We start from the raw sequence: 144,179 nt of genomic DNA, 5'->3' as shown, positions 1-144,179 counted from the left end.
CGCTGAGCTGGTCGATCTGAAGGTCAGCAGTTTGGCGGGTCGAATCCCGAGTGCCGCGTAGCAGAGTGAGCACCTGTTACTCGTCCCAGCTTCTGCCAACCTAGCAGTTCGAAAGCACGTAAAAATGCAAGTAGAAAAATAGGGACCACTACGGTGGGAAGGTAACAGCGTTCTGTGCACCTTTGGCGTCTAGTCATGCCGGCCACATGACCACGGAGACGTCCTTGGACAAATGCTGGCTTTGAAACGGAGATGAGCACCGGCCCCTAGAGTCGGAAACGACTAGCACGCATGTGTGGGGGTACCCTTTACCTTAACCATCAAAATATATTGTGACATACAAATTTGATTTAAAAATATTTAATCAGGCAGCAGCAAACTCCACGAAATACTTAAAGCCTGCAAATACCTTGAGGCTGTTCACACATTTAAATGAATATTTGCATTTCTTTGACTTCCATTTTCCTTTCCCCCAACTTTTCCTTCCTGGAGCATTCGGCGTGTTCGTAGGGGTGTCAGGGCGTTCAGTATTAGTACCACTCTCTATACTAACAGCATCGTCCTGGAAACATAAAACAAAATGGATTTCATAACAAACCAAAACCAGCAAAGAGCAGCATCTGAAATGCAGAAATTTTCCAGAATTATTGAAAAAGCAAGTTTCTGAGTAGATTAGATACTCAGCCTTTTATAATCCTGTTTCATAATACTGGCACTTATAAACAAAAAACTGAAAATAATAATGCACCCAGTAGGGACTAGCATGTTTGCAAAGTTTTGTTTCATTTTTTAAAAACATTCAGAATGGGAAGGTGGCATGCTACAAGTTTAAGCAATAGGTTCCAGCATCTTTTTTAGATTGTAGGCACCCAAGCTTTTGAAGAAAATAAAAACAATGGATGGCTTTACTAGGAAATATGCATCAAGAAAGAAAAACTAGTCAAAGGTAATACAAAATGTCCTTTAAGAGTAAATATTAGAGGGAGATTAGTTACGTTGATAAATAGCTCTTTTTAATTAGCGATGGCCTCATGATGTGCAGCTTTTTCAAACTAGGCAAACTTGCGATGTGTGTCCTCAATTCTCAGAATTTCCCAGCCAACCTGAAGCTATGGAATGTTGGAACTTAAACTCTACACATCTTAAAGTTGCCAAATTTGAAAATTACTGGTGGCGAGTCCTGTTTATTCATGAGCAAAACTAACACCACTTTGGAAGAACATTTCACATTATATTCTTATAATTCTCAGTTGTGTCAACCAACTCAAAAACTTAAGAGATCCTTCTGGAAAGGGGAAAAAAAGGAATACTTTATAGAGGGAAATCTACAATCTTTGGTAACCTCACACACAAAAAACCTCTTCTTGAATCTGCAGTGGCACCTTCAGCCTCCAGCCCTATCATCCCAAACATAACAGGCCTGGGAATGATGGGATTAGAGTTCCACTTTCCCTTTCAACCCCGTCAACATAACAGAGCTGGGAATGATGGGATTTACAGTTCCACCTTCTCTTCCCAGCCCTTCAACCCCATCAACATAACAGGGCTGGGAATGATGGGATTTACAGTTCCACCATCTCTTTCCAGCCCTTCAACCCTGTCAACATAACAGAGCTGGGAATGATGGGATTTACAGTTCCATCTTCTCTTTCCAGCCCTTCAACCCCATCAACATAACAGAGCTGGGAATGATGGGATTTACAGTTCCATCTTCTCTTTCCAGCCCTTCAACCCCATCAACATAACAGAGCTGGGAATGATGGGATTTACAGTTCCACCTTCTCTTTCCAGCCCTTCCTGTCTTTAGCATCCACAGTCAAGATATTTGAGCTAGAAGTGATGGGACTACAGTGGCACCTTCACCCTCCAGCCCTATCATCCCAAACGTAACAGGCCTGGGAATGATGGGATTAGAGTTCCACTTTCCCTTTCCAGCCCTATCAACCCCCACCAACAGAAGGCTGGGAGTGATGGGATTTACAGTTCTACCTTCTCTTTCCAGCCCTATCAACCCCACAATCCCATAGCAAGGCTGGGAATAATGAGAATGAAGTCCTTTTTCCACTCTCCTGACCTATCATTTTTTGAATTTGAATTTTATGGAATTTATATACCGCCCTTTCCCGTAGGACTCAGGGCGGTTTACAGGGTACTCAAAACATCGATACAAAAATTATAAACAATTAAAAAAAGATTCAATTAAATCCCTGAAAGAATATAAAAACCCCAATTAAAACTCTCAGCCTGGGCCGGAAAGCTCGCCCCATATCTGGGGCGGGAGTGATGTGAGTTGGCCGTCCGACCTGTCTGAAAGGCTGTAAGGTCTCACCCCACCCCACTCCATCCCTATGGTTGCTAGGAGACGCGCTAGGCCCGGGCCTCGACCACCCTGGACTTCCCAAGGAGGCCTGGAAGGCGAAAAGCCACGCGGCGGTCACCCCCGCGCTGCCTTCCCGCCGGGGCCGCTCACATTTTCGTCTCCCGAGAGGTCCCCGGGGTTGCTGTTCTCGTCGCTGCTGAGCTTCTGCTTCTTTGTCGGCATCTCGCTTCCCCCCGCCGCCGCTTCAGGCGCCTCGCTTCTCCCGCCGCCTCCACGCCTCCTCTCAGACATCTTCCCCGCCCCTCGCGCCCGACCGTAAAGCGCGGACAAGGAAGCCGACCCCCCCCCCCCCGGCGCCGAGCCTCGAAGACTTAGCGGGGACGCACTATATAAGCTCTTCCGCCGTAAAGCGAAAACGGCTGTCGCCCTCTTCTGCTGTCGCAAAGCCAAAGGGGAGGCCGGGGAGGGGGGAAATAGAAGCCGCACTGTCGGAAAATGTGCAAGGCGGCCCGGTGCGCGTGCGCAAGCGGCCCGGAGTAGGCGGGCCGCCCGCGCTCGCGCCGCCTCATCGCCTCATGCCTGTTTTTTTTTCGCGCCTGTTTCTTCTTTTCCCCTCAATGTTAGGGCGTTCGTTGCTTCGTTTTGGAGGGCTGCTTTCAAAACAAAGCGTTTGTTTTAGCGCTCAGAAAGAACAAACCCCTGCCCTGTATTTGTAGGGTTTATTTTTTGGGAGGACTTTTTTTAAAAAACAACAACAAACAAACCCTAAGAGCAGCTGGTTATATTTCTTAATTTACAAAAAAAAATAGAAGAGGAAGAGGAAACAACACTTCTGAGGAAAGAATTCAGGGAAAGAAATATTTTGGGAAGTATTAAAAAGGCAGAATATATTTTCCCCATAGGATTTTAAAGGCAGAAACCAACCCAGCCTCCCCAAGTCACTCTGACCTAAACAGAAACCAGGTCTGCAGAAATGCAGATGTGATAATCTTGTCAGAAAGATTGGAGCCAGGAAACGGATTACAAAGACAAACATCCCTAGAATCAACAATCCCTTCACACCAAAAAAAATCCCAACAGTCATCAGCCCCAGCCCCAGGGAAGCAGGATATGAATTTGGGGACATAGTAGATTAACCCACCGCCATCAAAATACCAGAAATGTACACTCAGGTCAAAATTCATGCTACATGAACAACTCCAAACAAAAGCTCAAGAAGGTATAAAAACCCACCACTCCATACTACATGTGATCAGCTTTTCCAGAGCCATCTTTCTGTCTGGCTCCCCAATAAATGACAACCTTCTTTCTAAAGCAGTCTCCATTTTGTTTATTCCCAGCTTGGACTGGACCCTGATGAAGATTTTTCTTTCAACACTTCCGTCTGCTAAAAATAGCTGTAAAACGCCATCAAACATCCATATTTCCCTATCCCAGAATTCCAAATCCAGTCTGAATATCTGGCTGACTGTGTGAGAAACCATTTTATTAAACTTCTGTGCAGCCAGTCTCTCCACAACTGTGGGTGGCTCGCAACAATCCCAAGAAATTATAATAAAAAAGATAAAAGATGGCAAGTGCAATGATGTAGGAATCTAATCTGACAGGTGTATTTATTATCTATCACATTTCACAGGGTTGAAAGGAAAATGGGAGAAAGGAGTATTAAGTATGTTTGCCACCTTGAATTATCTATAAAAATAATAAAGGCTGGATATAAATAAATAAGTCTCCTTCATTGATAGAAACCTTCAAATTATTCAGTTAGAAACAATTATTAAGAGTACCATGGACCATAAAACAACCAATCCATCTAGTCTGGTCTATGCAAAAGCTAATTGATCCCTTGAGTTGACAATCTGCAAGGACAAACTTGGTTGTTTGGGGCATGTGATGTTGCCTACCCATGGAAGAATTAAAGCAGCAAAGCCTAAATTCAGCTCAAGAAACTTAGCAAAGAAAGACTTGTGAATTTTGTTCCAGCATGTGTGGAAAGCGGTATCAATTGGGGGAAAAAAGATTTTTTTAGTTAGTCCTTGATTTATGTCTGTTTTCTTGGTGACCAGTCAAAGTTCCAATGGACCCATCGGGGGGGGGGGGAGGGAGGGTACTTATGACCCAGATTTTAAGTCCCAACAGTCTTCCCCCCGCCGCCGCCATGTGACTACATTCTGGGAGCTTAGCTGTTTGCAGCTCCTGCAATCGTGACCGCATTTTACAAAAATCAGCATTTACTCCTGGTTTTCAGCAAAGCCTCCCCATAGCAAACCATTGTGGGAGGACAGCACACACACACACACACACACACACACAGAAAGAAATATTTAGGGAATATTCAAAGGCAGAATATATTTCCCCAAGGGATCTTAAAAGCAAAAAAACAGGCCCGGTTTTTCTTAATAGCCCCAGGAAACCACCTTTTAGAAATGCAGATGTGACCATCCTATTCAGAAAGGTTGGAGCCAGGAAACTAGAAGCTGATGACATTAGAAAGACAAAGACCCCTAAAATCTACATACCCCACCCAAACTCATGAGCTTTAGGACATAATAGGATTAACCCATCACCATCAGAACACCAGAAAGGCACACTGAAGCTCAGGTCAAAGTTCATGCCACAGGAACAGGAAACCACCTCAAAAGCCCAAGAAGGTATAAAAACCCACCACTCCCAGCTACATGTGGTCAGCTGTTCTCTTCAGTAAACTACAACCTTCTTTCTAAAGCAGTCTCCATTTTGTTTATTCCCAGCTTGGACTGGACCCTGATGAAGATTTTTTTTTTCTGTCAACACCATTGTTTCGTTTAGCAGCAACAGCATTTTCTTAACAACTGTGGCATTCACTTTAAGACTACTGCGTTCATTTAATGCCCCCTGCAAAAAAGGTGGTGAAATCAAATCAGTCACATGATGATCCACTTTAAAATTATCATGAGTTAGGACTGTGATGAGCAGACTCCATTATGGCTGTAACTCGACTACCTATATCCATTTTAGTGGTGGCTTTCAGGCATAAGCCTATAACAGTAGAGCAAGAGATGAGGGATGCTTCCTTAGTAAGAAAAGCTCCCAGGCGTTTCTTGCCTGTGGCAAAAGACAAGATATGTGAGAAGCTACAGTATGTACTGAAAGCAACCAGTTTGGCCTGCACTGAAAATGTGGCAGTAGTGTCCTCCATTACACCTGAGGGCAGAAGGTTTTAGCCAACAAGTTTAAATGGATGCTGCACATTAGCTCTCTGCCATCCACTCCTCTTCACTGCCCTGAAGGCCTCAGCATTTGCTATCTTAAAAAAAAATCTCATAAAGATAGATTTCCTGGCTGTAGCTTGCCGCAGAAGCTGACAAGGCATTGTTTATACTCATAACAATCATAAGGAAGTTTGGGCATGTCTTGTTTAGACTTGGCACAGAATAGGCACTGCTGGTTTTTCCTGCATCCACACTGTTTGAAAGGATTGAATAACAAAGTTGGAAGGAACCTTGGAGGTCTTCTAGTCCGACCCCCTGCTGAAGCAGGAAACCCAATACCTTTTCAGTCAAATGGTTGTCCAATCTTTTCTTAAAAACCTCCAGTTTTGGAGCACCCACAACGTCTGGAGGCAAGCAGTTCCACTAATTAATTGTTCTAATTGTCAGGAAATTTCTCCTGAGATCTGGATCCCTGGTGGCGAACCTATGGCACGCGTGCCACAGGTGGCACGCAGAGCCCTCTCTGTGGGCATGCGCGCCGTCGCCCCACTCCTAGGCCTTCAGCTGAATTTTATAAAACTTTTTCGCTTTAGGCCTCTGCCGCCGTGTGCAAAAAAAAAAAAGGTTCAATCAATCAATTTGAACTTCTCGTGGGAAAAAAAAGATCTTGCAGAGTTGGAATTGATAGATTGAACTTTTTAGTCCCACCCAGTCTGCCCTTACCACTGCAGCCACGCCCACCCAATGGGCCACGCCCACCCGGCACCTGACGATACATAAGTGGGTTTTGGGTTGCAGTTTGGGCACTCCGTCTCTAAAAGATTCGCCATCACTGCTGTAGGTGGTGCTTCCTTGATTAGTTTCCATCCATTGCTTCTTGTCCTGCCTTCAGGTGCTTTAGAAAATAGGTTGATCCTCCCTTCTTCTTTGCAGCAGCCCCTTAGATACAAAATGCAAATCCTAGGAGGTGTTTTGTTCGTCTGAGCTAATCTTGTCCATTTGGTCTTGCCTATTGTGTTGCCTATTTAGGGTTTCTGGCTGCTCTTTGTTTACGAATAGTGTGACCAAGCCTTTCTGAATGGATTGCAAAATCTCCATTCCTTAACCTTCTGGTTTCTGCTTGAGGCTGTTTTCTTACAGCAGGACGACCAAGGCTACTTTCTGCCTTCTCCTTCAGCCTCTTTTTAATATTAAGAATAAACAATATTTTATTCTGGGGAGTGGGGGGGTCTTCCTACACCCTAAAGGTGCTTTTCAAAAGGCAACTGGACGTTCTTGCCTTTTTTTTAAAAAAAAGACATTTCGCTTCTCATCCAAGAAGCTGAAAAAGCTTCAAGGGCTAAAGAAGCTTCTTGGGTGAGAAACGAAACATCTTTAAGCCAAAAACACCCCAAAGAAAGTCCAGTTGCCTTTTGAAAAGCACCTTTGGGACCCCTTCAATGCCCGTTTGCTCATCTGTACTCCGCAGCCTCTGTCACCTGAAACTGGCCTTCACCACTGTGGGAATAATCCAGAGAAAGAAATATTTTTGGGAATATTAAAAAGGCAGAATATATTTCCCCAAAGGAATCATGGAGAAGATCTTTAAAAAGGCAGAAACTTCTACACACACACACACACACACACACACACAAACACACACCGCCCCCAAGCCAGACAACTCAGCAGAAACCAGCTTTTAGAAATGCAGATGTAATAATCCATTCAGGAAGGTTGGAGCCCGCCAGCTAGAAGCTGAAGAGATCAGGAAGACAAAGACCCCTAAAATCTACATACCCTATAAGACATAATAGGATTTATCCACCACCATCAGAATACCAGAAAGGCAAACTCAGACTCCAAACAAAAGCCCAAGAGGGTATAAAAACTCACACCCTACTTACAGTGATGGCGAACCTTTTAGAGACCGAGTGCCCAAACTACAACCCAAAGCCCACTTATTTATCGCTGGGTGCCAGGTGGGCGTGGCCTACTTGGTGGGCGTGGCTGTGGTGGTCATGGAAGATTGGGTGGGTGTGGCCAAGGTGGGTGTGGTCACCTCAATGTCGCTCGTGGGGAGGGACACCTGTGGAGGGCAGCTGGTTGAAGACGGACAGTTGCCACCATCGAGGCATACCGCGGGTACCCACAGGGAGGGCTCTGACTGCCGCCTCTGGTACCCGTGCCATAGGTTCGCCACCACTGCCCTACTACATGTGCTCACTTTTTTTTCCATAGCCATCTTTCTGTCTGGCTCTCCTCTTCAATAAACTGCAGCCTTCTTTCTAAAGCAGTCACTTTGTTGTTTATTCCCAGCTTGGACTGAACCATGATGAAGACTTTTCCTTCAACACCACCTTCTTGCTCCTTGCTAACCAAAAATGCCCAGCCTAGTCCTTCACAAGGGCTTCTGTAATTCCTTCTGTAATTGAATGTGAATGGCTTGCGGGATGAGGGGGAGAGAAGCTGCTTAGGAAATGATCAGATAAGAGAGGAAGGGAGCTGCTAATGAATTAACAGTCAGAGGAAAAAATTAGGAAAGACCTGCCCTAAATCATTTAGTTTAAAAGTAGCAGTGGGAAGTTTGTACCTTCAGACAAACGATTCTGTTAATGTAGCCTTACAATAATATAGAATTAGGTCCGAGGTGGTGAACCTATGGCACGGGTGCCACAAGTGGCACGCAGAGCCCTCTCTGTGGTCACGCACGCCGTCAGCCCAATCCTAGGCCTTCAGCTGGTTTTTATAAAACCTTTCCGCTTTAGGCCTCTGCCGCCGTGTGCAAAAAAAAAGGTTTAATCAATTAATCAATTTCAACTTCTCGCAAGAAAAAAAAAGATCTTGCAAAGTTGGAATTGATTGATTGAACTTTTTAGTCCCACCCAGTCTGCCGTTACCACCGCAGCCACGCCCATCCAGTGGCCCACGCCCACCCGGCACCCGATGATACATAAGTGGGTTTTGGGTTGCAGTTTGGGCACTTGGTCTCTAAAAGGTTTGCCATCACTGAATTAGGTCCTCTAATTACGTTTCCTGTGTGGTTTACCTGATAAGGCTGACATCAATCTTGCCATTCTCAGGTTTGGTCGATTCTTATTTTTACTTGGGTTTCTTGACTTATAAAAATAGGTCAACAAAAAGTTACCAGCACAATTGTTGATGGGCTAATATTTGAGAGGCAGATTACCATCAGCTGCTATTTTATGAAAGATGAGCAAAGAAATGTTTATAAAACATGGAAAGAAGCAAGTTGGAATGTGGAATCCCATGCAAGTTGCAGACAACCATCGCATTCCTAGATCTTAATCTACATATTTGCGGAAGGAACAGTTTATAGATGGATTCAAAGGAACTAAAGAAGTAGGTGGGGGGAGAACGTATCTCTGATCAAGTGCCGTGAAGAAATTATACACTGGTGCAAAAATAAGAGAAAAACATATATCTGGATTTATCTAAAATAGTTTTAAAAATGTGAACCTCGGGTAGGTGCATATTTAAAAACACAGATCGCCGAGACTAAAAATTTATTTAAAAACTTAGCTTTCGTCAGCATCCGCGATCTGTGTTTTAGTTTTTAAATATCTGGATTTAGATATGGCATCAAGAGGTAGAGTTCTTTGGAAACCAGTATGTGAATTTTCTAATTCTTGATTTAAAAAAGAAACTTCCTCTTGGGAATAGACTGAAATCGAAACATAGATAGAAAGAGACAGCTTGTTAAGACTACGTAAGTGGTTCTTTATATTTGTTGTAAACATGGAATAGAGCAGTAAGATATCCAGTTTGTGCTGCTTTTTTAATGTTTCTTGTGAGGCAACAAAATGTAAGAGAATGACGTTTCCACTTACTTGAAAGCAGCCAAAGGTAAAACTGGAGCTGAAGGGGAAGAATAAAGATATACAAGTAGCTCTCAACTTACAACCATTCATTTAGTGACCATTCAGAGTTACAACAGTAGTGAAAAAAGTGCCACATGACTGATTTTCACACTTACGACAAGTTGCAGTCACATGATCAAAATTCAGACACTTGGCAACTGGCATGTATGTATGACAGTTGCAGTGTCCCTGGAGTCATATGATCCCCTTTTGTGACCTTCTGACAAGCAAAATCAATGGAGGAAGCTGGATTCCCTTAACAACCGTGTTACTAACTTAACTGCAACGATTCGCTTCACAATTGTGAAAGGTCTTAAAATGGGGCCAAAGTCACTTAACGACTGTCTTGCTTAGCAACCAAAATTGGGGGTTCAATTGTGATCATAACTGAAGGACTACTTATACTGTATGCCTTAATTAGAATTTGTCATTTCAGGCTCATAAGAGTAATTTTGGAAACATCTGGCAATCTTTTTTTTAAGTCGTACTTAATGCCTCCTTCTTTTTTCTGCCTCTCACAAGGCCCCCCTGTAAGGCACAATTATAACAGGATATAAATACTAAAGCTCCCGGAAAATATTTATTGAGAGGCCTCTTTGTGAAGAACGCAAGCCATAGCATAATAATGTGAGGTCTTGATCTCCTTTGGATGTGATTCAAAAGGAGACACATTAATTGCCCAGCTGTTCCACAGCAGTTTTGTAAACTGCTACCTTGCTTCTGAAATCTTCTTCGTTGGGGGTCTGCGATGGCTTTTCAGGATTTCTCTTTTCAGGTCTGAGTAAAAAAAACTGGCTTTCTCCATGAAATTCATCAAAACCAAAAGAGGATATGAGGCTACAATTTAAAATAGACCCTAAAAGAGGCCAAAGATGTCACCCAACTTCCCAGAAAGGCTGATGGTACCCAGACTCTTATATCAGGGCTTGGTTGTCTCTTATTCCAGTGACCAGGGAGATGTTGCAAATATTTAGGGTTTAGGCAGTCCAGTTCAAATTGTATGTTTCAGGGTATCCCCAAAAACCTGACACAATTTCCATATGGTGCAAAGTTAAACATAGCACATTTCTGCACATTTGAATACCTGCTTATACAGGTGATCCTTGAGAATAAAATAGAATAGAATAGAATAGAATAGAATAGAATAGAATAGAATAGAATAGAATAGAATAGAATAGAATAGAATAGAATAGAATAGAGCAGAACAGAATAGAACAGAATAAGTCCAATCATTTCTTTAAAACTTTCAGCGTTGGGGCATTCGTATCTTCTGGAGGCAGGTTGTTCCACTGATTAATTGTTCTGTCAGATAGTTTCTCCTTAGTTCTAGGTTGCTTCTCTCCTTGATTAGTTTCCATCCATTGCTTCTTGTCCTGCCTTCAGGCGCTTTGGAGAATAGCTTGACTGCCTCTTCTTTGGGGCAGCCCCTGAGATACTGGAACACTGCTATCATGTCACCCCTCATCCTTCTCTTCATTAAACTAAAAGATAAAGGTTCCCCCACACATGCGTGCTAGTCGTTTCCAACTCTAGGGGCCGGTGCTCATCTCCATTTCAAAGCCGAAGAGCTAGCGTTTGTCCAAGGACGTCTCCGTGGTCATGTGGCCGGCATGACTGGACGCCAAAGGCGCACGGAACGCTGTTACCTTCCCACTGTAGTGGTCCCTATTTTTCTACTTGCATTTTTACGTGCTTTCGAACTGCTAGGTTGGCAGAAGCTGGGACGAGTAACAGGCGCTCACTCTGTTACACGGCACTCGGGATTCGACCTGCCAAACTGCCGACCTTCCAGCAACTGTTCTTTATATGTTTTAGCCTCCAGTCCCCACTAACCAATCACTTAGTAGCTGAAGTTACAACCAAGCCAAAAAAGAGGGGTCTTATGGGTTGGATATGAAGTTCCAATGGTCAGGCCACTTCTGCAGTTATATAGCCAAACTTTGGATGTTTGGCAACACAGCAGCATTGACAGCTGTTTGCAGCATCCCACAGTAATGTGACCATGTTTTATATTGCTGTTGCAGAAAACAGATAGTTACTTCCAGTTTTTGGCAAAACCACACCCACAGCAAACCATGGGTTTTCTCAAACAATTGTGCCGTTTGCTTAATGACTGCCGCAGAAAATGTAAAATCATGTGATCAACCCATCATACAACTATCATATGGGCAGGTTCCATTATGGCTTTATATTGAGGACTATCTGATGTTTTCAGCCACACTGAACACCAGAAAACACCATGTGATCAGTTAAAATGGAGAAATGTCCCCACCCCAAGAGTTATGTACAGGTAATCCTTGACTTATGGCTTATGACCGTAATTGAGCCCAAAACCTTTGTTGCCAAACAAGACAGTTTATAAAGTGAATTCTGCCCAATTTTACAAGCTTTCTTGGCACAGTTGTTAAGTGAATCACTTCAGTTGTTAAGTTAGTGAAACAGTTGCTAAGTGACCCTGTTTTCCCCATTGACTTTGCTTGTCAGAAGGTTGCAAAACATGATCATGTGACCCCCAGGATACTGCAACCAACATAAGTACATGCCAGTTGCCACGTATCCAAATGTTGATCCCGTGATGCTGCAACAATTGTTAAGTGTGAAAAATGGTCACGTCACTTTTTTCATTGCAGTTGTAACTTGAAATGGTCACTAAATGAACTGTTGTAAGTCGAGGACTATCTGTAGAGTATATAGGACAGGGGTAGGCAACCTTGGCTCTTTTATGACTCGTGGACTTCAACTCCCAGAATTCCTCAGTCAGCATGCCTGGCTGAGGAATTCTGGGAGTTGAAGTCCACGAGTCATAAAAGGGCCAAGGTTGCCTACCCCTGATATAGGGGGATGAATAAGGTCCATCAGGATGCCTTTTCCCCCGAGACCTTATGTGCATTGTATATGTACCATTCTGATAGTTACCAAGTCAGGTCACGAAACGTTCAAAGGAAGAAAAGCAAATTGAGATAACACCAAGAACTCAACAGTCCTATTCTGAACTAGATACCGTATATCCTCCACTATTGCAACTGTAAAATATAAGTTGACTTTTTCACCATTTCATCTATGGCTTCTGTTTCCCAGATTTGACAATTTTAGGAAGAGGAAGAACTTCTAGCTCTGCTATTTATCGGTCTCCCAACTCTTGGCTTGACTTAAACGTTTCCCTGTAATTTCCACTTCTTGATGTTTGTCTCAGCTGAAATTTCTGGCTAAAAGCATCAGATTCTTTTTTTTTAAGATGGATAAGGGTGAATTATTTTCATTATTAAATGGTCTGAGAGCAAAGAAACCAACAGGGGGAAATGCCTTTTTTTGAAATTTACTCAGCGTGATCCTTTGATAGTTTAGCTTGGAAAAGCTAATTATTTCATCGGCTCAGCAAGAAGGCTCAGCATAATATTTTGAGACATGGAGTTGAGGTAACATAAGGGCACTGTGACATAATCAAGGGCAATATTGGAGTTTTCACAGCCTTCTGGTGCCATGTAAACGCCAACTGAGGAAAGACTAGAAAATGGAGGTACTTAGGTAAACATCTTTTTCGTAATTCTAATTCTAATGCAATATGTCACATGGAGGCAGTGGTAGTTCCTGTCGGTCTTCATTGCTAACCCTGTGGGATCTCCATCATTGGGTCTACTGGCTAGCCCAAACAAGAATGAATAAGCTATAACAGAACAGAATAACAGAATTAGATCCTGGAGGTCTTTTTAGTTCAACGCCCTGCTCATGCAGGAAACCCTCTACCATTTCAGACAAATGGTTGTCCAATCTCTTCTTAAAAGCCTCCAACAATGGAGCGCCCATAACCTCTGGAGGCAAGCTATTCTGCTGATTAATTGTTCTCATTGTCAGGAAATCTCTATGTCTAGGTTGGATCTCTCTTTGATAAGCTTCCACCCATTGCTTCTTGTCCTGCCCTTAGGTGCTTTGGGGAATAGATCAACCCATTCCTTTCTCTAGTAGCGCATCCAATATTGGAAGACAGTATTGAAAGTAGAATTTATTCTTAGAATCATCAATAGGATCCACCTTCCTTTAAATTTCAGAGCAGTGGAAATCATGAAAATCTTGAACATAAGGACCATGTCAAGAGTGAAAATCTGGCAGCTATGTGCCTCCTTAGAAATATCAACAACCTAAGATATGCAGATGATACCACTCTAATGGCAGAAAGTAAAGAGGAACTAAAAAGCCTCTTGTTGCGGGTGAAGAAGGAGAGTGCAAAAGTTGGGTTGAAACTTAACATTAAGAAAACCAAGATCATGGCATCTGGCCCTCTCAATTCCTGGCAAATAGACGGGGAAGAAGTGGAGGTAGTGACAGATTTTATTTTCCTGGGCTCCAAGATCACCACAGACGGGGACTGTAGCCAAGAAATTAAAAGACACTTGCTCCTGGGGAGGAAAGCCATGGCAAATCTAGACAGCACACTAAAAAGCAGAGACATCACCCTGTCAACAAAAGTGCATATAGTCAAGGCTATGGTCTTCCCAGTTGCAATGTATGGCAGTGAAAGTTGGACCATAAGAAAGGCTGGGCACCAAAGAATTAAGGTCTTTGAATTATGGTGCTGGAGAAGACTCCTGCGAGTCCCTTGGACTGCAAGGCGATCAAACCAGTCAGTCCTAGAGGAGATCAACCCTGATTGCTCTTTAGAAGGTCAGATCCTGAAGCTAAAACTCAAATACTTTGGCCACCTAATGAGAAGGAAGGACTCACTGGAGAAGAGCCTAATGCTGGGAAAGGTTGAGGGCAAGAGAAGAAGGGGACGACAGAGAATGAGGTGGCTGGATGGAGTCACTGAAGCAGTAGGTGTGAACCTAAATGGACTCCAGAAGATGGTAGAGGACAGGAAGGCCTGGAGGTTGTTCAAAGGGTTACGAGGGGTCGGACACGACTTCGCATCTACCAACAACAAATGTGGCTTCTTGTTTTCATCTTAACATTAGAGTAACAGGGGGAAGGGGAGATGAGGCTTCAAATGGGTTAGTTAGAGAAATGAAACCTCTCCAGTTCTGCAGACATTTGCTGAGAGAAGATGCATGGAAACTTTTCAAGGATATTCTAACTCAATGGTCTTCAAACTTGGCCCTTTTATGACGTGTGGACTTCAACTCCCAGAATTCCTCAGTTAGGCACGCTGGCTGAGGAATTCTGGGAATTGAAGTCCTCACGTCATAAAAGGGCCAAGTTTGAAGATCCCTGTTCTAACCGGTATGAAGAAGATAGCTGACGGTTCTCATAACAGTGAGAATTTGTTTACATGAGCTACGTGGACATCTGGGAAGGTTGGCTGGGAATGTCATTATTATATGCTTTGGTTAAATGTCTTGAGATTTTAGTTTCCCTTTGCCTATCCTATGCCATGCCATGTATTCAGTAAACCAGCAAGATTTTCAGAAATGAAAGAAATCCTGGACTTTATTTGGATATTCAAGCTGGAGGTTGACATTAAACGAACTCTCGTAAGTTTTTGTTAGCCCTCTCATAAGATATTGTTACAAGAAAATTCTGGTTTGCTTTAGGTAAGGTTCAAAGAACACGAGACAACTGCATTTTGAATAGGGATTAAGCTACATGAGACAGCTTGTGTGTTTGCTGCGGTGGGTATGCTAAGGAAACAGAAGACCTCAGCTTTACACCACCCACACCTGTCTACTCTTTCTGCAAACTGTTTGACTTACAAACAAGGTGGTGCCTCTGAGTATGCTCATTGTATTTCACCAGCAAAAAGTCCTAGGCAGGGTTTCGAATAGTTGACAATTAAAGAAGTATTTTCCAGAACAGAAACAGCATCCCTGACTCCTCACTTGCACTTTTAATTTTGCAGAGAAAACACTCGTGGGGCCCCATCTGATGGGACAAGAACAGACCCAGCTCAACATCATAAAATGACAGGGTTGCTTTAGCTGATATTATGGCAACAAGATATAATCCAGGAGAGAGAGCAGATGTTCTTTTTTTATTTTATTTTATCCTGTCCTAATGCCACTTAGTTTGAGGGATTGCCTCATGCGTATATTTAGAACTCCTGCCTTAAATTCTTTGCATAATTCTTAGGATAAGACTGCACGCGTTCTATAGAATGGCAAGGATCCAGCGGCCATCTTTAATCCTGTCCTTGGCAGAGGGATGCCGCTGTCACCCTTGCAATTTTCATTAAGTTAAAAAACAACAACACAGGAAGCCAAGGTTATTATGAATATTTGCCAGCGTTGGAATGCGGTCCATTCTGTGGGAGGAAATATAGCAGATCTGTTTCGTATGCCAGCAATTTTGCATAGAGTGTAAAGGATAGGAAATGGAACACAACACTTCTATAATGGGTAGGGAGCCCTGGAAAATTGCATACTACTAGAAATAATGTGAAATAAGGGGCTTATTTGCACATTATGTAAGTCAGGGCTTTTCAACTTTTTCACCCATTGTACCACTTTTAGGATATGGCAACATCTGAGTACCACCAGTCGCCTAGCAAGGTGTCAAAAACTTGATGACCAAAAAAAAAAGGAAAAAAGTGATGAAGTACAGGTAACTTACAACAGTTCACCTAGTGACTGTTCGAAGTTACAGTGGCACTGACAAAAGTGCCCCCCAAGCCACAGCTGAGCAAAACATCTGCCTGCCCGCCCGGTGGTGCTCTTCCTCCTGCCCGAGGTTTTCATTGTTGAGGATTGGCAGCGGGGGTGGGGTGGGGGTGTTTGGTTTTTATTCCCCCCCATCTGCTCGGTGATTGCAGCAGATTTTGGTCACTTCACATGACCCTGGGACACTGTGACCATCATAAATATGAATCACTTGCCAAGCATCTGAATGTAAATCACAAGACCCTGGAGATGCTGCAACATTCCAGCTGATCGGCGCTTCTTCTGGGCTCAGCAGAAGCACCGGGATCAGTGCCAAGCTCCAGTTGGAGCCTGGCACTGATCCTGGCGCTTCCGCTGAGCCCTGACAGCCCTGCAGCTCCAGCCGTCTCTCACTCAGGCTTGTGCAGTGCTGCCACCAGTTCAGCTCCTTCCGCTCCCCCACTAACACTTTTCTAGGATGGTCACGTACCACCTGCCAGGTGCCAATGTACCACAGGTGGTACCCGTACCACTGGTTGAAAAACCCTGATGTAAGTGACAGAAAATAATATTAAAGGAGCTCAAGATGCAATATATTGGTGTGTGGTAGTGTACAGCAATGACTTCGAAATAGTAAAACAAAGACTTCCCATAGCTGAGAATATACGCAGCTCAGAGTTGAACTGTGGATCATTGGTGCTCTTCCGAGCTTGGTTGTTTGCTTGCAGACCTTTCATTACCTCACTAGGTAACATAATCAGTATGAGTGAATGTACAGTTTGCTCTTTGTTTACACAGTATACAGTATCTCTTCCTGCCAGTGTTAGTGGGGTGTGGTTTTCTCTTTGGTGGTTCCTTGATAAGGGTGTTGTTTTTTGCTTGTTTGTCTGGTGTTAACCTACTACAATCAACAGGAACTATGAAAAAGGATAACACTACCATACATCAAACCATCTCAGAACTACCATCTACCAAACTACCATCAGACTGTTACAGCTGCACAGCATCATTGTACCACGCAAACCAACTACAGATAGTCCATGACTTACAACAGTTTGTTTAATGACTGTTTGAAGTTGCAACGGCACTGAAAAAAGTGTCCTATGACCGTTTTTCACACTTACATCCACAGGGTCATGTGATCAGAATTCAGACACTCGTCAACTGACTCATATTCATGATGACTGCTGTGTCCCAGAGTCACCTTTGGCGACTTTCTGACAGGTGAAGTCAATGGGGAAGCCAGATTCACTTCACAAACGTGTTACTAACTTAACTGCCGTGATTCGCTTAACGACTGTGGCAAGAAAGATTGTAAAATGGAGTGTTGAAGGAAAAATCTTCCATCATGGTTCTATCCAAGCCGGGAATAAACAACATGGCGACTGCTTTAGAAAGCAGGTTGCAGTTCATTGGAGAGGAGAGCCAGACAGGAAGATGGCTCTGGAAGAAAAGAGAGAGAGAACACATGTAGGGAGTGGGTTTTTATACTCTCTGGATCTTTTGTTTGGAGTTGTTTCCTGTTCCCGTTTGAGGCTTTCTATTTCCTGTGTCACATATTCTGACCTGAGTCTGGGTGTGCCCTTTGGCATCTGTGGGTTAATCCTATTATGTCCTGTCTTAGAGTTTGGGGGGGTATGTAGATATTAAGAGTCTTTGTCTTCCTAAGCATCTAGCTGGGGGCATCCAACCTTCCTGGATTATTTACATCTGCATTTCTACAGAGCTGGTTTCTGCTTGGGGGAGGGAGACTTGGGGCTATTAAAAAAACTGGGCATGCTTTTCTGCCTCTTTAAGATCCTTTGAGGAAATATATTTTTCTGCCCTTTTAATATTTCCTTCTTGGAGGTGGGGGGGCTGACTTCCCACAGGAGCAAAACTCACTGAATAACTGTCTTGCTTAGCAACAGACATTATGAGTTCTATTGTGGTCATAATTGGAGGACTACCTGTAAAAACCTCCATGACATCTTAAGTAAATCAAAAGACCCAGGAACCCAGGAAGAAAAAAAACAGGAGTCATCCACAACATATTGTAAATGTAAGGACTGTAACAGCCGAAAGACTTAGAGCAAGAGAAAGAATTTTTCTCAAACACAGGTAATTTTGTAACACCAAAGCCAGGCCTCTGGAACAGGAATTCTGCGTCTTTTAAGTACAGTAACCGGTTCTGTGACCTGAATAATTCTGAAAAAATTGAAATTATAACTTAAAACACTGAGGGATTATTGTATCATCTCTTCCCCATGCCAACCCTATGAAGTAGGAGGAAGTCAAACTGGCATTTTTCTCTTAGTTATATGTCCCATGTTTGCAGTACAGAGAGTCAGGTTCTGCGGTTTCATAGGAAGGTGCAAAGAAGGAAGAAGATTTGAGATGGCGACAAGATGGTGACACAACACTCTAACCATATCACCTTGGGGGGGAAAAAGTAGAAAAAAATGACTCCCAATAACTGAAAATGAAAGAAAGCACTGTGGCTTGCATGCTACGCACCCCCCCCCAATAATAATAATAATAATTTTTCCTAGTTGCAAGTAAATCCGTTCCAAATCAGAAGGAAAATGACTCAACTTTATGACCACCAACAGTGGTCATAAGAAAGGCAGAATCAGGGGACAAAGCAGAGCTGTTTTCAAAATAGAACATAAACATATGCAGAAATGCCCTTCAGAGCTACAACCTTTTGCATACAAAAAGATAATTCAAAGAAATTTTAGCCACATCTTATTCCTCGTGACCTAGTTTTCGATGTCTAGAATTTCCCACGGGGGCCGTTCGGTAAGAGTGAAGTTGTTCTGCCAGAAAAAAAAAATACAGTACACTCTGCGATTCAACTTGCAAGCATACCTCACTTTTATGCCCTAATCATTGCAAGCATACCTCACTTTTATGCCCTAATCTATTTTTTTAGTCCTATATAATGAATTTATAGCATGTGGTTCATGTTTAAAACATGGGAATATTTGCCCCATATTACTATGATGCTATTTGTCATGATTCCTGGGCTTTTTTCGTGGAGGGAACTTCAGCAAATTTGTCCTTTTTCCCCAAAATGTAGACTTTGGAAGAGCCAGTTCAGTTAGGTTAAGGAATAAGGCTACAAACCAGGAGCCTGTGAGTTCTAGTTCCGTCTTAGCCATGAAAGCCAGTTGGGTGACTTTTAGACAATCACCAGGAGACTGAGTTCTAGTCCTGCCTCAGGTATGAAAGCCAGCTGGGTGACTTGAAGTCAATCACTAGGAGATGGTGAGTTTTAGTCCTGCCTTAGGCGTGAAAGCTGTCTGGGTGACTTTGGGCCAATCCCTCTCTCTCAGCCTAACCCACCTCACAGGGTTGTTGTTGTGGGGAAAATAGGAGGAGGAAGGTGTGTTGGATATGTTCACCACCTTGTGTTAGTTATAAAAATAATAATGGTGGGATACAAATAAAAATAACTGGAGGAAGTTTGCATAAACCTATCCTATGTTGTGATATACAGGGTCACTTTGAGTTCTAGATTTTTTGAAGCTATTGAGAGCTGCTGTTACGTACTCTCTTACTTCAAACTGTGAGAAAGTAGTGGCCCTTTTTCCTCTGAGCAAATCAACATGAAATGAAATAAACATACATATCTGCTATTTCCTCTAGAGCTGGGGTGTCAAACTGCCAGCCCTGTGGGCTGGATGCATCATAGCAAAACCACGCCCATCCCATTGCCGGCAATGGCAAAAAAAGTCACGATACGTCGCGACACGTCACGTGATGTTGCGACACCCCTGCTCTAGAGCTAATGCATAGATAGAGCTGTATGGAGTAAAAATATTTTACAGCAAGGAAAAATAATGCCAGGTATGTGTTATATGATCATGTGATTGCCCTCTGCAATCTTCTCTGCCAGCTTCCCCAGAAGGTCAATGGGGAAGATGGTGGGAAAGTTGCAAGCTACTCAGAGGACTCTCACTTTTCTCTGAGAGGTGGCCAAAGGAACTGCCTGCTGAAAGCAGCTAAGGTCCTTCAACAGGTCGCAGAAACTCCCCACAGAAGGAGTTCCCTTCTGTGTACAGAGGGGAGTTGAAATCCTTCAAAAGGCAACTCTTTCAGGCAGCCTACAGAGATGAGAGGGAGCTGAAATCCAACCAGAGAGCAGAGAGGCAGCACTGTAAGGTAAGGAGTGTGGGATTCTCAAGCAAGTATGAAGGCCCGGGATAGCCCAGAGCAGGCTGCACACAAATGTCTCTCTGCTCAGGGGCTAAAAATCCCACTTGGATTTCAGCAGGGAGGATTTTCAGCTCCTGACCACAGCCTCCCTTAATGTCCCCACCGCCTTTGAAGCACCATATGCTGCTTACTTGGGATTCCGTCCACTTAATGGATGGATCAAGAATGTGAAATTGCTTCCTGATCACAACCAGGAGGGCTGGATTGATATTATTGAGCAAAGCAGTCACTTAATGACTGTTTCATTCAATGACCAAGATTCTGAGTCCCATTTGTGTATACCCTTTTGCCAAGGAAGCATTTGTTGTACAGGTAGTCCTCAACTTACAACCACAACTGAGCCCAAAATCTATGTTGCTATCTGAATAATTTGTTGAGTTTTGCCTCATTTTATGCCTTTTCTTGCCACCGTTGCTAAGTGAATCGCTGCAGTTGTTCAGTTGGCAAATCAGCTGCTCTAGGAATCTGGCTTCCCCATTGACTTTGCACGTCAGAAGGCTGCAAAAGGGGAATCACACGATCCCGGGACACTGTAACAGTCACAAGTACGTGCCAGTTGCCAAGAGTCTGCATTTCGATCACGTGACCGGGGGGATGCTGCAATGGTCGTTAAGTCTGAAGAACAATCAATGCCGTTGTAACTTCAAACGGTCACTAAAAGAATGGTTGTAAGTCGAGTCCTACCTTTGCCCAGGTTCGCCTGGTGCGCCAGTTGCGACCCTATCTAGACCGGGATGCCTTGCGTACAGTCACTCATGTGCTCGTGACTTCTCGTCTAGACTACTGTAATGCTCTCTACATGGGGCTGCCCTTGAAGTCCACTCGGAGGCTCCAACTGGTGCAGAATGCAGCCGCGCGAGTTGTGCTGGGGGTTTCCCCGATACTCCCATGTTACACCTTTGCTCCGCGAGCTGCATTGGCTGCCGGTTGCCCTCCGGGTGAGATTCAAGGTGTTGGTAATGACTTACAAAGCCCTACATGGCATGGGTCCGGATTACCTACGGCAACACCTGCGGCTGGCGTCAACCTCCCTCCGTCCAGTGCGCTCCCACAGAGAGGGCCTCCTCAGGGTGCCTCCGATCAAAGAATGTCGATTGGTGGCCCCCAGGGGGAGGGCGTTCTCTGTGGGCGCGCCAGACCTGTGGAACCGCTTGCCGGTTGAGCTCCGGATGGCCCCCGACCTTCGCTCCTTCCGGCGCGATCTAAAAACGTATCTATTTGAGCAATCTGACCTGGTCTGATGGGTTAGGGTTGGGGTTTCAATACGTCTTAATTATTGTTTTAACTTTGGGCATTTATTTAATCGCTTTTAACTTTTGTATCCTGTTTTTGTATTTATTGCCCTGTACACCGCCCTGAGTCCTTCGGGAGAAGGGCGGTATAAAAATATAATAAATAATAAAAATAAAATAAAAAAAATAACCTGTACTATAAAACATGCCTCTTTTTGCCCCTGTAGCCAGCCAGAGGGCTTTGGTCTCATGTGTCCATCTTCCCATTTAAATTCTGAGTCAGTACAGTTGAATTATGGATATGTCACATGGGACTGCTGACAGTATGTTGTTTCTGATTCAAAGCCTCTCCCAACTGCGTTTTTCAAAGCAGTCTTCTTCGCAGAGTTGTTTTTCATCTGTTGTTCTGCACAATCCAGATGTTTTCCCAAAAGTTACTGCTTCAGCTGCAGAAAAGTGACATTTTCTATAACACATAGATGGCGGCTTCTTGTTGCTCTGAAATACAGGTAGCCTTTGACGAACAACGGTTTGTTTAGTGACCATTCGAAGTTAACAATGGCACTGAAAAAAAGTGACTTATGACCGTTTTTCACACTTACGACCGTTGCAGCATCCCCATGGTCACGTGATCAAAATGCAGTCATTTGGCAACTGGTTTATATTTATGACGGTTGTAGAGTCCCGGGGTCATGTGATCACCTTTTGTGACCTTCTGACAAGCAAAGTCCGTGGGGAAGCCAGATTCACTTAACAACCGTGTTACTAAACAACTCCAGTGATTCACTTAACAACCGTGGCAACAAAGATTGTAAAATGGGATAAAATTCACTGAATAATGTTCTCTCTCTTAGCAACAAAAATATTAGGTTCAGTTAGTAGAGGCCTGTAAAATGGTTATTCCATAGACTAGACTAGACTAGACTAGACTAGAATAGACTAGAATAGAATAGAATAGAATCTGGAAGGGATCTTGGAGGTCTTCTAGTCCAGCCCCCTGCTCAAGCAGGAGAACCTATACTGTTTCAGACAGGTGAACGTCTAGTCTCTTCTTAAAAATCTCCACTGATGGAGCGCCCACAATTTCTGGTGGCTAGCCGTTCTACTGGTTGATTGTCCTCACTGTCAGGAAGTTTCTCCTTAATTCTAGGTTGCTTCTCTCTTTGGTCAGTTTCCAGCCATTGTTTCTCGTCCTTCCCTCTGGTGCTCTGGCGAACAACCTGGCCCCCCCTCTGCCTTGTGGCAGCCCCTCAAATACTGGAACTCTCTCTAGGCATTAGAATCCTTTTAAATTCCAGATGTCCAGCCTATCAGGCATTCTTGAAACATCTATCCAGCCAAGATGGAAATATAATTCTGGATTAGAGGTGTTTGGTTTGAACCAGATGTTTTATCATATTTCCTTGTTCTTTCAAATCTGTACAGGGTTTTTGAAAGAAATTCAAACACAAGGTGAAAACCCATTGCCCCTTTTCACCTAACATGCTGCTTTGTCAGGATGCTTGGCTTAAGCTCTGATAAAGCCAATATATTTTCTCTGCACATCCTATTCAAAAACATAGCTTTGTTCAAAATTAGTTTTTATCTGCCAAATATTGCATTTTTGTTTCTTTTTTGTTGTTTTCATAAAATTGGGACACGTTGTATGCCTGTTGATGGCTAACAATCTGTTGGCAAGTTCCCCAGCTTTCCTCCTAGTATAAAAGATAAAATCAGCTGTTCTATTTCATTTAAAACAAATTTGAAAGACATACAGTATCTAGCAAGTTAAACTATCCCATAAAAGAGAATTATACAGGTAGTCCTGTATTGGTCGCTCTGAGATGAAGGCAGTGAGATTTTAAAGTTTGTTTACTTATGCTAAAATTAAATATGAAATAAAACATGCTCTTCTGATTAAATAAACCTAGTTTGGCCATAGACATATGATTTGTTTACATGCATCTTATAAGATCAGAGCCCCTGCATGTTTTTACCACATATGTGTAGGGTCATGCATCATACAAAGCCATAATATGATTGGCTTTGTCTTTGTATAATAAGCATATTCAATTACAGGTTGTTGTCAATCTGTGGTTTTTGAATCAGCCATTTGTGTGGAGTAAACTATCATAGCTTTTCAAACAAACCATGGTTAAAACATGATTAATGTTATTATTTCACAGTCAACTATATAGTCCAGGGCTTTTCAACCTTTTCACCCATTGTACCACTTTTAGGATATGGCAACATCTGAGTACCACCAGTCACCTAGCAAGGTGTCAAAAACCTGATGACCAAAAAAAAAAGGAAAAAAGTGATGAAGTACAGGTAGTCCTCGACTTACAACAGTTTACTTAGTGACTGTTCGAAGTTACAATGTCGCTGAAAAAAGTGCCCCCCAAGCTACAGCCGAGCAAGATGCCTGCCTGCCCGGTGGCGCTCTTCCTCCTATCCGAGGTTTTCATTGTTGTGAGCATTTGTGTTGAGGATCGGCAGTGGGGATGGGGTGGGGGGGGGTGTTTGGTTTTTATTCCCCCCCCCCCGTCTATTGGGTGGTTGCAGCAGGTTTTGGTCACTTCACATGACCCTGGGATACTGTGACCGTCATAAATATGAATCAGTTGCCAAGCATTTGAATGTAAATCACAAGACCCTGGAGATGCTGCAACATTCCATCTGATTGGCTCTTCTTCTGGGCTCAGAAGCACTAGGATCAGCGCCGAGCTCCAGCTGGAGCCTGGTGCTGATCCTGGCGCTTCCACTGAGTCCTGACAGCCCTGCAGCTCCAGCCGTCTCTCACTCAGGCTTATGCGGTGCTGCCACCGGTTCAGCTCATTCCCCTCCCCCGCTACCACTTTTCTAGGATGGTTGTGTACCACCTGCCAGGTGCCAATGTACCACAGGTGGTACCCGTACCACTGGTTGAAAAGCCCTGATATAGTCTGCCTGAACACAGTGACATTTCTCTTTATTTATGCTAATGCTTGATGCAAGTCAAGAACACTTCAGCTGCAATATTGTTATATTTGTGATGCACCTGAAGTTTCCACGTGGGCTTTTATAATATTCAAAATATATTTGCATAGAGAGATCTTACTGATTAAAAAAAACTTGTTTCATTTTCCTGGTGAATTAAGCCAATAGCCAGCTGTGTGATAAAGTTTAGAATTAAAGATGAAATTTTATATTTCACCACCTAGAGTCCCTCTGAGGGGGATCCTAAATATGACAAATAAGATGCCCTTTGTTTTTCAATGTACTTATATCCTATTAACATATCTGTAATTGCTTTTCCCAGTGCTGCTCATTTTAAAACCCCACATAACTTTTATTTTTATCTACACGCAGCATTAATAGGGTTAATCACAATGTTGTGTTTTAAGTTGTACAAGGGAGAAAATGAACATTAGCAGCCATAAGAAGATAATTGTGGATGAAAGTTAAAAGATGGCCCAAAGAACTTTCACCTTTTCCCTAATTTAAATGGGTGGATTATTATTTTTAAAATAAACTCATATATGCTATGCATAATTTATGTTAATGTGATGTAGACAATCAATCACAGCTAGATTAGCACAAGAGACTGTCATAAACCATGGTTTAAAAGTGCAGTTTATATAATCGGCTCTGTTTCTGCTAAAAGTTAAGCTATAATTCATGGCTACAGATTATCTGATCTCTTCCTAGTGTTAAATTTTGCTAACACTGTTTTCTCAGAATAACAGTGGGAGGGAAGGGCCATAGGCCACTGGACCAAAACCACTGTGCATTAAGCTGAAGCCAAAGGAAATTGAGAAAAAATGCTCTTTAGCTTTTCAACATTCATATTTTCCTCCTGATTTTTCTCCTCCCCTACCTTCACTGAAAAAGTGACCTATGAGCATTTTTCACACTTACGACTCTTGCAGCATCCCTATGGTCACATGATCGAAATCCCGATGCTTGGCAATTGGTTCATATTTATGATGTCACAGTGTCACATCTGATCACCTTTTCTGACTTTGACATGCAAAATCAATGGAGAAGCCACTTTACAACCATGTTACTAACTTAGCAACTGCAGTGATTCACTTAACAACTGTGGCAAGAAAGGTCATAAAATGGGGCAAAACTCATTTAAATGTCTCACTTAGCAACATAAATTTTGGGCTCAATTGCAGTCGTAACGCAAGGACTACCTGTATTCCTACCTACCTATCCAGTGGTGGGATTCAAATACCTGAACAACCAGTTCTCTGAGTGGATGCAGGCCTTGGCATCCAGGGCCTAGGACAGACTTCCAGAAGTGGCATTCACACACTTCCAGGGGGGGAGCAATTCTAGACCTGAGAGGCCTCCTCCAGGTCTCCGAGGCCTAGAACGGACTTCTGGAAGTGGCATCCATGCACTTCCGGCGGGCCCTTTCTAGGTTTGGGAGGCCTCCTCCAGCTGAACTAAAAAAAAAAATAGCTACCGGTTCTACTGACCCGGTGCGGACCGGCTGAATACCACCACTGTACCTATCTATCTAGACACCCAAAGTGGTATAAGAGGAAGTTAAGAAGATTGGATTTATTTAGCTGCTATGCAGCAATAGCCACTATTCATTAAAGTAGCTTGAATTTTGAGGGCTTCTGAAGGAGCCCCCTGGAGATGATACCACTCTAATGGCAGAAAGTAAAGAAGAACTAAAGAGCCTCTTGCTGCGGGTGAAGAAGGCGAGTGCAAAAGTTGGGTTGACACTTAACATTAAGAAAACCAAGATCATGGCATACGGCCCTCTCAATTCCTGGCAAATAGATGGGGAAGAAATGGAGGTAGTGACAGATTTTATTTTCCTGGGCTCCAAGATCACTGCAGATGGGGACTGTAGCCAAGAAATTAAAAGATGCTTGCTCCTGTGAAGGAAAGCCATGGCAAACCTAGACAGCACACTAAAAAGCAGAGATATCACCCTGTCAACAAAAGTGCGTATAGTGAAGGCTATGGTCTTCCCAGTTGCAATGTATGGCAGTGAAAGTTGGACCATAAAAAAGGCTGAGCGCCAAAGAATTGAGGCCTTTGAACTATGGTGCTGGAGAAGACTCCTGCGAGTCCCTTGGACTGCAAGGCGTTCAAATCGGTCAGTCCTAGAGGAGATCAACCCTGACTGCTCTTTAGAAGGCCAGATCCTGAAGTTGAAACTCAAATCCTTTGGCCACCTAATGAGAAGGAAGGACTCCCTGGAGAAGAACCTAATGCTGGGAAAGATTGAGGGCAATAGAAGAAGGGGACAACAGAGAATGAGGTGGCTGGATGGAGTCAGTGAAGCAGTAGGCATGAGGTTAAATGGACTCCAGAAGATGGTAGAGGACAGGAAGGCCTGGAGGAACATTGTCCATAGGGTCGCGATGGGTCGGACACGACTTCGCAGCTAACAACAACAACAATGACAATGAAGGATCCCCCAAAATTGACTCCTTAAAGGGGCAGCATCCTTTCTTAAAAGCTGATACGGAAGCCTTTTTTTAAAAACCAGACTGCTTTATTGAACAAATAAGCAAAAAAATACAGGGACTGCACAAAGTCAAAAGCACTCCTCCCCAATTATTTTTGAAGTGAGCACAGCCCTAAAAATAATTCTTTCTTAGCCTGAGGTTTTGCCGAGTATTATCTGCCCTGACTGGCAGATCCCCAACGTCACGGATGGAAGTTTTTCAGATCATCTGCTAACTTATTTAGTTTTAAACTAGAGTTTCTGGGAGTTTCATTCTGGAATTGTGCCTATGCCAAGCAGGTGCTTTGCGCTGTTGCTATCTGCAACAAAATTTGAAGACTGAAACCTGATAGATAATAAATTGGCAGGACAAACCTAGGAATGGTTATATACATTATTTGCATAGAACTGCTCAGACTACATACACAAAACACCCACACTGCCAAATACTAAAACAGCAGGATACAAAATTAAAATTTGTTTCCTGTATAAGGGGACTTCTGTCATACATAATATAAATGTAAATCTATGTAAATTTTATGTTGAGAATTTGGGAATGGAATTAAAGATATATCCAGGACACCCAATACAGGTAGTCTGCAACTTACAACAGTTTATTTAGTGAGTGTTGGAAGTTACAGTGGCACTGGAAAAAGCGACTTATGACCATTTTTCACACTTATGACCATTGCAGCATCCCCATGGTCAGGGGATTTACATTTGGACGCTTGATAAATGGTTCGTATTTATGACGGTTGCAGAGTCCCAGGGTCATGTGATCATCTTTTGCAATGGTCTGACAAACAAAAGTCAAAGAGAAAGCCAGCTTCACTTAGCAACCGTGTGACTAACTTAAGAACTGCAGTGATGTGCATAACAAATGTGGCAAGAAAGGTCACAAAATGAACAAAATTCACTCAAGAAAGTTCTCTCTTAGCAACATAAAAACACATGTCAGCTTAGCATGCAGAGATATTAATAAAAGAGGCAGAAAGCAGAAAAAAACCCCAAAATTAAAATATGAGAGTGGTTTGATTGAAAAAAAAACTATCCAGGACCAGGGGTATCCACAGGGTATAGTCCAAAAAGTCAAGATGATGGCTACAATGGTACAGTCATAAGCTCTCCGAATTTTGTATGTGCGTCACACCACATCCTAGCCACCATTCTGATTTTTTTGACCTCACCCTGCAGAAAACTCCAAAACTATTTTGGCATCTTCCAAAAAATATACTAAAATTGTATTTTAAGCAGTTCAAAGCACCTTCCTGAATTTTATCTCTTTGTTTGCTTTCATTGATGAACTACTTTGTAAGTAACATTATAAATTCTCCCTTCTGTCAATCTCAGTCTCTGGTGCTTTCATGAATATCCTCATAATTTTCTTGGCAATAATAAGTGATTTACTATTTCCTTATTCCAGGACGTTTTTTTGGCTTTCCAATCTCGCCTACCTGGAATTTCCTGGCGGTGTCCAATCCAAATACTGTAGGTGTAAGTCTAGCCCTGATTACAGGTAGTCCTTGACTTATGACCACAATGTTCATTGCTAGGCATTGTGGTTGTTAAGTGAGTCGCACCCCATTTTACAACTTTAACAACGCCCAATTTTTGTCATACTTGTTCAGTGAGTCACTGCAATTAAGTCATTAAGCAAATCCATTCTTTCACTGATTTTCCTTATCAAAAGCCTGGTGAGAAGATCTCAGATGGCAATTACATGACCCCAGGACACTGCAAACATCATAGATATATGCCAGTGGTCAAAGACCAAGATTTTGATCCCATGACCAGGGGGATGCCATGATGGTTGTAAATCTGAGGACCGGTTGAAAGTTACTTTTTTCAGTGCCACTGTAAGAAAAGTGCTTTTTTTCCCAGGAGGCAACTGGACTATCTTGTTTTTTCTTTGAAGATGTTTCGTTTCTCATCAAAGAAGCTTCTTCAGCTCTGACTGGAGGGTGGGGAATGAAAGGATTTATATTCATTGGTAATTTGCATTCTTTTAGAAAGTCATTGAGGTCATTAGGAGATTTATCTATGTCCTCAGGGTCACCTGAGTGGTGCAAATGTGTGTGGAGCTTCTTGGCTGCAGGCTGTTTTCTGCCCTGTGTCCCTTTCACTGTTGGAGACAGGCACAGGGCTGTTGGGGATGAGTCTGCTTTGTCTGCATCTCAAACTGAAGCGCAGATGGTTCCTGCAGTCTGCAATGTTTTGTGGAAATCTGTTCACACTCACGCACCATTTGAAGGGTGTTCATCCTAAAGAAACTCCATAGACCAGGGGTGTCGAACTGCTGGCCCATGGGCTGGTTGCATCATGCTGGTTGCATCATGCCCACCCCAGCTGCGGCAATGCAAAAAAAGTTGTGATACGTCTCAACACGTCACGTGACGCGAGTTTGACACCCGTGCCATAGACAGTGCCACTGTAACTTCCAACAGTCACTACACAAATAGCAGTAAGTGAAGGGACCACCTTTAACGAAATAGGTGATAGAAAGCCAGCTCTTGTTCCCTTCCTGGAGTTTTCCTAGTAATGCTAAAGAAGTGATTTCCCATCTCTATTCTGAATAATCTCTTTTAATGTTTCCCAGCCTCCATGGGATTTCCCCGTGGTCTCCCGTTCCAAGTACAAAGCAGATCAGGTTCTTCTAGAGATCAACCAACTCTGTGCCAGATGCCGCAAGGCATGATTAAAAATGGATGGAAATTCTCTGAAGGAACGTTGCAGCCTGAACATCAAGTCTATATTTATCTCAGGAAACTCTCTTTCAGGACAAATTTCCAGAAACTGCAATAACTCGTGCAAAATCCATGTAACTGGTTTGTACAATGTGAACTATGCGCTCCTGTTCACATGTTCTACATTCTGGTCATCTTAAAATACAGGCAGTCCTCGATTTACAACAGTTTATTTAGTGACCATTCAAAGTTACAATGGCATAAAAAGTGACTTATGACTGTGTTTCACACTTATGACCATTGCAGCATCCCCATGGTCAGGTGATCAAAATCCAGATACTTGGCAGCTGACTCATATTTAGGATGGGTGCAGTATCCCAGGTGATCAATCACCTTTTATGACTTTCTGACAAAGCAAAGTCAATGGGAAAGCCACATTCGCTTAACAAGCGTGTTACTGACTTAACAACTGCAGTGGTTCACTTAACAACTGTGGCAAGAAAGGTTGCAAAATGGGGCAAAATTGACTTAACTGTCTCAAGAACCGAAATTTTGGGCTCAATTGTGGTCGCACGTCGAGGACCACCTGCAGTGGAAACCCAAAACGTTTCTTTTGGGTTGCGTTTCTTTTGAAGACAGTTTGCTTCTCACCCAAGAAGCTTCTTCAGCCATTGAAAATGGTTTCAATGTCTCTCTAAAACAGGGGTAGGCAACCTCGGCTCTTTTATGACTCATGGACTTCAACTCCCAGAATTCCTGAGCCAGCTGGCTCAGGAATTCTGGGAGTTGAAGTCCATGAGTCATAAAAGAGCCGAGGTTGCCTGTCTTGTCTTGTTAGTTGCGAAGTCGTGTCCGACCCATCGCGACCCTATGGACAATGTTCCTCCAGGCCTTCCTGTCCTCTACCATCTTCTGGAGTCCATTTAAGCTCACGCCTACTGCTTCAGTGACTCCATCCAGCCACCTCGTTCTCTGTCATCCCCTTCTTCTCTTGCCCTCAACCTTTCCCAGCATTAGGCTCTTCTCCAGTCAGTCCTTCCTTCTCATTAGGTGGCCAAAGTATTTGAGTTTTAGCTTCAGGATCTGGCCTTCTAAAGAGCAGTCAGGGTTGATCTCCTCTAGGACTGACCGGTTTGATCGCCTTGCAGTCCAAGGGACTCGCAGGAGTCTTCTCCAGCACCACAGTTCAAAGGCCTCAATTCTTTGGCGCTCAGCCTTTCTTATGGTCCAGCTTTCACTGCCATACATTGCAACTGGGAAGACCATCGCTTTGACTATACGTACTTTTGTTGACAAAAGTGCATTGAGGTTGCCTACCCCTGCTCTAAAAGAATGCAAGCACCATCTAGCTCAGGGGTCTTCAAAAACTCAGCCCTTTTATGACTGTTGGACTTCAACTCCCAGAATTTCTCAGCCACCATGCCTGGCTGAGGAACTCTGGGAGTTGAAGTCCACGAGTCATAAAAGGGCCAAGTTTGAAGACCCCCCCCTGAGCTAGATGGCGCTTGTATTCTTTTAGAGCAGGGGTCTTCAAACTTGGCCCTTTTATGACTTGTGGACTTCAACCCCCAGAATTCCTCAGCCAGTCACGTTAGCTGAGGAATTCTGGGAGTTGAAGTCCGCAAGTCATAAAAGGGCCAAGTTTGAAGACCCCTGTTTTAGAGAGTCATTGAAACCATTTTGGAGGTTTACCTGAGTCCTCAGGGTCACCTGAGAAATGAAAACGTGCGTGTGTGGAGCCTTCTTGGCTGCAGACGTGTACGGGTAGAGGGAATTTGGCAGTGGAAAAGTCACCAAAAGCACCCACCGAAGGGAAGGGCCCACGAGAGGTTTCCCTCCCGCTCCCACCCCTCAGGAATGCCAATGACGTCATCGTCCGCGAAAGATGAGCCGGCCCGGGAGGGGCAGGGGAAAGGCCAGGCAGCCAAAAAAAAAAAAAAACAAGAAACAAAACCCGCCGAGCACCTGGGCTGATTGCGTCACCGCCTTCTTCCTTGTGACGCAGCAGCGCGGGACGCGGCGAGGAAAGGGGGCGGGGCGAGCAGGAAAAGGATGACCGCATGTCACGTGCAGGGGCGTCGAGGGGTGTGGCCCCCGCCACCACCACCCCTTTCTCCCCGCTAGGTGGAGCGCGTCACGTTGGCCTAGCGCAGGGGTAGGCAAGCTCGGCTCTTTTATGACTCATGGACTTCAACTCCCAGAATTCCTGAGTCAGCGTAGCTGACTCAGGAATTCTGGGAGTTGAAGTCCATGAGTCATAAAAGAGCCGAGGTTGCCTACCCCTGGCGTAGCGGGAAGGGGGCGGGGAAAGAAAAAAAAAAAGAAAGAAAGAGGGCCGGGCCGAGGGAGGGCCCCCCCCGTTTAAAAAGGGGGTTGTGTGGGAGAAATGGTGGCGGTCACGTGATCCGGGCGTCCCGGAAAGACCTGGGAGGCGGCTTCTTCGGCGGCCATTTCCCCGCCTGTGGCTTGAAGGCGACGCCCACTCCGGCGGGCGGGCGTCAGGAGCGGAGGCGGCCTTCTCCCGGGTGACAGGCCCGGCCCCTCCGGAAGGCGGAGCGCGCAGCCGGGCGTCCAAGGCTAGGTGGCGGCGGCGGCGGCGGCGGCGGCGTTGGGGCCGGCCGGGGCTGTCCGCCCTCCTTCTCCTCCTCCTCCCTCTTTCCCATCCCCGCTTCCCCGCCAGGAGCAGCCGCGGCCTCGCAGGGAGCTGGGCAACCATGTCGGGGCAGAGCCTGACCGACCGCATCACGGCGGCGCAGCACAGCGTGACGGGCTCGGCCGTCTCCAAGACCGTCTGCAAGGCCACCACGCACGAGGTGATGGGCCCCAAGAAGAAGCACCTCGACTGTGAGTCCCGACGCCGCCTCCTCCTCCTCCTCCTCCTCGTCCCGGGGCTGCCCTTTCCAGCCCACCCCGCTTCCTCCTTCACGGCCTCCCCTCGCTTGGGGGGAAGGGGGCGCCGCCGCTGCTGTCGCCCCTCCTCGGCCTCCCTTTCGGGGCGGCGGAGTCTCCCCGACCCCCTTCTTGCCCTGGGGGGCTCCTCCCGCGCGCCCTCGTCGGGGAGGGAGGGAGGCAGGCAAACTTTGGACCCGCTGCCAGCTCTTTGCCGAGCCCTGGGATTGCTTTTCCTCCCTCCCGTCCTCTCTCTCTTTCTTTCTTTCTTTCTTTCTTTCTTTCTGTCTGTCTGTCTGTCTGTCTGTCTGTGTAAATTACTAACAAAGAATTAAGGGAGACTAAGATGCATTTCTGACTCTTTAGTCTTCATCAGTCAGTCATACCCTTCTGAGATTCGAACCTGGGCTGATTGCATATTAGGCAGTTTTTTTTATATATATATATATAAATTCCATTTATATCCCGCCCTTCTCCGAAGACTCAGGGTGGCTTACAAACTTAGCAGTAGCCTTCATTCTATGTATATGCCTTTTGCGGGTTTTTGTTTTTGTTTTTTTGTTTTTTCACAACTCTTGGAAGAAATTTGCCTTGATAAATGAGAAATGGAATGAAAAAAATAAAATAAAATCGCCTGGTTGGACTGGCCGCAAAAGAAAAGAGGAGCCCCCCCCCGAAGCTTGCCCCCCCCTTCAAGCCTTCCGCCCCTTCGTTAGGCATCCTTTGCGAAAAAATTTATTTTTAATCCCATTTCTATCCCGCCCTTCTCCGAAGACTCAGGGCGGCTTACAATTTAAAGTACAAATCAATGTGCTTAGGCAATAGCCTTCATTCTGTGTATATGCCTGCTTATTAGGGCATATACATTATTAGGGCATATAAATTAAGAACAAACGAAGAAAAAACCCAACCTTAAAACAAATTCAGCACCATTAGTCTGATTAGTCCCTCTGATGCCACGCTGGGCTTTCTGCGGGGTTTTTTTTCCCTTCGCTGCTTGACAGGCTGCCTTTTAATTTTGGCTTCTGAATGAATTTTTTTCTCCCCTGTGCTTCCCCCCCCTCCTTCCCTCCCTCCTTCCCCCCTAATGTCTTAAATCTGCATTTTTGTGGCAGCTTCTGCCCAGAGTTCTTTGTAATTTAAGCCTGCCACCATCTCTGTTTTTATCTGAAGAAGTTGTTTCACCTCCTTCCAACTGTTCGGTTCTTGGACTATGTCTACAGGTAGTCCTTGACTTAACAGCAGTTTGTTTAGTGACCGTTTGAAAGTTACGAGGGCACTGAAGGAAGTGGCTTACCACTCTTTTTCACACGGACGACCACTGTAAGCCATCCCCGTGATCACGTGATCAAAACTGAGATGCTTGGCAACTGACTCATATTTATGACGGTTGCGGTGTCCCTGTGTCATGGGATCCCCTTTTGCAACCTTTTGACAAGCAGAGTCAATGGAGAAAGCCAGATTCGCTTAACAATCGTGTTGCTGACTTAACTGCAGAAATTCACTTAACAACTGCAGCAAGAAAGGTCGCAAAATGGGGCAAAGTTCACTTAAATGTCTTACTTAACAGAAAATGGACTCAGTGGAGGTTGTAAGTTGAAGACTACAGTGATGGTGAGGTGGGTGGCATATAAATTTAATAATAAGAATAAGAATAATAATAATTGGAAGGGACCTTGGAGGTCATCTAGTCCAACCCCCTCCACAGGCAGGAAACCCTATACCATTTCAGACAAATGGCTGTCCAGTCTCTTCTTAAAAACTTCCAGTGTTGGAGCATTCACCGCTTCTGGAGGCAGGTGGTTCCACTGGTTAATTTTTCTAACTGTCAGGAGGTTTTCTCCTTAGTTCTAGGTTGCTTTTCTCCTTGACTAGTTTCCAAATTTAATAAATATTGTGGGTGGTTTCACTATTGTTCCCCTCCCTTCCCCAATTTTAGTTTAATCTTGGCTATTCAGGAAAGTTGAGAAGTTGAAATCACTTTTCTGGTTTTGCCCTGGTCCTGCCTTCAGCACAATAGAGATAAATTTGAATTAGGTGTCTCTAATTGCAAAGGCAGTATAAATGATAATTGAAAAGATTAAGCAGTTGTTTAGGAAGCCAACACTAGTACTACACCTATCAGCAAGACTTTTGCTTTCCTCTGAATTAAATATTGAGTAGTTTTTAATGAAGTCATGGGGAGGGATCATATGATCTACATATTGGGTATCCATTATCACGAGGGTAGGATTATCCTTGATGTTACCTATATTACCCCTAAAGAGTTTTAATGAAAAAATGTTTTTGTCTCTCTTTTCATGCCATTTCATAACATAAGATGCATTGCAACATTAGGATAATTTCATTTACTACACTCTCAAATTAACAAGTGAAGCTAGTTAGCTTCAAGAGCTTCTTCCTGTTAATATGTAGGATCAGTCTTCAATTAAATGGGTTACATATGACAGGGAAAGCTAGCATTTGGTAAAACCACATTTTATTGACTGGCTTTTCTGACTTAAAATTGGGACTATGCCTATTACAAACCTATGTGAAATGACCTCATGGTGTTGTATAAAGTAGATCTTTGCATTCTGAGAACTTAATTGCAATTCAGAACCATCATCTAGTTCTAAGATGGCGGCGCCTGGAATCGCTGCGGCTGCATTTGCTCTTGAAGGCGAATAGGTTTGGGAGGGATAGTAAGGGCTATAGGCCACATGATCAGGAAGATTTTAATGTGTTTGAGCAACATGGTGGAACTAAGGTAACATACGACCGACAATCTTAGCTGGCCTGGCGAGTTTCTAGTTGTTTTGGAACTGTTGGTGAGACCGTTAAAAGTTGTTGGCGCTGTTTGAATTTGTTCTACCAGCAGCAAGATCTGACTGCTGGCCCAGTGATGGATTGTATTGCAAATCAGGGCTGTTTCCAGAGGAGGCAGAGAGGACCTGGAGCTTATGGAGTGAAGGAACTGGATGAGGCTGTCGGCAGGCCCAGAGGAAGAGAGAGAGGCTTTTGGAGGATTTGGTGGCGGCGGCAGCAGCGTGCTCCAGGGGTGAAAAGAAGCAAGGCCTCTTTAAGGAAAGGGTGGAAGAGTCAGCATCAGAAAAAGGAAAGAAGGCAAGGTTGTCAGAATACAAGCTAACTTGAGGGCTAATCCACATGGACCCCATTTCCATCTGTCCTGTTTGCCATCGTTCACTCCCTAGAGACTAAAATGGACAATGTGAAATTTGAGCGGGCCCCGAACAAGGAGTATATATCGCAGGTGGTGACCCTTTGAGAGCTGTATGCAACGAAATTTCATTTTGATGTATGCCGATTGGTGTACATTCAAAGTGACAATAAAGTTATCATCATCTCTCCAGCATTTTTGCACAACTTACAGTCTAGATCAGGGGTGTCAAACTGCCGGTCCGCAGGCCGGATGCGTCACACATAAGCCATGCCCACTCCATTGCCGGCAATGGCAAAACTGTCCCAGTACGTTGCGTTGACATCATGTGACATCGTGAGTTTGCCATGTCTGGTCTAGATCAAACTTGAAGAATGATTTCATGTGATTAATTTTCCACAGATTCCATGCTTGTAGGGTCTCTGTTTTGCATTTATAGATCATTGACCCCAAACATGCTATTTCCTTCACTTTCTTTTGATTCTTTGTTCCTTAGAAAATATCTGAAAAATGAGGAGAGTTTCTGGCAAATAACATATTTTGGCCTATGTTTCAGGGTTTTTTAAATGTTTATTAGATATTATAATGGTCAGTAAATGCTTTCAGGCTGGCTTAAAGCAGTGTTTCTCAACCTCAGCAACTTCAAAATGTGTGGACTTCAACTCCCAGAATTCCCTAGCCAGCAAGGCTGACTGAGGAATTCTGGGAGTGAAAGTGTGCACATCTTTTTGCTGAAGTTGAAAAACACTGATTTAGAGAATAGTTTGGAAAAGTCTCTTACTAATGTGTGAAACTTGAGAATCTCAGTTTTAAGTGCACTTGGACACTAGGCACATTTTTCTGAAAAGCACTCTTCTCAATACCTGTGTTGAATACAGTTCTTTAGTCAAAAAAAGAGGCGAGGGTTGATTTTTTTCCTTTACTACCTTCATTACTTTGAACCATGATTTAGAGCTTTTTGTATTGAGAAGAGTACATCCATTGCTCTCTTCAGGATTCAGCTGTAGGGAACTGAGCCTAGTGTTTTGTGTTTGACAATTCATTAAGGTAGCAAAGAAGAAAATTAGTGCTCTAACTAGCAATAATGAAAGCAATATCTTTAGATGTTACATGCCACAATATTTATGAGGAAGGCTAGATTTTGTTAATGCGTGTGGTCTTATAACCCTATCTAATGTCAGAAAGGAACTTTCAGCCAACTCAGGTTGGCAAGCAAGTTAGTAGAAGAGAGCTGGGCATTTAGCATATAATTTAGACTGTTGGGAGTATTGAAAAGCTTTTTGTGCCATTTATTCAAGATGCAGTTGCATTTGTCTCCTAAATGCCGATCTGGATTTCTTGTTTTTAGTCTGCCAGGTGGTTCTGTTCTTGAGAAATAGTTCAGAATACTTAGCCTCTTAATCCCCATTCAAAGTGCTCCTTTCCCCCACCTATCATCCATAACTAACTGATTAACAGAATAACAGAGTTGGAAGGGACCTTGAAGGTCTTCCTAATCCAACCTGTTCAAGCAGGAAACTCTATACCAGTGATGGCAAACCTTTTAGAGACGGAGTGCCCAAACTGCAACCCAAAACCCACTTATGTATCGTCGGGTACCGGGTGGGCATGGCCCATTGGGTGGGTGTGACCCATTGGGTGGGCAGGCTGCAATGGTAATGGCAGACTGGATGGGACTAAAAAGTTCCATCAATTCCAGCTTTGCGAGATCTTTTTTTTCCTGCAAGAAGTTGAAATTGATTGATTGATTGAACTTTTTTTTTTTTGCACAAGGTGTTGGAGACCTAAATTGAAAAGGTTTTATAAAACCCAGCTGAAGGCCTAGGACTGGGATGATGGCACGCGTGCCTACAGAGAGGGCTTTGCGTGCCGCTTGTGGCACACGTACCATAGGTTCGCCAGCTCACTCAGGAATTCTGGGAGTTGAAGTCCACGAGTCATAAAAGAGCCAAGGTTGCCTACCCCTGAACTAGACATACCCAGTTCCTGCAACTGGGCTAATAGGTTCTTGGTCACTTTATTATATAAACAAAAGCATAGAGAATGTTTGAGTTGTTCACTGTAACAGGAGTTGTGTTCTTCCATTAATTATACTGCAGAATACACACACACACACACGTGTGTGTAATTTTTTTTTGGATTGCTAACAAAGAATTAAAGGGAAACTGATATAGCTATTTCAAACTCATTTGTTCTCATCAGTCAGTTCTAAATACTTAACAAACACTTAACACACACACACACACACACACACACATATATATATATATATATATATACACACACACACACACACACACACACACACACATATATATATAATTTATGCTGCCTCTATAAGATTCAGGGAGAAACACCTGGAATTTGGAATGCTACAGCTTTCACTTGCTTGATTGCATCTGCCCTTCCTGTGATTTGTCTACTCGTTTTCTGTGAGCCGCATCTGTATACTAAATCCTTTAACTAACATTTATTTGATATAGGAACGCTGCAGCTTTCCAGTAATGCTTTTACCATATGCTCTGCTGTCTTTGGAATCCCAGGACTGAAAAATCCCCTGCTATGCTTTTTTTGTAATTCCCCACACTCGTTCTTTTTTATAACTCAACTCATTAATGCAATGAAAATAACTTTATACCTGCTCAGTATATGCTCATAGTGTTGTAATAATTGCCTTGTGGTTTGGAATAGAACAAAATCTGGATAGGATAATCCCAGGGAGACAGGGCTGTAGGAGATGACCAGGTTGAGCTTGAGGGAGGGAGGGGTCAAACGCACCATCAGTCTGGAATTCCTTTGTCCCCACAAGAGATCAAAGTCCAGCCCATCTTGAATTCTGTTGACTCTTATTTACCACCAATTTGCTTTGACTGTTAGTAGTTCAGATTCTGGTAGAGACTGTTAGAATGTACAAACCTGTATTCATTTGAACTGCCTTGACTCCTGATTTCCTGCACTTAAGAAGGACTTTGGCTAAGACAGTTGCTTTGGCAAGATCGGTCCTATTTCTTTCACGGGGCTTTTCTACAATGAGGGCCAGACTTGAACCGTGTAATTTGGATGCAGCTGCTGAAGTCTAGCTGGATTGTATAATGTGAGACTTCACAAGCATTGCAGCTTGAGCTGAGGCATGCAGAGTGATTCTGAAGTTCTTAACATTTTCCAGTTTGTGGTTCTGATGCTTTCTAGAAGGCTTAGAAAAAGTGATGGGCGCTTTTAAGTGGCTTTCCGAGTTTCGCGATGGTTTTGTACTTGAAGATGCCAGCATGTACTTTAGCCAAAATGCAGTCTCATTGGTGAGAGATGTCTTTATTGTTCTCGTATTTATCACAGATAGTCCTCGACTTATGACCACAATTGACCCCAAAATTTCTGTCGCTAAGTGAGGCAGTTAAGTGAGTTTTGCCTCATTTTGCACACTTTCTTGCCACAGTTGTTAAGTGAATCACTTCAAGTTAAGTTAGTAGCTTAGTTAAGTGTGTCTGGCTTCCCCGTTGACTTTGCTTGTCAAAAGGGCGCAAAGAGGGATCACATGACCTCAGGACACGGTAACCGTCATAAATACATGCCAGTTGTGAAACATGTGAATTTTAATCGCATGACCATATAGGGAATGCTGCAACGGTCCTAAGTGTGGAAATACTCATATGTCACTTTTTCCAGCAACGTTATAACCTTGAACAGTCATTAAACGAATGGCTGTAAGTTGAGGACCTTCTGTAATGATGCTGTGTGAAATAGGATTAATTAATTGGTCCATGGTGTCAGTGTCATTTTTCAGGTCCCAGTTGGTGTATCTTTTGCATAAAGTTTGGTGCTTTGGAAATCAGTTGCTTAAGGCAGTGTTTCTCAACCCTGCCAGCTTTAAGATGTGTGGTCTTCAACTAACTCCCAGAATTGAAGCTGTGCTGGCTCAGGAATTCTGGGAGTTGAAGTCCACATATCTTAAAGCTGGCAAGGTTGAGAATCACTGCCTTAATCACCCAGACCTTTGGATTTGCCAGATGCTTTTCTGTATTGCTTTTATGTTTGCATTATTTTACAGTTTTGTGGCAATTTTGTAAATCACCCTGTTTATTCACGAAGGGTGGCATAGAAATCCAATTAATAAGTGAAGTCTTTTCTTTCTCACACTAGGATTATAGTTAATCAGTTTCTAACCGGTATTACACACCTGAGTGCTTAGTAGTTTCCCTAAATGAGGTCATGTAAAAAAACTTTTTGCAAGCCTGATTTTTTTTATTGACAATAGAGGTGCTTTTCTAATGAGCTTGCTTGAGGGTTGAAATCATTTGGAACAAAGTTGCTGCAGTAAAATGACCTTTTGAAGAATTGTTATTTACACATATGGACTGAAATTTTGTTTTTAGAAATTTTCCCATTGTTTACAGCAAATTGTGCATCATCACTTTAACCTGTGTTGTCCCAGAAACCAGTTTTATTTCACGGGGCCTGATTTCAAGAGAGATTTGGACTCTTCATTGATGCTGGACAAACAGCTGTTAACACTAGTTTCTCATTTTGAAGTAGGAATAAAAATAGCCCCCTGGTATATTTAGGTGTGCCTCTATGGCATTGTGGAAATCAGTTTGCAAATTAAATGTTCTGACTGAATGTTAAAGTTTTAGTAACCACACTGAACAGCTGTCTGCAGTATACTGTAATCATTCCACCTCACCCATATACATTATGTGCTTCTTGCTATTTCTAACCTTAACACTAAAATTTTGTCTTGCTTAAAAAAACCTTCCTTTCATTCTAAAACTAGCTGTTTTAGAACCGTCTATGTTTTCTTAAAATAGCAACTTCAAAATTGGTGGGTGGCGCTAATAGCAAGCAACTTAAAGTACGTTTCTCATGTGTTTTAGATTACAACTCTTGTCCTACATTAGCAGTGCTGCCTGACATTTATGGAAACTGTAGTCCTGATACCTTAATTGGATGAGATTGGTATGTTTGTGTTAAAAAGGAAACTCCAGTTAAAAGGCCTTGCATACTATAATTTTCCTATTATGCCAGAAGCAGATGTGCTTAAGCCTAAGGATTGACCAGCATTATTGCTGTCACGCAGAAGTCTTGGGCAGAGACATGGGTATTGTTTTTATCACAGTGTACATACTGAATAAAACTATATATTATTAAGAAACCTAATCCTTGTTTGAACTTTAGGATGACAAATGGGCTTTCACATGGATGGAATGCCCAGTTTGGCAATCTTGAGGAGAATGCATATGGTTGATTGATTTATATTTATAATAATAATATATTGGAAGGGACCTTACAGGTCTTTCAGTCCAACCCCCTGCTCAAGCAGGAAACCATTTCAGACAAATGGCTGTCCAGTCTCTTCTTAAAAACCTCCAGTGTTGGAGCATTCACCGCTTCTGGAGGCAGGTTGTTCCACTGGTTAATTGTTCTGACAGGAAATTTCTCCTTAGTTCTAGGTTGCTTCTCTATTTGACTAGTTTTCATCCGTTGCTTCTTGTCTTGCCTTCAGGTGCTTTATTTTATTTGCATCCCGCCTTTATTTTTGCAAATAACTCAAGGTGGTGAACATATCCAACACACCTTCCTCCTCCTAGTTGCCCACAACAATTCTGTGGAGTTGGGCTGAGAGAGAGTGACTGGCCCAAAGTCACTCAGCTGGCTTTCATGACTTAAGGCGAGACTGCAATTCATTTTTCTTGTTCCGCAGTGTTCCGTGTACTTTGGCCAGTGGTGGGATTCAGCCAGTTTGCACCAGATCAGCAGAACCAGTAGCTAATTTTTTGTTGCCCAGGCCCAGAATGGACTTCCGGAAGTGGCATCCACACAGAGAACCGGTTCACCTATTTGAATCCCACCACTGGCTTTGGCGTATAGTCACGTTGGCCACATGACCACGGAATTGTAGCTCTTGACTTACTATTCAGATTTACAACAGCACTGAAAAATGTAACTGAGGACAATTTCTCACATGATTATTGTAGCATCCCTATGGTCATGTGAGCAAAATTCAGACGTTTGTAACTCGTTCATATTTATGACAGTTGCAGTGTGTCCGAGATCATGTGATCGCTTTTGCAACCTTCTGACAAGCAGTCTAAATGGAGAAGCCAGATTCACTTAACAACCGGGTTGCTCACTTAACAACTGCAGTGATTCACTTAACAACTGTGGCAAGAAAGGTCGTAAAATGGGGCAAAATTCACTTAACAACAGTCTCATTTAGCAATTGAAATTTTGGGCTCAACTGTGAATGTAAGTCAAGGACTACCTATAGTTCAAACTATTGTTCAGATAATATATTCATTCAGTTTCAGATGAGTCCCATAAATCTGAGTGTAAAAAAACAATGCCAGACTATATTATCTGATACTGTTGGCCATCATAAGTTTTTTACTGAACTTATGCATTAGCATGCAAACTATCATTATTTCAGAAGTTCATTCATTGGATTGTTCTCTAGTGCTATAATAGTTTAAGTAATAATTCAATTCAAAATGGTCTGTTAGTAGTTTTTTTTCTTTATTGTCCTAAATAACAATTGCCTGATATCAATAAGATTTTCAGATTGCTTAGAAAATATACTTTAGTTTAGTAATGTTTTGCTTGGGGTGTGTGTGTGTGTGTGTGTTCGTGTCTATGTAATTGTTTGTAAGTATAACATGTTAAGTGTTCAAGTAACTTATTACAAATTTGGTTTTTTTCACCAGAAGAATTTTTTGCTAGCAGTTGAGTTTCAAACAATTTCAATTACTTCTCTAACACTGCTTCTGTGTCATCTGATCAGTCTTGTTTCAATGAGAGCTCTAGTTTGTTTAAAGATATTCAATCACTGTATTGATCTGCAGCCCAGTACTTTGTGCTAAATGATGCTCAAAAATGCCCCAAATCTCAAAGTATTGCCAAGCCTATTATAACATTAGATCCCCAGAAGATACTAAGAGTGAGATTTACAAATTCTTGTGAGTTTTATTGCTGTTTTACAGGGGTGGGGGAAATAGATATGCTCCTCATACAGTAGCATTTTGCTGATGCTGGGAAAGATTGCCTCCTAAAATCTTACGGTATTGGAAATATAAGAAGAATTCAGCCTCAACCAGTCATATTCACACAGCATGCTATCCTTCCTTCCTTCCTTCCCTGATTGTCCCTTGTACAAGCCTTAACTTGTTTTGTCCTGGTGATTTTGAACTTTGGCTCTGCTTTATGGAATTAGATGCCCTCATGGTGTTATCCATCTCTGATCTAAACCTAGTTAGTCTTAGTTACTGATAGCTGTGACCTTGCAGAGGCCATATTGAATAATTTCATCTGTGACTATTTTAAAAGAAAAAAATGTTTTGTATTTTAAAAAGCCAACGAATGCATGCATTACCCTGTTTAACAAGCCTAACATAAATGTACTGAGACGGTGTCACTTGGTCTGATATGCATGATAATGGAGCAATATCGTGCTTAATATGCTGTGAATCCATACACATCTTTCATATTATAAAGAACATTTGTTTCAGGCTAAGCACATTTATGATTGCCACTTTGATATAATTCCAATCCCTGTTATAGAAGAAAGCAGGATAGGTTTCTTTCAAAATGTAATCTCTGCATAATCTCTCCGATTCTTTGACCATTTCTAATGATAGTCTGATTCCGGCTGTACTTTTTTTGGCTTGCAGTTTTATTTGCTGAATATTGTTCCAGCTAGTTAATGTTTCAATAGTGCTCAGGAAAATAAAATTCTAGGATTCTACTTCAAAACTATACCAGGGAGGGAAATACGTGGGCTTAAGTTGACATGCTACATAGCAACCATTTAAGGAAAACCTGCCCAAAAAACATACAGACTAAAAAAAAAACTATTCTGGTTATCTATGATTAACTTTGAAATATGCCCACACTAGTTACAACACAGAATTTGCTATGAGCTAATCCCTCTTCAGAAAGGTAGCTTGTTATTATTTCTCAGAAGCTATCAACCCTGTTTTGGGACAATAGGATGTGATCAACAACCCGGTGGTTTGCTAGGTTTTTTTTACATGCATATTCAGTCTGTGATAAAAGTTTCAGAAAGCTCAGCTGAGGCTAGATGACACATATTTGAGTCTGTCTGGAAATTCATTTCTTGGGCATGTGGGTGAATTGCTGATTACAGTGGGTTTTCAGATAATATGTCTGCAGGGGTTGTTTTTTTTAAAATGCAAATTGGGATTACTGATGAGATGCTGGTTATCTCTTGAGATAAGGTTCAGAACATGTTACCGTGTTGATTGTTTGTGATGTATAATAAAGCTAACAGCAGAAATGCTGTTTTGCATACTACTTGTCAAACAGATCTGAAATGCAAGTGAATTTGCCCCTAGCCAAAAGAACAGTTGAGAGATATGACGGAAATTGGCTATCCAATTGGAAAAGCAGGGAAGTACTTTTTGATATTTGCATATAAAATGAAGAGGTATGAAACTAATTAAAGCCAGTTCTTTAGCATTATTACTTCAAGAGTTTCTTACAATAAAGTATTCATGGTGTGCCTTCTAGTAAGCAGTTCACAGTGGGAAAGATTACATGAGAACTAACTGCAGGCAACTGATTTCCCTTTCAAAATTGTAGTTTCCCTGCTAGAGAAAAGATGGAAGCATAATTGTACATAATTGTGCATAACACTGTACAAACGGTGAGTTGGTTATGAAATCGAATTTGGCTTGGTCACTGGGACCAGAGATTATCCTGGGACACGTATACTTGCCTTCATTGGTGGGTTGGTTATGTTCATATTTTTCAGTGGTGATTTATTGAGCTATTCCTGTAAAAATAACATATGAACTTAATACAGGATATTGCATCAGTAATAGGTCATTTGTCACATTTTTTTTTAGTTGCGTTAAGCGCTTAAATGCGAACTTTGGCTAATGTTCTTCTATCATTGACCCTTTGCTCTACAGGATATTTAAAGAACAAATGGATTTTTTTTAAAAAAAAAAACGGGATTAGATTTTTCCAGAAAAGGACATGAAGCTGAAGAACAGCAGTGGAAATGTCAGGAAATCTGGAACAGTAGCCTTTCAAGATATATTGGTGTTGCTGCTTAACTTTCTCTCAGTTTCAGAGCTTCATAGTTTTAATTTGGTCTCTATAGTTAATCCTAAGAAGCATTATAGTTCCACTGCAATTAATAGGTTTCTTTTAATACTATTGGATACTATCTGAAGATTGAAAACAGTTTGTACAGACTTGTATGCCTTAACTTCAGTTTATATATTTTGAGTTATTTCAATAATGAGGTATTTAACCCTTGACACTTCCTTGGATAACTGGACTTTATGCAATGAGGGCTTTATAGATGGCAACCAGTAAACCAGTACCTTGAATTGCATCAGGGAAACTTATTTTTAATCATACAGCTTGCGGACCAAAGGTGTTACAGGGGCACAATGAGACTTACCCATAACTGCTTGTCTTGGCATGTGAAATAGCATAGAGTGGGTTATTGCCCACTTTGGATAAACCTACTATCAAAAACCTTGGAAAACGCGGTACGGTATATTACCATTGAAAAGGGACGGGGCAGTTTTTAATAGAGACATTTGAGTTACATCAGATTTATGGATCATGTCTTATCAGTGAATTAATTACAATAGCTAAATGGAGTCTCCCATATTCAGAGATGGTGTGTATAACTGGGAGCAGTAAGTGCAGTAAACAATTCAAGATTGGCAGCTGGATATTTTGCGAAAGAGACCGGGGATGTGGTTCTCGCTTTAATGTATTCGGAGCATCTGCAGTCGAGATGGGCAGTCTTATGTCAGTCGGGACACACTTCTAAATAAGATTTTTGGTCAGCTGAAGACCACAAGATTTCCGCTCTCAGTAGTAGAGTAGACACAATTGCTTTCTGAATGGCTGAAGTCAGCAGAGTCACCATCCTCTGGGCTGCCTACATTTTATTTCCTTGTAAATTCAGAATTCATAATTGAGCGTTCCACTTCCCACCAATCCCCATCAGCTGAATGCCTGCATTTAAGAAAGTTCAAGCTGTAACAAATTGCATTCTTTAAATTGCTTTGCAGTTTTGCTGTACTATATATATCAAAATGTCTGGCAAGCCCATTGGAACAAGTAAGCATGCATTTAGTTCTTTTAGAGCCCGTTGGTCCTCTGTGAGGCTTCCTCTTTAACCTCAGTATAGCTCGGTTTCATTGCAGTGATGGGAATTTGAATCTAGGCTTGGCGGATGCCGGTATGGTACAGTGCCCATTGTGCACTTAGGGAGACATGGCATGCCACTCCTCCATGAGGTTCTGCCCCTTGGGCATATGCATATTTAAAGCAAGAATCAAATGAGAGAGTAAATGTAAGGATCAGAGGAAGCATTATTTGTGGGAGCTGCCTCTCCAAGGAATGGCTTTGCTCCCATCAAGGCTTCCATGTTTAGCTTTGCTGTAATTAGCGAAAGCATCTCTGTTTTAGAAGCCTTTGGGTCTTGATGGATGGAAATTATCGATGCCAGATATGTAGGTCTGTTACAATATTTGTGTAAGCAACACTACGATACTTTACATATAGTCCTTGACTTATGACTACAATTGAGCCCCAAATTTCCGTTGTTAAGCAAGACAGTTAAGTGAGTTTTGCCCCATTTTTACGATCTTTCCTGCCACAGTTGTTAAATCCACCAGGTTCGCCTGGTGCGCCAGCTGCGGCCCTATCTGGACCGGGATGCCCTGTGCATGGTCACTCATGCGCTCGTGACCTCTCGTCTTGACTACTGTAATGCTCTCTACATGGGGCTTCCCTTGAAGACCACTCGGAGGCTCCAACTGGTACAGAATGCGGCCGCGAGAGTTGTCTTGGGAGTTTCCCGGTACTCCCATGTTACACCTTTGCTCCGTGAGCTGCATTGGTTACCAGTTGTCTTCCGGGTGAGGTTCAAGGTCTTGGTTATGATCTTTAAGTCCTTACATGGCATGGGTCCGGGTTACCTCAGGGACCACCTGCTGCCGGCGTCAACTCCCCTCCGCCCTGTGCGTTCCCACAGAGAGGGCCTCCTCAGGGTGCCTCCGGTAAGGGAATGCCGACTGGTGGCCCCCAGGGGGAGAGCCTTCTCTGTGGGCGCTCCGGCACTATGGAATCAACTGCCGGTGGAGCTCCAGATGACATCAGACCTCCGAACCTTCCGTCGCGGCCTAAAGACCCACTTATTCGAATTAGCTGGTCTGGCCTGATGGGGGAATATGGGCTTTTAAAATTGTTGTTTTTATTACTGTATTATTGTTTTTTATTTGGGCATCGGTTTAATCTTATTTTAACTTTTGTATCGTAATTTATATATGCCCTGTGAACCGCCCTGAGTCCCTAGGGAGAAGGGCGGTATATAAATTAAATAAAACTAAACTAAACTAAAACTAAACTAAATGAATCACTGCAGTTGTTCAGTTAGTAATAGGATTGCAGCGAATTGGTCTCCCCATTGGCTTAGCTTCTCAGAAGGTTGCAAAAGGAAATTACGTGAAGCCAGGGCACCATGACCGTCATTAATATGTGCCAGTTGTTAAGCATCCGATCGTGGATTGCGTGACCACAGGGATGCTGCAATGATCGTAAGCGTGAAAAACCTGGAAGTCCCTTTTTCCAGTGTCGTCGTAACTTCAAACAGTCACTGAATGAATGGTTGTAAGTTGGGGACTACCTGTATTTCTGTATTGACCTTATTGTTTGTGCCCCACCTACAATCTGTTTAAGACTTGGGCAGTTTTTAGAAATTTTAGCAATAAGAAATAAAAGCAGACATAAGATCTTGTGCTCAATACAGTGAAGACTGCTTAACGCATCTGCTGAAACCGTGCAGGATGACAATTAGCAGAAAGGTTATAATTACAACTAAGGCCTTCATTCCCTCCTTTTTAATAACAGGAAGAAAATGTTACTTTGATCAGCTGCATGCATTGCCATCTTAAGCTTTTGATTTCCAAACTTGTATTGGAATGTTATAATTCTAATACTTGTAAAAAAGCTTTTTCTCATCTATAAGATTTAACCTGCGCTTACATCCTCTTTATAGGGGATGTGTATTGTTGTATACTGTACCTGCAATCTCCTGCTGAAATATTAAACTCTCAGGATTACTTTTTTTTCTTTATATTTCTACTTTGGGCTTATTTTTATTACTGGCCATACTGAAAGCACTGTCGAAAGGATTGGAGTACAGTGACACAGTTGATAAATCACAACTTTTTAGTATATTAATAACAGGAAAGTGCATTCTCCAGGGCACTATTTTTTTATGTGTCCCAAAGAGAGAATTAACTACACTTGGTAATTTTATTTTAGGATTCTTTGAACTACTAAGATCCCTGGTTTGTGCAAAATTGACATTGTGGTTTAAATTCTAGTTTACTAAACAAATCCATATTTAAGCCTGGTTCCTTTTGGCATTTTGTTATAATTGTCCTTTAAGTGATAATTCCTGCTTCCTATCTAATGACAAATAGGAATCTCCTCAAGAAAATGTACTTTATAATTTGAGGATAGAAAGATCATCACATGGCCTGTTGCCATTTTATTTTAAAAGAAAAAAGAATCCTTACGTGTGGCACAACAAATCTAATGATTTTGAATTGATGCATATTATCTTTTGTTCAGCTACCTTTGAATGAAAATACTGGTAACTAGAAATTTCCTTTTAGCTGAGCTGGCTCTGATGACTAGTCTTAATGGAGATGTGAATGTAATTATCATGGCAACAATATAGAAGTAGTTACTCTCCTTTTTTAGGGGCATTATTTGATTTCCCAATTAGTTTTCCAGACATATTTCTAGTCTAGTGCCATCAATATAACGTCAAATTGTGTATGTATTTTTCTATTATTTCTGTTGTGAAAGTGGTTCCTGTACTTTATGGTTACTCTTGGGCAGGAATGGAATGGAATGGAATGGAATGGAATGGAATGGAATAGAATAGGAGCTGGAAGGGACCTTGGAGGTCTTCTAGTCTGCCCCCCTGCTCAAGCAGGAGAACCTATGCCATTTCAGACAAGTGGCTGTCCAGTCTTTTCTTTATATTTATATTTATTAAATTTTTATACCGCCCTTCTCCCAAAGGACTCAGGGCGGTGTACAGGGCAATAAGTATTAAAAGACAAAGTACAAAAGTTAAAAACAATTAAATATTATGCCCGATATATACAGTAATTAAAAACCATGTTAAAACCCCAACCCCATCAAACCAGGCCAGATTGCTCAAATAAGTAAGTTTTTAGATCCCGCCGGAAGGAGTGAAGGTCGGGGGCCATCCGGAGCTCAACCGGCAAGCGGTTCCACAGTTCTGGCGCGCCCACAGAGAACGCTCTCCCCCTGGGGGCTTTAAAACCTCCAGTGATGGGGCGCCCATGATTTCTGAAGGCAAGCTAGCTGTTCCACTGGTCAATTGTCCTCACAGTTAGGACATTTCTCCTTAATTCCAGGTTGCTTCTCTCTTTGATTAGTTTCTTTGATTAGTTTCCATCCATTGTTTCTCATCCTGCCTTCAGCTGCTTTGGACAATAATTTGCCCCCCTCTTCTTTGTGGCAGCCCGTCAAATACTGGAATACTGCTATCATGTCACCCCTGTTTCTTCTTTTCTTTAGACTAGCCAAAGCCATGTAATTCAAATATTGCATATATATTTTTTATAATAATTGCATTCATTTGATGCAGAATGTGCTCTCTCTGTCTTTATTGATGCACCTCAATGTAGTATTGTATGATGTCCTTTTAAAAACATTAGAAATGTTTACAAAAGGATTTCACTCTCCATTACTATTTCCCAACTTATATTGGTTGTCTGGTGAATAGTGGGAAATGAAGACTGAATATTTGAGACTTTTTGCAGAATTATCATTAAAAATTCAACAATAATTTATTGCTTGATTAAAAAAAGCAAGATTCAGAAGTTGCAACACAGATATTCCAGTTCACAGGACAATGCTGTTACCCATATTGTGTGACCTTTTAACGTTTCATCTTGCTCCGAACTTTTTCTGCTGGATATCTGCCCTCTTTACTTGAGTCAAGTAAATTTACTTGAGTCTAGTGAATGCCTGTTCAAATTAGATTTTTATTGCTATATTCTTCCCAGGTGGATCCAGAATGCTAGAAAATCAGTATAAATTTCGTGTAGACCAGGGGTCTTCAATGTTGGCCCTTTTATGACTTGTGGACTTCAACTCCCAGAATTCCTCAGCCAGCATGACTGGCTGAGGAATTCTGGGAGTCGGAGTCCACTAGTCGTAAAAGGGACAAGTTTGAAGACCCCTGTTGTAGACGGAAAATTTAGTTAGTTTTGTCTTGATGCTTATCAGCAAGAGTGCAGGGGAAAACCCTGGTGAATCAGACTAACATTCCTCCAAATCACAATTCTGATTTCTGGTGCCAATTTCGGAGATGGTTTTAAGAAACAGACAGGCATTTTGTGAAAACAGCAATCCCTGTCTCCCGCCTTCTAACAACCAGTATTCAGAGGCATATGGCCTCGCAATAAGGAACATTTAATCCAGCCGTCATAATAATGTTGATGGCAGCTACATGTTTGGAAGGATCTACTCAAATTCTAGCCAAAAGAATATCTTAGAAAATATGCAGAAGATAACTACTGTAGGGGTGTCAAACTGCCGTCCCGCGGGCCAGATGCGTCACGCTGAAACTGCGCCCACCCCATTGCCGGCAATGGGAAAAAAGTTGCGTTACGTGACGTCACGAGTTTGACACCCGTGAACTACTGTATATGAGAAAAAACTGTTAGGAATTTACAATAGACATCTCCCCCTAAGAGATACTTATACTCCAGTTCTGGTGTTCCAACTGCATTTCTTGGTAAGTGGCTCACTTTTAAGGCCAGTTACAGCATTCTGTGGTCACGTGATGTAATTTATTATTTTTTTTACTGGAAATTGGCCCCTTTAGCTGGTTTTGGCAAAAAAAAAACATTAACTTGCTTAACAACCATGGAATTCACTTAACAACCACTGCCAAAGAGGTTGTAAACCAGTTTGGTTTATTAGTTAAGAAATCAGGCTAAAAACCAGGAGATCCTTGTGTTCTAGTGGTGCCTTAAACACAAAAGCCATCTTGGGGGACTTTGGGCCAATCGCTCACTCTCTGCCCATCTTTCCTCACAGAGTTGTTGTTGTGGGAAAATACAGGAGGGAGGAGGAGTATTAGGTATGTTTTGCTGCCTTGAGTTATTTCTAAAAAATAATAATGGCAGGGTATAAATAATCAATACAATTAATCATGTGGGTGCTCAACAATTCTCATGACCTACAATGGAAATTCTGGGCTCCTTTAAGCTCAAAGATTACCTGTAATAGTAGGGCATATGGAAAAGTTGGAAATCTGTAATTTGGTTTTAACCACACTTGGAATACTGCATCCAGTTTTGGTCGCCATGATGTAAAAAAAAAAGATGTTGAGACTCTAGAAAGAGTGCAGAGAAGAGCAACAAAGATGATTAAGGGACTGGAAGCTAAAACATATGCAGAGCGGTTGCAGAAATTGGGTATGTCCAGTTTAACGAAAAGAAGGACTAAGGGTGACATGGGGCTGACGCAGAGAAGAGAGGGGTCAACCTATTCACCAAAGCACCTGAAAGCAGGACAAGAAACAATGCATGGAAACTAATCAAGGAGAGAAGCAACCTAGAGCTAACAATTATTCCTGACAGTGAGAACAATTAATCAGCGGAACAGCTTGCCTCCAGAAGTTGTGCGTGCTTCATCACGGGAGGTTTTTAAGAAGAGATTGGACAACCGTTCATCTGAAATGGTGTAGGGTTTCCTGCCTGAGCAGGACGTTGGACTAGAAGATCTCCAAGGTCCCTTCCAACTCTGTTATTCTGTTAACCATTCTTTGCATTTATCCTTTGAACAATTGGAATGTAAACTTGTACTGTGTTGCCTGGCTAATGATTGCCCTCAGAGATGATTAAATGCCCAGATAAACCTAAAGGTGTAAAGCAAATTATTAGGAGTCATAAAATCAAAGGGCCAAAGTTTCCCCTGCCTTGTTCTAGATTCTGTTGTCCCTCTGCTAGGAGAAGAAAAGTGAGAAGATGATTCCTTTCATACTGAATGTTTCTGTGTTCATCCAATATTAAAGCGACACTCGAATACAGAAACATTCAGCATCTTAGGGACTTTCAAGAGCATTTTGAATTTGAACTAGTTCAAATTTGCAGAGCTCCCTTTCGAGTTTGAAGCAGCTGTTTTGCATCTGGAGGGGCATGCTTTGATCCCTTTGGAAATAACTTGAATTATTTCATCATTCCACTCATTTTTGTTCATTAATATAAATCCACACACTTTGATGGCCCCAGGGTAACTTCCTTTCCACTGTATTCAAAGCCACATTCACACCTTCTGTGTCTGCTTTCCATTCATTCCAATGGAAGGTTAATTTTATCTTCTATTTTCTTACAGAACTCATGCTTTCTGTTCAGTCATTCTTTCCTTCTAGTTTTTCTTTCCTCTTCCATGGCGATTTGTCCCACAGATCCAGTTCTGTTGCTATCAGGAAATGCTCTGTCCCACAGTGCTTGTCATTATCGCTGCCTCCTTCAGTAATTCAGGTGTTTATAACAAACATTAACGCTTTTTAATACCGTAATAAACATTCTCTCTCTCTCTCTCTCTCTCTCTCTCTCTCTCTCTCTCTCTCTCTCTCTCTCACACACACACACACACACACACACACACACACACACACACACACACAAACGTGGTTGTTATTCGGAAAATAGGAGGAAAAAGGTGTGTTGGAGATGTTCCCCACCTTGAATTATTTGTATAAAGCAATTAAACCAGATCATTTCAACATTCAGTTTCTATGCAGAATACCAGCCACCATTCCTTGCGACCCAAACACTTTTTCTGTGCTTGCTTTTTACCCGTTCCCAACCGTTTGGCATATTCTTTCCCTGTATTTCATTTTTTTTCATAATTTCACAGAGTTTCTCCCAAATACTCACTTCTGATTCTTCCATTTTCACCTTTCACTGGCATGTAGCATAAAACTATCAGCAGCCAACATAGGCTTATTTTTTATATATCCTCAGCAGGGAAATTACATCATTGCAATTAGATCTACACTTTCATTTCCATGCATATATTCATCAACATTGCTTCATATTGCAGCTAGACTATCCTCATTGAGATTTATTATCTTTTCTCTTTCTCTTACTTTCATAGACACACATTTTTCACTTCACTTGATTTCATTTTTTATTCAAGTTAAGCAGCCCATGGCGAGGTAGATGGCAAATAAATTGAACAGAAAAATACATGAAATTAACTTACTCCTATTGCATTCAAATTACAATCTCACTTCTATAGTACTACAGTCTTTATTTACACATGTTGACCTTTGCCACCTCATGTGGTTGCTCTTTATAGCTTTAGTCAGATGCTGACTTTCACATAATGCCTCTAGTAATACAGGTAGTCCTCAACTTACAACAGTTTGTTTAGTGACCGTTCGAAGTTATAACGGCGCTGAAACGAGTGACCTATGACCGTTTTTTCACACTTCAAACCGTTGTAGCATCCCCATGGTCGCGTGATCAAAATTCAGATGCTTGGCAACTGATTCATGTTTACGGCATGAATGCCATAATGTCCCGGGGTCATATAATCACCTTTTGTGACCTTCTGATAAGCAAAGTCAAGGGGGAATAGTAGACTCCTTAACAAAGGTGTTACTAATTTAACAACAACCTAAGAAATGCAGATGATACCACTCTAATGGCAGAAAGTGAAGAAGAACTAAAGAGCCTCGTGTTGCGGGTGAAGAAGGAGAGTGCAAAAGTTGGGTTTAAACTAAACATTAAGAAAACCAAGATCATGGCATCTGGCCCTCTCAATTCCTGGCAAATAGATGGGGAAGAAATGGAGGTAGTGACAGATTTTATTTTCCTGGGCTCCAAGATCACTGCAGATGGGGACTATAGCCAAGAAATTAAAAGACGCTTGCTCCTGGGGAGGAAAGCCATGGCAAATCTAGACAGCACACTAAAAAGCAGAGACATCACCCTGTCAACAAAAGTGCTGTGGTCTTCCCAGTTGCAATGTATGGCAGTGAAAGCTGCACCATAAAAAAGGCTGAGCGCCAAGGGAATTGAGACCTTTAAACTCTGGTGCTGGAGAAGACTCCTGCGAGTCCCTTGGACTGCAAGGTGATCAAACCGGTCAGTCCTAGAGGAGATCAAGCCTGACTGCTCTTTAGAAGGCCAGATCCTGAAGCTAAAACTCAAATACTTTGGCCACCTAATGAGAAGCAAGGACTCACTGGAGAAGAGCCTAATGCTGGGAAAGATTGAGGGAAAGAGAAGAAGGGGACGACAGAGAATGAGGTGGCTGGATGGAGTCACTGAAGCAGTAGGCGTGAGCTTAAATGGACTCTAGAAGATGGTAGAGGACAGGAAGGCCTGGAGGAACGTTGTCCATAGGGTCGCGATGGGTCGGACACGACTTCGCAGCTAACAACAACTAATTTAACAATTGCAACGATCCACTTAAGAAATGCGGTGAGAAAAGTGGCAAAATGGAGCAAAACTCACTTAACAAATTTCTCACTTAGCAACATCAGTGTTGGGCTCAAGGACTACCTGTACAGAAAAAGTATAGACTAGATTTCGGTGTTTGTCTTACCTGTGTCACACATAGCAATCCCAACAAATGGCAAGGATAATGCCCACAAACTTTGGTACATTTCGGGCACGTGCGGCACGCTCATGCTTTTTTAGCAAGCTGAGTTCTACGCTAAAGACTTATCTTAAAAGCCAACATATACCATTGCTTAGGAACATGCCATGAATTGCTTTGTCCATGCAGCGTCTTGACAGAATCAAATGCAGGTTGAGTTTGAGATGTTAGTTTTAATTCTGAATTTTGGTAAGCCTTACATTGCAAACTGATGAACTCCAGTTTGGTTTAATTGAAATTATACATTTAAGTTCATCATCGCGTTTCTTATAAACTGGCCTAAACTAGAGAAGATGGGAAACTGAAAAGCCAAATCCAAATCTAAGTTACTCTTTGGAAACTGACCGCATATTAAAGCATTTTTATTTAAACAAGTCTTTTGTGGAAGCAGACGTGAATGCTAAAGTTCTGAGACATAACTGGACGTTGCTTTTTATTCATTGTGTTTTAATGTGTTTATGCATCTAATTGTGTTTAATAATAGTGCTCTATTGTTTGGTTAAGCTTTGAACATATTTGGAAAAAAGGCAGGATATAAATTCCATAAATGAACAAAGCCAGCCTTTTTCAATGGATTGTGTGGTTGACCAAGAATCGAAAGCTAGCATTTAGTCATGCGAATCTGAGGGAGGAAGCAATTTGGGCTTGTTCAGGAAGTGGTGACAATGTATATTTGCAATACTTTATTTGTGGAAACAACAATCCTCCGCATAAAAAAATTTCATCCACATAAGATATTAAGAATAAGGTTTTCCTGTAAATAGTTGCATATACGTATTTCTTCCTTTTCCTATTGATCCCTCCTCTTCCTCCTCCTCCTCCCTTTCTTTCTGACATTAAAACCATTAAACTAAACTTGGCAGTGCAACTGTCTTAAATGGCTGTAATACCTCTTTAACATTTTTAACCAGCTGAATCACTTAAGTAAATCGGTGGCTGTAAGTCTCTAACCTTGTTATAAAAAGTAGTAAAGGTAAAGGTTTCCCCCCCCCCACATGCGTGCTAGTCGTTTCCGACTCTAGGGGCCGGTGCTCATCTCCGTTTCAAAGCCGAAGAGCCAGCGCTTGTCCGAGGACATCTCCGTGGTCATGTGGCCGGCATGACTAGACGCCAAAGGCGCACGGAACGCTGTTACCTTCCCACCGGAGTGGTCCCTATTTTTCTACTTGCATTTTTACATGCTTTCGAACTGCTAGGTTGGCAGAAGCTGGGACGAGTAACAGGCGCTCACTCTGTTATGCGGCACTCGGGATTCGACCTGCCAAACTGCCGACCTTCTGATCGACAAGCTCAGCGTCCTAACCCACTGAGCCACCGCGTCCCTATGTTATAGAGTAACTTAATTCTTCCTAATGGTCTTGGTGTAAACCAGCTTAATCATTCCTAATTGTCAAGACTGCTTTTTCCTCTACTCGTCTACTTTGTGAAGGCAGGTTCTAGTAGAGCCTCAATGCCCATGGATAATGCCGAGCAATTTCATAAATTAGAAGCTACTAATACTTAGAACGTGGTGAATAGGGTCTGAAGCAAAGAAGCACCTTGGAGCAGGGTGTGGATGTGGGATTTACTGCATTTGTCTGCACTTCCTTGACTTTTTCTGGGCTTGCATGGGAGCTGTAGGGAGCCAGAATCGCACATATTTAAGTAGAAGAGGTGCTGACAGAGGACTAGAAACCTGTTTTTCTAACTACCAAGTTGCTAACAAGGCTGTAAAAGGTGATTGCCTCCTTAGGCCTGCAGTTTGCCACTTTAAGACAATTCCACAAGAGATCAAATACTCCCGATTCTTCTACCTTCTTGTAAATGTAATTCTCGCTTTCAACCACAAACTTTCCTAAGCAGATGTCTGAGTGAATAATTCACTTTTACAAGCAGTAGCATGATAGATGTTATCATAATAGATGTTAGGTGTCTAAAAAGCGGTGTTTTGTTGATACAAATTTAAATCTTCTAGGAAGGTGCTGAGAAATTATGTGAAGATAATGATCCACTGGTTGAGCTTCCTGATTTAAACCAATTTCTCCCCTGTGAATTTCACCAGGAGTTTAATTTGGCAGTAAAAATTAGAATAGTACAGCTCATGATTTTACTTCATTTTTGTCTTACGACTATTGCAGGTACTGCTCGCTTTACAGTAGTTCATTTAGTGACCGTTCAAACTTATAACGGCACTGAAAAATGTGACTTATGACCATTTTTCACACTTATGACCATTGCAGCACCCCCATGGTTACGTGATTTACCTTCAGATGCTTGACAACCGACTCACATTTGTGACATTTGCAATGTCCCAGGAGCATGTGATCCACTTTTGCAACCTTCTGACAAGCAAAGTCAATGGGGAAACCAGATTCATTTAACAACTGGGTTATTAATTTAACAACTGCAGCGATTCATTTGACAAACGTGGCAAGAAAAGTCATAAAATGGGGCAAAACTCACGTAACAAATTTCTCACTTAGTGACAACCCAATTTCGGACTCAGTTGTGGTCGTATGTTGAGGACCACCTGCACCACTTTTCTCAACCTGGCAATTATTTCTTGAATGTCTCAAGTTCATTTCTTTGGAGACTCTTTTCTAGATCTTTTGTAGACTAGAGGATTGTACAGGAATTCTTTTGCATAGGATCTAGAACATATTCTATAGAACAGGGCTTTTCAACCAGTGGTACGGGTACCATCTGTGGTACATTGGCACCTGGCAGGTGGTACGCAACCATCCTAGAAAAGTGGTAGCGGGGAAGGGGATTGAGCTGAACCGGTGGCAGCACCGCACAAGCCTGAGCAAAAGACGGCTGGAGCTGCAAGGCTGTCAAGGCTCAGCGGAAGCGCCAGGATCAGCACCAGGCTCCAGCTGGAGCTCAGCACTGATCCTGGCGCTTCCGCTGAGCCCAGAAGAAGCGCCGATCAGCTGGAATGTTGCAGCATCTCCAGGGTCTTGTGATTTACATTCAGATGCTTGGCAACTGATTCATATTTATGACGGTCACAGCGTCCCAGGATCATGTGAAGTGAGCAAAACCTGCTGCAACCACCCAGCAGACGGGGGGGGGGGGGAATAAAAATCAAACACCCCACCCCCACCTCACCCCCACTGCCAATCCTCAACAGAAATGCTCACAACAATGAAAACCTCAAAGGATCTTAAAGAGACAGAAAAGCATGCCCAGTTTTTCTTAATAGCCCCAAGTCTCCCTCCCCCAAGCAGAAACCAGCTCTGTAGAAATGCTGATGTGATAATCCATTCAGGAAGGTTGGAGACCCCCAGCTAGAAGCTTAGGAAGACAAAGATACCTAAAATCTACATATCCCACCCAAACTCTTAAGACAGGACATAATAGGATTAACTCACATGCCAAAGGGGCACACTCAGACTCAGGTCAAAGTACATGACACAGGAAAGCCTGAAACAGGGAATGAGCTGAACCGGGGGCAGCACCGCACAAGCCTGAGCGAGAGACGGCTGGAACTGCAGGGCTGTCAGGGCTCAGCGGAAGGGCCAGGATCAGCACCAGAATCCAGCTGGAGCTCGGCACTTATCCTGGCATGTCTGCTGAGCCCAGAAGAAGCGCCGATCAGCTGGAATGTTGCAGCATCTCCAGGGTCTTGTGATTTACATTCAGATGCTTGGCAACTGATTCATATTTATGACGGTCACAGTGTCCCAGGGTCATGTGAAGTGAGAAAAACCTGCTGCAACCACCCAGCAGACGGGGGGGGGGGAATAAAAACCAAACACCCCCACATCCCACCCCCACTGCCAATCCTCAACAGAAATGCTCACAACAATGAAAACCTCCGACAGGAGGAAGAGCGCCGCCGGGCGGGCAGGCAGGTGTGGCTTGGGGGGCCACTTTTTTCAGTGCTATTGTAACAGTCACTAAGCGAACTGTTGTAAGTCGAGGACTACCTGTACTTCATCAGGTTTTTTGGGGGTGGGGTTGTCATCCAGTTTTTGACACCATGCTAGGCGACTGGTGGTACTCGGATGTTGCCCTATCCGAAAAGCCGTACAATGGGTGAAAAGGTTGAAAAGCCCTGGGGTAGAAGAGGCACAGTCAGTACCATTTGTTCTTCTCCTTAACGGCTCATGAGTCCCTGGAGGACTAAGAAGCTTTTCTTCATTAAATGGCGCTTGGTAGGGTTTGCTTGAAATATCCCATGTGCCTTTCCTTCTTTTTCAGATTTAATACTATGTACAAATGACATGAACGTAAACATCCCGCAGTTGGCAGACAGCCTATTTGAAAGGACAACAAATAGTAGCTGGGTGGTAGTCTTCAAATCTCTCATCACAACTCACCATCTCATGGTTCATGGAAATGAGGTAACACCTGCTTCTCTTATACTTCAATTAGTGCCTTTGAAACATGCCGGACCCCATTTCCTATAATTATCACCAATTGTGGCTGGTTGCTAGGCTGGGGAGTATTACTTTGGAGATAAATTTGGGTCCTTTTTCCCCCTCCCTGGTGGCTTTCTTTTCCATCTGGGAGAAGAAAACTAGTTCAAAAACAATGAAAATAGAAAGAAAGGGCTAGCAAATACATGTCGGAGAGCAAAACGCCAGGATATATCGCAATCCAATTTACATACAGAGGAAGATTGGTGTATTTGGATGTAGCAAGTGTAATTTGCACCCTGGTTTAAAGGTGGTAAAACAAAAAAGCGTATCTGAAGTATATTGTATTTTAAAAGACACTTGTTTATTATTTATTATATGCTTAAACCACGGTAAAAAAAAGAGGGGACAAGGTTCAGGAAAAAAGTAACTCCTAACAATTGCTTATTCATAATTTCTAAAGACGTATGGACTTAGCAACATCATATATAATAGGAAGGTAACCGTATGTGTTAATCATGTATATAATTCTATACGAATTCAGCTGAGGGGAAAAAAAAGTATTGCACCCCTTGACTTGAAGCTCCAACTGTTATGCCACACACACCCCAGCACAGTCATGTGACTACATATTGGGTGCTTGGCAACCCGGCCACATTTGCAGCATCCTGCAATCACATGACGTGTGCTTTATGTTGGTTTTGCCCAACATTGACAGCTGTTTCTGGTTTTTAGCCAAACCGTACCACTGGGTTCACTTAATGGCTGCCATGTTCATTTAATGATGCCACCAAAAAAAAAGGGTTGATCACGTGACAACACAACATGGCCATCACGACATGCCACCTTAATGGGCAGCCTCAGTTATGGTTGTATGTTGAGGACTATCTGTATTCAGAATCTCTTCTGAGATTCTGTAATGTGAATTGTGCCTTTCCATGAGTTTTGGCTTTCATTCTCCTAAAGAATAATGTTACCTTAAACCCTTTTATCTGAAAACAGTTTCCAGTTGTCCTAATTAAAAGTAGAACAATGCTCCAGTTATAATTCTGTGAGCAGAAACAACACTTCTTGGTTTGCCTACTTAATCCTGCCTGTACTAACTTGTGTCTCAGGTATATAATTTTCCTAGCAAAAGGGGTGGGGCAGACTAATATATTTACAGAACTGTGATGCTGTATCGTTCTGAGAAATATATCCGGAGTATTAAACAAACTCCTTACCTCATACTTCTACACTACAATAGCTTTATTTATACCGTGCAATTCATGTCTTTGGCATTAGTGAGAACTTTTATCAGTAAAGAAACAGGAAGCTGTGGGCTAGTCAAGACTGAGAAATTAATGGGCTTAGATATGAGTCATCCAAAATGAGCATCATTAACCATATGGTTAAATCGTGACTGATTAAGTGACTAAAGTGGCTTGCCTTAAATGCATACAGTCGTCTGCATTGTTCTAAGTAGGCTGGTAGTGAAATTATCAAGTTTTTAAAGCAAATTAGCTGCGTCTCTTACTTTCAGAGAAAGTTTTAGTTGCTCTGACGAGATTTGCAATTAGTATCACTTTTTATGAGATTACAGGCTAGCAATTTTTCTCCCAATATTCATTTCCAGAGAACTCTGTTGGTTCACAGTGGTTTTCTTCAACCTGGTGGGACAGACTGCATGCACATACTGGATTATCAGAGTGTTAAACTCCATTAGCAGGGAGAAATTTATTGAGCCACGTACAATTCTAGCTGAATTACTGAATCATTTTATTCCTTCCAGCGTTTTACCCAGTATCTGGCTTCCAGAAACACATTGTTTAACTTGAGCAATTTCTTGGACAAAAGTGGATTGCAAGGTAAATTATTAGATCTGTATCAAATAATCCCTAACTTTCTGAATAGTATTTTACAGTTTTAGTTCTCAGTCTTTTGTGAAATCTTATCTCCAGTGAAACACTCTACCAAAAGAAGCTGATTTGCCTTATGATGGAAACTAAAAGCCCCTTTATTCAATGAACGCATTTGCATGTCTACAAATATTTTTACGTTATTAGTTGCCGTGAGTGCTTGCTGGAATAGAGAAATAGAATATAAATTAAAACAAACAATCCATGAAACAAAATGAGCCTCAGATTATTTTCTCTTACATTTTCACTCAGTGTTAAGATTAATTTTCTACTCTCGATTCGGTATACCAATACAGCCAGTAAAAAAGCACCAGCCTTAAAACCAGCAAATCCACAAGAAACAGCAAGGAAAGTTTTTGTTGCATCACTTATCAACGCTTACGTGTAGCTTCTTGCTTTCTAGTGATTGCTCACAAAGTAGGAAAAAGTTGGATCCTGGGAAAGCATCGAAGGTTAAATAGAAAAAGGAAAAGATTGAGGGCAAGTACTATAATGTTGAATAAAGGTAGCGATGGTGAAGGAAACCTGCCGCAGCTCCAAATCACCCAAAATGCATTGAGAAGGAGAAAGATTTTGTATAGATGGTCCTTGACTTATGACCGATCACTTAGTGACCATTTGAACTTAGAATGCACCACCACCACCCCAGGCTCTCCCCCAGGGTCACATGACTGCTCACCAACTAGTCCACATATAAAGCCATTTGCAGCATCCCACAGTCATGTGACTGCATTTTATGATCTTTTTTTTTTTGCAAAGTTTTTACGTCCAGTTTTCAGCAAATTACCCCACAGCGAAAAGTGGGTTTGCTTTATGATTGCGGCATTTGCTTTATGATCGATGTAGTCATTTAATGACTGCCACATAAAAGGGTATAAAAATTGGGTCGGTCACGTGGGTGACCCACTTTGCAAGTGTTAACGACTTACGATCGTAATGGGGCAGTCCATTACAGTTATAAGTTGAGGACTACCTGTATTGCGGTTTAATTCAAGCTAATCAATAAACCACTACTCGTCCCAGCTTTGACGTCAGTAAGCAAAATGGGGGCGGAATGGGGGAACTCGAGGCAAAATATCTGACTTGGTTTATGGCAAAACATGTATGCTGTTAATAATTATCTCACTGATTCAAACATGTCAAATTTGCTAGTTGGCAATCCTTTGAATGTCATAATGTACCTCTTTGATATTAATCTGGTTTTACATAAGAAATAGCTTGCTTTCTGTTTGTTTCCTTTAGGATATGATATGTCCACATTTATTAGGAGATATAGCAGATATTTGAATGAGAAAGCAGTTTCCTATAGACAAGTGGCTTTTGACTTTACAAAAGTAAAAAGAGGGTAAGTATCTCACAGGGGTGAATCCATTTCTTGTTTGCGACATCTGCTTTAAGCATGCAGAATAATTTAGAATATAAAAATTCAAAAAGAGTGTGAAATAATTTTTAAAGCTTCAAGGAATTGATCCTTTCTGAAATCTGGTCTAGAAATTGCTTAACCAAATAATGTTAGTACTATTGTAGGTAACTCTTATATCACCCCTGCTAAAAGTCCACCCTATGCAACAATTTGAAACCAAAACAATAACAGCATACAAGCAGTGAAAATCAACAGCAAAATTAGCTTCCAAAAATTAATATACAATGAAACGTATAATTCTTGCCCAAATTAGAAATGGAGAGAAACAAATAAAAGTACGGTATATGATAAACTGGACCAAGAATTTGGGGGATATTGTTGCCCATAATGGGGAAAAAGTGGTTGAAAATCTGTAGGTGTGAGCTTAAATGGACTCTAGAAGATGGTAGAGGACAGGAAGGCCTAGAGGAACGTTGTCCATGGGGTCGCGATGGGTCGGACACGACTTCGCAGCTAACAACAACAACATAACCTAAAAGAGAATTTTTACAAAATGGTGCATCATTGTTATATGGCTCCAGAAAAATTGTCTACAAGGTATAAAAGCACCTCAGATTTATGTTAGAAATATCGACAACATGAAGAGTCATTTTATCATGTTTGGTGGACTCGTAAAAAAAAAAAATCCAGAAAATTTTGAGTTCATACATAAACAGATAGAAAGAATTTTGAAGACAAATATTCAATTGAAATCAGAATATTTTTTTGTTGGAATTAATAGGAAGACAACTAGAAAAATCAATGGAAAATTAATTTTATATATGATCTTTGCTATAATTCTTGTGTAAACATGCAAAGTTTCTATATGCCCACAATGGAGGAATAGTTAGTGAAGATGATGAAACAAGCAGAGAAGGCAAAATTAACTTGCTTCATTAGAGACAGATTAATTACAGGTAGTCCTCGATTTACAACAGTTCCTTTAGTGATCGTTTGAAGTTACAATGGCACTGAAAAAGTGACTTATGACCATTTTTCACACTTATGACCATTGTAGCATTCCCCATGGTCGGGTAGGCAACCTTGGTTCTTTTATGGCTCGTGGACTTCAACTCCCAGAATTCCTGAGCCAGCCATGCTAGCCCAGGAATTCTGAGAGTTGAAGTCCACAAGTCATGAAGGGGCCATAGTTCCCCCATGCTGGCTCAGGAATTCTGGGAGTTGAAGTCCAAGAGTCATAAAAGAGCCAAGGTTGCCTACCCTTGCCATGGTCATGTGATCAAAATTGGGATGCTTGGCAACTGGCGTGTATTTATGATATGTTGCAGTGTCCCAGGTGATCGATCACAACTTTCTGATAAGCAAACTCATTGGGGAAGTCAAATACGTTGCTAACTTTACAACTACAGTGATTTTCTTAACAACTGTGGCAATAAAGGTTGTAACAATGAGGCAAAGTGCACTTGACAAATGTCTCACTTAGCAACAGAAATTTGGGGCTCAGTTGTGGTCATAAGTTGAGGACTCCCTGTACTACATTTAGTAGTGGCTGGAAATCCTTCTGAACTTTTTGCTGGAAAACATGGAATTTATGATTTATAAATTTCCTGATTAAAATAGATGAGGGGGAGGGATTCGACCTCATCTATCTCCAGTCTACAACACGGTCCTTTCAGCAGTTCCAAGAAGGCTCCACACCCATTTGCACTACTCAGGTGACCCTGACAACACAGATAAGCCTCCAAGTAGCCTCAACGACTCTCCAAAAGAATGCAAATGATCAGCTGTCTGCAAGGATTATAAATCCTTCCACTCCCCACTATTCATTCAGAGCTGAAGAAGCTGCTTGGATGAGAAGCGAAAGGTCTTCAAAGAGGGGGGGAAAAAGAAAGTCCAGTTGCCTCCTGAAAAAAAGCATCTTTGGGACAAGTGGCATCAGGAAATAGGCATGTGCAAACTTTAGACTGTTGCAGACTAACAGTCTGCCATGAAAACCCTATGGACAGTACCAAAAGGCAGACTAACAGCCAGAGCTTCTAATTGGATGAAAGTTGAAGAATGTGGGGGATAATTCTTGAACATCTACTAGCATATCTTAAAACCCCAAACTAACCCCCAGTTTGTGTATTTTAGAAATTACAAACTACGTAACTAAATAGTTTTATTGGTTAAAGGCAGGGTGGTTCAGGAACTAAGCCCAGTCCAAATCACTATCCTTATGTGGATAGATGAGGAAAAGGAAGGAAAAACAGCTCTTAAACTCTGGAAACATAAGTGGCAGGCATTATACCAAATCCATTTAGTTAGCTAACGATTTTATTTTCTTTTTTAATAGAGCTGATGGATTCATGAGGACAATGAATACAGAAAAACTGTTAAAAACTGTACCAATTATACAAAACCAGATGGATGCACTGCTTGATTTCAACGTAAGTCATTTTAGCTACCCATAAAGGAATATTAGACAGGAGCTTTTAAATGATCAGAATTAATTGTGTGGTATCGATTTCAACTTACTGAATTCATCTGATTTAACTTATGTCTCTTTAATGACATCTAAACATCCTGTTAAATAGGAATAGAATAGAATAGAATAGAATAGAATAGAATAGAATAGAATAGAATAGAATAGAATAGAATAGAATAGAATATTGCTGGAAGGGACCTTGGAGGTCATCTATTCCAGCCCCCTGCTCAAGCAGGAGAACTATACCATTTCAGATAGATGGTTGTCCAATCTCTTCTTAAAAACCTCCAGTGATGGAGCACCCACAATTTCTGGAGGCAAGGTGTTCCACTGGTTAATTGTCCTCACTCTCCTTGATTCCAGGTTGATTTTCTCTCTGGTCAGTTTCCAAACCATTGTTTCTTATCCTGCCCTCTGGTGCTTTGGAGAATAGTTTGATGCCCTCTTTGTAATAGTAAAAACCTATGTTTCCCTACAAGTAGTATGTTGGCTTATATGTGTGTATGTATGTATGTATATGTGTGTGCGTGCGTGCGTACACACACACACAAACACACACACACACACACACACACACACACCAGCTGCTTCTCCTGCCAGTCTGCAGACCCGGAAAGGTTGGGGTTCTCTGAAGATAACATGGATATTTTTTCTCAGTTTGCTTAGCTGCTGCTTCTTCTTCTTTTTTGATAGGTCAACAGCAATGAACTCACAAATGGTGTAATCAATGCAGCCTTCATGCTCCTTTTCAAAGATGCCATTAGGCTTTTTGCAGCATATAACGAAGGGATTATTAATTTGCTGGGTAAGCACTTTCATGGTCACTTACTCCTTATACTTGGTAAGATGGTGGACTTCATTTTCGAATTTTTTGCAAGACAATTTCAGACCAGCTTTTAAAAGTGGCTTTCTTTACATGTAAACAGAAATAATCCTGAATGCAAGCTGATTCAGAATAATTTTGGGCATGAACAGTCGCTTATTTAAATTATAATTTTCTTTATGGCCAGTCATCACATAATCAAATGGCATTTTCTCTTTGCTCCTTATTTATGGAATATGCCGATATTGGTAATAGATTTGATCTGAACTCAAGGGTCATAACCTTGGTTTGTTAGATTGATTAGGAATAGGTGCCACGTCTCCAAGTTGAGTAAGCTATAGAGGTCCATTTAATAGGGAATACCCTACACCCAGTGTATGGAATTTAATGTTATAATCAAAATTCATACTCTGCTAGTCACTGAATCAACTCTTATGTAAAGAGGAAATGAAGGCTGGAAAATACGACAATCAATTTGTAGTTTGTCTCATTCTTGATAAGTTAAATTTCTGATTTCTGCTTTTTAGACTACAGGTAGTCCTCGACTTACGACTGTAATTTTGCCTGGCAATTATGGTGGTACAAGTCGGGCACCCCATGACCAGATCTATTCTTGCAACCTTTTTTTGCAGTGGTTGAACTCATTGTTCGCTGTTGGGTGAATTTTGCTGGAAACTGGAATTAAAACACCAGTTCTGGCTAAAATGTCGTAAATCATGATCGTGTGACTGCAGGGCAGTGCAGATGCCATAAATGCGAACCGGTTGCCGAGTATCCAAAATGCAGCCATGTTACCATTGGCAGGGAGCAACCTATAACTTCAAAACTGGGTTATAAGTCCCTTTGGGGGGGGGTATCTGTTGGAACTTTGGCTTGTCATACGTCAAGACTACCTGTATGTGCAGAGCAACAATAAAGAAAATAAAGTGTCTTCCTGCCCTGTTCTTGATATTTTCAGAATTGTTGCAGGTGCAACAGAACTGGTACATTCCTCACTTACTAATTTTCTGCAGCTGGACAGGTCTGGGGTACAATAAGGCATAGATTATCATTAGCGCTGTAAAATTAACTGAAGCGGAACTACCTGCCAGCAAGTTACAAGCTCCTTGGTGTTGCAAAGCCCCAAATGCATACTGGGTCCGTCTGGCCTGGGAATTGGGTAACATTAAAATTCAGGAAGGTATTGGGCATAATTTTGTTCAAAATTGTAGAAGAGGCGATAATGAACACAATTTGAAAAGTGCCCTTCCACTCTACATCAGACATTGAGTGTGCAGGTCAGATTTTTGCCCGTCGGCTGGTCATTCGGAAATTTATAGTTTTAAAAGTGTACTGTATCTTTAGTGAAAGCATATGACAACCTGCTTAGGCTTGAATTATGGAATATTTGATATTAATAGTTTAGTTTAGTTTAGTTTTAGTTTTATTAAATTTTTATTTATTTAATATGGTTTTATTTATTTATTTTTATTTAATATGGTTTAAGTGTTGGTTATGGAATAGAGCAACATAGGGAAATATAGCACATATTTTATTGAATATTTAGAAGGCAATTCAGTGTGGATAGAGAGCACGGGGAGCAAGGATGTCCCCTTCGTTAATGAATGTGTTTATGAATTAATATGTAAGAGACATGCAGTTTCACGTGCAATTATGTGAAATGTGTAAGAAGCCACTCACTTGAGTTGTGCTGATTGAAGATGTGAATGTAGTTTGGTGTGCAATAAAGTGGTGGTGTTTGCTAAGAACCTATGATTTGCCACCCGGGTTAGATTGTATGGTGCAAAATGGGGATCTGAAAACTGATGTTTTAAAGGCCAGGCTGGTAGTTGTGATTGACAGAGAAAATGGAATAAACAGATACAAGTCACACACATAAATGATAAAAACTAGAGCAAGTGGTAGTTTTAATGTAGCCTTGGATAAAATTTTTCCATTTGTTGTATGTATATATAGCATTTTTTAATTTAAGGGTAATTTTGGTGGTGTTTTTAGAGCAGCTTAAATATATATTTATGCTGTGGAATTTCATTTTAGTATTTAGTATAAACAGAGGCTTTTTCAAAGTTCTAATTTTAAGTAATTACCTGTTTGAATTTAATTCCAGCTCGCATCCCACTCTTTCTTATTTTGGAACTCTTATTGGTGCATCAGCTCTTCATAATACATTGTCAAGATTGCAAGGAAATGTTCGTGATGTTTAAATTTTAATAAAGTGAACAGTTGCGAACGCCTCTGATCTTTGTAATTATGTAAAATACAGATTTTTGCTGTAAACAAGATGATTATCTTGACTGTTGTCATTTAAATTGTTTTTCCTTCTGCAGAAAAATACTTTGACATGAAAAAGAATCAATGCAAGGAAGCCCTTGACATATATAAGAAGTTTCTGACTAGAATGGCAAGAATTTCTGAGTTTCTCAAAGTTGCAGAGGTAAAAATTGCTTGGTCCACAAAGACTATTTTTACTATTTTATTATTTACTATAATTTGACTGGAGATTATTGTCCAGAGTTTATGGAGTGTTTAAAAATTACATTGAAAGCTTAGATCATTGCTTCTCAATCTTGGCCACTTTAGAATAGCTTGATTTCAACTCCCAGAATTCCCTAGCCATGGGTGGCTGGGGAATTCCAGAGTTGAAGACCACCTATCTTAAAATGGCCAAGATTGAGAAATACTGGCTTAGATTAAACCCCCCTGAAGAAAAATCCAATGGAAGTATTGGGAAGATTAATATTAGTGCAGATTTAGATTTTGTGAGTATTTCATTCAAGTTGGCTGCTTTCCAACACTGTTGATATACAATCCTAAGTGTTCTTACATAATAGGAATCGTCTTTAAAATGTATTATTGTATTGCCATATTCTCTGGGCAACTTGTTGACTGAAAATTGCTGGATCTGTTGTGAAAAGCACAGAACGTTAAAATGAGGGGTCCTAGGGAAAAAAGTAAGACAATGAAGAAGGAAATGATTAAAAGATTGGTTACAAAACTAGAATGCTACTGCCAATAGACCAGGGGTAGGCAACCTTGGCTCTTTTATGACTCGTGGACTTCAACTCCCAGAATTCCCGAGCCAGCCATGCTGAGGAGAAAGGGAAAGGTTTCCATGCTGAGCCATGTCGGCTCAGGAATTCTGGGAGTTGAAGTCCACGAGTCATAAACGAGCCAAGGTTGCCTACTCCTCCCCTAGGGAGACCATTATTGCAGTGAAAAGGCTTAATAATTTTATTTAGAATTCTGTTCTTGCATTTTTGACCCGGAAGGCAGAAGGTAAAAACTACAAAAAATCTTTTGTTTAATATTTCTGATCCTGTGTGCTAAAGGAAGGCTGTCTTCCTTCAACCCTAGGGAGTTGATTTGATTTGTCTGAATTAATTAATTACTTTAAAAGGTCCATGCTACCAATTTCTCTGCATATTTATTATTTGTACAGGTAGCCCTCAACTTACTTACAGCAGTTCATTTAGTGACCAAAGTTACAACTGCACTGAAAAAAGTGACTGTTTTTCACACTTACGACCGTTGCAGCATCCCTGTGGTCACCTGGTCAGAATTCAGCTGCTCGGCAACTGACTCATATTTACGACGGTTGTAGTGTCCTGGGGTCACGTGATCTCCTTTTGCGACCAGCAAAGTCAAAGGGGAAACCAGATTCTCTGAAGAACCACATGACTAGCTTAAAAACTGCAGTGATTCACTTAACAACTGTGGCAAGAAAGGTCGTAAAATGGGGCAAAAGTCACTTTAAAAATGTTATGCTTAACAACAGAAATTTTGGGCTTTGATGTGATTATAAGTCGAGGACTAGCTATACTTGCATTTCATTACTGTGCCGCAGTGGCGTAGCGTGGGTTGTCAGCACCCAGGGCAATTTGCGCCCCCTAACCCGGTGACGTCATGGCACCGCCGAAAAGACGCGCCCCGCAGCGGCGTAGACTTTCCAAGAAGAGTCGCGCGCATGCGGGATGCTTCCGGGTCCCTCTCGAGGGCGGCTGGGCGGGGCTCCGACCTGCAAGAGCCGCTGCATTCAAGCTCGCACGTGAGCCCCGCTAAATAAAGCCACGCATGTGCACGAAGCTAGGCCAGCCGGCCGGCGGGTCCGTCTTCGCTCGGCCAAGCCTGCCGGGGCGCCTGCGGGGCGCTTGCGGTTGGCCTGAGCCTGGGCGGAGAGTTGGGCGCTTCTATTTATTTTATTCAGTTTATGTGGCCACCCATCTCACCTGCCGGACTCGTTTCGCTTTGCAAGAAAGAGCAGCTCGAGAGCGGAGCCAAGCCGACTCTGTGCAGCCCTTGGGGCTCCCTGAGCAGCTCAGTGCGAGCGTGCCCCCCCCAGATGTTGCGCCCGGTGCGGCCGGCCCCCCCTGCACCCCCCACGCTACGCCACTGCTGTGCCGTCCAATTTCCAAGCCACTGAAGGGTTTTGACATAGAAGGCGTAAACCATCATAATAATGATTATGGTCAAACTCTTTAACAATGAACATGTTAGTCAACTGCATCGTTCAGATTGAAAGTTCATTGGAGCAATATGGTTTGGCTTCCTTCTTAGCAGCAGCAAAGGGACCTGCAAACTCCGGTCCACCACAATAAAGGGCCACAGCATAAAAAAAAAAGCAGATGTTTCTATTACTGCTTAATGTAGCATGCTGCAGATTTTTCCCTGGACATCTAAAAACGCGAAGCAGATTGTCGGGAAGTTAAAAATGTTCTTCCTGAGTTTAACCTCTCTGGAAAAGAGGCTTAGCAAAGAAAAGTTATTGATTCTCATAGCAGCAATCCAAAGAAACGTGCACATTTGCAATTTTGCCGGTATTATAGCTCCAGGATCCATTGTGTTTTGGATCTGAATGTGCTTGTTTGCTTAAAACAAATGGTCTTGCTCACAAAACGTTCATTATTTTTATTATTTTGATGAGTTAAGACATTGTGATCTTCGCTGCGTATCTGTGTTAAAATATTAAATGTAAAGAACAGTAGAACTTTCAAGATCACAATACATTTGTAGTTGTCAGCATGTCCACTAGCGGTTGTAGTGTAGTTGTAGTGCATTACAGGTGAGTGAATGAATGAATGAACCTGTAAGTCCTCGACTTACAACTATTCATTTAATGACAGTTTGAAGTTACAACAGCACTGAAAAAAGTGACTTAACAACCATTTTTCATACTTAGGGACCATTGCTCCATGGTCACAAGATCAAAATTCAGACATTTGGCAACTGACTCATATTTATGACGCTTGTAGCATTCCAGGGTTATGTGATCCCTTTTTACGACTTTCCGACAAGCAAAGTCAATGGGGAAGCCAGATTCACTTAACAACAAGGTTGCTAACTTACCAACTGCAGCGATTCACTTAACAACTGTGGCAAGAAAGGTCACAAATTGTGGCCAAACTCACTGAACTGTCTCGCTTATCAACAGCATTTGTGGGCTCCATTGTGGCCTTAAATCGAGGACTACCTGTACATTGTAATACATTATAATATGTTGATAGTAATGTAGTGCAGTACAGCAGGGATTACAGATACATGTTGTTCATCTCATACAGTGAAAAGTTTGTCTTCAGTTTTTTTTCCCCTTTTGTAATACTGTTCACTGTGTCAATCATCCTCCTTTTATGATATAATCGCCAATGAGCTTGTTTTTAGTCAAAATGTGGCTGAGGCCTTTATCTCATTACATCTCTTTGTTCTTGCAGCAAGTGGGGATAGACAGAGGAGACATACCAGATCTTTCCCAGGTAAATCCTTATTAGTAATTATTATGTTGGTTGTACATGCCATGTTGAGTTGTCGAAAAAGACAGTTTTGACGTAATTTCAAATGTATTGATTTTTCATCATACTTGTAGAATGGAGAATTTTTTGGTATAAAAACCGGGCGATTAAAATCTGCAGTTTTACCCATGGTTCAACTTTTGCATAGGCAATTTTTACATTCTTCATGGTTGATCCTTGATAAGCTGGGGGAAGGGACTGATAGTTTTTATTCTTGTCTGCCATTTTCCCCTTTTGATTTATATTTTGTCCCTTTGCTATGGATATTTTTGTTTTACTTTAAACCTCTGTCGCCGCATGTCATTGTGGTGACAGAGGTGGGGATATATTTATTTTTAAAAAATTCCTTAAAAGTGCCATGTTCTTGAATGGAAATCATATTTTGAATTTTCGTACTAAGCTAAAAAACACCACCACCTCAGAACAGTATATAATTGCCAAGAAACAAGAAAGGATGACAGAGATTTATAGTAATTAATATTTGGCTTAAGTAGTAACTGCTTTAAAATTTTATTCCTTGGAATGTGGAATAACTAACTGCCAGTTCTTAAATGTACTACTTTATCTGCTTTTTTCTTAAATTTATGATCTTTTTTTTAAATCCGTGTCTGACAATATAATGGAATCCCACATTCTACTTAATACATTTTAATCACTGGAGAATGATGATGATGATGATGATAATGACTTTATATTGCTGCCAACCTTGCAATTACAACTAGGCAGCAAGTATAGGGTTACAAAACCAATAATCCTGAAGATTATGTTTATGCTTTTGCAATGGTTTTTATTGCTTTTAATGTTTTTTTCATCATTTTTGTTATGCTTTTGGCCATAACAACAGGCTTGCCAGATCTTCAGGGACTTACAATAGCAATAGCACTTAGACTTATATACCGCTTCATAGTGCTTTACAGCCCTCTCTAAGCGGTTTACAGAGTCGGTATATTGCCCCGATAATCTGGGTCCTCATTTTACCCACCTTGGAAGGATGGAAGGCTGAATCAACCTTGAGCCCTGTCAGGATTGAACTGCTGGCAGTCAGCAGAGTTAGCCTGCAATACTGCATTCTAGCCACTATGCCACCACGACTTACAAAATGTCCACATTACTGGGAAGGTCGGCATTAAATGTTTTGGATTTTCTAACCATTTGATGAATTGTCTTGTAGGCACCAAGTAGTCTTCTGGATGCTTTAGAACAGCACCTGGCCTCCTTGGAAGGAAAGAAAATCAAAGATTCCACTGCTGCTAGCAGGTAGGTCTCGGAGGCTTTTTGTAGCTTCTTCAGATATGCCTTCAATACAAGTAATCCCCGAGTTACGAGCGTTCACTTAATGCTCGTTCAAGGTTACGTGGTGAGCGCCCCCTAGTGCTTACAAGCAAGTCCTGAAATTATGACTGTTGCCGCACCAAGGCAGTCGTTCACCCGTACGAGCGACTGCAGTGGATCTGCAACATTCACTGGTTATTCCCTCCCTCCCCGCTCCAGTTCCGGGTCTCCCCAGGCACCAGGCCTTCAATACTCGCTCTGCTAAAATCAAGATCCTTCGCTTTCTTGGCTGCTCCAGGCCTTCGGTGCGTTCGCAGAGAATGGAGGCCTAACGTAACGCAAGTTCACGCGAGATCTCACGCTACTGATCTCGCGTGATCTCATGGTACTTTAGGTCTCTGTTCTCTGCAACACGAGAGCGGAACCGAAGCCGGTGGAAGCTTCCACATCCCTCTAGAGGCTGGGTTGGGGCTCCGGAGGCCTTTTCCAGGCCGCTACTGCCCGGATCTGAGGCCGGGGGACACTTGCGCGCTTCCCCCACGGCCCGATCCAGGCTCTTGGTGCCTTTTGCAGGCCACTGCCGCCCAGATCTGAGGCCCGGGGACGCTTCTGCTGCTTGTCCCCTGCAGCCCGATCCGGGGCTCCAGAGGGCTTTTCCAGGCCATTGCCGCCTGGAAACGGGCCGCTGGAGGATTACATAGGCATCTCCCGGGCTCAGATCTGGGCAGCAGAGTCCTGGAAAAGGCCTCCGGAGCCCGGATCGGGCCACAGGGGAGGGCCGCAGAAGCATCCCCCAACAGAATCCCTTTTCCTGTCTACAATATGTAACAGTCGGTTTCCTATTATCCCATTTTGCTAGGGCTACCACGCTTTCCAATGCAGTTTCTTCCCTCGCAAGTACCGGCCTCTCTCTCACCAGAGTCGATGAAAGGGAAAAACAAGCTGCGCTGGAGGAAGAACAAGCCCGTTTAAAAGTTCTAAAGGTTGGTGTTGGTTTTCTTCCTTTAGACCAGTCCACCTCAACCGTGGCAAATTTAAGATGCGGGGACTTTCAATCCATTCCCAGCTGGGCGGAATTCTGGGAATTTGAAGTCCATGCAGCGTAAAGTTGCCGTGATTGAGAAACACTGCTTTTTAAGTCCCCTTCTGTATGTACGATGTGCCTTGGATTGCAGAAAGATTTTTTAAAAATGGGCTGAATAAAATACCTTTTCAAGTTTTGAAACCAATTTTCTTTTAAAAATGCCCAGGACACCTGATCAGGACTCAAAATGCTAGTGATAGAAAGCGGGTTGCACTCTCTACCGTAGTTTCTCAACGGAACCTCATCATTTTAATAAGAATAAGAAGAAGGAGGAGGAGGAGGAGGAGGAGGAGGAGGAGGAAGGGACCTTGGAGGTCATCTAGTCCAACCCCCTGCTCAGACAGGAAACCCTATACCATTTCAGGCAAATGGCTGTCTAGTCTCTTCTTAAAAACTTCCAGTGTTGGAGCATTCACCACTTCTGGAGGCAGGTTGTTCCACTGGTTAGTTGTTCTAACTTTCAGGAAATTTCTCCTCAGTTCTAGGTTGCTTCTCTCCTTGACTAGTTTCCATCCGTTGCTTCTTGTCCTGCTCTCAGGTGCCCTGGAGAACAGCTTGACTCCCTCTTCTTTGGGGCAGCCCCTGAGATATTGGAACACTGCTATCATGTCACCCCTCACCCTTCTCTTCGTTAAACTACACATACCCAATTCCAGCAACCGTTCCCTATATGTTTTAGCCTCCAGTCCCCCAATCATCTTTGTTGCTCTTCTCTGGACTCTTTCTAGAGTCTCAACATCTTTTTTACATCGTGGTGACCAATAGCAATGGAACATGTGAGAGTTATTTCAAAATTTTTGGATTCAGAGCACCCAAGCCAATTTACAAACAATACGTAGCTTAGTAGAGGATTTAAGCTAAGCAGTACAGTATTTAAAATTGTCAGTTGGTAATAGACTTAGAAATGGAAAGCAGGGTAATCCTACTAGTGCAGGGGTAGGCAACCTTGGCTCTTTTATGACTCGTGGACTTTAACTCCCAGAATTCCTGAGCCAGCATGGGGGAACTATGGTCCCTTCATGACTTGTGGACTTCAACTCCCAGAATTCCTGAGCCAGCATGGGGGAGCCATGGCCCCTTCATGAGTCATGGACTTCAACTCCCAGAATTCCTGAGCCAGCCGTGCTGAGGGAAAAGTGAGAGGTTTCCAAGCTGAGCCATGCTGCTGGCTCAGGAATTCTGGGAGTTGAAGTCCACGAATCATAAAAGAGCCAAGGTTGCCTACCCCTGCACTAGTGATACTAAAGAACAGCTCTCTCTGATTTTTCCTCTCCCTGTATCCTTTGAGTCAGTCATTATAAAGAATTTTGTAATATTCAGAATTTGAATTTTATTTTCTTCTCTTCCTCTCTTGGAGTATAGAAGAGGAGGGAGAATAGCAGGGCAACTGGGATTGTCAACCTACCAGTTCCGCAATATAATCTGAACTTTCTTTGTTCATTCCCCGCACATCTCAGTGGGGTTTAGTCATTGCAAGGAATCCACCCAGGAAGTTAGGTTTGTGTGTGTGCATGTGGGAAGACAAAAGAGGGGTTGGAAGCTAGTGATCACTTGCATAGAATACTGGTGTTCTATGGTGTAACACAGGTGTTGTGATAAATGAGATTTCAAGAACAGTCTTGAGATTGGAGTAGATCCCCCCCCCAATTCCTTGTGGAGGTTTTTTTCCCCTATTATCCCCTTGCAGAGGTGATTTTTTTTCTTTAGTCCTTTGCAGAAAGTCTGTCTCTGTCTGTCTGTCTGTCTGTCTCTCTCTCTCTCTCTCTCTCACACACACACACACACACAATCCCTTGCAGAGATATTTTTTTTTCTATTAGTTCCCAGGAACTCAGCTTGGGGGAAAAAAAACCGTACCACTGGACAAGGTAGGTTATTTTCAATGTTAAATGTATTTAGAAACAGCTGTCTTGTTTGGGAAATGATGTATAAATGCTGTCTACGATGTATACTTTTATACTATCCACTTCGGCATCATCGTTTGAAACACCAGTGTGCAAAACACTTAGCGTCAAACTGTTTCAAGTGTGAAAAATTCAAAAGCCTATTGAAGTGTTAACAAGACAGCTTGTTTCCCCACCGGAAGACATTTTGCAGCCACCTCTTTGAAATCACAGAGTTTCATGCACAAAGTTATTACAAACCAGTGTTGAACAGGAATAATGTATACCTGAATGGTATTTTATGCTTGGGGAGTTTTAACAGGCTTTGGTTTCTAGTGGTCGAAAACCTTTGTTTGGGCCTTTTGTTTATTTCACGTTATTATTGAAGCCAAAAATGACTTGTTTTGGGGCGTCAAATGACCTGATTTCCTATTCTGGCTTTATTCTCCCAATAGGAACAGCGTCTCAAAGAGCTTGCAAAGAAACCTCACTCTTCTTTAACCACAGCCTCGTCCCCTGTGTCTAATACTGCAGGAAGTATAATGACCACACCAGCTATTGATATTTTTTCCATACCCAGTTCTTCAAACAGGTAAGATTCAGAAAAGGTGTTAATGTTAGGGAAATGCCACTCTTTCTAGTAGTGTCAAAGCAACAGTGAGACACACAGGCCGAAAGCCAGGGGCGGGTGACTTTGGGCTAGTCACAATCTCTCTGCCCGATTCACCTCACAGGGTTGCTGTTGTAGAGACAATTGGGGGGGAGGTGTGTTGTAGGGGTCTTCAACCCCGGTCCTTAGACCGGTACCAGGCCACAGCATGCCAGCAACCTGGCCACGTAAACAAGCAAAGCCCCCATCCACGGGATGCAGGCAGCACACAAAACCACACACCCCTCCGGTCCGCAGAAAAACCTCTCTCCACGAAACCGATCCCTGGTGCCCAAAAGGTTGGGACACCTCTGGTGTATTGGATATGTTGGCCCAAGTTATTTGTAAAAAAAAAGTGGAATACAATACATAATAAATAAAAAGAGGTCCTAGTGTTCCCGTTTCTCCAGCACCATTCCCCACCCCCTGAATTACATTGCAGGAAGAGGTTTTTGGCCCAGAGGGGAGATACTAAGATGCTGTTTTGTAACATGGAACTACGAGGGAAAGTGTCCTTTGGGAATAGCAGCCTCCTTGGGTCTCATGAGCTGCCTCTTTAGTTTCCGACTTTGGTTTCCCGGGTGGTGTATCCTGGCCCCAGTCTGGGTGTGTTCGCAGGGGGCTGTGCTGAAGAGCTTCTTAAATGGAACAAGTGGCGCTGTTGTTTTAAATATTTACGATGCTCCTCTCTGTGTTACTGTTTCTGTAGTTCCTCAAAGCTGCCAAATGACTTGCTTGATTTACAGCCAGCTTTTCATCCAGGTGTGCATCCAATGTCCTCTGCACCGCAAGTGGGAGGCACCTGGGCAGGTAAGAGATTTTGTTGTGACTGTGACATAGCCACTCCTTCTCTCAATAAAAATGCACAATCTCTGCCGTCTTTGGTTGCTAGAAGTCATCATTTTGATATTTCTAAATGGGTGGGACCGCATGTTTTTTTCAAGCCTTCAACTTTTCATGGATCAGAACAAGTTTTGTTTTGAATTTCCATCAAGGTTATCAAATTGCTATTTCTTTTATTGGGCTGCTGTGTTGTATAAATATCGAGCAACGTCCATTACGGGTTGGTTTGCCCCCCCTCTCCCGTTCTTTGAGCAATGTTTGCAAACACAGGTGGGATTTCAATAGCAGGACAAAATATATAGCTAACAAGAAAAGTAAAAACAAATCAACACCGTGCCAGCTTATTTCCAGTCTCCAAACTGTGTGCTCTGGGTTCAGTTGTACTGGTGCTTTGGGAAGCGATGGACCTTATTTAGCCAGGATTAAGCAAGAGGGACGTGGTGGCTCAGTGGGTTAGGACGCTGAGCTTGTCGATCAGAAGGTCGGCAGTTTGGCGGGTCGAATCCCGAGTGCCGCGTAATAGAGTGAGCGCCTGTTACTCGTCCCAGCTTCTGCCAACCTAGCAGTTCGAAAGCACGTCAAAATGCAAGTAGAAAAAAAGGGACCACTACGGTGGGAAGGTAACAACGTTCCATGCGCCTTTGGCGTCTAGTCATGCCGGCCACATGACCACGGAGACGTCCTCGGACAAGCTCTTCAGCTTTGAAACGGAGATGAGCACCGGCCCCTAGAGTTGGAAACGACTAGCATGCATGTGCGGGGGAACCTTTAACTTTACCTTTAAGCAAGAGACTGAAATGTATAGGTAGGTATTTAGATAACCTAAATTTATAGATTAAAAGTTGAGAGGGTATCCGTCAGACCTGAATAAAACAATTTTAAAATAATTCAAGAGAACGATATGTAAGATCCACATTATGCCTCACTGTTAAGGAAGTTGCGCGTGGCTCATTACAATTCTATTCTAAGTCTCCCTTTCTCCGTAATGGTCGGTCTTCATTTTTGCATCAAACCAGAGGGAGTAGGTTTCAGGCTTCAACTGTCAGGTTGACTTTAACAAAGAGTAATAAGTAGGTTTCAGTCTGCTTTCAGTCTCTGGATAGGAAAATATATATATATTATTTGTAGAAATACTTTGAAGTAAAAAAACAGGAAGCTTCCTTATAGCATAGAAGGGTTGATCCTTTCAAAATCCAGTCTTAGGATTCTTCTGTCAAGGCTCTTTGTTGACCATTATTTTATATGGAACTTTTTCGGCCACACAGTTTGTTTGTCATGGTTCCGATGAAGGAGAGAATTCAAACAAGTTGCATGCCTATTATTTATCTAAAATAACATTGTTATTCGTGAAACCATTTGATGTGGACATACTATGAGCCATATCTATCTGTTTGTTGCGCTTGTCTTTCCGTCAGGAACTCAAAATGACATTCATAGTACTTCCTAACTAAGAAAGGAATTAGATGTAACTCTGCCACAATGCTTTTCCATTAAAAAAAAATTATGCCCAAAAAGCTTGCCTTATTAAAAATGCAATCAACAAAACTAAGCCACTCTAAAATAGCAGGATCCTCTCTGCAAGCCTACAATCTTGGAAGATGAATTTATTACTGTCACTTTCCAGAATTTAAGAATTAAAAATAAAAATACCCGTAAGCACGATTCTGTTTTGTATTTGCTGCTTTGCTTTGTTTGAAAAGAATCGTGGCAGTTTAGAAAGAATATTAAAAGCTCCTTAGGTTAGGATTTTTATTTCCTCTTTATCTTCTTTTTTTCCTAAGTAACAATGCAGTTCTTTTTCCCTGCTTGCTTTTTCTATCTGATCTGCCTTTCACATTGCAGTGAGATAAGTGTTTTATATGAGATGATTCAGAGTAACCATGTTTCTGTGGTAGCTGTTCATTAAGCGGGAAGGGGGCTGAAGCAGAATTCCTCCCCCCCCTTTTTTTTTTGGTTGTGATAGCCAAAGCAGCAACCTATCTAAAGTTGCTAAGTACATGGAAGAAAATCTGTAAAGTCATAATTATAGTTCTGAGAGCTTTCCTAGAGAAAATGATAAGCCACAGTAAGGTGTGTGTGTTTTTTTTAACTCAATCTGTCATTTGATGCATATGTTCAGCTTTATCTTCTATCACCTGCCCCATAATCCTGAGCTAGAATGGACTTATAATTAAGCTGTGTAGCCTTTGGGGGGATAGCTGCTTTTTTTTTTTGCCTTGAAGCAGCGTGTTGAAGAAATGGAGAAGCGCTGGATAAAAAGAGATTTTGTTTCCATTAAGTTTAAAATTCTTTCAGTGCATTTCAGTAGGATTACTCCCCTTGTTCCTCTCTGTCATGCCGAAAGTATAATTCAGCAGGAACCTCTGGGGTTGCTCTGGGGTTTTGAGCCCCCCCCCCCCCATTTTGGAAGAGGCCCAGGCAGCTTTGGAAAGTTCATTTCTGCTTTGAGATTGTGACGATTGGAAGCGGAACCAAAGGTGCTTTTTCGCGTGACAACTGGGCTTTCTTTGCTTTCTCTTGAAGATGTTTTGCTTTTCATCCAAGAAGCTTCTTCAGTTCTGACTTGAGAATAGAGTCAAACTGAGCCAGAACTGAGGAAGCTTCTTGGATGAGAAGGGAAACGTCTTCAAGGAAAAGCAAAGTCCAGTTGCCTCTTGAAAAAGCACCTTGGGGACAACCGTGATGTGGATGGACTGCGAATCTCTATAGACATTGGAAGCAAACGTTAGAAATGCTTGCTAGATGGCATAAGAGAGTCCCTGTTTGCAATTTTGTTCATAGAGGAGAAAGCTAAAAGACAAAAAAAAAATCTCACAACTTGAGGCTTAGTTTTCTGCTACCTGCATTTAGTCTCCATATTGAACTGAGAAAACTGATCTTTAACCTTTAAAAAGACTAGAAAGTGGCTTTTAATTTGTACTCTGCTTTGATATTTTTTTTGATAAACCATCGAAGTTTATAAGCCAACTGTATGTATAAAATAAGAGACATTATACTGTGCGCCACTCAGAATGTTAGGAGGTGGGAGGAACAAAAATCCCTGAACGAATGAATTAGGCCTGTGGAATTCATATCCAAAACCCACAAGGATCCGAATGAGCTGTTGATTTGCTTGCCTCTAATCTGACGCGGTGGCTCAGTGGGTTAGGACGCTGAGCTTGTCAATCAGATGGTCGGCAGTTTGGCGGGTCGAATCCCGAGTGCCGCGTAACAGAGTGAGCGCCTGTTATTCGTCCCAGCTTCTGCCAACCTAGCAGTTCGAAAGCACATAAAAATGCAATTAGAAAAATAGGGACCACTCCGGTGGGAAGGTAACAGCGTTCCGTGCGCCTTTGGCGTCTAGTCATGCCGGCCATATGACCACGGAGACGTCCTCGGACAAGCGCTGGTTCTTCGGCTTTGAAACGGAGATGAGCACCGGCCCCTAGAGTTGGAAACGACTAGCATGCATGTGCGGGGGAACCTTTACCTTAATCTCCAATAGTGTATCAAGAGTTCTCTGTTAGAGTTGCTGTATAAGGTATTTGAAAGAGGTAGTACTGAAAACATGAACGGTCGTGGCCTGTGATGGAGAAACTTGCCATTTCAACCAAGGTGCCTTCTAACAGCAACTGAGAAGACTATTTCATAGGGTTGATAAAATGGGCCCTGATCTTCTGAGAGATTTCATGCTGTAATACATTTGTTAATCTTTACGGAGGTGCAAGACTCCAATCAGTGTTCTATTTGACAAAAGAAGCTTGGTTGTACAATAGACATTGTGAACGACATCAGTTCCATTGTACAGTTTCAGACAAAAGGTGCTTGTGTTGGACATACCAGTTCAGTATCTTAACATCCTGAAGTGAGCGTAGACGAAGATTAATTGCATGCACAGATGGTAAAAGTCCAAAGTACAAGTTGACTGCGGGACTTTCCTTCCAACAATGATGGAAGTATATGTACCTCCCCCTTGAAGTCCTGGCATTTACTTTCCATTTATTGATTGACTGATAAATCCAGTCCCAATCCGGTCGCTGTTGACTCTTAGAAACCACATAGATAGGTTGCACTTCTTACTTCATTTCTGAAGCTTTTTTGAAATTTGCAGAGATGTTAGTAAATCTGTAGGTTAAATAGACGCTTTTTTGAAATTTGCAGAGATGTTAGTAAATCTGTAGGTTAAATAGACAACTGTATATAGCAATGAAAGGAAACTTTTGCAGTGTTACAGCTCAGCTTGGAGAGATAATATCTAGCCAATCTCAATCAACCTTGAAAAGCTAAAGCATGGTCAGACCTGATTAGTACTTGAGTGAGAGACTGGCAGGAAATCCCTAGGCTATAAATTATACTGGAAAATTGCAAAAAAAAGGAAAAAAGGAAAAATCCCCGAAAAGAGCAGTGCAAATCACTTCACTGTTGTTGTCACGAAAATCAGAAAAATATGTTCGTGAAGTCATCAGGAGCTGAGCCGGATTCTGAAGAAACTAACTAATTTAGCTTGATCGTGATAAGCTATTTTGATTTGAAGACAAAAGATGTGATTCAGAGCACATGGGGTTTATTTATTTATTTAATTCAATTTATATACCACCCTTTTCCCGAAGGACCCAGGGCAGTTTACAGGGCAAAATTAAAACAATACAATATAAAAATTAAAATAAAATTAAATCAATAGCCCCAAAATTTAAAATTAGAGTGTAATTAGTAGGGGTTTTTTTTAGCTAAAGATAGTATGCAAAGGTGTAGCTAAGGATAGTATGCAAACCACTGGGGGGGGTGTCACATTAACCAGATTTCGAAACTCATAATTGCAGTTTAACATTCCACTTAACTAGAAAGAGCAGCCATTCTCCCCATTAGAAAAGAGTGGCTGATTGTCATTCAGGCCACCAGGTAGAACGAGGATAAAGAGTTATTGCATGCATTAGCCAGAGTAATTTAATCTATCAAATATGCCCCCTGCGTGATCTGGATGCAAACTGTAAACGATGAAGTATCTGCTTATGTTCTTCCTGAATACTAACGCGTAGCTAATTTGGTTCCCCTTCCTTTTCCTTCTTGTTCCACCTGGACTGTTGCAGATCCTTTCACATCCACTCCGGATGCCGTTGATGATGCCATTCCAAACTTAAATCCTTTCCTCACAAAACCTAGCAATCACACCTCCTCTGATGCACTCCCTTCTTTCACTTCTAGGACACCAACTCACGAGATGTTTGTTGGTAAAGTACTGGCTGGCTGGCTGGCTTTTCTTTTCTCTGATGGGACTTGTCAATCGTAGGCAAATTCTAAGGCCTTTCAGTAGGAGGGGCAAAAAAAAAGAGTCAGTTTCTGAACATCTTATCTTAATAATCTGCTGATCATTTAATTCAGGAGCCGCCAAACCTGGCGACTTTTAAGAGTTGCGAAACTTCAACTCCCAGAATTCCTCGGCTGACCGGCTGAGGACTACCGGAAGTTGAAGTCCACAAGTCTTAAAGTTGCCAAGTTTAGAGACCCCTGATTTAGGTTAACCCCAGGTAGTCCTCACCTTATGACCACCAGTGGGACTGGGATTTCAGTTGCTAAGCCAATATGGTGAGTAGGCAATGCATCACGTGCCCAGAATGATTTGATGACCATTTTTACCGTGGTTGTTAAGCAAGTCACGTGGTTGTTAAGGGGATCACGCTATCGTTAAGCAGATCCAGCTTCCCCAATTGACTTTGCTTACCAGCTTACCCGGCTGGGAAGATTGCAAATTTCTGGTCACGTGGCCTCAAGATGCAGCAACCATTTGTCAGTTCACAAGCACCTGAATTGCAATGTTGTGGCGTTGTAACTTTGAAAAATTGTTAACATAAGTTGAGGACTACCTATATCACCAAATTTTAAAGACAAGTGAATGATGGGGAGGGGGTTATGTTAGATTCCTTTCCATCTACCTGTCTTGTCTTCTCTCTGTTTGACTCAGTATCAGTTTTTCATTGATTTTCTCCTGGAAGGGATTAAACTTTGCTTTAGTCAATCATTAATATATAATATAATCATTAATATAAGCCCAAAATCTTTTGTGCCCAAACCTTTGACTTTCAGTTTAGCTTTTCTGGTTGTCTAAATGACTTCAAGCTGTTTTGTTTTTTTAACCAGACCCCCCTGGGGAAACCCATATAATCATCCACTCAACTTTTGATTGAGCCCCAAATTTCTGTTGTTAAGTAAGACGTTTGTTAAGCTAGTTTTGCCCTACTTTACGTCCTTTCTTGCCACAGTTGTTAAGTGAATCGCTGCAGTTGGTAAGTTACTGTAGTAACCCGGTTGTTGAGTGCATCTGGCTTCCCCATTGACTTTGCTTGTCAGAAGGTCGCAAATGGTGATCACATGACCTCAGGACGATGCAACCGTCATAAATATGGGGTCAGTTGCCAAGCATCTGGATTGTGATCACGTGACCAAGGGGAATGCTGCAAAGGTCGTAAAGGTGAAAAACGGTCATAAGTCACTTTTTTCAGTGCCGTTGTAACTTTCAACTGTCAGTAAACAAACTGTTGTATCTCGAGGACTACTTGTAATCAGCTCTCCCACTTTACTTTCCCCCTCTTTTGAGATATAAAATGTAACATTTAACATTCTCTCTCTCTCTCTCTCTCTCTCTCTCTCTCTCTCTCTCTCTCTCTCTGATGTCATGCAGTTATAGTCTTAACTTAGCGTCTGAATGTTTGGTTAACCATATAATAGTGTGCATTGTTTTTCTTTTTCCATAACATTCCTCTTTTGCTTTTCTGCTTCACCTGCTTCTATCAGATTCTTTTTGTGGCCCACAAGCTTATCCTAATGCTTCCCATTTCTGCAGCGAACCCTCAACTGTAGCTGGTCTATTTGAAGGTAGGTAAAAAAAAATTTTTTTTAGAGCACAGGAGTTTTGTCCCTCATGCAGACGGAAGTTCATAGTTGATTCAGTTGTTAAACCTTCAGGTGAATGAATTGTGAGTTCTAGTCCTGATATGTACAAAGCCAGCTGGGTGACCTTGGACCAGTCATTCTCTCTCGGCCATAAGAAAGAAGCAGCGCCTCTGAAACTTTGCCAAGAAAACTGCAGGGACCAGTTCAGGCTGTTGCCAGGAGTCGACACTGACTCAAAGACGTTTTAAAAATGGGGGGGGGGGAGAGAAACAGCTTATGTTCTTTAAACATCAAAGGACTTTTTAATTTCTCTTTTTTTTTTGAAAAGCAATATATTGTCGTCCAAAATATTATAAATACGAGTTTTTGCCTATCAGTTTCTGCTCTTGTTGAATCATAAATCCTATATCTTCTGGTGATGTCTTTTTAAAAGACAACTTGGACTTCCTTTTGCTTGAAGACGTTTCGCTTCTCGTCCAAGAAGCTTCTGAAGAAGAACCGAAGAAGCTTCTTGGACGAGAAGCGAAACGTCTTCAAGCAAAACAAAGAAAGTCCGAGTTGTCTTTTGAAAAAAACACCCTTGGGACAACCATGACTTGTATGACATTGAATCTCCATAGATATTCTTCTGGTGATGGTTTTCCTAAGTAAGCCTACTGCCTTTATACATTTTATTACCTTAAGATAAAAGTTCAACTTGTATGAAAAGGCATTCTGGTTGGTCTTTCCTTAAATAGGAAAACTGACACGCAGTTGATAGCAGTTTTGGTTTCATAGCCGTTTTAAAATGGAGAATGTGGGAAACAGTCTGCACTATTTGAGTAATTCTTACCCTACTGAGGAAAAGTCCTTTTTTAAAAAAAAAGCTGGTGTTAGTTGCATTAGAAGATGCTTAGTACAATATCTTTATCCCATTTGGAATAGAATACATATAGTTATATTTTGAGTTGTTCTCAGCACAGTGATAACATACGGACCATACAGTTCTGTGGAAAAGTAATTTTCATTTACATTTTTTGGATTGTTTGCTAGCCTAAACCTCATAAAAACATAACAGGACCTAAAATGAGCAACTCTGTGCTAGTAAACCTCAATTAACAGACCAGAATTCTTACACAGCCCCATCAGAGATTAATCACCAATTACAGAAAGCATTGGTTGCAATTATTATAGCTAGAGTTGGTGAATAACTAGAGTTTCTGAATCTTAAGGGGGTGATAACTTACTATCATGTGGTGAGGGAGCACCCGAAAATATGTTGCCTGTTCTGTTGGATTCCAATTGTGTATTAGTAACACAATAATTAGTAACATGAAGTTAACATTCCATAGCACAGATATGGAGAAGTTCAGAAAATTCAAAAAGGAGCAAATTATTTTTTCATAGAAGTGTGTCAGGAACCTAGGAGCCACTTTAATCAGCTCAACGGTTCATCTTGTCATCCTGGACCTGCTGGAAACTCCATTATTTTGTTTATAAAATCTTAGTCAACATCCTTTTACAGTTAACTACCGTTTCTGACTAACAGCAAGTAAATGGTGTCTTGATCAATGAGTGATTGGGAGTATCAGTCACTCTTTATTATGGTCATAAACCAGCGTAATGGAGTGGGCTACGGTCATTTAAAAGAAGCATAAAATGCATGCCAGCGAAAAATCTGAAAAGAGTTATAAAATACACATATACAAATACAGTGAGTATAAAGGGCATAAGGTAAGACTCAAAAAAAGCTGTGAGAGTCCTAGATGGATATAGGGGAGACAAAAGAGTTACTATGGGGAAATCTATTAGGCTACAAAGCACCCTAACATGATATATTTGGTGCCCATTTGTTTAAATTTATAATGTGGGGTGCCACAAAGAAGATGTGGGGGGGGTGTCGACCTATTCTCCAAAATATCTGAAAGCAGAACAAGAAGCAACGGATGGAAACTAATCAAGGAGAGAAGCAACCTGGAACTAAGGAGAAATTTCCTGACAGTGAGAACAATTAACCAGTGGAACGACCTGCCTCCAGAAGTTGTGGGTGCTCCATCCGTGGAGGTTTTCTAGAAGAGATTGGACAACCATTTGTCAGAAATGGTATAAGGCTTCCTGCTCGAGCAGGGGGTTGGACTAGACGACCTCCAAGGTCCCTTCCAACCTTTATCATTTTGTTATCCTGATCCTTGAAAACAAGCCAGAAGTCATTATCTGAATTTTAATCAGTGCTGTACAGTTTGCCTCCTATTGCAATGAGGCGTAAGAAACCCGGTTAGGAACTTGAAGCTCTTCTATGTTTGGGAGTAGAAGAGTAGAAATATATATATATTTTTCAACAGAGGCAAACCTTTAGATAGAATTGAAACTGATTAATTGGTTAAGTAAGGAAATGTTCAGAAGAAAGATTTTGATTTTGATTTTTTCTGTTTTCTGTTTTCTGTGTTTTGGGGTTGTTGGTTTTTTTTTTGCCTATCTGGTCTTCCTAAAAAGAACAGGCTGTCGTGTTGCGAGTTCAGAAACTTGTAATGAAATTCTGAAATCCGAATCTGTTTTTGTGAAGTTCTGTTTCCTGAATATATTGCCATGTTTTCATTTGATGATTTGAAGATTTCCAATCAAGCATTTGCCTTTTTGACATTTTGGCATTCTGCGGCGTACTAATATGACTATAAATAACTATCTGTCTATCTCATCTTCTAATGCGATTACTGTGTAGTGTTTTAGTTCTTGTATGCCATTTCCAGGTTTACGAAACTAATAATACTTTTGGAAGGACTTCTGTTCAGCTAACCGGTTATACGTACAATACAAGCTGTAGGGACAACCGTGTGTTTCCATGCTGGGATTGTATTTCCTTCTCTGCTTTTGTTCCATGGCTTTGCTATTTCTAATAACACATTCATTGTGGTCACTATTGCAGTAATCTAATTACTGAATTTGCCTGGAGGTTTCTTTTAAATTCAAGCTTTGCCAAAATTGTTGCGGGCAACAAAAGGAAATAAGTTGAAATTACATGGCATTGTATATACAGATAGTCCTTGACTTACAACAGTTCGTTTAGTGACTGTTCAAAGTTATATAGTGGCACTGAAAAACGTGCCTTATGACCGTTTTTCTCATGACCATTGCAGCATCCCCAAGGTCACGTTTTCAAAGTCTCATATTTATGACCGTTGCAGTGTCTGGGGTCATGTGATTCCACTTTGTGACCTCCTGACAAGCAAAGTGAATGGGAAGCCAAATTCCATTAACAACCGTGTAGTGATTCACTTAACAACAGTGGTGAAAAAGGTCGTAAAATGGGACAAAACTCACTTAACAAATGTCTCACTTAGCAACAGAAATTTTGGGCTCAATTATGGTCGTTAGTTGAGGACTACCTGTATTTCTTTTTGAATATTGTCAGCAAACTCATAACACTTATATTTCACATTACGGTCCCCTCTTGATTTTGTCCTGGTGCTGAAATATCAGTAGATTTGGCATACAAAAAGTGGCATAGTTATTTCTTTAAAAATTGGTCCTTGTTCCCACCCAATTTTTTGGTGATTGTTGTTGCAAGAGATTTAATAAAAGGCAAGTCATAAAATATGTGGATATCTGTGGAAGATGTAGCATGACTGCTTGATGGAAACGGAGTGTAAAACATTCTTGACTTCTGTAAAATATTTTTGGGAACTTAATTTGAAAACTCAAGGTAGTTATCATGTAGGTTCTAAATATCATTTAAATGGCCTGTGATTCAAATATAGGAATCTTTATGGAATGATCAGTGGTAGAAATAAATCAGAGTAATTTTTGAAAACTATTTTTACAAGTTGTGAATTGAAATAGAAAATTACAGTGACGCCAGCTCAGTAGTAATGTTAAAATTATTTATTTAAAGTACATAAAAGTATATTTTTGTATAAGGTAGGTAGACAGACAGACAGACAGACATGGAAAGGAAGGAAGGAAGATTACCTCAGATCATTAGGGAATACATGTCAAACAATAAATGATGTATTGTTGAACATTTCTAGATACAAAAAATGGCTCATGCAGTACTTCCATTTACTTCTGCTGTCAAGCAGAAGTTAAATGGCCATCTGCTAAGAATATTTTAATTTGTATTCCTGAAATGGGCAAAGTATTAACTCAGTGACCTCTATGGATGCTTCCAATTCTACAATTTTCTGAATTTTTCACTGTTTGAATCATGGAACTTTCTTCCAGAGTTCCTGATTTGTTATCCAGTGTTTGAATTCTATCAACCATCACAATAATTCATGGCAATATTTGTTGTCTGCAAACTGGGAATGTATATATATTGCTCATAAATAATTTCCCCCATTTTTGTTGGCAGGGTTTACGCCATCTTCTGTTGCCCCATCGCAACCATCAGCGGGCCTTAATGTTGACTTTGAGTCTGTGTTTGGAAACAGAAGTTCAAATGCGTTAGTGGATTCTGGTGGTAAGTCTTTTAAGTAGCCCTTATTTGATCCTGTTGTGATAAAGGAGAATATTTATAGCTCAGGGTCGAATTGGAAGGGGTCCTTGGTGTTCTCTGAGCTGAGTTATTTTGTTGCAGACATTTCATTACCCAACTAGGTAACTTCATCAGTGCAATGATACGCATTGGCACTAATGATGTTACCTAGTTGGGTAACAAAACGTCTGCAAGAAAACAACCCAGCTCAGAGAGCACCAAGGACCCCTTAATCCTGTTCAGAGAGTAAAGAAAAAATGGCACACAACTGCATGGAGATCTCTTGAGTCTTCCTAAAAGGAATCTTTTAAACGCTGTGTTTCCCAAAGATCAGCAGCTTGAGATCCACTCATCAAATCTATGAATCTTCTCACCCTTGGTGAAGTGATTTTTTCCCCCTCAAAAGTTAATTTTGCAAGAATACAGGATATTACCAGCTTTTTCGGATGTAAGATTCCTTTTACTCTTGTTTCAGTTTTGATCCCAGATTTTCTGGAATTATCAACTTTATTTTACAGAATGATGGCAGTATTTTAGTCACCTTTTTTTTTCTTTTGAAGCATAGAAGCAGAATTCCTAAAGTGTTTTTAGCTATACAGATAGTCCTCACTTAACAACAGTTCATTTAGTGTAGACATGTCAAACACAAGGCCCAGGGGCCGGATCTGGCCCACGAAGTGGTTTTATGTGGCCTGCAAAGCCAGTGAGGGCACAGCCCCCCGCTGCCTTGGCCCTGGCCCTGGCCCCGGCCGGTCGGGAGCCAATGTACAATTTCATGGTGGTCATCCAAGCTGAAATACATTCAGTCTTAGCTCCACAAGGTCATCTGGAAACAGTGAGGGACCGGCCCGTGCCGTGTCGGCACTGCCCCCTGGGCGCGTGCTGGGGAGGTATCACCCTTTGTGAGGAATGAAGAAATGCACCGTCGCCTGGAAGTGGCCAGCACATGGCCCTGCCTACTTCGGGCAGGCTAGGGGCTGGGCAGCATTGTGCTTCTCTTCAGATTCGTGCCAACTGGCTCAGCCTCTCGGCACTGTGAGGAGAGCGCCCCGCTGCCTGCCGAAACCGGACAGGCTGGGCAGCATTGCGCAGGTAACATCAACTCTCACGCTGCTCATGGCGTTCCCTCCCCCAGAGCCCACCAAGCCAGATATGTGAAGTAGGCGAGGGCCATGTGCTGGCCACTTCCAGGCGATGGTGCATTTCTTCATTCCTCACGAAGGATGACACTTCCCCAGCTGCGTTTCTTGCCTGTTTTTCTCCCTCCCTCATCTCAAATATTTTCCCACCACTCCAAGGAGGGAGGGAGGGAGGGAGGGAGGGAAGGAAGGAAGGAAGGAAGGAAGGAAGGAAGGAAGGAAGGAAGGAAGGAAGGAAGGAAGGAAGGAAGGAAGGAAGGAAGGAAGGAAGGTAGGTCTGAGGGAAGTCCTGCCTTAGTCCTTCCCTGCTGCCCTTTCACCATCCCCTTGGCCCCTCCTCCTGGCCTATCCTGGGGGATCTCCCATCCTATTGCTAAGGAAGCTTTGGATACAAAGCCAGGTCTCCTCACATGGAGAGGGAGTGGGCCTCCCTCTTGACTTTGCCCTCGTAGCCATCATGAGCAACCTGGCTGAGCTGAGCATTTGACCTCTGCGCCACCGTCCAGCCCCCCCTCCCCCCCTGCATGGCCTGAGAGGAACAGTGAGGCTCCTCCAGTGGACCATGCCTTGGCACTTGCCCCGGTCCCATCTCCTTCTGCCAGAGATCCTCAGATCTGTCCCACTCCTGCCCAGGCCCCCATAGTCACCCTTGACGTGAATGATGTAGAGCTGGCCATGCCCACCCAGTAGGCCACACACACTCCAGCCACGCCCCCCCTGGCCACACACCCCCATCCCCCCTCCCGACGGCAACCACAATGCTGATGCGACCCTCAATGAAATTGACACCCCTGATTTAGTGACTGTTCGAAGTTACAACGGCACTGAAAAAAGTGACTTATGACCATTTCCCACCCTTTTACAACCATGGTGGCATCCCCATGGTCATGTGATCAAAATTCAGATACTTGGCCATTGACTCATACTTACGACGGTTGCAATGTCCTGGAGTCATGTGATCCACCTTTTGCAATTTTCCGACAAGCAAAGTCAATGGGGGAGCCTGATTCACTTATTAACTACAGCAATTCCCTTAACAAATGTGGCAAAAAAGGGTCATAAGATGGGACAAAATTCATTTAACAGATATCTCACTTAGCAACAGAAATTTGGGGCTCGGTTGTGGTTGTAAATGTAGGACTACCTGTAATTGGCCCTTTTATGACTTGTGGACTTCAACTCCCAGAATTCCTCAGCCAGCATGCCTGGCTGAGGAATTCTGGGAGTTGAAGTCCACAAGTCATAAAAGGGCTAGGTTTGAAGACCGCTGTGCTAAGATTTTAAAATACATATGGGCTGACATCTGGTATGATAATTGAAAAAAGTTTTGTTACATTTAATAATATGTGTTGTTTTAAGGCTTTGATGAATTAGGTGGACTCCTAAAACCAACCGTGGCTTCTCAGAACCAGAATCTTCCATCTTGCAAAGCACCACCCAATAAGCTAGTATTAGATGACTTGGATTCATCTCTAGCCAACCTTGTAGGAAGTAAGTATTTGTATGGGACTTATATAAAAATAAAAAATTTAAAAATGAACTGTTTTCTAATGATTTTTTTTTTTGTAACAGATTTGGGCATTGGAAATGGGACAGTGAAAAAGTGAGTTTTTTAATATATATTTTTCTTCTAAATACGTATTCGCAGCAGCTTTACATGACTTATCAGATTGATTTCTTAATAATACAGATAAGGATAGTGTTGCTGATTTGGGAGAATACTCTAAATGAGCCATCTGTGACTGACCAACTAATATTTAGCATCTTCCATCTACCCAATAATATCCATGCTGGGGGCGGGCTGCTAGACTGATGGCAGAGCCCACTTCCCACCTTGTTCCCCGATCTCTACCCATCCATCTTTCTTTTTAGGTAATCATGTAAAGGTAGTGTCAACGCTGCTAACATCGGATGTTTTTGCATTGACAGCAGATGGAGATGCAACCATTTTGCCTTTAGAGTTAAGAGTTAGATGATGCTAGAGGGAGGAATGTGCAGGACATAACAACACCGAACCTAGTGTGGGAACCGAGGTTATTGAAATAAAGAGATGATAGAGAATTGGAGAGCTGGAGGGGAAGCCCGTGTTTCAAACTAATTGGGGAATGTGATTTATGACTGTTAGCTGAAGGAGGGAATTGTGCTTTGATACTATGTGCCCAGGGGAGGGGGACTCGTTTGTGTTAGTGCCAATGCTACGCTACTCAAATGAAGATTAAGGTAAACAAAGCCTCGAATTTCTTTGAAGAGTTTCATCTTTCGGAACCATGGCAGGTGGCCCTTGACTTAACTGAGCCTCAGATTTCTGTTGCTAAGCGAAACAGTTGTTAAGCAAGTTTTGCCCCATTTTACAAGTTTTCCGGCCACGGTTGTCAAGTGAATCATTGCAGTGGTAGGTTAGTAACAGGGTTGTAAAGCGAACCTGGCTTCCCCATTGACTTTCCTGGTCACTGCAGCCGTCCTAAATGGGAGCCAGTTGCCAAGCCTCTGAATTTTGATCCCTTGACCATGAGGATGCCGCAACGGTGGTAAGGATGAAGAAACCACCATCAGTCCCTTTTTTTCAGTGCTGTCGTAATTTCGAACGATCACTGAACGAACGTAAGTCAAGGATTACCCGAAGAGACAGGAGATGAGCTATTTCATACTTTTCTAACGTGAATACATGTGAGGTTTTTTTTTCCCTAACATGAATACATCTGAGTTTTAATATCGTGAACATTTATTTATAGTGATGTAAACTGGACCCAGCCAGGAGAAAAGAAACTAACAGGTGGTTCCAACTGGCAGCCCAAAATTGCACCGACCACTGCTTGGAATGTTCCAACCATGGTAAGGAATTGTCACAGGGCAGCGAGCCACAACCCCTGGGTCCAACCCACTACTGGGCCATGGCCAGTTCAGAACTGGGCCACGCGACCAGCAAGCACCAGTGCACATGCACACTTGTGCAGCTTGACTTACAGGAGCATCGGGCTGGCACGCATGCACGCACGCGCACAGCTCGTATTCTGCATGTTGAGTTGCATGCGTGTGCGCGCCGGCCTGCCACTCATGAGGCCCAGTTCCCCTCTTGCTGCCCCCCCCTCCAGCCGGGCCACCAAGCCGCAAAGGTTGGAGACTGCCGTCATAAGGAGCTTCATAAATCCAGCAGCTTGGATTGTATTGTGGGTATATAATGTATCATCCAGAATTCTGGTTATGTACTCTAGAAAACCTGGCTATCCAAATGACAAAGATTCTCTCTTGGATTAGATTCAGGACAGTTCATAGTGGCTGACAAATACCCAATTTGAAGATCAGCAGTAGCTTTAAAAGGCACAGTATTCAAAGTCTTATCTTTTGTTTAAAAAGAAAGGGAGGGGTATTTCTCTTGCCTTTGCTTGTGGGAAGCTGGCAGGGAAGGTCACAAATCACAATCATATAAACTCTGGGATGCTGTGACAGAAATCCAGGCCTGGATCACGATCACACAACTATGGGGACGTTGCAATGGCTGGTTGTAAGCACCACTGGTTCAGCACTGTCTTACGTTCAAATGCTCACTGAATGAGCGAGCAGCCATTATGCGAGGACCACCTGTATCTCAATATTCTTAAGGCATTATTTGTTCTAAATACAATATAGTATCTTAACGAACAGAACAAGGAAAGAGGAGGCACAAAAACACAAGGCATCAGAGAATCATAAAAGAACATGCAGTTGTTACAGTTCTGTTTTCATGCGAAGGCTAAACTAAAAAGCCTTCCAGGCATGTTTTGCTAAAAAAAGGGGGGGTGGGACTGAAATTTGGGGAAGCCTCCCCTTCAAAGAAGAGGGAGTCAAGCTATTCTCCAAAGCACTTGAAAGCAGGACAAGAAGCAACGGATGGAAACTAGTCAAGGAGAGAAGCAACCTAGAACTGAGGAGAAACTTCCTGACAGTTGGAACAATTAACCAGTGGAACAACCTGCCTCCAGAGGTGGTGAATGCTCCAACACTGGAGGTTTTTAAGAAGAGACTGGCCAGCCACTTGTCTGAAATGGTATAAGGTTTCCTGCCTGAGCAGGGGGTTGGACTAGATGACCTCCAAGGTCCCTTCCAACTTTATTATTATTATTATTATTATTATTATTATTATTATTATTATTATTATTATTATTATTATTATTATTATTATTATTATTATTATACCTATCCTTGACCTCCCCAACTCTTGGTCAAGAAATATTTCTAAACCATTTCAGAAAGGGAAAATTAGCTGTGGAAGCGGTCGTGATGAGCCCTTCCAATTTTTCTGGGCCAGGATCCAGTTCTTGTAGGACTTAACACGGCAAAGAAATTCTTGTGACCGTCACAGCCTCTAGCCCTGCCCTAACTTTTCATACCTCAATGAAGGCTGAGGCTTCCAAATAAATTGTGCAATAACTTTAAATTTAAAATCCAGTCTTTAAAAAAACCCCAATATTCTTACAGATCACAAATATGGGAATGAAATAAGTTTTGCAGGAAACGTGGGTGTAGTTTAGGCTTTGTGTTATGCCATACGCAAAGTTTTGAGTTTTCGTGATCTATTGGGATCGGGGGAAAAGTAGCGTTTGGCTTTAAACTTCTGCTTTAACACTGTGTTGTCTCATTTTCTCGTCAAGTGTTTTGTCGTAAATTACTGGAGTCCAGTATGTCAGAAGTGTGGCAAACTTGCCGACAGTAGATTACGTTATATGTTCTGTCACAAACTTATCAATCTTGTTAAATTTTTTTTTTTTTTTGCTAAACGTCTTATTGGTTTACAAAAATATGTTCCTCAGGATTGTTAAGCGCACACTTGTAACCAAAATGCTTTGTGTATATGCTGTTGTGTAAGTAATCCTTTCTAATCCAGTGTTATTGCATTGTGTAATTGTTCTTCCGGGGGAAAAACAGAATGGCATGCATTTTCCACAATACGTAAGTGAACAAAACCTGCAGCCCCTCTCTCTTTTTTTTTCTACCAATCCGATTGGCATGCTGATATTAATCATTACAGCAGAATGTCATAAACCTGCTATTGCACACTTCTGTTAAGATATTTGGGCATGATGGAAATTTTGAGCAGCTTCTAATATGCCTAGATTTTAAGGGCGGGCACCCTTTTGAAGCCAAGAGTGGCATGAAGAAATATTCACAATTATTTTCCTGCTTTTTAACTCTGTCGTTTGCTGCCCAACTAGCTGATGTGTTGCCTCTGCATTGCCTTTTTAAGTGCATTTGAATTTGAACAAATTAAATGAAAAAAAGGCATTTGTGCGTACCAATAATTGCATGAAATCTCACAAGCTGCTTTCCACACCCACCCACCATAGACTTGATTTCAAAGAGGGAGAGACCAATATGTTCTAAAATATCACTGAACGGAGTGATATTTCCCACGTTCGCTCAGGTGATTCAAAAGGGTCTGGACTGCACAGTGTGCTATCTCATTCCACTAAAAAAAAAGTTCATTAATGATATTTTTTTAAAAAAAATATTTAATTGTTCATTAAGTATTGACAAGAGCTAAAGAATGAAGTCTTTGAAAACTTTATATTCTAAATCCTAACAGGTAGTCCTCAACTTACTACCACAGCGTGAAGCTAAGCAAGCCTTTGTCTAAGTGAGTTTTGCCCCATTTTGCGACCTTTCTTGCTAGGGTCGTTAAGTGAATCACTGCAGTTGTTAAGTGAATCTGGATTCCCCACTGACTTTGCTTGTCAGAAGGTCGTAAAAGGGGATCACGTGACCCCGGGACTCATCATAAACATGAGTCATTTGCCAAGCATCCGAATTTTGAACATGTGACTATGGAGATGATGCAACAGTCATAAGAGTTAAAAATGGTTATGTCACTTTTTTGGCGCCCTTTTGAACAGTCATTAAACAAACGGTTGTAAGTTGAGCACTACCTGTTTTTGAGGTAAGTTTAACTGATAGAAGTTTTTATCTTTAAATTATCTTCTGGTTAATTCAATCTTCTCTATGTGTGACACTTATGACTGAATTTCCATTCATCAAAAATCATAGTAACTTTAATTCTTCAGCTCTTTCTTTTGGAACATCAACTTAAGCCCATTTGGTTTTACTTTCCTTATCATTATTGGTCTTTCCCTATAATCTTTTCATGGAGAAGAAAATCTTAAAACACCTTAAACAGTTAAAAATGAATAAATGTATGGTTGTGTATATGCATATATACAGTATTTTGCTTCTTTAGTTATGTTAATATTAGTCACTGCCATTTCATTAATCATAGTAAATAATAGCCAATTGGATTCCATACACTTTGAGAGCAAGCAACTAAATTTCATTTTAATGTGTGCCATTGTGCCCACAGTAAAAAATGACACTAAAAGTTATCTGTGTACCTACCTACCTACCTACCTCCTTATCTTATCCTGTCTGTCTGTCTGTCTATCTATCTATCTATCTATCTATCTATCTATCTATCTATCTATCTATCTATCTATCTATCTAGTATAATCCATAGAAAAAACTGTGGGTTTTCCTTCCTTCACTTTTATCTTGTTGGAAAATCTTTTTCAGACAGTTGAATTTCTTATAAAATTATGGGTATGACATGCTCCTCTGTTCCCTCTTTAAATTCAGAAAATTTTGCATAGCAAAATGACTCTAGCGTCTATACTGCGCATGTGTTTTTTTGCTTGCCATTTTATGGAGCAATTGGTCTCTTTCAAGGATTTTTGCATTAGAGTTCATTAAAGCTATCTTTTCCAATAACTGACCCAAACTTGCAGGATTATTATTATTGATCAATTATTATTGGTCAGAAGGAGGAGGAGGAAGTGATATATGTTGTTAAATTACTCTTAAACACTGTTGCTTGCAAAGAGAAATCTATACAAGGATTTTGACTATGGAGAATTTGGTAGGATTTTGGTTTGAAAATGTTTCTATTTTTGATGTGTTATGAAACTTGGTTTAAACGAACCATGACGGAGGAAGGGAATTCACAATATTCCTGAATGTCAGTTAAATATGACAGTAGATGACATCAAGAGGCAGATATCACATAAACTGTGGCACATGTCACAAAATTAATATAAAATTAAGGATATTCATGCCCAAGCTATGTAGGTTAAAATGCTAAAAAATGTAAAGGCACACATCTTGCAAAACACCTTGTCCATATTAACTGGCAGTAACATGGAGGAAAAAAACCTCAAAATATATGGGTGCTGGCCTATAGTTGTCGAACTTTCTGCAAATACCTGGCACGTTCCTGATAAGTCATCTAATAATTATTTTAAAGTCCATCAAATTGGGGGTTCATTTTCCCCGCAGTTTCAGGGATTCATTGAGCAATTGTTAATGTTTTGGTAAACTTCCTACCTAAAATTTAATCATTTAAGGTAGTAAGTTGGAATTGCCAGATTCCCATATTGACCTGGGGTAGCACCAACCTGTGATCTCATGTATCTGCAACTGTGCTTTGGAGCTTAAAAAGAACAGCAGTCCCAAACTGCTTATTTTAATCAGTAATTGATTATTCTAATAAATTATGAAGTTGCCAGTTGGGATTCAGCTGGCAATGGAGGTCATACAAGAGTATTGTCAGATAAACAGTTCATTAATTCTGTTAATTAACAATTCTTTTATCTTGTCCCCCGTTAAGAGACTTTGGGGAGAGCGATCTCCCCTCAAAAATATTAGAACCACAGTTAACAATAAAAAAAATCAGCATAAAATCAACGGTGTCTTTTGTCAAGGTACAAAAGAATTGTTTCTTCCTTGGGGATTTATTTATTTATCCATTTGTTCACCAGGTTTACGTGGTTTATGTTGCTGCCTGTCTCACAAACAAGTGATTCTAGGTGTATACTCTTAAAGCTACACAGAACAATTGTTGTTATTAAAAAAATGTAAAAAACCTATAAAAACACAAGGCTAAAACGGAGGCCCTCCGGACCTCCGCTCCTTCCGCCGCGGGCTGAAGACCCACTTCTTTGAACTAGCTGGTCTGGCCTGATGGGGAGGGTCTTTTTAACGGGTTTTTTATTATTTTATTGTTATTGTATTTTAATTGGGCATTGGTTTAATCTTTTTTAATTTTTGTACTGTTATTTATTTATATATGCCCTGTTAACCGCCCTGAGTCCCTCGGGAGAAGGGCGGTATAGAAATCGAATAAACCTAAACCTAAACCTAAATTAATGGTATGCTTTTCCCATTAGGCGCCGCCTATCATGGCCTATCCTGCTACAACGCCAACGGGAATGATGGGATATGGAATGGTCAGTAAACTTTGTATTTTAAGTCCTTTGAGGAGCATTAATTTGTAGACATCCCCTCCCAATATATTCATTGTGCTTGTTTGTGTTCATTGACTGTTCTGTGACAAGATGCCACATACCCAATGGCCAAGATGAATCTGTTTCACTTCTGGGTTTTTCCTGGTTCGTGATCTCAGTTTGCTAGGAAAATCACTCAACTACTTTGAACACATTATGATGGAAAAGTGGGAGTCCAATTGAAGAAATAATAGACTCTTTTGCTTCTAGTCTTCTAATACCTTCCAGATGTACTCCAGAATTTGTACCAGTGTACAGCTAAAATTAGATTTAACTTGAAACAGATGGGTGATATAAGAAACATTAACAATCAAGGCTCAGTTATTACAACTGAAATGAAAAAGGTGCTTTCTGAATAAGAATACCTTAAAATGCTGCTAGGACAAACATGGCAAAAAAATTGTATGTATCCTCTGGGCTGGAGCTAATTTTTTTTGGGGGGGGGGGCTCTTACTTTTTTGGAAACACAAAACAGATTCTTGTTGGCCATTCCTAAAAGCAGGGGTCTCCAAACTTGGCAACTTTAAGACTCGTGGACTTCATCTTCCAGAATTCCTCAGCCAGCATGGGAATTTTGGAAGTTGAAGCCCACACGTCTTAAAGTGGCCAAGTTTGGAGATCCCTGCCTAAAAGTACAGAGAGATTATGTGGGGGGAAAACCCCGCCAATGAAAATGACAGTTTCCAGTGACTTTGTGGTAGCTCTAATGGCTAAGCCAGGGCCTGGCTGAGGAATTCTGGGAGTTGAAGTCCACAAGTCATAAAAGGGCCAAGTCAGAAGACCCCTGGGCTAAGCCATCCTGCTATATCATAAATATTCTACTGTCTTGTTAACAGAAGATGATGGTTCAAAGCATACCCTTGGTGGGCATTTCAACATTTTATTTTAATTTTATTTTGTAACATTAATTCTGTGCTATTCTGCATTTTTAGCCATCCCAAATGGGAGGAGTACCAGTAATGACGCAGCCAACTTTGATATACAGCCAACCTGTCATGAGACCTCCAAATCCTTTTGGTCCTATATCAGGAGCGCAGGTAGGTTTTAATTTGCACTCTGCAGCCCTGAAAGCACAAGGAGGAAGAAGCTCTGTTGAGAAGGGTGAAATCAGTTGACTATTTTTAATCGATCGTGGCAAGCAGACGTCTCTGGTTCAAATGTGAAAACTAGTTTCGCATCTAAGACGGCTTTCGTTCTGAGCCAGATGGAATAGTCCAAATGGGTCTCAAGAAAGTTTATTATACACCTGAAGACTCCAGAGACCTGGGATGAGAATTCTTCAGAAGAGGTCCCACTGAAGCAAGTTCTGAGATGACAATCAAACGATTGGGGACCTTACAGTGAACTTGGCCCAAGAAAGAAAGAACAACTGCACAAACGGAGCCCGTGTAATTCCTAGATGAATTCATAAAGAACAATAGTATTTTTTTCTTCTGTCAGGGAAGCTGAAGCCGAAGAGGCGCCAGTAGAGTTATGAAAATGAATAAATAATATATATTTCTAGGGGATGTATTAAAAGGAAAGTTACAAAGAAATGGGGTCTCGCTACCCAGATGAAGTATAAGGTTTGTACTTCTGAGGGTTAAAGTATTAACCTGGTTTGGATGTCTGCAGTGTCCTCTCATTGTACTGATGTCATTGCACCCTTGGGGTTTCTTATTTATAAAAAAGGAAATCTTCCATTTTTATTCCTCCCTTACGTGAGAATGTAAAAATGTTCCCCTTGGAGGCATTCTTAAATCAAGATCAAGGCACTTAATTCTGTGTTCACAAACGGGCTTCCCTAAGCTTTTGTAAAACATGTGGAAGGTGCTGAAACCTGAAATGATAAGATAGAGATTCTGATGCACATTGGGAGGGCTTTGTGTCTATTTTAGATCTTCAGAGGGAAGTAGATACTTGTAGAGCACAGGTCTACAAACTTAGCAACTTTAAGACCTGTGGACTTCGACTCCCAGAATTCCTCAACCAGCCATGATGGCTGATGAATTCTGGGAGTTGAAGTCCACAAGTCTTAAAAAGTGCCAGGTTTGAAGACTCCTGCTGTAGAGCTTTCCAGCAGGGGTGTCCAACCTTGGGAATGTCAACCTTGTGGACTTCAACTTCCAGAATTCCCCAGCCAGCAATGCTGGAAGTCTGCAGGTCGGAGTTGGTCCACAGGTCCACAGGTTGCCAAGATTGGACACTCCTGCTTTACACTATCAAACCAAAATTGTCCTTAAGACTATCCAAAAAAATAAAATAAAAAAAGATTTGATGCCAGCAGTATTTTCACAAATAGGATATATATCTTGGAGGGTTCAGTCATGAGCTGTTCCTCCTCCTGTACTCCTGAATGGCATGGAAACGGAAGAATTCATAACCTGCGCCTTGTCTGAATGCTTGGATTGATCCTGGCTGTGTACTTAAGAATAAGGAAATCAGCTGTTGTTATTAGAAGCACACCCTTAGTTGAAGCATTCTCTGGGTTTGCCCTGGAATTAAACCATTTGTGGTTCCTCATTGCTCTTGGTTTGGCTTCACCGATGTCAGATTTATTAGTGTTTCTCGGTGAGGGAACAAAGGCTTGTTGTGAAGGCCTATTTGCTGTCTGGGTGTCGCCTCTACTGGGCCTGCCTTAAGAGTTTTGAAGGAGTTGTTCCTTTTGGATTGCCCGTTGGTGTTGGCAGGTCTTTTGTTAGTTAGGCTGCATGCATGGGTGAACTTTCTATGTTACGTGAACTAAATATATTAACCCAAAGCAGAACAACTGGAGTGAACGAGTCTGGAATTTCACCATTTGCCATGGAACTGAAAGGGGACATTCATGGAATTTCCCTCTCTCTTCCATAGTTTTCTCATTCTGTTTCTCTTCCATATCTGCCTGCTTCTCTCCAGAAATAAAGTAGTACAGTTCCTATTCTGTGCGGTCCTGATCTACAGACAGGTTTTTGCATTGAAGGGTGTTTGCAAGAGGCTGCAAATGTGACCAGGTTTAGTAACTGCTACTATCACGGCTTCCTCCAGAGCATAACAGAAAATATCTCAACCATGGCTCGGGGGCCAAGAACAGAAAAGTCAAAACTTAGATGTTTTAATCTAAGAAGCTCTTATAATAAGGAAGCTTAGATACAGCAAAATTAGACATTCCTTTTAACTTCTAATGCAGGGGTCTTCACACTTGGCCCTTTTATGACTTGTGGACTTCAACTCCCAGAATTCCTCAGCCAGGCACGGAATTCTGGGAGTTGAAGTCCACAAGTCATAAAAGGGCCAAGGGCAAAATTAGACATTCCTATCCTCTATTTAAAACATCCCCAAGGTTTAACTTCTAATGCAGTGGTCCTCACACTTGGCCCTTTTATGACTTGTGGACTTCAACTCCCAGAATTCCTCAGCCAGGCACGGAATTCTGGGAGTTGAAGTCCACAAGTCATAAAAGAGCCGAGGTTGCCTACCCCTGCTCTAGACAGTAATAAAATCATTATCTGTAACACTACATTTTTGCCCAAATGGGTCTGCTGCATTTCCTAGCCTAGGGCACGGGTCAGAGCCAGGTTTTTGTGGCTGACTTAAACCTGGTTGGGGTGCGTTGATGTGTTTTCTTTTCCTTTAAGCCGTTTCCTCATCCATGGGAGATAAATGCCTAGATGAAAGCAACCTCCTGCAAGCATTAATGCTATCAAAGGCAAAGGAGCAGATGCATTTAATTTTATTTAACTCTGCTGACGAAGTTGATATCCTGTGCTGGAACCAGAACATGGAAGGAATTTAAAGTCCTATGGGAAAGCTTGGATCAGAGTGATATTTTAGGTATTTTGGGGGGGGGGGTGAGGAAATTTGAGTGCTTTTAATAGAATGTTGTTCCACCTTCCCACCTTCAGTGTTACTGAACTGTTATGTCTACGTATGACTAAAATATTTACTTTAAACAAATGCCAATATGGGGCTGCTGTTTGGAAGACAGTTGCCATGGGTAGGAAGAATTAGCTAGGCTTTAAATATCTGGGACCCACTTGTAGATTATATTCTAAACATAACTAGTCTATTTCTAGCAGAAAACAAATTATGTCTTGACAGTTGACAGGGAGCAGAGAACCACTTTTGCATATTGATAATATTTGCTTACAGTCTTGAGCAGAATATAAACGTAAGGGGAATTGTCTTTAAAAGGCCCCAGAACAGTAACAGGGAACAAAAAATACCCTCCCTTCACCTAACTTGTAATCTAATAACAAATCTTAATCTGAGAAATACAGAGGTATCTTAGAATATAGAATAATATAGAGTAACAAGCTTGGAAGATATCTTAGGACAGGGTTGTCAAACTTAATTTCATTGAGGGCCACATCAGCATTGCAGTTGCCCTCAGGGGGCCGGGTGGGTGTGGCCTGGGTGGGCGTGGCCTACTTGGTGGGTGTGGCTAAAGTGCGTATGGCCTACTGGGTGGGCATGGCCTACTGGGTGGGTGTGGCTAAAGTGCGTATGGCCTACTGGGTGGGCATGGCCAGCTCTACATCGTTCGCATCAAGGGTGCCTATGGGGGCCTGGACAGGAGTGGGACAGATCTGAGGGTCTCTGGCAGGAGGAGGGTCTCTGGGCCAGGGCCAAGGCAGTGGGGGCCGTTCCCTCACTGTTTCTAGGATGGCTTCGCGGGCCACATGAAACCACTTTGCGGGCCGGATCTGGCCCCCGGGCCTTGTGTTTGACATGTCTGTCTTAGGAAGTCTTCCAGTCCAACCCCAGTTGGAATAGTCTCCAGTTGTGTTGTTTGTAGTAGATTAACATTGACACTGTCTCTCAGAACGTATCTGAGTAAGCAGTACGTAGGCTTGGGCATGTAAAAGTGCCAAATCTGGAAAGAAGGGTTTCAATTTTAATTCAATTGACTTAAGGTTCAAAAATTGCAGTAAAACCAATCTATTAGCCAGCATTGCCTACTCTTGGGTAAAGAGTTTTGCTCTCTGGGCTGTGTATATTCCTTAACCTCCATTTTTGTAGCCTTTGAACTCTTTTTTTTAATAAAGGTTATTCAGAACTGATGGAAACTATGGAGGTAGACCTCAACCAGTTGCTTAGTGACCATTTGAAGTTAAAAATGGACCTCCCGGGTGGGGCGTCGATGCTTACGACCCAAATTCAAAGTTCTGATGCTTCCACCCTCCACGGTCACGTGACCTTTGAGCACTGGGCAGCCAGCCCACATTCATGAGCATTTTGTAACAATCTGTAGTCACATGACTGCATTTTACGACACTTTTGTCAAAAACCAGCATTTACTTCCAGCTTTACGACCCTGGCATTTGCTTAACAACTGCCACCGAAAAAGGGACATAAAATCAGATAGGTCGTGGTGGCGCAGTGGTTAGAATGCGATATTGCAGGCTAACTCTGCTGACTGCCAGCAGTTCAATCCTGACCGGCTCAAGGTTGACTTAGCCTTCCATCTTTCCGAGGTTGATAACACGAGGACCCAGATTGTTGGGTGCAAATACGCTGACTCTGTAAACTGCTTAGAGAGCGCTGTAAAGCACTGTGAAGTGGTATATAAGTCTAAGTGCTATTTCTGTTGCTAGGTCACACAGCTGACCTGATTTATGATCATCAGTTCATACCACCATAATGGGCAGGTTCCATTACAGTCATAACTTGAGGACTCCCTGTAACATAGCTCTACCCAGCTTGCAGTCTCTGATTCCCAGAAGGAACCCTGAGTTGTGTGTCTTTTGGCCATGGAAATGTTGTCCACCCCAGCCGATTCAGTCTGGCCACAGATCTTGCGGGCAGATTTGCTCCTTTTAACGTGACTTGCCAAATGCTAAGCCTGGAAACCATCCAAATGTGAAGAAGGCACTCTGCCAGTTTGCTGTAATTCTTGCTTGATTTTTTTAAAAAAACAAATACCCTTCTTTCCTTCCAGAATTTTACATTTTTCCTCTTTTTTTTCTTCTTCTTCTCCTTTCCCTGTACAAACACACACGTAGGCCGAATAGTTTCGTCTGTTACGGTCAGAGGCGGGCAGTGATCGCAGAGGCCTTTTGTTGATATGCTGTCTCTGCCTGTCACACCCACTGGGTGTGAAGCATTCTCAATATAAAATCAAAAAAGCAGAGCTGGCACAAGGAAAAGTTGGTGCAGATAGCCACTTGAGAGGATGAAGCCAAAATAAGCAATGGTTTATTGTTCATTAATTGTTTAATGAAGAGAAGGACGAGGGATGACACGATAGCAGTGTTCCAATATCTCATGGGCTTCCACAAAGAAGAGGGAGTCAAGCTGTTCTCCAAAGCGCCCAAAGGCAGGACAAGAAGCAACAGATGGAAACTAATCAAGGAGAGATCTAACCTAAAACTAAGGAGAAATTTCCTGACAGTGAGAATAATTAATCAGTGGAACAACCTGCCTCCAGAAGCGGTGAATGCTCCAACACTGGAAGTTTTTAAGAAGAGACTGGACAGCCATTTGTCTGAAATGATATAGGGTTTCCTGCCTGAGCAGGGGGTTGGACTAGAAGACCTCCAAGGTCCCTTCCAACTCTTATTATTGTTACTGTTATTAATTCCATTGCGTTCTTAATATCCATTTTGGGTGTAAGAAAAGGTTGAAGTCTGAGGCAGTTTTGAAATCTTAACCCATTAGGCCAATGCTGAAAGACAAAAAAGTGAATCTCTGCTTTTGGCCTTACAGAGATAATTAGCCAGACCACTCCAGGTTGTCCTCGACTTATGACCACAATTTTGCTAAGCAAGACAGTTGTTAAATGAGTTTTGCCCCATTTTATGACCTTCCTTGCCACAGTCTTTAAGGGAATCACTGCAGCTTTAATAACGCAGTTGTTTTAAGTGAATCTCTGGCCTCCCCGTTGAGTTTGTTTGTCAGAAGGTCGGGAATGATGATCTCATGACCCCCCCAGGACAGTGCAACTGTCATAAAGACACGCCAGTTACCAAGCCTCTGAATCTTGGATCACATAACCACGGGGAAACCGCAACAGTCGCTAATGAGTAAACCAGGCGCAAGCTCTCTTTTTCCCACACCGTTGTAACTCAGGACAGTTCGCCAAACGAACGGTTGCTAAGTCGAGGACCGTCTTTTAACTGGTTGAGATGCCAACATTTTCTGCTAGTCACATCCAAATACCGCATTCCCTTTTTCTAGGGCGGGGGTAGGCAACCTTGGCTCTTTTATGACTCGTGGACTTCCAACTCCCAGATTTCCTGAGCCAGCATGGCTCAGCTTGGAAACCTCTCCCTTTCCCCTCAGCATGGCTGGCTCAGGAATTCTGGGAGTTGAAGTCCACAAGTCATGAAGGGACCATAGTTCCCCCATGCTGGCTCAGGAATTCTGGGAGTTGAAGTCCACAAGTCATGAAGGGGTCATAGTTCCCCCATGCTGGCTCTGGAATTCTGGGAGTTGAAGTCCACGAGTCATGAAGTGGCCAAAGTTTCCCCCATGCTGGCTCAGGAATTCTGGGAGTTGAAGTCCACAAGTCATAAAAGAGCCAAGTTTGCCTACCCCTGTTCTAGGGGAATCTTTATTTTGATGTCCTCCACCCTATTGTGGAAGCAGAAATGAATTTTTCACGCCATGATTCTTTCCCCCCCTCCTTCTAACCAGTTCACCTCTGCTGCAACTACCTTGTCTCCCAACTACCTTTTCTGTCATTGCATTTCCTGCCTTCCTGCTTCTGTCATTGAGGCCTTCTCTCTCTCCCCCTTTCCGCCATCTTCTCTCCCAGCTGTCTGCCGCCTCCAGTCCATCCAGTCAGAGTCCACACAGACCTTCAGGAAAGGATCCCTTTGCAGAGGATTTCTTGTAGGACCATTTAGGTATCGCATGTTCACTTTGGGGCTGGGGGTGTGTGGGTGGGACAGACATTGGCCACTCGGATGTTGCCTCCTAGGAACAATCCCTTTGTCGTAACGGAGGGCCCCTCCTTAACCGTGATCACATTGAAGTATTGTTCACGTTGGAGAGGTCTCTCCAAAATTGCATGTCTGGAGGGTTTGTTGTGATGCCGAGCAGGGGCTGATGTCAGCAAAGTTGTTCCAATGGTGTGAAAGGAAGCTTCCAGCATTTAGCATTGCCACTGAAACTCTGAAAGCAATGTGATGTGGGTTGAAAATAATAAAATATACAGGTTTGCGGGTACGTCGGATGTGGAGGGACATCTTAATCAGATCCGCAGCCGGTATCTCGAGAGCCTTTTCTGCTGCGTTCCCAGGTGTAATAAGTGAGCCCCACGACCCACAGACCGGATCTCTCCAGTTGCGTATCTTGAATGCGTATCAAATAGATCTACAGAAAGATCATAAATGGCTGGATTCGAGTAGTAAATGTCATCCTCCGAGTATTAAATCTCTTCCTAGTGTTATTAGGTCCCCAGAAGAACACGGGTTTTATTTTTATTTTTTTTATTTTTTGCTTGTTTATTTGCCCTTCCATCACTTGGTTGGATTTGTTCGTTTTGCATTAGGTTTTAGGTCTAAAAACCTCTCAGCCGTGGCCTTTGAAAGAAAATCACTACTTTTAGAGATCCAGTTTGCGTTGTTGTTGCCATAAAGCCATTTTTACAGTTTACAGTTGACTCTGTTGCCCTCTCTAGTGCTGTGAAGAGTTACCCCATCGTGCCTGTGATTCCATCTTTCTGCATCTGTCAGAGTTGCCACCTGTGTTATAAATTCCTTATTGGGCTGAAGGGTGGCGTAAATAAAACAGCTGTCACGGCTGTGCCACATCTTCCGTCTCTGTTGAATGGAAACCAATTGTACATTTGTGTGACATAAGGCAGTTTCCCCCCCCCCCCAATAATTTATCTTTCCTTGTAGACTGATGTTGACTGCGTTAGAGATAATTGGGAGGCTTCCTTTAGGTATAAAACATGTGGAGAGCAAAGGGATGAGATAAGAAATTAAGACAAGAGTTGTGTGCTGAGATTGATGGGGTGTCCTGAGACTTCTTTGGTGCGCTCTGACATTGCTTTCTTGCAGATGTTTCATCACGCAACTGGGCAACATGGGCGCGGCACTTAATGATGTTACCTAGTTGGGTAATGAAACATCTGCAACAAGAAAACAGCCACCAAGGAGCCTCAAGAGTTCAGCCCAAAGCTACAACTATCAACAAGCTAACCTTGATTTCATTTTATTTTCTCAGATCCAGTTTATGTAGTTCATGCCAGATGGATTGGAGCGAGAACGTCCCAGAAAGACACGTGCTCAGTGACCAACCCTTTTTTTGCAGCTCCGTCAAAACGAAAGTCTCTCCAGTAGAACAGACTCAAATCATGCAAAGCCCACAACAGTTGTGGGTCTCTCGGCCAACCTCAGCATCTTGCAGCGTGGTATAAAATTGCCAAGAATTGCCACAAATTTGGTGTGGGATCTTTTTTCTATTTCCCCCTCCCCCCGCCTCGCCCCACTCCCGTGGTAACTTAACATGTTAGTAACTCCCACCCCCTATTTTATAACTTCGATCGGTAACCTATAAAAAAAGTTGCCTATTCTGCTAAATAGTCGTTCTCGAAACTGCTCTTCTGGAACGAAGAGCCGGACACAAATTATTTCCTTAACTTCATTGACTTTTCTCTAGAGGATCGTATCCTAACGGTAATTCCGCAGCTTCCTCTTGCCATTCATCACAAATGTTAAGACTCCATACCAAAAAGCTTAACTTAAAAAGGAAAAACAAAAAACCCCACCAAATTATATATTCCGTTTGCATAGACATTCCTTTATGTATTATTGTTTGTATTTATTTATGATTATCCGTTTAAACAAACAAATGTATCACAGAGCCTCCCCTGTGGAGAAACGAATGCCGATGTATTACTATGGGTCTCCCATTTAGAGTTCGTTTCCTTATTTTTATTTTTTTAATCCGCCGGAACAATTTCTAGACAACTCTCAATCCACACTCCTCCATGCAGAATATTGGGCACGTTCCAAGGTCTGAAAAAAAAATGCCCCTGGTTGAATTCCCCCCCCCCCAGCAATTAGAGTGATCCATAGACGAAGTTGCCAGTTCTGCTAAAGATTTGGGGAAGGGGTGGGGGGGAACAGGTGACTGGTGGGAGTGTGGTGTTTTTTCGACCAGCGTCCTCCTCCTCCTCGGTGCTTTGAGAAAGCTTTTCCTTGCTTTTTGCTTGGCATGCCATTTATCTTACCCTTGACATAACAGCCTTTTTCCAAATGAATGTGAGGAATTGCTTTCACTTTCAAAGACTTTCCTTCTCTGTATAAAAGAAAAAAAACAAAACAAAACAAGCAACTGCGGAAAGTTCTGGTGTAAGGGGGCGGGGGGGGGCGGGGAAAGAGACTTCTTTTCTGCGTTTGAATCATGTACCAAGAAATAGAATAAAACTCTCCGAAGGGAAGTCGCTTCTTTGCTACGGACAACCCACCGTGAAGTTCTCCAGGGGAAACTCCACCACATCTTGTTGCGGGATGACTTCCTGGTGCCCTGGATTCTCAGCACATAGGAATCCTTTTTGTTCTTTGGTGAATTTGAAAACGGCACTGTGGATTGGTGCTATATGTAAATACATCCTATCGGTTTAGGTGGCATTTGGGGCCTTAAGGAGGATCGTCTGGGGCATGAAAGCAATTCTGTACATGAATGAAGCATATTTGCTGCATCGTCTCTGCAGATTCTATTTTTGTTTAAAATGTTAAGATGTACGTTAGCAAAAAAGGTGGATTTTCAAATAAAATGCAGCTTCCACAAACCATTTTGAGTTGCGGTATGATTCTGTGAGGGCGTGAAATTTATTTCCGTTGAGGGCTGCTGGGCAAAACTTAGCAACTTTAGCTATTGTTTAAATTCAGTAAGTGAGCAGAAAAATTCTCACCAGCTGTTGCAGGTAAATGCTATGTTTGGTGTTTGGACTGAGGTCTTTGTAGACAGTCCTAACCCAGGGGTCAGCAGCCTGAAACAGTGAAAGAACCACTCGGAACTGGTTCCCTCACAAAAGGAAAAACTGGGAGCCGCAAAAAATGTGTGCGCATGCGCATACATGCGCGCATGCGCAGAACGGGTTGACTGAAGAGTGGAACCAAGGCAAGATATGCACCTACCCTGCATATTTGAATTGATTGGTTGAACTTTTTTAGTCCCACTTTTTTTTTTGGACTGCACATGGCAGAGGACTGGGAGCCTCAGGAGACGGCTGAAAGAGCCGCATGCGGCTCCGGAGCCACGGGTCCTAACCTATTGCAAAGCACGGAAGCAGTTCTGTGGCGAAAGGGTCAACAGGTGACATCGTCCTTCCCCGGAGGACGCCCAGTTGGCTCCTTTCATGTCCTCAAGTTGCTAACCCAGGGGTAGGCAACCTCGGCTCTTTTATGACTCATGACTCAGGAATTCTGGGAGTTGAAGTCCATGAGCCATAAAAGAGCCGAGGTTGCCTACCCCTGTGCTAACCAAATGGTACCCGTCCATGTACCCGCGATCGCCTGCTTTTGAACGGCTGGGTTGGAGGAGCTGGAGCGAGTGACAGGAGCTCACCCTGCAGCATGGCAGCAACCGGGTCTCAAACGCAAGCCTGCCAGTCATCAACCCCGCTAACCGTACGAACCCCCACACTACTACTTACAGACAGCCAACCTTTTACAACATCCCCCAAGTCATGTCTAAATAAAGAGTGTAAATTTAAGAACTGATTTGAGTTGTACTAAGTTTGGAATTCTTGGGGTTTTGCCATCTTTTTTTTTTAAAGAAACAGGAAATCTGGAACCCCTCCAGGTATATATGAGCTAAATAGCATGGCAGTGAGGAATGCTGGGAACTCTTGTTTCAGAAAGTATGGGTGCCCATAGGTTACGCCAGTGATGGCAAACGTTTTAGAGACCGAGTGCCCCAAAACTGCCCCACCCCTGCCTTGCCCCACCCACCCGCAGGGCCACCCACCACCTCCACGGCCTGTTGCAGATCACCCAGGCGGCCCAGCAGCGCCATGGCGGCCACGCCCTCCACCCGTGCCCCGCAGCAGCATCTGTTTGCGATGGGACACAAGGATGGAGTCTTGTCCCCATTGACTGACTGCCATGTCCTTGGCTGCGTTGCTCCAGGTGGGCTGTGCCTGGGGGTGACGGGGGAGGCTGCTAGTGTGAAGGGGCACCGAGTGCCGCCTCTGGCACTCGTGCCATAGGTTCACCACCACTGGGTTACGCTTTGCCCCCTCCACCCTCTCCCTATTGAATTTTCGCGGAAGTAGAAATTGAATGTAGCGTGTTCTGCTTCAGAATGCATCTCTAGGAGAATTCTAGGCTAGGTCCTGTTTCTGGATCATTAATCTTCATAAAACAGGGCATCTTTACCTGGAAGGAACATTCAGCTAGATATGATCCTATTCCTCCCCTTCACAAATTGCATTTCCTATGTTCTTTTTCGTTGGTATCAACCATAAAACTGCAGTTTTCTTTATGGATTAAGCCTGTTGGTACAGTTGTTACTTTAGGGACAACTTCTCCAGGGTCTAGCAAGGAGAAAAGGGAGGCCCTGATGTTTAGGTACCAGGAGGCAGATGGCTTTTAGTAGCAGAAAAGAAAAGCATCCAGAATACAGGAATTTAAGTAACTTAGAAAGCCAAAACAGCAGAATGTAGTCCGGCGTAGACTATTCGTAGACTTTTTTTTAAAAAAAGAAATTCCTACCCATAGTGTTCTGCTTCAAATGAACTATAAATTGTGGCAAGCATCGATCATTTTTCTAGTCCTGTACACGCTGAAACTTAAGGGGTGGGTACAGTTTAATCTTTCTCAGGCTTTGGAATAGAACGTTGACGTCTATGTTGGTAAGTCTATGTCGTTTCTTACAAAAAATCTATACACAAAAGCTTGTCTCATCCTTACAGCTGACTGAATCTACTTCCAGCGAGATATGCTATGAAACACAACCATTTTCAGGTTGGTGGCCACCTTTGCCCTTTCAGGCATGCATTGAGAGACCTCCCCAAAAATCAAGTCTTGGGGTGGGGCCCCTCTAGAAATAGACCCAGAACAAAATCAGTGAATTTAGCAATGGTATTTCTAGAAACCTCAGAGACAACACCTCAACTTGCTTCATTTCTAATACAGACATCATTAAAAAGTAGATGTAGGAGCAGAGCAGATAGAGCCTGGGGTGGGTGGGGGTGGGGCAGAATCAAGTGAAGCATCATCCTAAGGTTGTTACGTTCCCACAAATTCTGATAACATTTTCCTTCACTCACTAAATCCGTAACCCTGTGGCTCTAGGCAGCAATCGGGGCAGTTAACCTTCCTTGCCGTTCAACAAAGGAGACAGTATTTCACCATCTAGACCAGGGGTGTCAAACTCACCACGTGACGTGACGTATCACGACTTTTTTTTCCATTGCTGGCAATGGGGTGGGTGCGGTTTCACCGTGATGCATCCAGCCAGTGGGCCGGCAGTTTTGACACCCCTGATCTAGACTTTATTCAATGCTGCAAGATCCGGTATAACTGTAAAAAATAAGCAATACTATACAATTACAACACAAATAACAACTAGCAGCCATGCTACATAAAAAAGACCATGTGCTCCTAGCTATAAGGTGGCCTACTTACTTAGACCAAAAATATAACTGCTCCTATACCCCACTCCCCAGGGCCTAAATCGCCTAAAGGTGTGTAAGGATACGCTGCTCACTTGCAATATGTCCAGATGGGTTGAGATTGCAAATGAGGTACTGAGCGATTTCTCTGAATGGAAGATGGAGGTTAGAATGGCCTCACTTCCCGTCTCTTTCCCATTGTGGGAAGTCACACACAAACACACACACACACACACACATACACACACACACACACAGAGAGAGAGAGAGAGAGAGAGAGAGAGAGAGAGAGAGAGAGAGAGAGAAATATTAAAAGGGCAGAAAAATATATTTCCTCAAAGGATCTTAAAGAGGCAGAAAAGCATGCCCAGTTTTTCTTAATAGCCCCAAGTCTCCCTCCCCCAAGCAGCAACCAACTCTCTAGAAATGCCGATGTGATAATCCATTCAGGAAGGTTGGAGACCCCCAGCTAGAAGCTTAGGAAGACAAAGAGACCTAAAATCTACATATCTCACCCAAACTCTTAAGACAGGACATAATAGGATTAACTCACAGATGCCGAAGGGCACACTCAGACTCAGGTCAAAGTACATGACACAGGAAATACAAAGCCTCAAACAGGAAAGAACTCCAAACAAAAGCTCAGGAGGTTATAAAAACCCACCCCCTACGTGTTCTCTCTCTCTCTCTCTCTCTCTCTCTCTCTCTCTCTCTCTCTCTCTCTCTCTCTCTCTCTCTCTCTCTCTCTCTCTCTCCCTCTCCCTCTCCCTCTCCCTCTCCCTCTCTCTCTCTCTCTCTCTCTCTCTCTCTGCCATCTTCCTGTCTGGCTCTCCTCTTCAATAAAATGCAACTTTCTTTCTAAAGCAGTCACCATGTTGTTTATTCCCGGCTTGGACAGCACCCTGATGAAGACTTTTCCTTCAACACCATCAATGCTTGTAACAAGAAGCGACAAGACAGGAAAGGGGAAGTAAGTAATAATCCCTGAACACTGCCTTGTGAAGAGAACATGCTGCATCTATTTTGGCCAGTAAGGTCAGGGTTGATAAACTTTACCTATAAGTTAGCTAAATGGAAATTAATAATAATAATAATAATAATAATAATAATAATAATAATAATAATAATAATAATAATAATAATAATAATAATAATAATAATAATAATAATAATAATAATAATAAAAAAGTTGGAAGGGACCTTGGAGGTCATCTAGTCCAACCCCCTGCTCAGGCAGGAAACCCTATACCATTTCAGGCAAATGGCTGTCCAGTCTCTTCTTAAAAACCTCCAGTGTTGGAGCATTCACCACCTCTGGAGGCAGGTTGTTCCACTGGTTAATTGTTCTAACTGTCAGGAAGTTTCTCCTTAGTTCTAGGTTGCTTCTCTCCTTGACTAGTTTCCATCCGTTGCTTCTTGTCCTGCCTTCAGGCGCTTTGGAGAATAGCTTGACTCCCTCTTCTTTGTGGCAGCCCCTGAGATATTGGAAGACTGCTATCATGTCACCCCTCACCCTTCTCTTCATTAAACTAGACATACCCAATTCCAGCAACCGTTCCCTATATGTTTTGGCCTCCAGCCCCCTAATCATCTTGGTTGCTCTTCTCTGTACCCTTTCTAGAGTCTCAACATCTTTTTTACATCGTGGTGACCAAAACTGGATGCAGTGTTCCAAGTGTGGCCTTACCAGGGCCTTGTAAAATAACCCTGTCCTGCCAGAGCAGCAAATGCTCTGGGAACAGAACACTTATCTAGCTCCAATTTAGTGCTGACCATTTGTTGACTAGATGCTTGTGAATGGACATGAACAATAAATCTTCTTAACTGGGACTTAATGTGTGGTCCCGATTCTTCCCAACTGACAGTAAATTCTTCTTGTACTTTGGTCCATTCAAGTTGTTTCTTGAACACACCTGATGCAATGAACATCTGGAAACAACTTTGGCCTTGGGGGAAAAAAAACTACGTAGTTTTTTGTTTCCCTCAAGCTGAACTTGTGTCCTCTAGGTACAGAGGTCCATGCTGATCTTGGTTACAACATGGAACTGATTCTCCACAATTCCTTTTGATGATGCTTTCTTTCCACTTTCTGTATGCCTAAGATGTGCTTGAGGTCTCTCATTCAAGAACCTGCCTTGCTTTTTCAAAATCAAGGTTGACTGCAGGTACGGGTACCACCCGTGGTACATTGGCACCTGGCCGGTGGTACGTGACCATCCTAGAGAAGTGATAGCAGGGGAGGGGAATGAGCTGAACCGGTGGCAGCACCGCAAAAGCCTGAGCGACAGATGGCCGGAGCTGCAGGACTGTCAGGGCTCAGCGGAAGCCCCAGGATCAGCGCCAGGCTCCAGCTGGAGCTCTGCGTTGATCCTGGCGCTTCCGCTGAGCCCAGAAGAAGCACCAATCAGCTGGAATGTTGCAGCATCTCCAGGGTCTTGTGATTTACATTCAGATGCTTGGCAACTGATTCATATTTATGACGGTCACAGTGTCCCAGGGTCATGTGAAGTGACCAAAACCTGCTGCAACCACCCAGCAGACGGAGAGAATGAAAACCAAACTCCCACCCCACCCCACCCCCGCTGCCAATCCTCAACAGAAATGCTCACAACAATGAAAACCTCGGACAGGAGCAAGAGCGCCACTGGGCGGGCAGGCAGGTGTCTTGCTTGGCTGTGGCTTGGGGGGGCATTTTTCCCAGTCCCATTGTAACTTCGAACAGTCACTAAGCAAACTGTTGTAAGTCGAGGACTACCTGTACTTCATCACTTTTTCCCTTTTTTTTTGGTCATCAAGTTTTTGACACCTTGCTAGTCAACTGGTGATAATTGAATGTTGCCATATCCTAAAAGCGGTACAATGGGTGAAAAGGTTGAAAAGCCCTGCATTAGAGGACCAGATGTTCTCTTTAGAAAGTTACTTTCCGCACTGAACACTATTCCCTTACCTTTAAATATAAGATAAATTTTGCCTGATGTTAATTCACTCTGGAGAAAGAAAACAACATTTGGCATTTATATGTAGGTGCCAGATTCAAATCTGATTTATATTGAATGAGAGAACATCAAGAAGCTCCAGATCAGGGCAGTAGCCAACTGCAAATAAAATTATATGGATACCTGTCTCTGGGAATTTAACTCAAAGGAGTCCCAAAGGTGCTTTTCCGAAGGGCACCTGGACTTTATTGGGTTTTTTCTCAAAAATGTTTTGTTTTCTCATCCAAGAAGCTTCTTCAGTTTCAAAGACAAAAACCAAGAAAGTCGAGTTGCCTTTTGGAAAAGCACCTTTGGGATAGACAACTCAAAGGAGACTTTTCCCAATTAATACAATTCTTGCTTGGTTTTACAGTAAATCGTTCATTTAATAATGGATCCCATTTACTTTCAGAAAAACATCTGATACGATGGATAAAATTTCCATTTGGACAACATGCTGAAATAACAGGTTTATTGCATCCAAAATAATCTTGATGAGGCAATTAAATTCTATGATATCTGGGAGTGTTTTACGTCATTTACATCATCAACTCCCAGAATTCCTCAGCCAGCATGGAGGAACTAAGGCCCCCTTCATGACTTGTGGACTTCAACTCCCAGAATTCCTCAGCCAGCGTGCCTGGCTGAGGAATTCTGGGAGTTGAAGTCCACAAGCCATAAAAGGGCCACGTTTGAAGACCCCTGCCCTATACCGTCAATTTGCTCTAGTGTGATCATCAAACAACATAAAACTGAAGCAAATGTTGTTTTGCCCTGTCCCTCTATTTAAGTCTATTCTGATAAAAGTAATGCACGTGAATTTTTGAACTAGAGAAATACTGGTAGTCCTCAGCTTAGGACCGCAATTCAGCCCAACATTTCTGTTGCTAAGTGAGACAGTTCAGTGAGTCTTCCCCTCTTTTACAACCTTTCTTGCCACAGCTCTTAAGTGAATCACTGCAGTTGTTAAGTTACTAACATGGCTGTTAAGTGAATCTGACTTCCCCTTCCCTGCCTTGACTTTGTCAGAAGGTCGCCAAAAGGTGATCACACGACACAGGGACGGTGCAACTGTCATAAATAGGAGTTAGTTGCCAAGCATCTGAATTTTGATCATATGACCATGGTCATAAGTGCGAAAAACAGTCCCTTTTTTCAGTGCTGTTACAACTTCAAATGGTCACTAAACGAATGGTTGAAAGTTGGAAGATTACCTGTACTTGGGAGTTGCAAATTCTGAGTCCAGTTTTAGTACTTCGTATTCCTAGCGGTTCTGTTGAGCATTGTGACTGTTAAATCAGGTTTGGCTTTTCCCTATTTTTCTGATGGAAATCATTTTCCATTAGAAAAAAATTGAAACGTATACTACAACGCAGACGGGGACTATAGCCAAGAAATTAAAAGACGCTTGCTCCTTGGGAGGAAAGCCATGGCAAATCTAGACAGCACACTAAAAAGCAGAGACATCACCCTGCCAACAAAAGTGCGTATAGTCAAGGCTATGGTCCTCCCAGTTGCAATGTATGGCAGTGAAAGTTGGACCGTAAGAAAGGCTGAGCGCCAAAGAATTGAGGCCTTTGAACTATGGTGCTGGAGAAGTCTCCTGCGAGTCCCTTGGACTGCCAGGCAATCAGACCGGTCAGTCCTAGAGGAGATCAGCCCTGACTGCTCATTAGAAGGCCAGATCCTGAAGTTGAAACTCAAATATTTTGGCCACCTAATGAGAAGGAAGGACTCACTGGAGAAGAGCCTAATGCTGGGAAAGATTGAGGGCAATAGAAGAAGGGGACGACAGAGAAGGAGGTGGCTGGATGGAGTCACTGAAGCAGTAGGCGTGAGCTTAAATGGACTCCAGAAGATGGTAGAGGACAGGAAGGCCTGGAGGAACGTCGTCCATGGGGTTGCGAGGGGTCAGACACGACTTCGCAGCTAACAACAAAATATTAAACCCCTAAAATAATCAGCTAACAACAACATACTACTTTCCTTTTCCAGAGAATACTTATTTATGCAAATATCTATACCAAGCATAGCTAGGGCTGGCTATTCACTCATCAAAAACTACCCAAAAGTAGGAACACATCTTCCTTATAAAGTGGGACACAACTTTTATTTCATCTTCTAGAAAATGGCAGGCTTTTCTTAGCGTTTGAAAGCTGGGAACTATAACTTTTGGGGGGGCGGGGGGGAAGGATGGGAAAAAATTGCCCCTCCTGCAGACACACACACACACACACACCGAGATAAAACTTCATTGGAAGTTTTCATCTACCAGTTACAAAGAATTCATGTACTTTATTTCCATAACAAGCAAGTTTTTACATATTTCTGTAACAAGCCACGCGCGTTCTTTCCCATTGCATCCAAAGCAAATCTGTTTTAATTCGTAGATCAGTTGCAAAACAAGCCTTAGCAGTTGACAGCCGGCATTTTTAAATCTTCTTTCACTTTTTCACATATGCAAGTCAACGGTCCCTTGCGCCAAAAGGGAATCTTAGACACTCCAAAACTCTGAAAGGATCTTCCCCTTTGTCTTCTTTTACGGGAATACAGATTTGATCATACGGTAGGTAATGTGCTGTGCAGCCTTGTTTGGGTCGTACCTCTCTTCCAACTGAGCTTTGCTGGGTATTTCTTTGATGTCTTCATGAATTGGCATCTTCTGCCCCACGGCGCACATTAATTTCACATCCAAAGGACCCAGCTCCTTATATTCCTTGATTCAGAGCAAAAGAGGATGGTATTATTTGGGGGTAAATACCTTTGAATAACTCCCATTTGCCCCTGGACCCATCCTTTACACTTGCAGTAGTGGCCAAAATTGTGGAAGCCTTTTGGGAAAAAGTGTATTTTTGAGGTTTGATGGCTAATAACACCGCTTTTTTTCTTTGGAGTAGTACCATAAAATTATATATCGATGGAAAGATAATTTAATCAAGAAGGTAATGCCACACTGTTTGTTCAATTATCTGTACTGTATTCTATGAAAAGTTATAGCCAGATAACCAGAAAAAGGAAGCACAACTTGCTTAGGTTGATCTCAGGTAGCTTTCCTTCGCCTGATTGTAGCCAATGAGCACGAGTGTTTAGAGAGCCAATCGGGTGTCATCTTGTTTTGGCAATGAGCCAATCAGATCACAGTAGGATTCGGTTATTGATGTCGTGTATTGAAGCCGAGAGGAGGACATTTGTCAGTGTGTGTTATGTGATCGCTATCAAGTTGGTTGGGTTTTTTGTGTACTTTCATTGAGTGAGTTTGTGAAACGTAATAAAATTAAAGTAATGGTGCAAAGAGTTGACTGGTCGCCCAGAAAGCGATGTAAAATAGTATTATTAAGTGAACAAGGCTACGGTTATAAAGAAATTAGAAGAAAAATTGGTGGAAACTTAACCAAAGGTGGCATTTCTACTGTACGCTTTTCCCAAAGGGTTTCCACAATTTTGGCCACTACTGTACATGCATATGCCCCATGCATGCAGATAATATGGATAATAAAAGTATTCTATAAAAAGACAATGGCTGTCATTAGTAACTTACATAAAGGTTCGAAAGCCGAGTAAGGATTGGGGAAATACAGGTCGTTCTCGACTTACAACCGTTCATTTAGTCACCAAAGTTACAACAGCCCTGAAAAAAATGTGACTTATGACCATTTTTCACCCTTACGACCTTTGGAGCATCCCCCATGGTCACGTGATCAAAATGCAGACACTTGGCAGCTGGTTGACGGTTGCCGTGTCCCAGGGTCACGTGATCGCCTATTGCGACCTCCTGACAAGCAAAGTCTCTGGGGAAACCAGATTGACTTGACAACCGGGTAACTAAATAACGTAATCAGCTGCAGTGATTCAGTTAACAACTGTGGCAGGACAGGTCGTAAAATGGGGCAAAAACTCACTTCACAAATGTTTCCCTTGACAATAGAAATTTTGGGCTCGATTGTGGTCATAAGTCGAGGACTACCTGTATATTTCAAGGAACCAGACACTCCAGGAAGGATGAAGGATGTAGCTGAGTCAGCCCTGATTAAGCTAAGTTGCCTTAAAGCAGGGCTCTTCAAACTTGGCAACTTTAAGACTTGTGGACGTCAACTCCCAGAATTCCTCAGCCAGTTGCTGAGGAATTCTGGGAGTTGACGTCCACAAGTCTTAAAGTTGCCAAGTTTGAAGAGCCCTGCCTTAAAGCATTCTTGGAAAAATAAAAGAGGAGGTAGGAGACAGATGTTCCTTGTAAGAGAGGCTAATTTCTTTTGCTGTTTGTTTTAAGCTCTAGTATGTAAGCAAATTAAGTTGTAGGCTTTTTATGGGAAGAGAAGACCACCTAGCTTGGCCTGGAGGGCAGTTGCCCCTTGCCAACATCCTAGGCACAGATCTAATGTCATGTTTTTCAAAGTTGGCCACTTTAAGATGAGTGGACTTCAACTCCCAGAATTCCCCCAGTCATCCTGCAGGCTGGGAGTTGAAGTCCATCCACCTTAAAGGGGCCAAAGTTGAAAAACACTGCTCCTCGGGCCTTGGGATGAAGAGTCAATGTCACTGGACTTGCATCTCCAACCACATGCATGGTGAAGTTCTTATTAATCCCAATCCAATGTCATCTGGAATAAGAGAATAAAAGAATGTGGGAAGGGACCCTGGAGGTCTTCTAGTCCAACCCTCTGCTCAGGCAGGAAAGCCCATGCCATTTCAGACAAATGGCTGTCCCATCTTTTCTTTAAAAACTTCCAGGGTTGGAGCTTTCCCAACTTCTGGAGGTAAGTCTATCCAACAGGGATGGACAATTTACATAATTCTCAACCCGTCTACGTCTCCTGTTCCACCACCGCTGTATCTTAGAGGGGGAAGATTAGAGCCTTGGTGGAGCAGAGGGCTAATGCCTCCTTAAGTAACACCAGCTGCCTGCAATTAGTGCAGGTTCGAGTCCCACCAGGCTCAAGGTTGACTCAGCCTTCCATCCTTCCAAGGTAGGTAAAACGAGGACCCAGATTGTTGGGGGCAATAAGCTGACTTTGTAATAATGCCGCTTGGGGTGTGTGTGAAAGCCCTAATAAGCAGGCATATACATAGAATGAAGGCTACTGCTAAGCTTGTAAGCCGCCCTGAGTCTTCGGAGAAGAGCGGGATATAAATGGAATTAAAATAAAAAAGATAAATCTTTACCTTGAAGTCATTTGTGTCTTCATACAGCAGAGGAGGTAGAAACTGATTCTCTGACATTTCCCGCAAATAAACCACCTCAAACTCATCCCTCGACTCCTTCTCCAGTTCCCTTCTCTCCTCGCTTGACTGCGGATCCACAGAAATAACTAGCTCTGTTGCTGACATCCCATCTTTCTCTGCCATAAAATAAATGAGGAATTATTTTTGTTTTTATTCTTCATGCTCAATTTTGTATTGCGTCACAGAAGACATATAGAACATAGAATGACAGAGCTGAAAGGGATTTGGGAGGTCTTCTAGTCCTACCCTTTCAGACTAGTGACTGTCCAGTCTCTTCTTAAAAGTCTCCAGTGATGCGGCACCCACAACGTCTGAAGGCAAGCCGTCCCAATGAATAATTGTTCCTGTCAGGAAGTTTCTCCTTAATTCTAGGTTGCTTCTCTCCTTGATTAGTTTCCATCCATTGTTTCCTGTTTTGCCTTCTGGTGCTTTGGAGAATAAGTTAACCACCATTTCTTTGCGGCAACCCTTAGACTGCTATCATGTCCCCCCTTGTCCTTCTCTTCATCAAACTAGACATGCCCAATTCCAGCAACCGTTCCCTATATGTTTTAGCCTCCAGTCCCCTAATCATCTTTGTTGCTCTTCTCTGGACTCTTTCTAGAGTCTGAACATCTTTTTTTTACATCGTGGTGACCAAAACTGGATGCTGCATTCCAAGTGTGGCCTTACCAAGGCCTTGTAAAGTGGTATTAACATTTCACGTGATCTTGATTCTATCCCCCTGTTAATGCAGTGTAGCACTGTGTTGGCTTTTTTGGCTGCCGCCACCACACAGTGTTACCTCATATTTACGTGATTGTCCACTAGGATGCTTATGGCTGGGTGGCCCGGCTTGGGGGGGGAGGGAAAGAGGGGAACTGGGTCACGTGAATGGTGTCCCGGCACGCACACATGCACGTGCAGCTCCACTCATGCAAGAGAGAAGAGCAAGTGGAGTTGTGTGCCCATGCACACGAACACACACACCATCCCACCTCTTGCATGGCCCTGTTCCAAGTAGGCCATGGCCCAGTACTAGGCCTGGGATTTGGGGATGCCTGCACTAGGACTCCAAGGTCCTAGAAAAGGGTGAGGGGTGACATGATAGCAGTGTTTCAATATCTCAGGGGCTGCCCCAAAGAAGAGGGAGTCAAGCTATTCTCCAAAGCACCTGAAAGCAGGACAAGAAGCAACGGATGGAAACTAGTCAAGGAGAGAAGCAACCTAGAACTAAGGAGAAATTTCCTGACAGTTAGAACAATTAACCAGTGGAACAACCTGCCTCCAGAAGTGGTGAATGCTCCAACACCAGAAGTTTTTAAGAAGAGACTGGACAGCCATTTGTCTGAAATGTATAGGGTTTCCTGCCTGAGCAGGGGGTTGGACTAGATGACCTCCAAGGTCCCTTCCAACTTCTTCTTCTTCTTCTTCTTCTTCTTCTTCTTCTTCTTCTTCTTCTTCTTCTTCTTATTATTATTATTATTATTATTATTATTATTATTATTATTATTATTATTATTATTATTATTATTATTATTTATTATTTCTCTCTCACAGTTGCTACTATTGAGCCAAGTTCTCTGCATATGTCCCGATACCCAAAAATGTCTTCCCCTTCATTTCTGAAGCTGGGAGCAAGAGGTACGTTTGCAAGTTTGGCAATCAGGACAGGCCTTTAGATATTGCAAATGTTTCTTATCCTCCCCGTGGTTAGCGGGAAAAGAAGGAACAGTACTCAGTCTTGTGCATAAGTTGCCAAAAGTGAGAGTGCGTATAAGAAAGTGCATCTCAATCCATAAATCTTTTATTATCGTTAAAAATTAAAACATTAAAACAAAGCAACCCAAAACATAATAGCATGCTCTATTACCGTTAACGATGAGATACCGGTAATTGAGGAACAGCCAAAGACTGCCTAATTTTTGCAGACAATATAGATACGTTCAAAGAAACAGTATTATATTGAACCAATAGTAACAGCTGTACATGAAAAGAGGTCAGAATTTGCTGGCTATTTTGTCAGCTAAGGGATCACAAAATGAGTTTGTGAATCCTGACGGAGGGTACAATATAATAGGACATGAGCCGTGCTTTGAATGGCCCTTTGTCCACATCTCCCTAACTCAGGGGTTCCCATACTCAAGCTCAGGGGTAGACAACCTTGGCTCTTTTATGACTCATGGACTTCAACTCCCAGAATTCCTGAGCCAGCCATGCTGAGGGAAAAGTGAGAGGTTTCCATGCTGAGCCATGCTGGCTCAGGAATTCTGGGAGTTGAAGTCCACAAGTCATGAAGGGGCCATAGTTCCCCCATGCTGGCTCAGGAATTCTGGGAGTTGAAGTCCACAAGTCATGAAGGGGCCATAGTTCCCTCATGCTGGCTCAGGAATTCTGGGAGTTGAAGTCCACAAGTCATGAAGGGGCCATAGTTCCCCCATGCTGGCTCAGGAATTCTGGGAGTTGAAGTCCACAAGTCACGAAGGGGCCAAAGTTTCCCCCATGCTGGCTCAGGAATTCTGGGAGTTGAAGTCCACAAGTCACGAAGGGACCATAGTTCCCCCATGCTGGCTCAGGAATTCTGGGAGTTGAAGTCCACGAGTCATAAAAGAGCCAAGGTTGCCTACCCCTGCTCTAAGCTCATAGGTTCAGATTCTTCAGCAACCCCCAAACATTTAGTACATGAGAATAATTTAATAAATACTACTTTAACTAATAATACTATGAATGATATTAATAAAAACCGCAACAGAGAGATAGTCCCGTCAACCCTTGCAGGTTGATGTTGGCCTCTTTGGTAAGCCCCACCCTAATTTCAAGCCAAGAATGGGAAATCTGTAACTATCTGTTAGCTGCCGGTCTAGTGGTTCGGGCACCTGGCTAGAAATCGGGAGATTGTGAATTCTAGTCCTGACTTATGCATGAAAGCCAGATGGATGACTTTGGGCCAATCTCCCGGAGACGACGAGTTCTAGTCCCTCCTTGGGCATGAAATTCTGCTGGGTGAATTTGGGTCAATCACCAGGAGACGGGTGAGTTCTAGTCTTGTCTTAGGCATGAATGCCAGCTGGGTGACTTTGAGCCCGTCCCTCTCTCTCAGCCCAACCCACCTCGCAAGGTTGTTGTTGTGGGGAAAACAGGAGAAGAGAGGAGGATTTACTGTCTTGAGGTTACTTATAAAAAATAATACAGGCAGGATATAAGTAAAAATATAGGATATAAATAAATAAAATACGGTGTGGAAGATGATGGCCGCTTCGTCCCCCAAATTCACCATTACTACTTCAAGTGCCTTGCTTTTATAATTCAAAGCTACAAGGCATAGGCAGGTCAATCTGATTCCGATAACAACAACAACAACAACACAAACCTCCTTCTTGATCCGTGCTTTCTCCAGGAAACTGCAAGCCAGCTCCTTGGGTAAGAAACAACTTCCTGGAAAATGCAAAACAGCAAAAATAGCACCAAAACACATAATGGTAACCAACAGGAAAAACAATGGCGAGAGTGTTTGTGCTGAAGGCGTCTAGCTAGAAACTGAAAGAGTGAGTTCTAGTTCCACTTTAGGCATGAAACCAGCTACAGTAGATGACCTTGGGCCAGTCCCTCTCTTTCAGCCCTAAGATGCAGGCAATGGCAAACCACTTTCAAAAAAAAAGCCATGCCAAGAAAACTGCAGGAACTAGTTCCAGAAGTCACAAGGTCAAAAAAAACAAACAAACCCAAACACCTGACTCTGAAGTGTCAAAATAATAATAATAATAATAATAAAACCCTAGACTGAATGCATTCATTTGCCTCCCTTCTCTGCAAATTGCCTGATTGGTGATAAAAAGCAATCCACTCCCCGAAGCACAGATTAGAGTGGGAAATAAGGCATGGTAAGTTTACTACACAGGTATCAGAGCTGTGATGGCTCAGAATGCAGGCTAATTCTGCCGACTGCCAGCAGTTCGATTCTCAGGTTGACTCAGCCATTCATCCTTTCGAGGTTGGTAAAATGAGGAGCCAGATTGTCGGGGGCAATAATCTTGACTCTGTAAACCGCTTAGAGAGGGCTGTAAAGCACTATGAAGCGGTATGTAAGTCTAAGGGGTTATTGCTATTGCTATCAAGAATACAAAAGAGTTGCGGTCTGGGTCTCTGTGTAAGGAAGCTGTAGCTTTGCACAAGGAAAACAATGGCGAGCCTTGGTGGAGCAGTGGGCTAATGCCTCCTTAAGTAACACCAGCTGCCTGCAATTAGTGCAGGTTTGAGTCCCACCAGGCTCAAGGTTGACTCAGCCTTCCATCCTTCCGAGGTAGGTAAAATGAGGACCCAGATTGTTGGGGGCAATAAGCTGACTTTGTAATAATGCCGCTTGGGGTGTGTGTGAAAGCCCTAATAAGCAGGCATATACATAGAATGAAGGCTACTGTTAAGCTTGTAAGCCGCCCTGAGTCTTCGGAGAAGGGTGGGATATAAATGGAATTTTTTTAAAAAAAAGGGAGACTCCATTTCAGACAAATATCCAATCCCTCTCCTGAATTCCATTTAGTTAATAATAGCAAAAGAGTGACAAGTTTCTTGTTGTGCTATTCTGTTGTCCCCAGAATGCGGTGTACAATGCCCAATGAAACGCACACCAAGGTGGAGAGTTACAAAAGCTACATTCTGCCCAGAAAAAGTACAAATTCAAGGATTACTAACCAAAAAGCATTCACATTTCTCTTTATATATTGCAGAAACCTGCCCTTTCCAGAGGTTTTCAACCACATATTTCTTTACATTCTTTACAGCCATTTGTCTGAAATGGTACTATAGGGTTTCCTGCAGGGGGTTGGACTAGATGACCTCTAAGATCCCTTCCAACTTTACTATTATGATTATGATAAACATCCCAAAATTTGTCAGGACAACTGGGGATTGTGTGAGTTAGATTCAAATTATCTGGAGATTCTCCCAAGATCCATTTAGTTGGTGTTTTTTTTCAAAAGTTACCTTTGGAAAAAGGGGGCAGGAAACAACTAAAGAGGTTGGGCTCACCTTCCTGATCACTGGGATGAGATGGAGGTTAAAGGAAAAAAAATAAAAATAAAGGTGGAGAGTTCCACAGCCAGAAAAAAAATAGCCAATTATTGGCTTATGCCTGGTTGCACAAATAACGATCATTTTAAAACATTCTTCTCATATCTTACAAGGGTTTTATGGATTTTTTTTAAAAAAACAAACAAGCACAGGTAGTCCTCAACTTACAACAGTTCATTTAGTGACCGAAGTTACAGCAGCAGTGAAAAAAGTGACTTATGACCGTTTTTTTCAACTTATCACCACTGCAGCATCCCCATGGTCATGTGATCAAAATCTGGACGCTTGGCAACTGACTCATATTTATGACGGTTGCAGTGTCCCAGAGTCATGTGAACCCCATTTGCGACCTTCTGACAAGGAAATCTTACTAACTTAACAACTGCAGTGCTTCACTTAACAGCTGCGGCAAGAAAAGGTCACAAAATGGGACGAAACTCACTTATCAACTGTCTCGCTTATCGACAGAAATTTTGGGCTCAATTATGGTCGTAAGTTGAGGACCACCTGTAATGTAAAGAAAATATTTTTGCAGGAAGAAGCTGAAATTGCATGGCCGTGCTCACAGATACAACTATTGTTTTAACCCAGGGGTAGGCAACCTTATCTCTTTTATGACTCGTGGACTTCAACTCCCAGAATTCCTGAGCCAGCACAGCTGGCTCAGGAATTCTGGGAGTTGAAGTCCACGAGTCATAAAAGAGCCAAGGTTGCTTACCCCTGTTTTAACCGGTTTACACGCTTAGTCACATTTCTTCATTCCCACACCCAACTAAGTGGACTGAGTTTTGTCCAGCAGGCTGCACTAAAAGAGGGGGGGGGGGAAATGAATCAAAAATTCATAAACAAATCGCTAAAATTCATCGCATTCAACTGCTGTCAACAACCTGGTTAAGCAAGCCAAAGTTATATCATACTTGGAAGCTTGTTTTTTTTTTTACCTGGGTACTTTAAGAAATTGCAATCTCCGCTCAAACAGTTTATTGATGAGATATATATTTTCCGTCTCCATTTTATGGATGGCTTCTTCTAAACCACTCACTTCCTTTCGATAAGCTTCAACCTGCCATAAAATAGGAAACCGAATTCTGAAGTCCTAACAAGTTACACAGGGACTTAACCAAAGCCGTTTGCTCATTTTCCCCTCTCCAAAATGACACAGCTCACACTGCGGAATGTTTCCTTCCAAAGGTGGAGTTGAAGGTTGTTTGCTGAATGTAGAAAAAGCATGAAGAAACCAGGAAAAACATGTGAAGATCACGGGAACTCTTGGCTGAATGCTACGACACTAAACAAGGAGGTGGGATGTCTCCATGACTGTTTAATTTTAGAAATGTGGAAAGTATGGTCACATCCAAGGAATGAATATTTGTCAAAAGAAGCAAAAATAGTTGAGTATAACAGCAAACATCTGCTCACCTTGTTAAAGGCAAGTGAAAGTTAGAGGCAGTGGGAATACGTTACTTAAAAACCGTGTGAGCAACACAGTTTTTTGCCAATACAGATAACCCTCAACTTACAACAGTTCATTTATTGACCGTTCTAAGTTACAGCGGCCCCGAAAAAAAAGCAACTCATGACCACTTTTCACGCCGTTGCAGCACGTGATCAGTACAGGGAGTCTTCAATTTACGACCACAAAATTCCTGTTGCTAAGCATGCCAGTTGTTACGTGAATTTTGTCCTTTCTTGCCACAGTGGTTAAGTGAATCGCTGCAGTTGTTAAGTTAGTCGCACGGAAGGATAACGATCAACGTTAAATTTAAAATATCAATGGAAAATTAAGAAAAACTTATTAGGTTCCTGATTGTCTAAAAGTTTGAATGTTAAATTAATTAAGATGTGCATAAATTGAAGATTATTGGTGAATATTAGAAAGTTTTGGGTTTTTTTGCTTGCTTGATTGATAGAGTAAGAATTTTATTGGTTTCTGAAAGACACACTTACATATTAAGGGGGAAAGAGAGAGAATTAGTTACGGTCAAATTTTGAGATTGGTATGGATGATATTCAATTTGTAATGGAATTATTGTACCCAGCCACCACATTGCTTTTCCAATATGTGAATGTAATATGAGAAAATTAATTAAAAAAACTTATATAATAAAAAGTTGGTTGGTCAACCATAGTTTCATTCCATACAGCATTAACCTTGTGAACTCTGAGGCTTCCTCCTTCCGTTATATATTCAAGATGAACAGTATATAATATTTTATAATATTATAATATTTTATTGTTCTGTATATGTAGGGGTGTGGGTCTATGCATATGTTGTTTGTAGTATGTTTTAGGTGTGTGTCCTGTATGTGTTTCACTTTGAGAGCCGGCAACTAAATTTCGTTTTTGATGTGGGCCGTTGTGCCCACAGTAAAAAATGACAATAAAGATGATCTTATCCACAAAAAAAAGTTACAGTCACACGGTTGTTAAGTGAATCTGGCTTCCCCATTGACATCGCTTGTTGTAGGATCGTGATCACATGACTCTGGGAAACTGCTGACCCTCATAAATATGCACCACTTGCCAAGTGTCTGAATTTTGATCACATGACCCCAGGGACACTGCAACAGTCGCAAATCTGAAAAGTGGTCAGAGAACTCACTTTTTTCAGGGCCATTTTACCTTTGAGCAGTCAGGAAATGAACGGGTGTATGGCAGTGAAAGCTGGACCATAAAAAAGGCTGAGCGCCAAAGAATTGAGGCCTTAGAACTGTGGTGCTGGAGAAGACTCCTGCGAGTCCCTTGGACTGCAAGGCGATCAAACCGGTCAGTCCTAGAGGAGATCAACCCCGACTGCTCTTTAGAAGGCCAGATCCTGAAGCGGAAACTCAAATACTTTGGCCACCTAATGAGAAGGAAGGACTCACTGGAGAAGAGCCTCATGCTGGGAAAGGTGGAGGGCAAGAGAAGAAGGGGACGACAGAGAATGAGGTGGCTGGATGGAGTCACTGAAGCAGTAGGCGTGAGCTTAAATGGACTCCAGGAGATGGGAGAGGACAGGAAGGCCTGGAGGAACGTTGTCCATAGGGTCGCGATGGGTCGGACACGACTTCGCAGCTAACAACAACCCGTAGGGAGAAATCTAATTAACAACAAAAAAAGACACTGTATTAAGAGGCGTATGGACATAAGCAGAAGTCAGACTGGTTTTTACGATCAAGTCAGATATGGGGAATTGCGTTGGAGTCAACTTGATTTTAGTCTGCTAATTTAGTTTTCTGTGTCTTTGCCTGCCTCCTGCCTTAATTGCTTTGGCTTCCTTCTTCTTCTGCACTCTGCATTCATACTGCTTTCCCCCCCCCCGCCCCCCAATGGGAATGTATGTACAGTAAGTAGGTCTGCCAAAGACTCTTTATAGCTGGAAATGCTGGGATCTTGGCCAGCATCAGGAGGTGGGATGTGGCTGCCTCAAGTGATGGATGCTGGAGAAAAGTGGAGGCCGTAGCCCCCCCCCTCCTCCTGCTTTTTCCTCTTAGGAGCCAAAACCACAGTACTGATTATGTTTACATGTTGCTGGACTGAATGTTCAACAATCCAGATGCTGCTATTGTAAGGGCCCCTATAGTAGAGCCATTAGGCGGGGCCAGGATGTTTCAAAAGGTAAAGAGTCTCTTGAATTAATTTCTTGGGAACTCCATGAACACATCCATATAATTTTCTTGAAAGCCAAAAGCCCTGAGATTAGGGGACTGGAGTCTAAAACATACAAGGAAACGGTTGCTGGAATTGGGTATGTCTAGTTTAATGAAGACAAGGATGAGGGGGGATAGCAGTGAGATAGCAATATCTCAAGGGCTGCCCCAAAGAAGAGGGAGTCAAGCTATTCTCCAAAGCACCTGAGGGAAGGACAAGAAGCAATGGATGGAAACTAACCAAGGGGAGAAACAACCTAAAAGTAAGGAGAAATTTCCTGACAGTTAGAACAATTAATCAGTGGAACAACCTGCCTCCAGAAGCGGTGAATGCTCCAACACTGGAAGTTTTTAAGAAGAGCGTAGACAGCCATTTGCCTAAAATGGTATAGGGTTTCCTGCCTGCAGGGGGTTGGACTAGATGACCTCCAAGGTCCTTTCCAATCTTTGTTGTTGCTGTTGTCATCATCATCATCATCATCATCATCATCATCATCATCTCCTGGTGAACTTCCATGGAATTACAGGTAGTCCTCGACTTGTCCATGACCACAATGGGGCCCAAACGTTTCATTGCTATGCAAGATGCTTGTCAAAGGAGTTGTGCCCCATTTTACTGTCTTTTTGGCTACAGCTGTTAAGCAAATCACTGCAGGAGTTAAGCGAATCATGCAGTTGTTAAGTCATCTAGCTTCCCCCATTGACTTTGCTTGTTGGAAATTGGCTGGGAAGGCTGCAAATAGTAATCACAGAATCCTGGGACAGTGCAATTTTCATAAATACGGGCCAGTTGTCAGGTTCCCAAATTCTGATCACCTGAACGTGGGGATGCTGCAACGGTCATAAGAATGAAAACTGGTCATGCCACTTTTTTCAGTGCCGTTGTAACTTTGAATGGTCACTAAACAAGTGGTTGTAAATCGAGGAATAGCTATACTAACAAATTCTTCTCCTGCTTCGATGGTTCTTCAAAACCAACCAGGACCATACAAATGCAGACCCAATTTCAAATAACATTTTGAAGCACTGTTGTTTCAGGTAGCAATAACAATAGCACTTAGACTTATATGCCCCTTCATAGTGCTTTACAGCCTCTCTAAGCAGTTTACACAGTCAGCATATTGTCCCCAACAATCTGGGTCCTCATTTTACCAACCACAGAAGGATTGAAGGCTGAGTCAACCTTGAGGCGGTCAGGATCGAATTCCTGACTGTGGGCAGAGATAGCCTGCAGACTGCATTCTAACCACTGTGCCACCAGGGCTCTAACTATGTGGCAGTAATTTTCCTACCCTTCATTTCTGTCTACCAAAACTTAATAATCAAAACATAGGCCCTGATGCTCAGTTGATCCTGACATAGAGCAAAATAAACATTGCCAACAAACTCGGAGTTCTTGGGTATGGTTAGTGTTAGGGCACTGACTTTTCTAGCCTAAACTAACTAGGTTTGCTGGTAAAATACATGGGAAAATCCCATTGGAGGAAAATTCCACTTAGGGTTAGGGTTAGGTCACCATGAACTCATAGAGAAAAATGGACATCACCAGTGAAATCAGAGTGCTTTGGTATGGTTAGGAGGGCACTTACTTTTCCATGCTGCCCTATCTATGTTTCCTGATAAAATACATGGGAAAATCCCATTGGAGGAAAATTCCACTTAGGGCTAGGGTTAGGTCATCATGAACTCGGAGAGGAAAATGGACATCGCCAACAAATTTGGAGTGCTTGGGTATGGTTAAGTAAAGTTAAAGGTTCCCCTGCACATGCGTGCTAGTCGTTTCCAACTCTAGGGGCCCGTGCTCATCTCCGTTTCAAAGCCGAAGAGCCAGCGCTTGTCTGAGGACGTCTCTGTGGTCATGTGGCCGGCATGACTAGACACCAAAGGCGCACGGAACGCTGTTACCTTCCCACCGGAGTGGTCCCTATTTTTCTACTTGCATTTTTACGTGCTTTCGAACTGCTAGGTTGGCAGAAGCTGGGACGAGTAACAGGCGCTCACTCTGTTATGCGGCACTAGGGATTTGACCTGCCAAACTGTCAACCTTCTGATCAACAAGCTCAGCCACCGCGTCCCTACTGGGTATGGTTAGGAGGACACTAACTTTCTTAGCCTGCCCTATCTATGTTTCCTGGTAAAATACATGGAAAAATCCCATTGCAGGAAAATTCCACTTAGGGTTATGGTTAGGTCACCATGAACTCTGAGAGCAAAATGGACATCGCCAACAAATTCAGAGTGCTTGGGTTTGTTTAGGAGGCAATTGATTTTTCTAACCTGCCTAAGCTACGTTTCCTGGTAAAATACATGGGAAAATCCCATTGGAGGAAAATTCCACTTAGGGTTAGGGTAAGGTCACCATGAACTCGAAGAGCAAAATGGACACTGCCAACAAATTCAGAATGCTTGGGTATGGTTAGGAGGGCACTGAATTTTCCAGCCTGAACTATCTATGTTTCCTGCTAAAATACATGGAAAAATCCCATTGGAGGAAAATTTCACTTAGGGTTAGGGTTAGGTCACCATGAACTCTGAGAGCAATATGGATATCGTCAACAAATTCAGAGTGCTTGGATATGGTTAGGAGGGCACTGAGTTTTCCAGCCTGAACTATCTATGTTTCCTGGTAAAATACATGGGAAAATCCCATTGGAGGAAAATTTCACTTAGGGTTAGGGTTAGGTCAGCATGAGCTCGGAGAACAAAATTAACATCGCCAACAAAGTCAGGGTGCTTGGATATGGTTAGGAGGGCACTGTCTTTTTTAGCCTGCCCTATCTATGTTTCCTGGTAAAATACGTGGGAAAATCCCATTGGAGGAAAATTCCATTTAGGGTTAGGATTAGGTCACCATGCCTCTTTCTACAACCATGCAACCTCCTGGTGACCAATGGATCTGCTTTCCATTCGTTTTCTGTCCTGCAGAAATCAACTTACTTCTTCTTTTAGCCATTCGTATTCTTTAATCTCTCTGCGGCTGATTTTGTCAATGTGTTTAACAGCATTCTGCAAAAATAATCCAGATACACCAAAAATCAAAACTGTAAAATTTGCGTTGATAGAAACAAGATAGAAAATTTAAGGCAGGATGCCACAGGCACATATCAGAAATGCCACACCACTGTGTCAGTTTTGTTTTTCTACACCTATTAATTTAGCAGCTAATGACATGTAATACAGGTGAATCCTCAACTTATGATTGTAATGGAGCCTGCCCATCATCGTCATAAATCATGATGGTCATAAATTGGGTCACCCACATGACCAACCTGATTTTACAACTATTTTTATAGTGGTTGTTAAGCAAACACTGCGGTTGTGAGGTGCTTGTTGCAGTCATTAAGTAAACAATGCAGTCATCAAGCAAACCAATGTTTGTTCTGGACTGGTTTTGCTGAACCCACAAAGTAAATATCAGTCTCTGGCAAAACCATCATAAAATGTGATTACTAAGCACCAGAAATATGATCAAATAACTATGGGAGGATCAGATGTTGAAGCTTTAGAACTGGGGGAGAGGTCCGTTTAATTTTGAACAGTTGTAAGTAGAGAACTACTTGTATAAAAGCATTATAATGTTCTAGATTAGAATAATGTACCTAATGTACTATCCACAGTACATTAAACAACATCAGCTACTGAAAAGGAATTTAGAAGTACCTTTTCCAGGTAACAAACTTGTGTCTTAAAAGACACAAGTTTTTATGTTGCATCTGTTTTATATGACTATCAACAAAATTTTATCAAATGTACTTGATTCCTCCTGATTTTTGCACTATAGATAAGCATGCCTCTCTCCTACCAGGTTTACTGAAGCTAAACATAATATGTAAACTAAGAGGATAAAAGAACTGCTAAGAAGAATTGTTTTGCTAAGTGGCTGGAATGTGATTGTGTGACTGCAGGCACGGTGTGGTAATTGTAACTTTGAGGACAGGTCATAAGTATCTTTTTTTGAGTCCATTGTAACCTTGAATAGTTGCTAAGTGATCAGTCATAAGTCGAAGCTTCTGTATGCCATTGTTTTCTACCTAATTTCTCCCTCCTGTGTTGAATTTGAAGTCCCAGAATTCATCAGTGTGACTGGGGCATTCTGGGAAATTTCCAATGTACCAGGCACGAGCTAACTCTGAAAAACCAGATCAGGAGATGCCTCTGAGCATCTGGAATAGCAAAATCAAACATACCTCAGTGGCCCATTCTTTCTTTAACTCCATCTGTCTCAAAGTGTTTTTGTCAATTCTATCCTTTGCTTCTTCCAAAGAAATTCTAAAAAATTCTTAAAGGGAGAAGAGGGTGGTTAGAGGATGGAACATACATAAAAAAGATGTACGGTCAAGCCTTTCTAAGATGCCATCCAGAATGTAAATTATTCCAGAATTAAAGACAGCAATTCTGGTTTCTCTCAACTTTGGGTTACCATATAATTATTTCAGTATTACTTGAGCAATGGTTGTACAGTCTCTCTATAGAAATGAAGTGCATTATTTTTGCTTTTTTGGCCAATACACAAAGCTTTCTTCAACTAGTGTTTCCAGATGTTTTCTTTCTGCTGTTCCCAGAGTTTCCCACCAGCGCGGCCAAGAGGAATACAGGCTCCTGAAACATCTGGAAGACACTTTGTTGATTCAGCCCTGTGGTTCCATCTGTCCCAAGTTTCTCCAACTTAACATCTGGAAATAATTAAGAATGGGAACTTCTTGACTCCACACTTGACATTACACTGAATCGGCCAACTGGCAATACAGAAATAAGCGGGATGAGGATCTGTTAGGATATAAAACTGGAACAGTGGAGTGTACAAAGGGGCAGGACACACAGTGGTAGTTGATTGGTTGGAGAGTGCTGGCTCCTGCATGAGGCAATCTAGGCTATGATTGGTTGCTGTGAGTGTAAAGGGGGAGTTTCCCTTTTTTCCCGCCTTTTTCTTCTGTGTGCTCTGTATGCTGTTCGATTTACCTCATGATATTCCTGTGTTCCTGACTATCTTGCCGGCTGTAACTATAAACGTTACAATATATTTATTTACAAAAAACTACAAATTTGTGTCAGTGTCTCTGGCTTCATTTAGGGCAACTGCTGTGCAATTCCCTGACAGGACCACAGGGGACTAGACAGTAGCAAATTCGGGCAAGGAATAGAAAGTCTCCTGAATGGACCTTGACTTATCAGACTTACGTAACCAGAATTGGCCTTGGATCAAAAGGACATGGGAGCCAGACAGCTTCCTGGGGCTGTCGGCTCCCTAGATTTCCTATGGACACTTGGAGGCTTTATAAAAAGTATGAAAACAAGAGACAGGAGAATATCCTAAGGGCATAGTGCCCAATCCAGAATTTCGGTACAGTACACAGAACATAGAATCATAGAGTTGGAAAGGAAATCTTCTAACCCAGCTCTCTGCTTAAGGCTGTCCAATCTCTTCTTGTAAACCTCCACTGATGGAGCACCCACAACTTCTGAGGCAAGCCGTTCCACCGATTAATTGTTCTCACTGTGAGGAAGTTTCTCCTTACTTCTAGGTTTGATCTCTCTTTAATGATTTTCCACCCGTTACTTCGTGTCCTGCTCTCTGGTGCTTTGGAGAATAAGTCACTCCTCTCTTCTCTGTGACAGCTCCTCAAGTACTAGGAGACACTTATTATATCCACACTAATCCTTCTCTTTTGATAGGCTAGACATACTTAGCTCCCTCAACCGTTCATCGTACAATTTAGCCTCCAGACCCATTATCATCTTGCCTTGGTGGCGCAGTGGTTAGAAAGCTGTATTGCAGGTTAACTCTGCCAGCTGCCAGCAGTTCGATTTTGACTGGCTCAAGGTTGACTCAGCCTTCCATCCTTCCGAGGTGGGTAAAATGAGGGCGCAGATTGATGGGGGCAATATATTAAAAAAAACCATTTAGAGAGGGCTGTAAAGCACTATGGAGCGCTATGTAAGTCTAAGTGCTATTGCTATTGCTATCTTTGTTGCCCTTCTCTGAACACGTACGTGGATTTCTCATAACCTACCACGCAAAGGCTGGCCACCTCTGATTTCCAGCAAGAAAGGTCCTTAACCGTGTTGTTCTTTCTCACCTGTATTTAATAAATGATTCTATACTGGGCTGAAATAATATTTTTCCCAGCAGCTCCTGCTATCTTGCTGCTTTCTCTAAGCAATTCACTTCTATCCTGGGATCCCTTCTGCCTCACGTCCATGTTGGTCCCAGGAGCTCCCCAGAGCCATTCGACCGTGAGATGGACAGCATATGAATTAATTAATTAAATAAATATTAGTCGGGATTCCTTTTCTTCAAGTATGCTTGGGACTGGTGTACTTCAAAGTGTATCTATAGAAGATAATATTTGTAGCTCAGGGTTGAACCGTGGAGTCCTTGGTGCTCTCTGAGCTTGGTCGTTTTCTTGCACACATTTCATTACTAAACTAGCTAATATCATCAGTGCTAGTAAGGAAGTCTGGTTTGCTCTCATAAAATGTATCTGCCTTTATAAGGATTACTTGCTCCCTTCGGAGACAATGAAAGGATTTTGCTAACCCTTTCTGCAACGCAACAGGGGTGCATCATTCCGGACGAGGTTAACAGATTAAGATGAGGCCCCATCTCCCCCTGTGCTACCTTCCTTGCTCACTACCTTCCCCATCTCTGACAATTTTAAAGTAATGTTACCATTTGTTGTTTTAATTATTTTGTGTTGATTTTAATGATTGCAACCTGTCTAGAGTTGCCTCCATTTATGTTGAATGACATAAATAAATGAATAAACTTGCATCAGCTTGAATCATTTGATGTCATCCATAAATCTGGCCACCAACTGTTTACTCCCTCCTACTTTTGTTGGATTCCACCCTTTGTGCTGTGGGACTAGCAGAATATGAATGGCCTGCTCAAGAGTGCCAATCATCACTCTTTCTCTCAGCCCCACCTGCTCTGTTGGGTTGTTCTTGAGGGGAGAAAACTGAAGAAGGATGTTTGATGAATGTATGTCATCTTTTACTGCTGAAGAAAAAAGTGGGGTATAAATTTAAACATGCAAAAACTCTCTCCTCCATGTCTGTAGGGTATAAACTAGTGGTCCCAAGGCTATTAGGTGTATCAAATTCTATTTGGAATGAAGACAATTCCAGGAGCGCTTTGGAGCTTCTCAAAGTAGCCTCCTCTTCTCTTAAGACCACATGGCAGCTGTGAGGAAGTTTTACACAGCCCTGTTTGCTACAATTGCAGGTATGCAAGTATCACCACCCGATGCCTAGCTCGGAAATTGGATGTGTAATTCGATTGAGATGAACATGACAATTCACTCTGCCTACATTTTACTCCAGCTCGGAATTAAAGAGAATCAACAGAAATGGGATGATGGTGATAGCTTGTCCTAAAGGGGCTTTTTCGAAAGTCAACTGGACTTCCTTTGTTTTTGTGCTTGAAGAAGTTTCGTTTCTCATCCAAGAAGCTTCTTCGGTTCTGACTGAATGGTGGGGAATGGAAGGATTTATATCCCTTGCAGTCATCTGGTTGTTAGCACTTTGAAGTTGGGTCATTAGCTCTCTAAGAATCGTTGAGTGCAAATGGGTGTGGAACCTTCTCGGAATTGCTGAAAGGACTATGTTGTAAGCAGAATAGGTGGTGCCATATCCCTCCCCCTCTATTGATAGAGAGCTCCTCAGTTTTAATATGCATGGCTTCTTTTACCCCTCTTTCAAACCAGTGGTCCTCTCTGTCTAGAACGTGGACTTTGCTATCTTCAAAGATAAACCTCCAGTGGGCCTCAATGACTGTCGGAGAGCTGACAGCTGACCTTCAGAGTGCTAATGACCAGATGACTGCAAAGAATATAAATCCTTCCATTCCCCACCCACTCAGTCAGAACTGAGGAGGCTTCTAGGAGAAGTGAAATGTCTTCAAGCAAACAAAGAAACTCCCGTTGCCTTTTGAAAAAACACTTTTGGGATAGCCATGACCTGGATGACTAAGAAACTCCATTGGCATGGTGGTAGCTTGAAACCAACTTCTTAGCAGGCCTCTAACAGACCCTTACCTGTCATTTCGTCAAGATCTTCCTTCAACTTTTTAATATCCTCTTCCAAGAACTGAATCTGATTTGAGTGTTCGGTGCTTCCCACATTCTTGTAGGCAGTCCAGTAGTCTATTTCAGTTTGTTTTTGGATAAGTTTCTGTTCAACATAATGTATCTGTAAACGCGTATCTAGTGGAAGGCAACAAGGCATCATTTTCAGTACAGTTATAGTATTAATACACTGGAGAAGAGCCTCATGCTGGGAAAGATTGAGGGCAAGAGAAGAAGGGGACGACAGAGAATGAGGTGGCTGGATGGAGTCACTGAAGCAGTAGGCGTGAGCTTAAATGGACTCCAGAAGATGGTAGAGGACAGGAAGGCCTGGAGGAACGTTGTCCATGGGGTCGCAATGGGTCGGACACGACTTCGCAGCTAACAACAACATAGTATTAATAACAGTGATTGCTTCACAGAACTATTGATAAATACAGGGAGACCTGTATTTATACTAGACCTCAATGTACCGACATCCCAAAACAATTAACATCACAAGTACCATGACTTCCTTCACAAGTGATGCGGTTTTGTTTTTATTTTTACTTTTATATTTAGATCCTGCTTGTTCCTCAGAAGCTTAAGGCAGCATCTAGGCATTTTCTGTTCCCATTTTTCTCAGAAGACATAGCTCTATGACAGGGGTCTCCAAACCTAACCTCTTCATGAACTTCAATTCCCAGAAATCCCCAGCCAGCATGACAAATTCTGGGAGTTGAAGTCCACAAGTCTTAAAGTGGCCGTGACTGGAGATGCCTGCTCTGTGAGATAAATTGAGAAGAATAAGTAGCCCCAAGTCATCTAGTGAATTTATGTGGCTGAAGGTAGACTAAAAACTGAAAATTCTCCTCTTTTGTTGATCCAAAAGTTTTATTAGTTTATAACATGCGATACAATGAAAATACAAAAGTAAATAGCGGAAAAGATGGGGGAGGGAAAAGGGAGTAGAGAAGTGAGGTAAGGGAGAAAAAAAGAAAAAAAGAAGACATTGACTTCTGACTTCCTTCGGTGCAATAGAATATCAACTTCAAACCTCAAGTTTTTATATTATTTTTATACAAAATAATATAAACAAGCCATTTCAATAGCATCAAGTCTATCTAATTGGTAAGACCCAAAATCAAAGTTTCATTTTTTTTCCACCTCAAGAAAATTCTCCTCTTAACCACTTCACCTTACCAACTATCTTAGTTTTTAGATTTATGCTTGCCTCTCATTCAGGTCCAGGTAAGTCCTCTATTTACGACCACAACTGAGCTCAACATTTCCATTGCTAGCCAAGACAGTTGTTAAGTAAGCTTTGCCTCAACTGACGACCTTTCCTGCCACAATTATTAAGTGAACCACTGCAGTTGTTAAGTTAGGAGTACGTCTGTTGAGTGAATCTGGCTTCCTCATTGACTTTGCTTGTCAGAAGGTCACAAATGGGGATCACGTGACCCCAGGACATTGCGACCCTCATAAATTCTGGCCAGCTGTCAAGCATCCAAATTTTGATCAAGTGACCATGGCAATGGTGCAACGGTCATAAGTGTGGCAACGGTCATAAGTGTGAAAACGGTCATAATTCCCTTTTTCTCCCCCAGTTCATTGTAACTTTGAACGGTCAACAAATGAATGGTTGAAAGTTGAGGGCTACCTGTACACCTGTCCCAAATTTTTTCCCCATCAGCATCAAAGCAGCCACTCAGGAACATCCTGTGGGGAAAAAAATCCTTAAGTCCCTCCAGAAATGACCCTTGTTCTTCGTCCCTCGAGAAGCACAACTCACCTCTAATAAGTTTCTCCTGATCCTTGATGTACTGCCATTTGGCCATCATTGCTTTCTCAACGTCATCCCGGGTAACAATTTCTATATTTTCAAGCTCCTTCTCCTGTTCTTTCAGCTTCGTTAGTAGAGCTCGGATGTGTTCAATCTGTTCAAATTTGAGTTGCTGATTCTGGTGGTGGGGTAGAGAATTTTTGATGGTTTGAAAAAGCCAAGCTTGCGAAACTTATTCAGGCGTGTGGCAAGCAAAACCATCCAGCCTCAAAAGCGATTTGGAACAAGGTTCACTGTCCTCTTGATGATTCCGATGGAAATAATGGATTTCTATTTCTGCTTTATTTATTTATCTATTTAGCGGACAGTATTTATATGGCCACCTTTCTCACACATGGGCCATCCAACACCAAAAATTCCATAACTATCTAAAATCAATAAAAATAAATAAATAGAGAAAACCCAAGAGCTTAGGACAACAGACTCCTGTCAAAGCAAACTTCACTCCCTTCTGGCACTGATGATTGTTACCTGGTTTGGTAATGAAACATCTACAAGAAAGCCAACAAATTCAGACAGCATCAAGAACCCCACAGTCCTCCTCTTCCTCCTCCTCCTCCTCCTCCTCCTCCTCCTCCTCCTCCTCCTCCTCCTCCTTCTTTCTGCAAACCCACTCCCTTCTAGCACTGATGATGTTACCTAGTTGGGTAATGAAAGATGTGCAAGAAAACCCCAACTTCAGAAAACATCAAGGATCCCACGGAACCCGTTTGATTATTTTGCCTCGGTGCAGGAGTATTTTAATCAGTAAGTTGCAGCTCAACTCCAGCCCTACCCCACACGATATGTCACTGCTTCTTTACACAGGATGAACATAACTTTTATTTATTTATCTAGTTTTATTTTTATAGCCACCCAGTATTGTCACTGATGCAACGAACATGGATTTGGGCTATATTCTGGGAGACAGTGGAGGACAGGGGGGCCTGGCAAGCAATGCTCCATAGAATTGCAAAGAGTCGGATGTGATTTAGCACCTAAACAACAAAATAGAGCCACCCATCTCACAAAGACGTGACCTTAGATCAGGGGTCTTCAAACTTGGCCCTTTTATGACTTGTGGACTTCAACTCCCAGAATTCCTCAGCCAAGCGTTGAAGTCATAAAAGGGCCAAGATTGAAGACCCCTGCCTTAGATAGTTAAAACCTCAATAATAATTTGAAAACAATCAAAATAAATAAACAAAGTAAGTGGGTAAGACTCAGGAAACTTGGAGAACGAACGAAACTCCATGTCTTGCAATCACCTTGCAGGTTCTCTAGACAGGGGTCTTCAAACTTGGCCCTTTTATGACTTGTGGACTTCAACTCCCAGAATTGCTCAGCCAGGCTGAGGAATCCTGGGAGTTGAAGTCCACAAGTCATAAAAGGGCTAATTTTGAAGAGCCCTGCTCTGGGATCTCCAAGGGGAAAAAAAACATTTTGTAAAGGCCTTTTGTAAGGCTGACAGAGATGGGGCTAACCTCATCTCGAGAGGTTATGTGTGGGAGACACATGCCACCAACTGAAGTTGTGCTACTCACTAAGCTAGACAATTCCTCTCCTCATTTGTGATCCCTAACCTGCCAAAGACACCATGCAGGGGAATTGTGCCATCTCAGTTTTGCTGGACAAGGTAATTTAAGGACAGGGATTGGTGGATTCTTGGCAGCCCTCCCCACCTAGCAAATATCACCATCTGGCAGCAAAACATCTGCCAATCGCTCTGCCCCGTGTGGGAAGGCATTGGGAAGGAGGGCAAGACTTTACCAAGAGCTAGATCAGCAGATTTAGCCATCTGTCAAGGTTTGCTCCCATTTTGTCCAACTGTTTTGCACAAATGCATTCGGAGGAAGTCTAGGTCAGGGCTTTTCAACCTTGTCACCCATTGTACCACTTTTAGGATATGGCAACATCCGAGTACCACCAGTCACCTAACAAGGTGTCAAAAACTTGATGACCAAAAAAAAAAAAGAAAAGAAAAAAGTGATGAAGTACAGGTAGTCCTCGACTTACAACAGTTCGCTTAGTGACTGTTTGAAGTTACAACGGCACTGAAAAAAGTGCCCCCCCAAGCCACAGCCGAGCAAGACACCTGCCTGCCTGGCGATGCTCCTCCTCCTGTCCAACGTTTTCATTGTTGTAAGCATTTCTGTTGAAGATTGGCAGCGGGGGTGGGGTGGGGGGTGTTTGGTTTTTATTCCCCCCCGTCTGCTGGGTGGTTGCAGCAGGTTTTGGTCACTTCACATGACCCTGGAACACTGTGACCGTCATAAATATGAATCAGTTGCCAAGCATCTGAATGTAAATCACAAGACCCTGGAGATGCTGCAACATTCCAGCTGACCTGGGCTCCGAAGCACCAGGATCAGTGCTGAGCTCCAGCTGGAGCCTGGCGCTGATCCTGGGGCTTCCGCTGAGCCCTGACAGCCCTGCAGCTCCAGCCGTCTCTCGCTCAGGCTTGTGCGGTGCTGCCACCGGTTCAGCTCATTCCCCTCCCCCGCTACCACTTTTCTAACATGGTTGCGTACCACCTGCCAGGTGCCTATGTACTACAAGTGGTACCCGTACCACTGGTTGAAAAGCCCTGCTCTAGAGAAGGGATGTCCAACCTTGGCAATACCTGTGAACTTCAACTCCCAGAATTCCCCAGCCAGTCTGAGGAACTGAAAAAGCTTCTTGGATGAGAAGCAAAAAGTATTCAAAGAAAGCACTAAGAAAGTCCAGTTGCCTTTTGGAAAAAAACAACACTTTGGGGTTAACCTTGATTTGATGGCACATCAATCAATCAATCAATCAATCAATCAATCCAGAGCATTTCCAATCTCTCCACCTTTACAAACCTGGAGCCATTGCTGCTTCTCAGAAGCAGTTATTTAGACATTTAAAAGCAGGTATGTGAGGAACTGATCCTCAGTTCTATATCAGAGGCCCCCAACCTTTTGAGCACCAGGGACCGGTTCCGTGGAGAGAGGTTTTTCCGCAGACCGGAGGGTGCGTGGTTTTGTGTGCTACCTGCATCTCGCGGATGGGGCTTGGCTTGTTTGTGCAGGCCGGTTGCTGGCACGCCGCGGCCCGGTACTGGTCCACAGACCGGAGGTTGGGGACCCCTGTTCTATATTACAAACAGGTGTTTTGTAACTAACACAGGGTCCATCCTGAACCAGTGGTGGGATTCAGCCGGTTTGCACCACTTCGGCAGAACCAGTAACTAATTTTTTGTTGCCCAGGCCCAGAATGGACTTCCGGAAGCGGCATCCACACAGAGAACCGGTTGTTCACATATCTGAATCCCACCACTGTCCTGAACCTCAAGGAGATTTATTTGCTTGCTTACTCTTTCTTTGCTTCTCTCATTCTCTGCTTCCAATTGCTTGATTTCACCGAGAAGCTGATCAATGACCTCTTCCTTAATCTGAATTCTGAAGGTAATGAAAGACAAAAATAAGATGTCACGCTTTCAGAAAACGTAAGCTCTCTTTGCAAGCAAACATAGAATACAAGTGGGAGAAACAGGTCGAACATTTGAATTCCTTGCTTGGGGTTTTATTTAAAGGACTACAGTGAAACCTGGATTCGATGAATGTTGAAAGACCGAAATCCCAATTTTTGTGATCATTTTACCACAATGCTTACCATTTGCATAATGCAAATGAAATTAAGTGACACAAATGAGGTTATTTGCATTGCCACATACTTTGCAAACCACCTTTTCTGCCAACTGATTAATCTCCATGAGCTGGAAGCACACATTTAGTGATGATTTAATCAAGAATTTAATCAAATATTTTTGCAGATTTTTCCCATTATTATATCCCAAAGAAGCTGACAGCTAGCAGTCCCTATCCCATTTCTTGGGAGTTTTATGCAGAATGAGGGAAAAAAAAGATAAAACAACAATGCACCCCCAAAGTGGACAGTTGTGGGAAGAACCATTTTCTGCCGCTTTTTCACTCCTCAATGTATTAAAGCAGGGTTCCCCAAATTTGACAACTTTAAGTCTTGTGGACTTCAACTCCCAGAATGGCTAAGAAATTCTGGAAATTTAAGTCCACATGTGGCAACTGAGATGTAGTTCCTAGTAGGGCCTTGTTTTGTGTGTACCCTCTAGGACTTGGAGTGATCATGAAGTTTTGAGTTTGATCATGGATCTGGAGTTTCATCATGGAGGGGACAGAATTAATTAACCCAGTGGCCAGCAATGGCAACTGAGATGTAGTTCCTAGCAGGGCCCTGCTTTGTGTGTACCATCTAGGTCTAGGACTTGAAATGATCACGGAGGAGTAACATTAGTTAACCAAGTGGTCAGCCAGGGAATAAATTTAACACAGTCCAGACTGGAGCTAAATCTAACCGGGTTCAATGGTTATTCAGTTGAACCTTTGACTCTGCTTATTTATTTACAGGTCAACAGTCTATGCCTGTTGAGTCTCTTGGACAGCGAGACAAAATATTTTAGAAAAATAATTTTCAAACTTTTTCAGGCTGTGAAAATAATTAGACAAAAAGTAATCCTCAACCAAGAGGCAAAGCTCTAAAAAAAATGGGCTACATTTCTCTATCTTGGTCTCTTGTGAAATTCCATCAAGTTCATGTGAAACCTTTACGTTCCTTGCTGTAGAATATATTTCCCAGAACATGGGTTGATTTATTTGTTACCAAATAATAAAGTCATTATGAAAAAATGCCAGTGACTACCGTATATCAAGTGCAAACTCTATTTTTAACTGTCAAGAGTTTAAATTTTGCACATTTTTTTCTCCTGCCTGCTCTACGTAAAGGCTACCAGTGATTTTGGATAAGAGAAACAATTTCCATCACTGTGTGTGAACTACATTTTATAATTCCCCCTTCCCCTTAAGTGTTGCATACATGCTGGCTCTCTAAATTAAAATATTTACTCTTAACTTCAAAGCAGTTTATTATCTTCCTGTATATTCTGCTGATATATAATTTGGCTTTTCTGCAATTAGATTTCCGCTCTGTTCCATTGGTTGGAAAAACAGTCTTAGACTAAACTTTGCATAATAAACCTGGTTTTGAATTGTCATTCTTATTTTTGACTGCTTTGGAAGCTTACATGACATAATTCTTTCTACCCATAAGTCCGAGCTCTTGGAGAAAACGTGGGATATAAATCTAACTGATAAATAATGGAAATACATCAAAAGATAACTGGGGGAATTCTCACTAACAGCTCAAGGAAAGCTTAGCACAGAAATGTAATTGACCATCAAACAATAAAGTAATCCTGGAAAATGGTGAATGGGAGAAGACAAAATTTAATGAAATATTCTGCAAGAAGGCATGGAAGAATGGCAAGAATCATGAATAGGAACATGTTACAATTGTCACCTAATAACCAACAACTCGAAAAAGTAGAGATAGTCCTTGTCTTACAACTGTTAACTTAGCAACTATTCAAAGTTATGACGGATCCTGAAAAAAACCACTTATGACTGGGATTCAAAGTTCTGACAGCCACCCACCCTTCCTCTAGTCACATGACTACATTTTGGATGCTTGACAACAGGTCTGGCTGTTTGCAGCATCCCACAGTCATTACGATATTTCGCAGTGGGGTTGGACTAGAAGACCTCAAAGGTCCCCTCCAACTCTGTTATTCTGATAGTTTTTAAAAACAGCAGAAAACGGGATGTTTTTTTATTGCGTTCAGTCATTGTAAATCCTGCGTTTTACAATGGTCTTTTGCTGGAAGAAAGTATTTTTTTGCCAGTAAAAATGTTTGTTTTTTTAAATTCTGTAAAAGTAAATAATTAGTATTTACTTTTAGCATCTGGCAAAAAAACACCCATTAGATAGAATCGGTTCACTTAACGACCGTCATATTCATTTAAGGACCGTTGCATTTGTTTAATAACTATGGCATTTGTTTAATGGCCAAAGTGTTTGTTTCATGACCACTGGAAAAATTTTTTACAAAAACATGAGTTTAACAAATATAATTCCAGGCTCAATTACAGTTGTAAATTGAGGATTACCTCCATAGGTCTGCTGTTCCATAAGTTCAACTGGATAGAGAATAGTAGTATTGCTATCCCACAAATAGGTAGTCAGTTCACTAAATAGAGCTGAGGTAAAAATTTTGAATTTTTACGACATATACGTACTGAAATGCCAATAGGGCTTCTGGAAAATAGGTTCTAGGCTCTTTGGATATTTGTGAAATCCCTTTTTTCTTCTTATCCTTCTTCTTTTCCTTTGCCATGGCTTATGTCTTTATGAGGTCAAATAAATCTAGAGGGTCAAGAAAGATAATAAATTAAGACAGTACATAAGCAGTGGGCTGGTGATTCCAACACAATCCTACTGAGATTTCTGAGACATCTTTTTCTACCATTAATACTGATTTCCTGAGGATGAGGTACAGACTGCAGCCTAAATAATTATTTATTTAACTTTCCTCGTTATCTTTATAACAGTTCTAGGAGAAAGGCTTATTTATAAATTGAAAGCTAAGTTTTGGA

General features: G+C 42.3%; 3 protein-coding genes across 9 annotated transcripts in view; 1 reads left to right on the top strand and 2 right to left on the bottom strand.

The window, feature by feature from the left end:
- The window catches only part of EED (embryonic ectoderm development), a 21,334-nt gene extending 18,689 nt beyond the window's left edge, over positions 1–2,645 (bottom strand). Inside the window, exons 1-2 of the mRNA XM_081326868.1 lie at positions 2,471–2,645; positions 410–562 (exon numbers count right to left, since the gene is read on the bottom strand). Coding sequence (XP_081182994.1) covers positions 410–562; positions 2,471–2,611 — 294 coding nt within the window. The 5' untranslated portion in view covers positions 2,612–2,645. The remainder of the gene's footprint in view (positions 1–409; positions 563–2,470) is intronic.
- Positions 2,646–31,645: 29,000 nt separating this feature from the next.
- PICALM (phosphatidylinositol binding clathrin assembly protein) lies at positions 31,646–108,120 on the top strand. 7 transcript variants are annotated; one of them, XM_081327237.1, is made up of 22 exons: positions 31,646–32,331; positions 58,433–58,575; positions 60,362–60,437; positions 61,731–61,833; positions 64,187–64,280; positions 65,012–65,123; positions 67,469–67,575; positions 70,847–70,888; positions 72,096–72,181; positions 73,056–73,179; positions 75,101–75,148; positions 75,619–75,755; positions 76,522–76,622; positions 81,722–81,862; positions 83,424–83,504; positions 87,850–87,957; positions 90,471–90,602; positions 90,684–90,714; positions 91,844–91,943; positions 97,298–97,357; positions 98,347–98,451; positions 106,550–108,120. In XM_081327237.1, the coding sequence occupies exons 1-22, from the start codon at positions 32,202–32,204 to the stop codon at positions 106,562–106,564; spliced, it is 2,076 nt and encodes a 691-aa protein (XP_081183363.1). In that variant the 5' UTR covers positions 31,646–32,201; the 3' UTR covers positions 106,565–108,120. The 7 variants fall into 7 exon arrangements, with proteins under 7 accessions (XP_081183363.1, XP_081183365.1, XP_081183369.1 ...); XM_081327239.1 differs by lacking the exon at positions 83,424–83,504; XM_081327243.1 differs by lacking the exons at positions 75,101–75,148; positions 106,550–108,120 and adding an exon at positions 105,132–105,332.
- An 8,342-nt stretch (positions 108,121–116,462) lies between these two features.
- Positions 116,463–143,920, bottom strand: CCDC83 (coiled-coil domain containing 83; the record flags this gene model as incomplete). Its single annotated transcript, XM_081327857.1, is given in 11 exon segments — positions 116,463–116,639; positions 119,084–119,257; positions 122,490–122,495; positions 122,497–122,557; positions 125,131–125,252; positions 130,759–130,827; positions 132,009–132,100; positions 135,858–136,025; positions 137,662–137,830; positions 141,029–141,113; positions 143,823–143,920. Coding segments are annotated over 11 exon segments (1,221 nt in total).
- Between the last annotated feature and the right edge of the window lie 259 nt (positions 143,921–144,179).

This window comes from Vipera berus (assembly GCF_964194415.1).
Source record: "Vipera berus genome assembly, chromosome: 4".
Taxonomy (NCBI): domain Eukaryota; kingdom Metazoa; phylum Chordata; class Lepidosauria; order Squamata; family Viperidae; genus Vipera; species Vipera berus.
Note: the sequence above shows the minus strand (reverse complement) of the source record. Positions and strands in the feature narration are given on the sequence as shown.

Excerpts from the sequence above, each read along its gene's own strand:
- PICALM (XM_081327243.1), top strand. The coding sequence starts at position 32,202 with ATGTCGGGGCAGAGCCTGACCGACCGCATCACGGCGGCGCAGCACAGC. Across the intron at positions 58,576-60,361 it reads TCATGGTTCATGGAAATGAG|CGTTTTACCCAGTATCTGGC; the intron begins GTAACACCTGCT and ends TATTCCTTCCAG. Across the intron at positions 87,958-90,470 it reads TGCGTTAGTGGATTCTGGTG|GCTTTGATGAATTAGGTGGA; the intron begins GTAAGTCTTTTA and ends TGTTGTTTTAAG.